Genomic DNA, 144,179 nt, shown 5'->3' on the forward strand with positions numbered 1-144,179 from the left:
CCCATTACTGTTCTTTGACTAAGCCATTTCTTTTGTCTTGATTAGTATTCTTTTTGTTTTTCCTTTTCTTTTTTGTAGGGTTGCTTATAGTATTGACAAAGTTTCCTGTAAGAGCAGATCGATCACAATGCATTGAGTTTTTAAAACAAGAAGTGAGAATGTATTCAAGTGTGGGAATGATTGATTGTGACATTTTCTTACAGTACATCTGTCCTCACAATCCTTACAGAATACATTATACTGAGCCCAAACCCTACTATATTCCCTTGACAATGAACCCAGACACAACTAAATAACTGCTATATTTTATATATGTTTTGAGCTAATATTACCTATCAGATAGTGTTAGGGAAATATCAATTCTGTACTGCACTGCACTAAAGTATAACCTTACTTGTACAAACAATTTAACCTTGCTGTTTTATCTTCTAAGTACAAATAGACCTTCTCATTATGCCTATCTGTGTCTGCATTTCATGAAAGCCCTTAGGGACAACTGAAAATTAGTGTATAAGGACAGAATGAGAGCTGATGATGCAATTATCTGCTGTACATCCGCGGGTACTTACTGTATGAGTAGGTAGAAGCACGCGCACACGCACGCACGCACGCACGCACGCACGCACGCACGACACACACGCACGCACACACACACACACACACACACACACACACACACACACACACACACACACAACACACGATAATAAGTATTAGAAGTACAGTAGGAACTGAAAAAGGGAGTTATTTTCCTTTGGATATATACAATATTATATATATAGGCTATATATATGACAATATTTCAATAAATATGTCCATAAAAAATATAAATTGAAAATTATATGTTATCATACAGAAAGAGTTCCCATGCTAAATGATTGAAAGGAACCAAATGGAACCTCACCGGTCTGTAACTCAAAGGAACATCCAGATGTATTTGCATTTCTACATCTCTCAGAGTTAAATTAACACTGAGGATTCTACAGTGTGGATACAGGGGAGCCAAGAGATACAAACGGTATCAAATTGGGGTCCATGGCCTAATGCATATCAAACTGGCAGGGGGTTCTTGAAAGGAAAATGGTTCATAATGACATGCAGTTTCATGTTGAATGAGGATGACGCGGCCCAAAGAGAGACAGTCCTGCTGATGTGCCGTTGCCCATGAAGGACATCTCAGCGTCACTGGAGGACCGGGCAACTTACATGGCCAGACATAACAGATGGATGTCGGATGCTGTGTCAGAGAGGCCAGACTCACTAATAATGCTAGCATCACCGCGCACACGAGAACACAGCGGATATGGGGACAGTTGGAAGGGCTGGAGCCAGGGAGCGTGACAGAGGGAGATATACAGTAGAGGGCGGGGGAGAGGGAAGAGAGGGGAGAGGGAGGACAGAAAGAGGGAAACACAAAAAACAGGACAGAGGACACGTATTGGGTGAAATGAGGCGGGTGGAGGTAGATAAAAAAGACAAAAGGCAGAGCGAAAGCGGGAGTGAGGGACAGAGATTGAAAGAGAAGGAGAGAGAGAGAGAGAGAGAGAGAGAGAGAGAGAAGAGAGAGAGAGAGAGAGAGAGAGAGAGAGGCAACCACCAACCACTCACACAGACAGATACAAAAAACGAAGTCTTGAGTTATACTTCATCGTACAATGGCGTCACACACTGAAAATAGCTGATCTGCAAAGCTCACAGATGCACTAATACAGGGGTCTTCAACGTTTTCAGGCCAAGGACCCCTTAGTTGAGAAAGAGATGAAGCAGGGACCCCCACAACCTTTTCATAGATTCCATATACTGTAGTTTCATTGTTTGACAGCCCAATCATCAGTGTGTTTTCAGATATTTAACCACTTGAACCATCAATAATTAATAAACTTGACCTTTTATTCTGTACTTAGTCTGCTCTTTTCCCCTCTACACCAAACCTAGCCGATTTACAAGCCGATTTACAAGCTCACAACGCCTCACAGAGCGAGGTGTTGTGAGCTTGTAGATCTGCTATTTTTGGCAAAAGTTCTCAGAATATGGACACTAGAGTTCAAGTGGTTAATATAAAAAAGGGGAAAAAAGGTTCTATCACTCAGTTTTGGAGGACGACCCCTGTAGAAACTCTGAGGACCCCCTAGGGGTCCCGGACCCCCTGTTGAAGACCCCTACTCTAATATCTGCTATTGTCAGCGTGCCGCGTTCACTGCAAACGACATCAATTGGGCTTGGGAGAGAGAGACGCAGTAAATTCTGAGGCCAGATCATCAGGAGTGAGAAGGAGGAGTGAGACAGATGTGTCGGGACAGACGGAGAACGAGATGGAGCCAATGATGGAGGGCAGGAGGGGACAGCGCTCCAGCTGGCTCTCTTATTGACCTGTTATTTATGGCAGCGCGTGTCGGTCGTCTGAGACCGGCTGGCCACCTGCACATCAGCCCACTGCTGTCCTCCATGCCTTGTTTTATGTACGCTGGCATGCCGACGTGTTCCAGCACCTTTGACAGCCAACACTCAGGCCGGGTTCACACATTTAAGGCACATGCCTTGTGCTTTACCTAGGGGGAGGCGGGGGGTAAAGCACCGTCCATTTCATTCCCTATGGAAGTCACGTGTTTCGAGCAAGCTTGCTCTGTGGCTTAAGGACAGCCTTAAGGAAAGCTTAGAGCAAGCTTCCCTCGTCAAAACATGTGACTTCCATAGGGAATGAATTGGTGCTTTATCCCCCGTCTCCCCCTAGGTAAAGCACAAGGCATGTGACTTAAATGTGTGAATCCGGCCCTAGAAGCCATTTGGAAGTGTACAGTATGTTGGGTGAAAAGGCCGGGGTAATGCGAATATTTTAACTGAAGTAATTGTTTTTGGAGACCCAGTATCAGAAAAAACACAACACAAGCCAGACTTCTTGGTGTAGTCAATAGTCATGGACTCACCAGCCACATTAAGATGACATTCTACGTCATCCTACTATCACCTTAAGATTAATCAAGCACTAAAGGACTAATGTCTCTGCAGGATTTGGAAAAACGTGTCCAGGTTCATGTCTCATTCAACTAGTGTAATGGTGTCTTTATAGCTCTCCCTAATAAATCAGACCAGATTCAGATTCAGAACACTGCCCATGTCCTTAATAAAAACAAGAAAGTCATATCACTCCAGTTTAGAAGACCTTCACACTGGCCTAATTCAACCTTTCAATTCGACCTATATTTGTCACACAAAGCTCTTAAAACCATTTTTTCTAGAAATGCTGCATTGTGGTTGTATGCTTCCACCAACCACCAGAAGGACAGAAGAATGAAGAGGTTTCGAATCAAATCAAAATTCCACCCATTTCTCCCCCACCCAGCCTTTAACAACTTAAAACCTATTCAAATTGGTTGCAAATAAATAAATACATAAAAATAACTAAAAATAAATAAATCTACATTGACTGATCTACAAACTTGTAGATAGGCAGGCTATTGAGTTGACACTCACTTCACTTCATTCACACACACACACACACACACACACACACACACACACACACACACACACACACACACACACACACACACACACACACACACACACACACACACACACACACACACACACACACACACACACACACACACACACACACATGGTGCACGCACGCACAGCACACGCACACAGTTCTTCATATACCGTAAATGACTATGCTTGATACTTGACGGTTTGCGCTGACAAAAGACAGGAAGAGATGAATTATGATGCTGGGTACTCTCTCTCTTTCTCCATTTAGTCTGGATAGTGCAGGAAATGTCACTGCGTAAGAAATATTGATAAGGAATATTGAAAGGCACAAACGTGCACTGCAGCTAAAGTCTTTCTTAACTCAAATTCTCTGTCAGCAAAAAGCAGAACTTCAAAGTTTATGCAAATAAATAATGTTCAAAGAGCCATAAAGCTATCACTTATAGGTAACCAAATCAAATGTAAACATTTTGTCACCAAACTTGAATAGTTTTAAACATTTACCATGATATAGCTACAACAAATTACAATAAAACACAATGTTTAATACTTGATTTGTTTGTTTGTTTGTTAGTTACCTTTATTTAAACTCGGGAATACAATTGAGGCAAGCCCTCATTTACAAAGCAGCCGGGATACAACAATGATCAACAACATACAGTATATACATTTACATACATCAATATTACAATATAATCAGAAGAGAGAATACTTGAAAACTGTGGAAAGTTCAAGGAACTAAAATGCAAAATTAATTAAAGCATTTACAGTTTAGAACAAAGGTGTTAGAAACCATCGTCATAAATTGGCCTAAGGCTGGCGCACCCAGCAGATATTTTATTTTTAAGGATTTCCGGAGCTTGTTCCATACAAGTGGAGCACTGATAGAAAATGTTGCCTTGTCTAGCTCTGTATGAGGAAATGGAACCTTGAGCGCCAAGAAGTCGCTTGAGCGAGTCTGGTAGGGACTAGGGTCCAGAACTATATCGAACAAATATAAGGGGAGAGCAATCCTGAGAGAGCTTTAAAAATAAAAAGATACCAGTGCTTATCACGCCTCTCAGATAAAGAGGATAAACCTGTGTTCCCATAAAGTGGACAATGATGGGTTCCATAGCTGTCACCAGTGACCCATCTTAGTGCAGAATGGTACACAGTGTCAAGGTGCTGTAAAATTGAAGGAGAAGCAATCCTATAAATAATGTCCCCGTAATCTAAAACAGAGAGAAAAGTAGCTTCAATAATAGTTTTTTTACAGGATGCAGGAAAGCACGCTTTGTTTCTATAAAGAAACCCAAACGTTTGTCTCAGTTTAGTGACAAGATTTTCAATGTGAAATTTAAATGATAATTTCTCGAGCCAGATCCCAAGGTACTGTATTTATACTCTGAGACCCTCTCAATTGTAGAGCCACTGGAGGAAGTAATGGCTAATTGTCACTGATGGTAGTCCCAGCCCTGGTGAAGACCATAAACTTGGTTTTGCTTGCATTTAGAAGCAGTCTATGCTCAACCAGGGCAAACTGGAGAGCGTTGAAAGCAAGTTGTAAATTCTTGGTGGCAAGCTGGGCTGAGTCGGCCACACAATATATGATCGTGGCATCTGCATAAAGATGAGCGTGGCAATAATTAAGTGAAGAAATAATATTATGAATATATATAGTAAAAAGGACAGGGCCTAATTGAGCCCTGGGCAGGGGCATCTTGGCGCAGACCGGCCCACCACAACCAGCGCGAACCGAACATAGAAGATGTACAAGCCAACGTGTCGAGGCAGCGACGCGTTGTGGGCTTGTAACAGCTGTTTCATGTTTGGGTGGGACTCCTGGGCCACAGTAGCCTGTGATTGGGCTACTAAGCTGGTAGATAGTCTCTCTGCTCTGTGGGCCTGTGCTACAGAAGGATTGGCCTTAGTGGAGAGGGCCTAAAATGACTGTAATTATCCTAAAATGGTGCCAAAAATGATATGCCTGGTATGCCAGATGTCCAGTCCACCCCTGGCCCTGGGGGACACCCATGGAGACACGACGGAACCATTCAGAGGCTCCTTCGCGACAACCAATGTTGCGCAATTTCTGAATAAGTACTGTATATTGTGATGTATTGTGTCAAAAGCTTTTGATAAGTCCACAAAGAGGGCGGCACAATGTATTTTATTGTCCAAGGCGATTAGAATGTCATTGGTGACCAGAGTGGCGGCTGTTATCGTGCTATGGTTGGATCTGCTCAAATAATCCACTGCTGTAGGCTTTACCTTGTATTGTGTTTACTGGTATCTAGCAGTGTGTTGTATTGTGTATAATAGGTAACTAGCACTAGCAGACAGTAGTAGGCATATGTGTTGCATTGTCTATTGGTGACTAGCAGTATGTTGCCCCTGCACCTTGAGACTGATTCCTGACTCTGACAGTGTTTTCGATGAAGAATGCCTTCGTAATTAATTTCAACAGAATATACTGTGAAGTTGTATATAAAGAACTGTAAAGTACTCCCCCCAGGGAGGGGTCTGAACATTTGAACCCTGTCATTTTCTGATAGTTTGGTCCCCATAGAAGTCAAAACAGCAAAAGAAAAACATATTTTAGCAAACAATCCTATGGGAATACATAGCCGAATAGGGCCAAGACTGAAGTGCCCCCCCCCCCCCTAGGAATTGAGGGAGGGGTCTGAAAATTTGAACCCCATCATTTTCAGATAATGTATTTGACGAAGGTCTATGACTGAAACATCTGTTGCTTTAATAAAACTTCTCCTGAACGTGGCCGTGTGCTGGATGAATCATTCCAGATTCACCATCTCAGCTATTGTTTTGTCACATACAGTACAGTACGCACCTGCTTGTAAAGTAACTGGGTGTGCGAAAGTCTTACCTTCACTGGCTTTAATAGTACAACAACATCAAAATAGATGATTTAAGAACAGTGTTTTGTGTTCAGTTTAAATGTCATTTTATTTTCTATGTCAGTGTTAAAGGTCTCATAGTCCCAACATCAAATCATAATGATTGTATCCATCTGAAAGTCTGCAGTATAGCACAAGAACTGCCTCAGTTACCATGCATGGTTGGTGACGCATTCCAAAGGTTATCTGAGGATAAAATCACATGCCTCAGAAGCAATAAATACACTTGATGTGCCACTTTTACTTCCACTACAGCCCATTGAGTGTGTGTGTGTGTGTGTGTGTGTGTGTGTGTGTGTGTGCGTGCGTGCGTGCGTGCGTGCGTGCGTGCGTGCGTGCGTGCGTGCGTGCGTGCGTGCGTGCGTGCGTGCGTGCGTACGTGCGTGCGTGCGTGCGTGCGTGCGTGCGTGCGTGTGTGTGTGTGTGTGTGTGTATGGCCTAGTGTATAGTCTAGGTGTGGCCACTATATCTTTGGACTCTGTCCAAAAAAAAAGATATTAAATTGTCTGGACACACACGCATGCACATGCACATGCATTCACACACAGTCACACCCGGTTTGTATAAGCTTCTTTATTATTGTGTAAATCTCTATACTGTAAGTAGTCTGACTTAACATATTTTCTTCCTGCTCATGAATTTTAATAAGCCAGGAAAAAGGAAGTCTCGATAGCTTGTTGGTGAGGATTATTTTACTATACTGTGTAGATTTCTTCTTATACTGACTGCTACAAGCTTTTTCTTGACTCAGCTGCTTTGTGTTTTGGTGACCATAGGTCCTTCGAGTAATTTAAATTGTTAAACACATCAGCTTTACTAGTGCCTCACTTTCCAAAGATATTACTGTATAATGTTGAGAATAGGACATCATTACACTGTATACTGTCAGAGTAAGAGTAATATTTCCTCTCTAATAATGACAGAAAAGGATCATATCCCTGTAGCATCTCCAGACAGGCCCACACCCTGTGAGGGGCTGAGGCTGCAGCCATGCACATTAGTCAAAGCTGGAGGAGGATGTCATAGGAGGAGCTGTGCTGGGCTGCGGCATAGAATTAGAAATGATAGTAAGGGGAACAGATAGATGGATGCATGGATGGTGGGTGGGTGGAGGGATTGAGGGAGGGAGGGATGGTAGGACGGGAAGGGAGGTACCGATTGATTGATTGATTGATTGATTGATTGATTGATTGATTGATTGATTGATTGATTGATTGATTGATTGATTGATTGATTGATTGATTGGTCGGTTGGTCGGTCGGTCGGTCGGTCGGTTGGTTGATTGACCGGATATTTACACCATAATTACTTTCGAAATATAATCATAGATCAAGATCATTCATTAAAATGGAAATACCCACCATCACTGTAGTCAGTGTGTACTGTATGGTGGTCTTGGGCACTGGCCTGCATGGGCTGATACTGTGGCTACTAGTGGGCATGATTCTTAAGCTGATATATACTGGAACTGATACTGGGACTGATATGGAGGCTAATGCTGATAGTATGAGCCCTAGTATCAGTGATACTAGGGCTGATACTGGGGCTGATACTGGGGCTGGGCTAGGCTTCGCTGCACTCCTCATTGCTAGAGAGCCTGCAGCTTTCTGCTGCAGTGGCACTTGAAAGGACTCCAACCCTTCTGCAGTGTGTTGGACGCCAGAACAGAATTTAAACGACACTGTTCACTTATCCCCCCACACCCCCCCACCCCCCCAACCCGCCCCAGCCTCCTTCATAACACACACACACACACACACACACACACACACACACACACACACACGCACACCCACTCAACCGAGGGCAGACAAAAGCACCTTGAGGTTTCTGAACAAACAGCTTGCTGTACCTGTAGGGTGATTTACACATCTACAAGCCGGGCAGAAGGCAGGAGGGCATCTGCAGAGAGATGCCAGTGGAACATTGGTCGAGGACGTTGGGAAATCAGCAAGCAGGGAGATTGAAGCTGCAGCTATTAGACATAAAACACACCTACGCACATGCACTCACTCACACACGCACGCACGCACACACACACACACACACACACACACACACACACACACACACACACACACACACACACACACACACACACACACACACACACACACACACACACACACACACACACACACACACAGAGAGAGAGAGTAAGAGAGAGATTGCTACAGTCTCCTCTTGCATCACTGTCTGTGTGTGTGTGTGTGTGTGTGCGCGCGCGCGAGCGCGCACGACGTGTGTGTGTGTGTGTGTGTGTGTGTGTGTGTGTGTGTGTGTGTGTCTGTCTGTCTGTTTGTCTGTATGTCTGTCTCTGTCTCTCTTTCACATTTTATCTGTCTGTCTGTCTGTCTGTCTGTCTGTCTGTCTGTCTGTCTTTCTCTCTGTATCTGCATCTCTCCTTCTCTCTCCTGGGAACAATCTAAAATTGGCCATGCATGCTTGATGCATTAGCCCTGCCTTTCTAACCGCTCTGGTGGAAAAACAATGAGGGAGATAACCAAATGGAGACGGGTGACTAATGACATAATGTCTAATTCGGTCTCAGAAAGCGGAAAAAGTTATTTTTCTCTCTTGTGCTTGAGGCATTAAATATAGGCTTTCAGTGGTGACCGGTGCCTCAGAATAAGATATTCAATTAAATTGTTATTGATTCATATTCTGGAGTACCAAAGAAAGCCTTTCTGTCATAGAAAAGTGAATTTGTCTTTGAAATACTGGCATAGAGATGCAGCTTTAGCTAACTCTTGACCATTAACACTTCACATACCGGTATACAATGAATGAGAAGGAGATTATGCAAGATCCACAACAAAGACGACATATTTATCTTAACTCTCAAACTCTTTGCCCCCAACTAGAGATGAATGGCAATTTTTTGCTCACATGAATAGATTTTAGCTGGTTTATAATTGTTACTACTTACTGTATGTTGTCTCTGTCTCTATAGCTTATGTATGTGTTTAATTCTGACTATATCGTTTTTAATCCCTGCATTTTACAGTATGTGTGTGTGCGTGCGTGCGTGCGTGTGTGTGTGCGTGCGCACACTCTCGTGTGTGTGCAAATTTTAAGCAAACCATCTGTTATGTCCAATGCGACTGTGATGTCAAATAAACATAAATCTGTTCTGTCCAATGCGACTGTGATGTCAAATAAACATAAATCAATAAACCAAATCAAAGGCACTTTCAGCAGTCAGTCACTGTACAGCAAGCAACATCTGGAACGATGGCCCTGTAAGAGTCCCATGAGGGTCAATGTTTCTGTTTTACTGTGTAGGCGCAGCATTAAATAATGGTTTTATTATGTTAAACATAATAGTACATGCCAGAAAACACCTACTCAGCCCTTTCTGGTGCATTACCTTCAACAAGTGCAGGCAATGGGTTCTCACTGACCCGTGTGACCTGGGATTAGAGCAAAGCAGCAGTGCTGATAGAAGATCAATAGGACTGACTGTGGGGCCTTTAGCCGACAACACAGCAAAATCCTCAGTTAATAGAGCGTACAAATGGAACCAAATGGACCCGCTAGGGTCCATTTGGTTCCATTTGTACGCTCTCTGGGTTAAATTAGTGAGCACTGTATTATGCGGACTGGCAGCCCACTGCACCTGACTTGAATCCTCAAGGGAGACACTCACTAAAGGGATGGATGACACATCAACCCTGAAGTCCCACGTGGCATTGCGCAAGACACGACAACAGATGGCTCCTCTTGCCTTGCATTTTACCTCATGACGACACTACTTGCACTATATATGAAGCCACTCCCAGTATGTTGGCGCTCTTGATATTAAAACATACTCTTCAAGAAAGATTCTCTGCGTCTTTCTTAATTTTGTGTTGTTGATGAAGTCTGATGAAAGTCTGAGTGACCATAATGTTGAATCTTTACCAATATTCCTTTTTTGTAATATGTGAAGGCCCTTCCTATCTCTTCTACTCTGTGTTGTTGCTGTGTTTTGCCCGGAAAAGATCAGCTCTTTGTGAATTTAACACAGCACTCACTCACATTTTCATGAGCACATTTTTAACCGCGTTGGCTATATTTAAAGTAGAGTAAGCGAGGGGAATACAATTACTTGTGTTTCCCCATTTGCATTTATCAGACACAACTGTATGCATTACACAGGGATTCCGCTAGGCACACTTGGCTGTGTTTCCCAAATTTTATTCATTGAAATGGAAGAAATATGATCTGAAGAGTGAGTTGCATTTAGGAAACCTGCATCACTCGTCTTCCAAAGGCAGCCTGTCTGACTGAAACTTCAGAAATCAATACATTTCTTTTACATTTTAGTTGATTCATCTGTCTAAAACATATAGATAATAATATTAATAATATTACTGCTAATAATAATAAACCACTACTACTACCAGCCCATAATAATACATACAGTAGTGTGTAATTACAAGCACCAGGCTTTCAAATTAGTATAACACCAGTGAATTAATCTCAAGTAGAATATAAGATTTAAGATTCAGCATTATGTTATGGATGAATGAACTCATGGGGAATATAGCCAGCAGTCTTAATTGCAAACATCTCCCTAGCTATAGTTGCTGTATCACTGCACTGGGAGAGCTCATGTTTATCCACTTTTAATATCCAAAACTAATTTGTAGCCCATTGAAGGAGATTCTGTAATCTCTCTATGATGTGCTTTGGAATATGAATTCTGTATTGTGTGTGTGTGTGTGTGTGTGTGTGTGTGTGTGTGTGTGTGTGTGTGTGTGTGTGTGTGTGTGTGTGTGTGTGTGTGTGTGTGTGTGTGTGTGTGTGTGTGTGTGCGTGCGTGCGTGTGTGTGTGTGTTAAGCCTACATCGGAAATTATTCGGCCTGAGTCAAACACCCCTGTATAATATATCCACGCTTAATAGGCCTAGTCATTTGAAGGCACGACCATGTCTACGAATTTATCGGATCTCAGTCTGAGATGAGCAGGGACTGTCATGACAGGATTCACATCCTGCATACATTACAGAGAGAGAGAGAGAGAGAGAGAGAGAGAGAGAGAGAGAGAGAGAGAGAGAGAGACTGACTGACACTGGTGGGTCACTCAGGGTAAATGATATCGATTGCATTCATTACAAGACTCGGTGTCAGCAAATTGCCAGTAATATCTAGCAACAAGAAGCCCCTTTAACCACGCAGGCCTAGACGAGGTGGAGGTAACAGTTAACTTCCATGAATGTTTCACTCGGGAGTATAAATAATACATACATAAATAAATACATAATATTAGTTATGTATTAAAATGCCCAGGCTACATAAAGCTACCCCAATCTGCAGCATAGACTTGCAGGAGTTCCATGGTCGCTGTCCGTGGTGCTAGCCGGCGTGACAGGAGCTAGCCGTGGTGCTGAAATGGTTCAATGAAGTTGTCCATGCGTTTGTGAGAGGCTGTGAGAGGCTTGGGATGTAAATGGTGCTATGGAAAATAGGCCAGGGAGCCAGGGTTAAGTAATGAAACAATTGAAATAGTTAATTCTGAATTTGAATGTTTCACATTTAAAGCTTGAATTTTACATTCAGAATTAAATAGCCTATCTTTGTATACTACAGTATACATATGCATACACATCATGTAACATACTTGGAAATTAAAGTTATATATTTTGCAAAGCTACCTCACTCAGCCAGGAAACTATAATCCATAAAATGTGTGGCAAACTCATTAGCCTTGCGCTGTGGAAACATGATGTAGTGAAAATTAGGCTACACTTTTTTATTTATTTATTTGTTTTATTCCTGTCAGTGTCTTATAGCTCCCCCCCTCTTTTCTTTTTTTCTTTTCTTTCCTCGGAAAGCCACCCACGTGCGTCTTGCTCCACCCCACGTGGTATGGGTCGAGCGAGACCCCGGACCACTGACGGCCCGCCTGCAGGGGGAAGCTCCCTCCCTCCCCTCCGCTCGATCAATGGGCCAGCAAAACTGCTTCAGCTTGCCTTGTTAGCGGCAGAGCGCCGCATATATAAAGACCGACGGTGGTGCTTCAGTCGCTGTGAGAGCCATACACCTGCACACTCATACACACACACTCACATACACCCACACACACTCACATACACTCACACACACTCACAGACACTCGCCATAACGCCTCCACCACCTCCCGCAACATCCCCTCTTTTCGTTTGCACCCGCCACCTCCCCACAGTAGTCTGACCGGATGAGTTACCCGGTCGACACGACAGGGAGTCCGTTTAGAAGAACCATGGATAGTAGAACGACAAGTTACGGCTACGGCCGCTCCGGCGGCACCCCGTCCAGTGGCTTCCGATCCCAGTCGTGGTCCAGGGCGAGCCCCGGCTCCACCATGACCACCTCTTACAAGAGGAGCGTGAACATGATGCCCGTGTCCCGTGCGTACAGCTCGCAGGTCCTGAGCTCCGCAGACAGCGTTGATTACAGTCAAACCTCCCACCACCTGAACGGAGATTACAAGCGCTCCAACGAGAAGGAGCAACTCCAGGGGCTCAACGACCGCTTCGCCGGCTACATCGACAAGGTGCACTACCTCGAGCAGCAGAACAAGCAGATCGAGGACGAGATCCAGGCGCTGCGGCAGAAGCAGGTGTCCCGCTCCCAGCTGGGAGACCTGTACGACCAGGAGCTGCAGGAGCTGCGCTCCATGCTGGAGCAGATCCACCACGACAAGGCGCAGATCCAGCTCGACACGGACCACATCGAGGAGGACATCCAGCGGCTCAGGGACCGCTTCGACGAGGAGGCGCGCATCCGCGAGGAGGCCGAGGCCATCATCAGGCTCCTGAGGAAAGACATCGGCGACTCGGAGCTGGTCAAGTCCGAGATGGAGAAGAAGGTGCAGTCGCTGCAGGACGAGATCGCCTTCATCCGCAACAACCACGAGGAGGAGGTGAGCGACCTCATAGCCCAGATCGAGGCGTCGCAGGTGACCGTGGAGAGGAAAGACTTCCAGAAGACCGACATCACCGAGGCGCTGCGGGAGATCCGCTCCGAGCTGGAGGGCCACTCCGTGCAGAACCTGCAGCAGGTGGAGAACTGGTTCATGTGCCGCTACGCCAAGGTCACCGAGGCGGCCGAGCAGAACAAAGACGCCATAAAGTCAGCCCGCGACGAGATCAACGACTACCGCCGCCAGCTGCAGTCCAAGACCGTGGAGCTGGAGTCTGTCCGCGGCACACGGGACTCTCTGGAGAGGCAGCTCAATGACATCGAAGACCGACACAACGGCGACCTGGCCAGCTTGCAGGTAAACTAATAAAAGACTAAAGTAAACTATTGTAGACTATGTTTAGTTTGTCTGTCTGCCTGTCCCATACACAGAGACTAAATATAATATAATAATATATGAATATAATTCCTGGTGGATAATTAATTGAGTTGTTTTTATGTTGTGTTTGGTAAAGGATAGGCCTATGTGAAATGTGATTAATTTCACAATAGAACTTAAACCCAGGCTATACACATGGAAACGTAATGAAACACAATTTCCAATGTTGGCATGCATTAAAAGTTTGCATAATATAGTATAGCAGTAGTAGTAGCCTAATGTGATACTTTGTTAAATGTTTTTCAAGTGGGTCTGTGTTGTTAATTATCATTCAGGCCCTAATTGTTTCAGTTTAAAATGTTTATCCTTCTTATTTATTTGACAGAAAACAACATTTGAGCTTGTTATCTGGCTTTTTTTTAAACGTCATCACATTCATGGCAGGCCTGTCTGCGTTTAAAACATTTCTGCTGCGTAATGCTGTGCTGCATTACTGCGACCACAACCATGGCTAAACGGTGACACCTTCTGGCTTGGTGTGGGAAGTACAGGAGTGGGTTAAATGAGGACACACTGCAGCAAACTCTCTCTCTCTCTCTCTCTCTCTCTCTCTCTCTCTCTCTCTCTCTCTCTCTCTCTCTCTCTCTCTCTCTCTCTCTCTCTCTCTCTCTCCCTCTCTCTCTCTCTCCCCCCCCCTCCCTCCCTCTGTCTCTCTCTCTTGCTGAGTCAGAGATGCAGGTCGATGCATCCATTAGCGGTGTCCTTGCATCGCACCGCTGAGATTTAGAGGGTGCCTTTTGAAGAAGTGCACAGACTGCCCTTGAAACGACAGCATCCATCCTCTATATAGAATACTGAGTGGCATCAGAATTTCTATATACAAAGGCAGAAATGCTGCAGTGGAGGTTACAGCGTTTAACTTGGATTATAACAACGATTATACAATTATTGGATTCCTATATACATTTTCAGTGTGTTTGAATGAAAACTAAATTGTTTCAGTTAATATTATTATTAGAATAAATGCAACTAATCAGCTTAGTTAGCTCACAGTGAGACCTTGAAACCCCCCCCCCCCCCCCCCCCCCCCGCCATTTCCTCATCGACATGCACGAATCAACTGTTTTCATTGTGTTATAGTGTAATTCCCTGCAGTGGGGAAAGTAATTAAGTAGCCTACATTTACTAAAGTACTGTACTTTAGTACAATTTTGAGCTACATTTGCTGTACTTGAGTATTTCCCATTTAAACTTTAAACTTATACTCCACTACATCTTATTTATTATTTATTCCACTATAATTAACCTATTTGGCCGCTTTATTTGCAATAACCAGTAACCACATAAGTCCTATTTTTTTTACCTTGCCAATAAAAAAAAGCTTATCTTCAAGCTGATATACAAGCTTGTAGATGAGCTACAGATTTTGAAAAGTCATTTTACTTACTCTGAGTACATTTTAATTAACTTAGAGTACCTAACCCTAACCCATTTTTATTGGGTTATTGGTACTCTTACCTACAGTAAGTAAAACAATGTGAGTGCTTCTTCCACCAATGATGCTCACTGTCATCTCTGTGGTCTGTGTGTCTTCAGGAGACCATCCACCAGCTGGATAATGAGCTCAAGAGCACCAAGTGGGAGATGGCACGTCACCTTCGCGAGTACCAGGACCTGCTCAACGTCAAGATGGCCTTGGACATTGAGATTGCTGCATACAGGTATGCAAATACTGCAGCACCAACTTCTACAACATATTCCTTAGATTGATAAATTACTAGACTCATTTTGGAAATGTGAATAGCCCTTCAGGGCAAAAGCTTTGCACTATTTTACAAAACATGTACTCAAAATATTTGTTATGGAAAAGAAAAGAAAGAATAAATACAAAATAAAAAACTTCTAATATTGATTATGTTTTCACATTGATTCCCCCCACCAGGAAACTTCTGGAGGGAGAAGAGACACACTTCAGCACGTTCCCTTATCGCCAGGCTGTCACCCCCAAGTCTAAATCTAAGTCTGACGCTCCCAAGTTGAAGGTGCAGCACAAGTTTGTGGAAGAGATCATTGAGGAGACCAGCGTTCAGGATGAGCAGGAGGATGGAATGGATGAAGCCCTGGCAGAGATAGCACAAGAGCTGTCCGCCAAACTAGGAGCTGCACCAGATGAGGGAGAGGATGAGGGGGAACAAGAGGGAGAAGATGAAGGCGGAGAGGGAGAAGATGAAGCCGGAGAGGGAGATGATGCAGAGGCCGAGGCCGAGGAGGGAGACGCTGAAGGTGAGGAAGAAGAGGAGGAAGCCGTGACCGCCACTGAAGCCAAAGTTAGCGCCAGCGCACCTGCCGAGGAGGAAGAGGGAGATGATGAAAAGGGTGACGAGGAGGAAGAGGGTGAGGGAGAAGGTGGTGAGGAGGGAGAGAAAGATGAAGCGGGCGATGCAGAGGGAGATGATGAGGGAGAAAAGGGGGATGACGCAGAGGGCGGCGATGAGGCAGAGGAAGAGGGAGGAGAAGAGGAGGAAGAAGTCCAGGAAACCGTCTTGTGTTCCAAAGCCCCAGAGTCAAAGGCCTCTCCTGACAAAGAGAAGGCTGGAGAAAAGGAGGGCAGTGGAGGAGAAGAGGAGACAGCGGAAGGTGAGGGCGGTGAAGAGGAGGCCGCTGACGCTAAGGACGAAGACGCAAGCAGTGAAAAGGTATCCAAAAGCGGAGATGAGAAGGAGGATGAGGGAAAAGAGGAAGCGGAACAGGACAAACCGGTAGAAGATGAGAAGAAAGAAAAGGATGAGAAAGCAGAGGACAAAGACAAGGCAGCTGTGACCAAGACAGATGCTCCCAAAACAGATGCACCCAAGGGCGAAGCTGCTAAACCCGAGGCCAAGAAGGAAGAAGAGGCTGTCGTGGCAGAGGCAAAACCTGATTCTCTAAAGTCTGAACCCCCTAAACCAGAATCTCCTAAATCTGAATCTCCCAAGCCTTCATCTCCTAAATCTGAATCCCCTAAGCCTTCATCTCCTACTAAGCCTTCATCTCCTACTAAGCCTTCATCTCCTAAATCTGCATCTCCTAAGCCTTCATCTCCTAAATCTGAATCTCCCAAGCCTTCATCTCCTAAATCTGAATCTCCTAAACCTTCATCCCCCAAGTCTGAGTCACCAAAGGCTGGCTCTCCTAAAGCTGAAAAGCCCACTTCCCTAAAAGCTGAATCTCCTAAACCTTCATCCCCTAAGTCTGAGTCACCTAAGCCTTCATCCCCCAAGTCTGAGTCACCAAAGGCTGGCTCTCCTAAGTCTGAAAAGCCCAGTTCCCCAAAAGCTGAGCCCCCAAAGAGCGAGACCGCCAAGCCCGAAGCCCCCAAGACAGAGGCTCCTAAAGCTGCTGAGGAGAAAGCAGAAACGAAGAGTGATTCAGAGGAGAAAAAGGTGGAGAAGAAAGAGGTTGCCATGAACGGAGAGTTAGAGAAGGCCGATGACAAGGGCAAGAAGGAAGAGGAAACCAAAGAGGACGAGGTCATTATTAATGGGGTCGATGAGAGCCCTGTCAAGGAGGACGGCCACAAGGTTGTGATCACCAAGACAGTGGAGACCATCACCACCGGAGAAGACGGCAAACAACAGGTCACCAAATCTGTCACCATCACCGAGACAACGCAGGAGGCAGAGGAGACAGTGCTGGAGAAGACGGTCGCCACCAAGAAAACCGAGAAGCACTCCACCCAATCCATCAAGCAGGTGACGGAGGCTGAGTGAGCATGCTCCCATCGGCAGTGACCCCATGAGGAGGACGCGGAGCTACCAGAGTAGAGGACAACAACAAGCAACCAACTCACAACTAACATAATGATACAGCTAGAGCGATGTAACAACGATAACCACTCTCAACCATACGAAACAACGCAAAGAAAGAAACCAAAATGATGCAAATTAAAAATCCTGAAAATTTTCAAAAATGCATGTCGAGTGAAAGCTTTGAACAAGCTTTGCCGCAGAGGTGGTCGGGAGTGAGCGAGTGTGACATTTTTTTCTTTCTTTCTGCAGTTCACAGGGGGGATTATGGATGTTTGTACGGGGTGGGGGATTTGTGGTGGCAACTGCATGCTAGCTCAGGGGAGGAGAGACCCTTCCTCTCTAATCTGTACAGTATGTATGTGTGGAAGGGATACACTGTGTGCGCAGCGTAAATGTATAATAGAAATATATATAAGACATGGGTGGGTGGGAGAGTGAGAGAGATCGCTGGAGATGTATGAGGTATTTTGAGTTAGAGAAAATGGACACATGGACACCTTGTCTACTGAAGAAGCCTTAAGCATAATTTATACTTGGTTGCGCGCCAGCATCGTGCAGCAAAAATAGCCGATCTATAAGACCACAACGCACCAGGCTGTGATGCACTGTGAGCTTGTAGATCAGCCATTTCTGGGGCGCGACGCTGGCGTGCAATTAAGCATGAATCAAGCGTTACCTGATATGTGAAGATAACTGAGCCAAAAGTGAATCTTATAACAAATACACAACGTACAGTGAAGAAAGAGAAAGGAAACAGTATGATGAACTCATGACATAATACATTCAGTACCCGAAGCAATTAAAGCTTAAATGAACCCGAAGAAACTCCTAGCCTTAAACATGCTTTTTATCAGTGTCTGTTATGTTTACCTTTAAAGAGTGCAATTGAAAATAAATATGTAAATGCGCACATACATTCTTGTATGCCTAGGATGGACTTGAATTTAAATACTGAACTTAAATGAGGTGCTACTGTTTGCAATCCCATGCCTTTATCATCATGAGCCCAGCAGCATTTGCTCAATAAATGTCATAATGAAGTTAAAAGTTATGGTCTTGTGTCATTTCTATTACATTTAGTTGGCAATTTGTAATTGTGAGATATTTAAATATATGTACCGGTATCTGCTTTCTCAAATATAACAGAATTGACTATCCAGTTGGTTTGAGGTTCAGATACAGCATTATATATCACATTGTCAAGCTCTTGTAAAGGCTCAAATCAGTTTACACTGAACTTATTCACTGTTTTGACACAAATCTGTAGATTTTCATAGATGGTATTTTTTTAACACAATATATTTGACAATTAATAGTTTGGAAACACACTAAAGTTACAGACTTAAGAGGGGCATTAGTGTGTGCGCCACTCAGGCCTTAATCATAATTGAGGTGCCAAGAGTTGGAACCCATCTCATGACAAGTCTCATGTCACACTTATCACTGCCGAGCCCCGCCCTTACCTTTCTCTTAAAGTCATTTTTAAAGTAACTTTAAAGATTACCATATATACCCAATTATACTTTGCTGTTTGTCAACTATCAAAAATAGCTGATCTACGGTACAAGCTCACTGCTGTTATCGCTGAACATTCGCTTATTTTTACCACACATTCACCTACTGTATGACAGTGGTTCTCAACCTGTGGGTCTGGACCCCCAGATGTCACCAAATTGTCAAATAATATAAGAAAGAGTCAAACATTTTGAAACTAGCTGATCTAGAAGCTTATACAGTAGATCGGCTATTTCCACAATATTTATCTCTGCAACCAAGTCAAACTAAATGAAATGCCTCAACTCCCCAGTTCAAATATTATCAATTTGGGGGGTCGCTGCCTGAAAATGTTGAGAACCAATCACCAGATGTCCAGATTCAGGAGGTATGGGTTCATATGGTTAAAAAACTGTTGATCAGTTTTGTCAGGTCTCATGTACCCTTGGCGTCCCACTGAGATTTTCTCATCTTTTTATCAAAGCAGCAGATTATAAAATAAACTTCTGCTCAATTAAGCCAAAAAATTTAGCTAAACTTAATAACTTGTATCTGTCCGTGATCTACTGATGTAAAAACTGTTATCATTTAATCACTTAATGACTTAATATCGTATATAATATGTTTTGTGCCATAAATCATTTTTGACGTGTCCAATAAAATGGATAATTAAAGAAGAAATACAATATCAAGTCCTATCAAACCCCAGCCATGTAGAGAGGCCTATTATTCCTTTTTATAAAGTGCTGTGACAAGCACACAATTACCGTGTGTGTGCGTGCGTGCATGCATGTTTTTATAGAACTGGAAGGAAAGCCCCCTCGCAGTGAAAAACTTCCTATTTCATGTTCCATTTGAACCACCCAAAGCAGTTTGGAACGGGCAGACTTTTACTTCCAAATTTTCCACAGCAGTCTGAACAACTTTATTGATTGAATACTTTATTAGTCAGAAATGTAAACAACATGTAGTACAGTAAGATATTAAAGGTAAAAGGATAAGTCTGGGGACTGCATTAACATGTCATCAACAAATACAAACAATGTACAAAAGACAGACAATTACATTTTCCTCGCCTTGTGGTCTCCTGGTAGATATTTTTTCTTTGAAAGAAACGAGTGTTACACATCCTTAAATGGGTGGTGTCTGTCAGGGCGTTCCACATTTTTGGGCAGAGTGGTAGAATGAATTTTCCAATGTTTGTTCTAAATGTGGGTGGTACCTGATCATCCGTGGTGTCCTTCCCTTTGGAGAAGTAGGAGTTTAACAGGTAAGTGCATTGTCCCTTTGACTATTTTAAATACCAATCCCATTGATATTTGCTTAACCCAATAAGACCTGAGGCTGATTCTAAAAACACCTTCTAAAACCTATCCTATACGTTTTCTGAAAACCTGCAAATTATTATTAAAATAGCAACAATAGCAACAATTAGGTTCCTGCGCCGATGAATGTATTTGCTCCTTCTGCTCCCGGATTGAAAGGTGTAACTCCCAGAACAAACTAATTAGGGTCAATTATGGTCTTCCTCCTCGGGCCCACCTTAACGAAGCGTGGGGTGGCTCAAAGTAGCTGACAGAGTACAGCATCTTGCGTACAACATACTAGATACACTACACCTCCAAGATACCCATGTACCTGACAAACTACTTCCTAAAGGTCAAGGATGTTCACGATCACAACACCAGAGGCAGCTCCACTAATCATCATCAACATAGATTTAACACTAAACAAGGCTCTAATTCGTTCTCCTGCTATACCATCACAATGTGGAACGCCCTTCCGCAAGCTTTAAAGGAGAGCAAATCCCTAGCCTCCTTCACAATTGGTATGAAAAGTCACCTTCAGGCGGCTGCTACTCGTGACTTGTAAATAGACTAAGCCCCCACACTCCCACCCCCCTTTTTCTGCATTTGTATTTGATGTTGTGCTTTTTCTGCTTTTTAAATTGATGTTTATCCTAGATAAAGTACTATGTTCTATCCGTCTGTCTTTCAATGTTATATGAGATACATAAAGTGTGGTTCCTGTGGAAATAAGCCGTAGAGCTTTCTAGGATCTCCTTTTAGTTGACCTTGTACCAGTGATTTGTGCTATCATGAAACTGTACTTTTTTCTATTGCAAACTTCTAATACATTCTTCAATCAATCAATCAATCAATCAATCAATCAAACTCCAGCTAGAGTCTTGAGAGCACTTTTGTTGAGGAATCCTGCCCACAAATATTGTTCTTTGACACACTTTTGCTTACTTTTGATGCCACGGCACTCACTCACAGACCTCACCCCCTGAAATAAGCACTCCCTATTTCATTCACTACATGTTGCCTAATTTGAGCTAGTTATGCTATACAGATGTATGTTGTAACTTGTTACATGTTCACATACTGTATGTTATGTTATTTAGATCTATATATGCATTTCTTGTCCACATTACACTGATAAGAACCTAGATGCAAGCGCAGGTCGGTACCAAATGATCCAATGAAACCAGCGCTCCCCAAAACAACAGGTTTGGGGATTGTTGGGAATTGATTTCATGATACACTCACCTGTGCATTTAGTCTCAATGTTTGTAAACAAGAAATGGGTGTACAGTACAGTTGAATAGCTTGTTGTTTAGACAGATGCTATTTGTTGACATACATATAGGATTCATGCCATGTTCTCCAATCTTGTATTTTCTAAATCAATCTGCATAACTGTCTGCTAAATGTCAACATTTCTAATTGTAATTGTAACATGCATCAGTTTGTGTTTTTTATGTGTATTGGAAAGACAACATACCTTATCCATCCAACCTATAACCTATCTAAATGTCATTATGTCACGTTAAAACATAATACCACAACACAATGTTTATAAATAAAATTGTAAAATTATATAAATAAAATGTTGCAAATATGTGAATATTTATGGTGTGTGTGTGTGTGTGTGTGTGTGTGTGTGTGTGTGTAAAATAATATGTACAGTATGATCTATCTATTAGTACTAGAATCAAACATACAAATAATTTAAATTAATAACTGTGTGGTTCAATGTCAGATGTCAGGAGCTTAATCGATGCCGAATAGTTTGTCCCTTTGTGGAAACATTCTTGTGTTACAATATACAGTATGGGCTGGTTGATGTGGTTGTTAGAACTGAGAGTGCGTGTACATTTGAAAAGGTGGTATAAATAATATATTCTGAGCAAAATATTCTGACATGGTTGAATAGCAGTTTAATAAATCATTTACATTTGAAGAAAACTCTATGTCACAGTTATATATCATTGAGCAATATCTTTATTTGACCACACACACAATTTTCAATATCAGAGGATCACTTACACAGTACATCAGGAATTGTGCTACCAGACCCTTTTCTTGACTACTGAGTATCCAGCAACTGATTGATTTTATGCAGTAAATCACCTTACTGGATGTTTTCTTTGTGTGCACCATGTTAACATTTAGCTTTATGCTTAATTTATGCTCCATCATACGCCGGTGTTGCGCACCAAATAAATCACAATTCATGAGCTATTGTGGACTTATAAATTGCCTATTTTTGGTGAGTGACAGCTTTGTACGATAAAGTATAAATCATGCTTTAGGAGGATTATGTTATTGCTTCTAAGTCTGTATCAAGCTGAGTTGTGTAATTTGACAGTCTTTGGATTAATGGCTGATGTGATTTAAGGCTGTTTTATACTCATAAGACAAGACGACAATAATGATATATTAAAACATGTCATTTCTGTCGGCCGACATATAGAAATCCTCGCTGTTAATTTATCCCTTACATTCTCTCTCAGAGTCAAATTAACACTGAGGATTTTACTGTGTAATTAGCCTTCACTTCTTAGCCTTTGCTTTCTCTGGCTCATCTTTCTTAGGTTCTGCAGGCTTGTCGCTCTTGGCCTCAGGTTTAGCTGCCTTTGCCTCTTCTTTGGAATCGGCTTTTTCATCCTTCTTCTCCTCCTTGTCGTCCTTCTTTTTGTCAGCTTTCGTCGCGTCGGCCTTGTCACTCTTTTGGTCGTCGGCTTTGTCTGCTTTCTTTTCTACCACCGCCTCCTCTTTTTTCTCTTCACTCTTTCCTTCCTCCTCCTTGTCATCGGACTCTTCCTTCTTTGCATCTTCGGCTTTGTCATCCTTGTCATCGGATCCCTCTTTCTCCTCTGCCTCCGCCTCTGCCTGGTCCTTGGCGTCCGGCTCTCCTCCGTCACCCTCGTCTCCTTTCTCTCCCTCTGCTTCAGCTGTTTCTGTAGTCTCGTCCCCACCTTAAATATGTGTTAAAGAGAAACATATGGATTGTATTCATTTGAAATACCAGGGACAATACACACAGACTGTAAGTGATGTATCGTTTGACTAAAACAAAAATATTAATGAAATAATGTAAAGAAGATAATTTATCAGCTTGTATTCCATTAAAAGATTTGACTGCTTATTTATTTAGTCACTTCCAATTTCACTTGTATATCCTGTCTTGATTGGATGAAATCTGTAAATGTATTTACAGATTTCCAGTAAATGTATTTTCTGTTTACTAAAGTGCTGGAGAGATGGGTAGACCCCCGTTACTGAACAAACTCTAGCAATGATTACAACCAGAATTTAGAGCTATTTAACAAAAGCAAAACCATGCTAACAGAACAGATAATTAAACCTCATTCATTTATTCATTCATTCATTCATTCATTCATTCATTCATAGACACATTTATCTATTTATACATTAACACATTATTTGTCAAGGGAGAATTATCAGGTATCATTCATTATATCTGACAATTCTTCCCTGACAAATAGGCCTAAAGCACATAGTCAGGGAAAAGAAAAAGTGCAGTCGTGCACTAACCTTCTTCTCCTTTAGCGTCCTCGTCCTTCTCCTCGTCTCCCCCTGCTTTCTCCTCTCCTTCTTCCTCCTCTCCCTTCTCTTCTGTTTCCTCTGCGGCTTCCTCCTCCTTCTCTTCCTCTTCCTCCTTCTCTTCCTCTTCCTCCTTCGCCTCCTCTTCCTCCTTCACCACCTCTTCCTCCTCCTTCTCCTCCTCTTCCTCCTTTGCCTCCTCCTCTTCTTCCTCCTCCTCTTCGGGTGCGGAGGCCTCTGCCTGCGGGGCCTGCCTTGCAGAGATGTAGTCGTCACCGCTGGCAAAGCTGGAGCTGAGGAGGCGTGTTGATGTCATCATGTAGGGGGCGCTAGAGCTGAAGCTTGAGAAGACGGGGCGGTAGGAGGGCGTGGCCGACAGGGTGTGGCCGTACATAGAAGACATAGAAGACATTCCTCCTCCCACACTGAAGCGACACTCCTCTCCTTCCAGGAGCTTCCTGTAAAAAAGACATGGAAATACAATTTTAGCATTTGTTTTCTTCCGTGGACAGTTCAAATGAAGTTTATATTTATATTAATATATCAATTTTATAATAAAATAATCATATCAAATCACTGTCAGAAGTGGCATATGCGAGACATTTAGCTAAATTGTCCAGGTGAATTCATACACTGTCAAGGTTTGTTTTCCCTTAGCATTTACAAACATAGCCAAAAATAAAATTGTTTGACTGTTACCTGTATGCAGCAATCTCAATGTCCAAGGCCATCTTTACATTGAGAAGGTCCTGGTATTCCTTCATATACCGGGCCATTTCCTGCTTGGTGCCTCTAAGCTCATTCTCCAGCTCTCCAATGGTATCCTACAGCACATTCACATGTCATTCATAAATAAAGTGTCGGTACTTTACTAGATTCATTGTTAAATGCAATGGGGAATTAATCCCATATTGGAAGTGTTACATCAACAGCATATATAATATCCTGCAATACCACTGCTGACCTGCATGTTGGAAATGTCATCATTCTGCTTGTCTTCCATTTCATGCAGCTGTTTTTCCAGGGACTCGTTGAGGCCTCTGCCGGCGTCAATCTCCAGCAGGCGGGACTGTAGCTGGCGCCGCAACTCTCCCGATTCGTCTTTGGAGCTCCTGACGGCGTCGGTGTGCTGGGCCACGGTCTCCGTCAGGGTGCCCACCTTCCCTCTGAACCAGTCCTCAGCAGACTGCATGTTTCTGGTGGCCACCCTCTCATACTGAGAGCGGATCTCCCTCAGGGCGCCGGAGAGGTCTGGCGTCGCGGCCTCCGACTCCACCTGCACCTGCACTCCCAGCTGGGCCTGCGCCTGGAGCTCGGCCACCTCGCCCTCTTGGATCCTCTTGAGGAAGGCCAGCTCCTCCAGCAGGCTCTCCACCCTCTTCTCCAGCTCGGCCCTGCCCAGGACGGCCTGGTCGGAGGCACTGCGAGCGTCCATCAGCCTCCCCTCAGCGTCCTCCCGGCCCAGCACCTCTTCCTCGTAGCGGGCCTGTAGGGCGCTCAGGGTCTGCTCCAGGCGCTCCCTCTGGCCCAGGGCCGCCTGCTGCTCTGCCCTGGCCTCGTCCACGGCCTGCCTGAGGGCCCGGGCCTCCTGCTCGTAGAGTGCCCGCAGGCGGGACGGCTCGTTGTGCCTCTGCCTCAGCAGCAGCAGCTCTGCCTCCAGGGCCCGGTTCTGCTGCTCCAGCTCGTGCACGCGCTCGATGAAGCCGGCGAAGCGGTCGTTGAGGTCCTGCAGCTGCACGCGCTCCTGGGTGCGCACGGTGCGGAAGTCGGAGCTGATCTGGGCCGCCTGGCTGAGCTCCAGCTCCAGGGTGGAGGCGGAGGGGCCCCCCCGGGAGGGGGAGTGCAGCAGCCGGCTGGGAGAGGAGTACTGCAGCCGGGACGAGGAGTACGGGGCGGCATGGGAGCTGTAGACGGAGTGTGACCTCCCCCTGGTCACCACCGGCCGGGGAGCGGGCTCCGCGTACCAGCGGCGGTACGAGGAGCCGGAGTAGAAGGGGTCATAGCCGAGGCTACTCATGGCTGTGGGCTCGGAGGGCGGGCTGCTCTCCTTCTGCTCGGTGTGTGTGCGTGTGTGTGCTTATGTGCGTGTGTGTGGGCCTGAGGATGTGTGTGGGTGTGTGTGCGTGTGTGGAGGGGGTGTGTGTCTGTGGAGGTGTGTGAAGGGGGAAGGTTTAAGCCTGGACTGCCTTGCTGCTGCAGAGCCTCTGGCTTTTATAGCAGGATGGGGAGCTCTGACGCACGCGCTTTATCCAAACTCTGACAACGCAGAATCGATAGGCTTACACTGCAAGAGAGAGAGAGAGAGAGAGAGCGAGAGAGAGAGAGAGAGAGAGAGAGAGAGAGAGAGAGAGAGCGAGAGAGAGAGAGAAGGATGGCCGTGGGAGGGGTGCACACTCACTGCACAGAGGAACAGCCGAGGAAAGGCAGAGATTGTTGTTCAAATAGAAGTCTGTCATATCTTATTAAGTGCATCTAAAAGTTGACGGCAGGGAAATTAAACAAAAGCACACATTTTAATCTGAGATCTGAACCGTGACCTCGAACACATGAGGGTTTGAGGTACATGTGTGTTGCTCGAGCGCGCATGCGTGGGTGGGTGTGTGTGTGGGTGGGTGCATTTTAAACGGATTATATTATTCAAGCCCTGTCATCCTCCCTGCAGAAAATGCAGGACATAAACATTCACCTAAACTGTATGCATGTGTGTGCATACATAATACTGAACTCAGCTTAACCGTGACACAGCATCCCCCCTGTGGCAAAGTGGAATATTACACCTATGACCTCAAAGTCCTGCAATGATAAATGTACATAAACAAAAAGCAAGCTGGTCACATGTCAGAAGGGCTAATGTCCAAATATCAATACATACCGATGTATACAATATATACATACCAAAATGGAGACAGATTGTAGAATAGAGTGACAGATGGACAGACATGATGTAAATACAGATAGATAAATAGACAGAACAATATATGTTTAAAAACTAGGAAATAGACCCAAAACTTTGAATTTAATTTTATACATGTTTTCCTCATTTCAATATTGTGTAACCTCTGTGACCTGGGTCACATAAGCATACGATGTACATTATGTTGTCAGGATGTCAACTATATTTCAATGTTGTTATGTTTTGTTGTTTCCTGTTATTGCTTTGCATGTAATAATTGGACAAATACCAATTATGTTTGTTGTTAATTATTGCCAGTCATTGTTATAAACACTTGAAATATGAATAGTGAAAATAGCTGATCTACAAGCTCACTGTGAGCTTAGATCGTCCATTTTCACTATTCTTGAACAAAATGAAAATGATCTATATACCTATATGACATGCTCAAAACACCAGGTTGAAAGTGTTATTGATGAGACAGTTTTGTAATGAAAGTTTCTGTGCTTCTGAACACACACACATATATAGGTGCACCAAGTATACTATTGCCACTGCCCAGCCTTGCTGGGTGTGCTGCATGCTGTAACTCTGGTCCATAGAATTGTTCTATTGACAATTGGAACAGTGGAGTAACTAAAACTATTTTCTTTTCTGGCCAAAAAGTGTATTTTACACAGAATCTTGGAGTCTTTCCACCAAGGAGAGTAGGCATGCAAAACATTAAAGCAATCTTTGTTTGGTGAGTAACACAAGTGTATTCTTTATTTTTTACTATTAAAAGTCGAGAGACTGCGCTACCAGTGATATGAATCAAATGCTCGAAGAGTCACCTATGGACCAGAGCTACATGCTATACTTTTTCAGGCTGTGACTCCCCAAAGTAATCATATCTGAACAGGGGACCCCCACCCTGATAAGCACTAACTGAATATTGTGAAAATAACAGATCTACTGAACACAGCTATTTTCAAAATGTTTGCCTATTTCTTATATTATTTGACCATTTGGACAATGTGTGACCAGTTTTATAATATAGTTTGTTGAACCTTGAATCATTAATGGTCTTTTTTCCTAGGTATATTAAATAGGTCTTAAAAGTCCTTAAATTGACACTGTCATCTGGCCCTGGGAACCCCCAAAAGGTACTTAACAGTACACCATTGATATAGCCAGTTCCATGCAACTTTAAAGAGCAACTGAAAACACAATTAGACAATATTGTAACCTGCCAATCAATCAATGAAATCCTGGCACTGCTGTCTGACTCTGCCTGGGTCCACCTTAGCTCTGGTCCATAGTGTTAGTGGAGTGAGCTAGCCTAGTGAGTGGAGTGAGTGGAGTGAGCCCCAAGGTAGGCTAGTCGTCTGTTATGAGAGTTCACAGAAATTCTACCCTAAATTAAAAGGTCCTTTGTAACTTTGCATCATTGAGCCTGCTTTGTGTCTCTCTGTGAGGTGTCTGCGTGCGTGTGTGTGCGTGCGTGCGAGCATGCATGCATGCATGCGTGCGTGTGTATGTGTAGCCCTGAGCCCAGGTACAGCATACTACTGTGAAGAGCACAGTGCAATTCAATCAACTCTTGCACTCTTCTCTGAGTCATTCCCATTGGCTCAACCCACTGAGGAGAAAATGGATCGGGACAGACATAATGTTAAGGAAGCAATAACAGTAGGATACATAGGTTACTGTATGAGATTGAACTGCCGACCTTTCCTGTTGAAATATGTATCTAATTTAACCTATTCTGAGAAACGCGTTTGTGTTTTGTTTTTGAAAGGGCCTTGCATCTGACGTAAACAGATCAAATTGAAAGAACACATTTGGAATGAGTGATGAGTACTAAATTATTAATGGACATGCAATTTTTAATTAACATTGTGTGCAAATCAATATAGCATTAATTATGAGAAACCCATTTCCACAGTTCGGTTAAGGTCGGGTTATAGTAATAACATACGTTTTTGGTATTTATTCATTTGTTTTTATTTTGTTATATTTGTGTCTCTTTCTTGGTCAAAAAAGGAAAAAAGAAAATCCTAGATGTTTGTGCACTGTCATGATGTCCTGTTAATTCATGAACGAGAAGCAGTCTTCTCCTCTTTCCTCTGCAGTACAGACACCATGGCAGGTCAATTACATTTGGATGCTGACGTGCACTTCTTCCTAAGTGTGTGTGTGTGTGTGTGTGTGTGTGTGTGTGTGTGTGTGTGTGTGTGTGTGTGTGTGTGTGTGTGTGTGTGTGTGTGTGTGTGTGAGAGAGTGAGTGAGTGAGTGCACTCACTCACTCACTCACTCACTCACTCACTCACTCACTCACTCACTCACTCACTCATGAGTGAGTGAGTGAGTGAGTGAGTGACAGAGAGAGAGAGAGAGAGAAAGAGAGAGAGAGAGATTATTATGTATGTACAGCACCATGCACTTCCCCAATAAGGTAAAGCATTATGAAAAGCTGTGGTGCCTTGCGGTAACATTTCTTTAACTTTGTGTGCGCGCACACGCTTGGGCTATGTAGTTTAATATTTTATGTTTCATCACACATTTTCTCCTAAAGCATTATGGAACTGTATTGCAGTGCTTTGCGCTTATTTGTGCACGTGTGTGTGCAAACTGTGCATGCACGCACGCTCGCTCGCACATTAAGTGACTGTATTTTGCTAATGCTGCAAAGCCTCCCATGTTTGGGGACAGTCCAGTACTCTTAACAGTCTACCCCAAAGGACGCAGGCAGGCAGTGAGAACTGGGACTGTGCTGCAGGCTGAGTCATCCTGTACTGTTGTGCTCACACAAATCCCCTGGGTACTCATCTCTGGACCCTAATGGCGGACTGGTAATCTGGAGCACCACGGCAGTTCCCAGTGGGCCGGTGAAACCAGACTGGTGCAGAGAGAGAGAGAGAGAGAGAAGCATGCTGCTGGCATCTCTTATCAAGGCTGGATCAAAGAATCCTTTGAAGGAGAACTTGGCCACTGATGACAAACCACACCACCACTCTGGGGCATACTTGTCTTTCACAGTGCAGAACTATCAAAGGCAAACTAAAACCCTGGTCTTCTTTTATTACAATAGAATAAGATCTGTGGACTCTATTTTGATTGTCTTAAGTACCAGCTCTTATGTCTTGGGCCTGTCCATACTGTCTCCGATCACCAAACTTTTTGCCGTTGAGTTCCCACTTTCTGACGTGCAGCGTTCGGGGTAATACTGTCAAACAAACCATAATTATGCCACCTACGGTATAGATGTGTTGTAGCAACAGCTACTGTATGTCAAATAAACCATAGGCTAACACCTGCATCTAGGCCTACCTAAACAAATTCCCATCATTTTGATCCATAACACACACACACACACACACACACACACACACACACACACACACACACACACACACACACACACACACACACACACACACACACACACACACACACACACACACACAAATCTATTATTTTCACTTTGCTTTATACATCGGGTAGACAGATACACAGTAACATTCTCAGCTTTGGTTTATCAATGTGTAACTCAGAGAGTGTACAGATGGAACCATATAAATCCATTTGGACCAAACAACTTTATTCCCTAAGCAATTTCAAGCTGAAATGTGCTAAGATATATGCATTTATTGCACATCCTTAGAAACATTATCTAAAACATTCAGATCAGCACCACTGACTACACTTTTTCACAAAAGAAAGGGTCACCAGTGTTCAAAGGAAAATGTCTTCACAATACAGACACCTTTTTTTCTAACCTCAAGTCGCAAGTTACTATGAAAAGCTCCACCGGCTGTCTGTCTGTCTGTCTGTCTGTCTGTCCGTCCGTCTGTCTGTATGTCTGTCCGTCACGTCACACTTTTGCCCCTACTCTTATCTCTGCCACCGTTGCCCCTATCCATGCCAAAGTTTGCACACACACTCCTTGGATGGCAAATCACAACCTCCGCCCCTGATTTCTCACATGGCCCTCTTCTAGCGCCACCATCAGGCCGATTTTTGGACACTGCTCCTACAGATTTTGGCCTAAAATCACGCAAAGTGGTACACGGTATCTCTAAAGCCATGTCATCAACATGGATATGTCCCATTTCCCATATTCCCTCCTGATTGGCTATGATTGCCTTCTAAAGTTTGTGTATGCGACCTGACGGTCACTTATCTCCCGATTAGGGAGTATTACTGGTCGTCAGTTATATTTTGCAGAGAATATAAAAAAATAAAGCAGCAAAATTGCCTCATAGATCCTCCTCTGGCTAGCACAGTTTCCAGGCTTCTGCTGGGTGCTCCAGAACAATGACCTCAAACAGGTCCAGACAGTGAGAAGCTTTGGGGTCAAGGATGAAGGGTGTGAGTCTGTGATGATACAGATTCTATTCTCTCAGTTAAATTAACATTGATTTTACAATATACTGTAAATTGGGATCCTAGAGATAAAATGCCATTAAATGGGGGTATGTAACCTAATGCATGTTAAACTGGGGGCCCTTGAAATTAAAATGGTTGAAGCTGTAAAAATCTTGTCAATGGGGGTCCTTGAAACATGAAAAGTTTGAGAATCACAGCTATAGGCTACAGTAGGTACAGACAGAAGGTAGGTTGAACTGTTTATGAAATAGATCAGTTACAGATAACATAGTGCATAATAGATTCACGTGCAGGTGAGATATCATATTAAGCAGTATTATATAGTGTACAGGGTAGGGCCCTTGCAGTGTCACCCACAGATCCTGTGTGGCAGCCTTGGGTTGTCAGGACATGCCTACAGTATAGGCCTACCATAACCACAATATTACATTAAGACTGGTATATACAGATGCTTCTGTCACAAAGGTTTGTGTGATGTGTCAATCAACAACTTCATTTAAGTGTCAATGCATCACATTGTTTCTGTCACGCACATTGTTTCTGCCAAAGCGTAAATAAGGCGCAAATTGCCTAGGTTACATTTAGCCCACATATGATCTTAAAGGGGGCTTCAGAGTGTCCTGTATCCTGTCTGAGTTCTCACTCCTGATAACATTGGTGCTGGGACAGACTCCGAACTAGGGCATTCACCAAATATACGAATATTCGAATATTCGAATATCAAAGTCACTATTCGAAGTTTTTCACCGAAGTCGAATATTCGCTTATTTTTATTTTTTTATTGTTTTATCTTTAAAACATATATAGTTTATAAAGCTTGGCTAGATAGGAAGTCATAAGAATGATTTGTCAATGCCCATGGTGGATGAATTTGTTAATGCTCTATACCAGGGCTTCTCAAACCTTTTAAGGCTGTGACCCCCAAAATAAACATATTTGAACTGGGGACCCCCACCCTGACAAGCACTTGGAAGTGTAGGTATTACATTTAATGTGACTCGGTTCCGCAGATAAATATTGTGAAAATAGCAGATCTACATGCTCACAACGCCTCGCAACACACTTAATATCTTGCTTACTTAATATTTGGCCAGTCGAATATTCGACTATTCGAATACTTTGAAGTCGAATAATTCGGATACTAAAAATCACTATTCGTGAATGCCCTACTCCGAACAAACACTCAATAATTATGATCGCAATATATAGAGTTTAGAACAGTTACACCAGTAGTTTGAACCATTTATTTGTTTCAACATCTAGTTTAAACGTCTTTGTCGTTTGAACAGACTGTTCAGTTTCTCAGATACTCAAATTTACCACTGTCTAATGTAGTTGAAGAAAAAAAATCTGTTATTTCTGTTGCCCCAGTTGCACATTCTAATGAGATATAATCAGACAGAGCCACTGGCTGCTGTTTTCAGTCACTCTTGTGATCTGAGACCGCAAATCCCTGTTGTTTTTAAATCAGGGCACCTACTGTACCTCCCCTTTTCTGCTGCTAGCTCAGTTTATCTAATTATATGACAAATATTTAGGGGATGCCATGCTTGATTTAATTTTTCTCTGAAAATAAAATAAATAAAACTATCTACTGTTAGTTACTAAATTATATCATGTCTAGCACTCACTATTCAATGGTAACAACAACACCATCTTATGGACAGATACTGTATATCATATCAATATAACATTCTCCTAATGATCAGTTATTTGAACAAATTCTTATTTTCTATTCTCATAGATTAACAACATTTTTTAATGCTCTTAATGTTTTGTGAAACACACTTTTGTATATCTGCATTTGAATAGCCTTGTTGTTCAAAAATGTGCTATAAAAATCAACTTGCCTTACATGCTTTGACTATAATGTTGACTGTGGTCCTTGAGCTGCAGCATTATTACATCACAATTATCTACATTAACCACAATCGGTGCTAATGATACTAATATACATTGACTTGAGTACTGTAATTAAGTACTGTATATCTGCTCTTTACTTGAATTTTTTTGTTTGGAGATTACTTTATATACTTTGCCAGAGAGACAAAAAGAAGGCAGCCACTGGAAACCATTCCCAAAAGGTGTAAAGTTTATTTACCATTGTAAATAAACATTACACCTTTTGGGAATGGTACCAAAACATCCTCGCAATAAAATAAATGAATGGGAACTGATCAAAGCAAATTACAATCAAATAATGAAAACTCAATCAGGATAAACACATGCTGCAGATCCACGTGACTGCAATACATATAGATTATCACCTGGTAAATTGTCCTTTCCCAAGTGTTTCCACTCGAGGAGGCCTGAAGTAGGCCCACGGTTTGTTACTGTGGTCAAAAGAGATTGGCCGGAGTATCATTTTTTCATCACGTACCCACTAGAGCCCTGACATTTGCTCATTTCAGCAAACACCTTATTTACACGTTGAGGTCACTCGAAGTGATGGCACTTTTATTTAGTTTGTGCTTATTGATCAGATTGGGCTTAATTATTATCAACCCCAGAGCCCCGGACATATCATATATCCTTTATTACTCCGCTCAGTTGGTTGCCCTGCCTGGACAATCATTTGATTATGACAAAGCGAACCCACATGTTTATGACACAGTAACAAAGATAAGAGGACATTCTGTAGCATTTGATCAACACAGCTACCATGGTGGCTGTGTTTGATACAGTATGTTGAGTTCCTTTCACAGTGACGTGACTCACGGTGACAGTTCATGTGGTGTCACCTTCTGCACTGATTGGGCTGCTACTGACATATCAGCACGTTTCAGTTATCATCCTGAGGGGTTATTAAATATCACCCTCTCCATCCTTCTATCACACCCATCGATCATAGGATAATGAATGCTTCAGCTCCTGACAGTAGATGATTTCTGACCTGCTTAATCACAACTCTCAGATCACCTGGCACAGTGGCACTTGGTAAATGGACAAGCAATAATTGCTTACATATGCAGATGCCTATTATGTGTCTGTAAATATGCCCGTTTTTGTTTTGTTATGATTATTTAAATAGTTTACATTGTATGAAATGTGCTATATTTTACATTTACTTCACTTGACTAGTACAAATACCAAACTAGAAGACTCCCTCGGAACACCCATCTAACTATTTTTATTTTATTTGAACTATATAAATGAATGAATAAATGAATGAATGCAGACCAAGATTTCTTGTTGCACCATTTCCAGTCCGTGCTTCTCTGCAGTGCAATAGCATAATCCCTAATGCCTCGTATGGACATAAGTTGCGGGCGGGTTGGCATTATGCCTGGAGTGCCATTAATATTGAATTTAAGGACTATTGTATTTCTCTTTTCGTCAATATACGAATCATAATGTAAAGTCTCTGACATTTATACCTTAAACTCTGTTTTGGGACGGTAAGTCACTTTTCACGCTTGATCAGCAGTTGCACTTCAGTTCAGTTCCCAGGATTAAAGCTGATGGTAGAGTCGAGTTCAATACATTGTTGCATCTATAACAGGGCTTTAAAAGTTGTCCACATCAGCTCACTCTCACTGTATGTGTGGATAGAACAGACTCAGGTGCTGCAGGGGTAACGGACCTGCCCACCACTGCATATAATACTGTCTCAAATCCACTGCGGTGCATCCAGTTTTGGATGAGCATCTACAGTACACAAACACAACCGGCCGTGTTTGGGTGAGGTTATAGCTGGGAGGGGAAGGTGATTTGATTGATTTTATCAGATTTCTGCAAATAGGCTTTGCCACTTAATCATCATTTAGACAAGGGATTCACCAGCAGCACACTATCACATTACACTACCAGTAAGACTCCCTAATCGGGAGATAAGCCACCGTCACGTCGCATACACAAACTTTAGAAGGCCTTCATAGCCAATCAGGAGGGAATATGGGAAAAATGGGACAGATCCATGTTGATGACATGACTTCAGAGATATACTGCGTACCGCTTTGCGTGATTAAAAAATCTGCCTGATGGTGGTGCTAGAAGAGGGCCACGTGAGAAATCAGGGGCTGAGGTTGTGATTTGCCAGTGTGTGTGCAAAATTTGGCATCGATAGGGCCAACCGTGCCAGAGATAAGAGTAGGGGCAATAGTGTGATGTGGCGTGACGGACAGACGGACGGAGGGACTGACGGACAGCCAGTGGAGCTTTTCATAGTAACTTGCGACCTGACAGTCGCATTTATTATCGGGTAGGACACCTACTGGTTGACAATGTCAATAAAGTAATTTGAAGCAGAAGGCACACTGGACTGGACACTAGATGCACCGCCATCTTTAATGTAGTGTTTCATCATTTCAATTAAAATCTGATTTCTAGTTTGGCCAGGTCAGACTATTGGCTCAGCAATTTCTAGCTATCAAGTAAATGCTGTACAAATGCTTATAAATATTCCTTATTTCTCTTCATTACTACTATATTACTAATACATTACTGCTATCTCACTATTGTCATTATAATAGTAATATTGGATTAGTAGTCTCAATAATATGGAAATGCACTTTTGGGAATTTTGGCAACTGGAGTCGCTCATTGCAAGGAAACATTTGTTTAGAATAATTATACAAATGTTTAGTCCTGTCCTATCCTGTCCCTCTGCAGCCAACTCTGATCTTTACACTTTTATTCCACAAGCTCTCACTTTAAAAGTCATGTTGCTATTTTGGCTCAATCCATGACCTCTGCCCTTCCCGGCCAGGACACAGGACACCAGAGGTGTGATCCCATTGGCTAAGCCTGGATGTCCATCAGAGGATAATGGCTCCTCACTGGAGGAAACTGGCAGGGGCCCGTCCGGTGGGCAGAGTCACATTCTAGGCCACTATAAAAAGAATGTGGTATGTGGGCTCAGTGTGTGTGCACCACAAAGGCTGTGCCTCTCTCTGTTTGGTTCAGGGTCAAAACACAAGCTGTGAAACATGGCAGCCGCCCACCGTCTTGTTATCGTCCGCCACGGCGAGAGCGAGTGGAACCAGTACAACCGCTTCTGCGGCTGGTTTGACGCCGACCTCAGCGAGAAGGGCCTGGAGGAGGCCAAGCGCGGCGCCCTGGCCATCAAGGAGGCCGGCATGAAGTTTGATGTGTGCTACACCTCCGTGCTGAAGCGCGCCGTGAAGACCCTCTGGACCATCCTGGAGGGCACGGACCAGATGTGGCTGCCAGTGCACCGCACCTGGCGCCTGAACGAGCGCCACTACGGCGGCCTGACCGGCCTCAACAAGGCCGAGACCGCCGAGAAGCACGGCGAGGAGCAGGTCAAGATCTGGCGTCGCTCCTTCGACATCCCCCCTCCCCCCATGGAGAAGGAACACAACTACCACAAGATCATCAGCGAGGTAAGTTAAGCACTTGAAAATCTTCGAAAATACATTTAAAAAAATAGCTGATCTACAAGCTTGCACACCTGCTATTTAGAAAGGTTTTTCAATTTCCGTACAATGAAATGCTCAAAAAAGGGACACCAAGTACAAGACATCTAGACTTAATTAGTGTGCGTGTGATCGTGTGATTCACAAGATTAGATCAAGTGCAGGCCCTACCGGACCTAAATGTCTGAACGTTGACAGGATGAAGAATTACTTGTCCGATGGCGATTAATTGTTCATTATATAACAACCCATGTTCCAAGAACTGAAAAGAAACAACACTATTATGCAAAAACTAATTTGGAACTTTAATAAAAGATCCAGTCCAGTTAGCCATCTCATTCATCACAATTAAATGCCACACATACCACCATTTGCACGCTGGCCCTTTGAAATAATTTCGTCTGCAGCTGTCGCTGTATTGCGGTATCATCTGACAATCCAGCACTGTTCTCTGTGCCCACTAGTCAAGGCGTTACAAGGACCTGAAGGCTGGTGAACTGCCCACCTGTGAGTCACTGAAGGACACCATTGCCCGCGCTCTGCCATTCTGGAATGATGTCATCGCACCACAGATCAAGGCTGGAAAGAACGTCATCATCGCTGCCCATGGCAACAGTCTCCGTGGCATCGTCAAGCACTTGGAGGGTGAGCAGTGAGCACCACTATAAAGTAGAATGCAGATGTAGAGGAGTAGAGGAGATTGAAAAGTAGAAGGAAGTTACTATATGAACGGGATTGAGGACATCCTAGGCAGGGAATAGATTGACAGACCTTTTGTTGATCCCAAGGGAAATTCAGCAGCAGTGAGCATGAAACGGGTAAGGGAAGATAACAACTACAGCAGCATAACACTTAAAAATAGGATAATATAAAAGACAATATTAAAGACGACTTGACATCCAGCATGGCCCTCCGTGCCTGACCAGCTCTGTTAGTAGGTATGTATGTAGGGTTATTATGCAAGAATGCATTCTTGCAATAAAGGGGAATCCAAGTTTAAAGGTCAAAGATGTCATGTTTCAAGAGGCCCGTCCCTGTCCTGACTGTCCCGTGCTCCAGCAAAGTTCAGATGCAGTAACGACAGACACACACACACACACACACACACACACGCACACGCACACGCACACACACACACACACACACACACACACACACACACACACACACACACACACACACACAGATAAGCACACACCTCCCTAGTTTACACAGAATCTAAAAATAACATGGGGACTTGTCCAGAGCTCACAGACAGTGGAAAAGGCCATGACCTTGGCTCCTGTTTCAGGCATGACCTTTCTGCAGAAAGGTTGCACATTTTCATATTATGGGTAAAAGGAGTGATGCAGGCAGAGGCTAGAAGCCACAGGCAAATGTCTGTACTGTATATGCCTGAGTGTACTGATGTAACCACAGTCCATTTGGTTACATTTGTACACTCTCAGAGTTACAAAAGAATAAATGAACACAGATGTTACTGTGCATATAGTTTAAGGGGAGCTCTAAAAACAACTCATCCCTCAAAAGAGGAATAATAACAGTCAGTGATTAATAATGATGTGTGACAGGCTCAATTGTAGGACAGACTTAGACCACGTGACCACACACTGCTTGCCATGTCTTTGGTGTAATTTGGTAGCAAGCCAATGAAACAAGTAACACAAAAAGTCAGATACAGGACCTGTTGTGACAGAGACAGTCTCTGCCTGGGATTATCCTGTGTGCATTCGTCCTGATGCACAACAGGTGTCTAGTCACACCTGAGTCCAATTAGTTTGACTCTGGCAGGCATCCAGCCATTCCACAGCCTGTAAATCCATTTTCATTTCAAATCCTGTTTTCATTCTGTGTCCTTGGTTGACACACAACCAGCTGTATGTACAATGTGTATTAATTCTAACCAGAGCTTTGTTTCTGCCTGCTTGTCTGGTCTGTCCAGGTATGTCTGATGCAGCCATCATGGAGCTGAACCTGCCCACAGGAATCCCCATCGTGTATGAGCTGGACGCAGACCTGAAGCCCATTAAGCCCATGGCTTTCCTGGGCGACGAGGAGACAGTAAAGAAGGCAATGGAGGCAGTGGCTGCCCAGGGCAAAGCAAAGAAGTAAAGAAAAGAAAACCATAGAGACTATCTCCCACTTCCCTGGACACCTCCATCTTGCCAGTCCTATCCATCTCCCTACACAGCAAAATCCGGAGTGTTGTTTTAACAATGAGAGAACAAAAATGTATCCGGAAGGGGACATTTTTGGACCCTCTACACTGGAAACATAAGGACCCAAAAGGGTTCAAGTTTACACTCCCTTGAGTTAAACTAACACTCTGGTTTATGTGGTGTACACAACCCTCACCAGCAGTCCATTCCATCCTGGGTCATTGTGGATGACAAAAGGCCGTCTGCAGCTGCTCACTGTAGCTAGCTAGCCTCCTGTTTTGATGAAATGACAGAGTAACACTATTCCATGATGTGGGATAAAATGAATGACCTGTCAGGTCAAACAGATGCCCTAGCACTACCTCTCATTCACCTAAACCCAAACACTCACTGTGCCCTGATTTGAGGACGCCATCACTCTGATACAAACAATAAAGAAACCACTTTTTTTGTCTATTACTGTTTGCTGGGGTCTTTTCTTCTTTTTTTCCACATTCTCCTCTACCCTTACTGTAATTGCACATAGTTGTCTTTCTGTGGCTTAAATTGTAAAGTCATCCTTATCTCTTTATTCTATTATACCCTTTATCTTATCTGTTCAGCACAGCGCAAATCCTAAAAGTATTAGATACAAAGCAAACGGATTATCTTCACTGTAGCATAGACAAAATATAACTATATCAAGAGCAGTGGTTTTCAAAATAGTCCGGGGAGTGGGGACACCCAGGGGTCATTGAGGGTGGTACTTGAAATAATGACATTATTAAAAAGAATATGTTTATCTCAACGTTATCAAAACATTAATATATGACATTAAGACAATTTAATTTAAAACCAAAACAAACTTTCCTAACACCGAACTGAAATTGCAGTCCATAGGGCGCCCGCTGGCCTACTGGTCCAGGCGCATACCACATAGGCATTGCCACATACATAGGCATGGATGCCTGGCGGCATCGCCGGTTTGATTCCCGATCCGGACGACCTTTGCCGCATGTCACTCCCCATCTCTCCCCCCATTTCCTATCAAATGCATAAAAGCCCAAAAAACTAATCTAAAAAAAAAGAAGAAAAAAAATGCAGTCCATATTCTAATGAAAATAGATTAGGGACTCCATGATATGAAAAGGTTTGAAAACCCCTAGTGCTAGAGTATCTTCAATAGTACTGTCTGGGTATCACAGTTAAGACAGACAGACAGGCTTTGGTCAGCCTGCTTTCTCAGTAGTGGGGAAGTGTAATTCAATACCCACAAAGAATAGAATTTCCGAAGCTTTGCAGTGTTTAAAATCAGCCTCAGGCTTTGGGTAAAGTCTTTTATTATATTTGTTATACTGAATCCTTTATCTCACGCTGATGGACTGCTATGTATTGTGATGTTTTTTGTGTGTATTTGTTTTGTGGTCGTTTTTTTGTCTACCTGTCCTGTGACAACAATCAGTTGCTAGCTTAGAGCAGAGGGATGCTGCGTCATCACGTCAAGATATAGGCAGACAGAGACAGAAACAAGGTGAGTGAATGAGAGAGGAGAGAGAGGTCAGTGGGTTTGTCATGGCACTGTTCCTGTGGTGCAGTGTAGAAAGCCATGGTGACGCTAGAGGGTGCAGAGGAGGCCTGACTGTCCGTCCACTGCCCTCCAGGACAGACAAGGGGCGCTGTGTGTATTATATGGCACAGGGCCAAGTCTATGCTTAGCAGCTGCTGTACAGCGGTGGAAAAAGTAATCTTTTTTTTTTACTTAGTAAATGTATTAATTAAGGCAATGTAGAAACTCTGTTACAAGTAGAAGTCCGGAATTCTAAATGTAATTGAGTAAAAGCACACAACGTACTTAAAAGTACTCATTATGCAGAATGTCCCATTTCAAGTTTTCAAATGTATAAAAGATCTGCAAGTAGATCGGCTGAAAAGTATATAGGGTTGAAGTGGTTAATGTATGTTTTGTAATAACACTCAGTCTACAAAGTAACTAGTAACTAAAGTGTAGTGGAGTAAAAGTACAATATTTTCATCCGAGATGTAGTAGTGTAGAAGTAAAAGTAGGCCTACTGGAAATACTCAAGTAAAGTACAAATACCTCAAAATGGATACACAAAATCCTCAGTGTTATTCTAACTGAGAGTGTACAAATGTAACCTGTGCTGTGTGTTACATTTTGTACAATCTCTTGAGTTACAAAGGGATTTGTGTATATTTTACTGTTGATGTGCACTGCAAGATATTAATTTGTTTCAACTCAGGGAGAGGGGAAACTTGACCTTACACTCAAGGTTTTGCTGTGTAATTCCCTTTGATGGGACGCGCTGCTTGGGATAGAATCACATTACCCATTCTGTTACTATTCTGAGCAGTTTTGTCAGTACATAATTGTATCAAATGGACATTCACAATGATTGGTTGCATGATTGAACACTAACAGCATCAACAGACAGGAAAAAAAAAGACGATAGAAAGATCTTGATATCAGTAATGGAAATTGAAGGTTAATCCTTTGTGCTTTGATACAGGTTTTCATTTAAGCAGAAGCTAGCTATGTCTATATACTATATCAGGGGTCTTCAACAGGGGGTCCAGGACCCCTAGGGGGTCCCCAGAGTTACTACAGGGGGTCCTCCAAATCTTTGAGTAATAGAAACTTTTTTCTCCTTTTTTATATTAACCACTTGAATCCTAGCGTCCATATTCTGAGAACCTTAGCTGAAAATAGCCGATCTACAAGCTCACAACACCTCGCAAGTGGTTAAATATTTTAAAACACACATTGACATGAATCCAAAATACACTGAGGATTGTGCTGCCAAACAATAAAACTATATGGAATCTATGAACAGGTTGTGGGGGTCCCCGCTCCATCTCTCTCAACTAAGGGGTCCTTTGCCTGAAAACATTGGAGACCCCTGTACTGTACTATATTATATAGAATTAAACACGTAAACCTACATAATAGTCCTACACTTTTTGACCAGGGTCCCCCATGGGCTCCATACTTGGTCCCCTCCTTTCTTGGTGTGGTTAAAAACCAATCGCTAAAACCTCTATTAGGCTACAGAGTTGCCAGTCCCCCTTAGCCTATTTGTTACAATGACAAATGACATGCTCACATGCTTTGCTTTCTTTTATTTTCAACATTGGAAATCACATCACAGTGTACAAGCAAGGCCTGAAGCCTGATTTATATTCCGGTTGGAGCACCAAAAATAGCAGATCAAGCTCACAACTGAGCTTGTAAATTGGCTATATTTTGTCATGCAACATCATTGGACGATGGAGATAACATAGCTGGATTCACAAAAGACTAGTGACATCATCTCTTGTAGAACTGCACTGTAGAAAACTTGTATGAATTTATAACATGTTTTCAAAGCCGGAATGCAAAAGATAATCTGAATGTGACTGTGTACTACGTGTAGTACCCTATTAGTTTTCACAGCACAGCATTTCCACAAGTCTGTCAGTGTTTGCTTTGTTCATCATCACAGCTGCTCAATTTCACAATTAAATAACACACGCCTTTTTCTAAGATCCAACATATTAAACTCAAATTAAAATAATGAAATATACAATAATGCACACATTTGGCATGTATTATAGTTATAACTAAGTAGCCAACAAATATTAAAGGTGGGAAGAAATGTACTCCTCCTGTACATAATTTAAGAGACAAGTCAGATACAGAAATACAATTCACTGTAACAAGTCAAAGCAACACAAAAGGTAATAATAAGTCACTATGTGGATAATGAATATTCAACTGACATTCAAGTTTGTTTGTTTTACATTTGGTGTGCAAGGTTAGCCTGGCATTATTACCAGGCCAGAGCAAATTTTAGTCTGGCAGATTCATGCACTAGCAGGCTCCCAGGCTAGTGCACACTCTGTTTTGAGAAAGAGAAAAACAGGAACTAGAGTGTCAGGGTTTCAGCGCCATCTTCTGGTCAATAATTGACATTGTCACAGTGTACCCAGGTGTAAAAATCACATACTGGAGCTTCCCAAGATGACAGTTGCGATATCAGATAATTGCTCAAGTTATATAATATTATATAATTCAATAATTTGAGACAGATGGAGAGACCCCTGTTAGTGAATAAACTATAGCAATCGTTGCTATTGGAATATAGAGATATAAAAGATATCACTTACAGACACCACCATTCTCCAATGATAATAAATAAAGTGATAACTGATGACCCAGTATCACACCCACAAAGATAATATTGTGGGGGGGGGGGGGGGGGGGGGGGAGAATTTACTATTTGTTTTAGAAAAGAAAATCATATATTATGTTGCTGCTTTACTTAATAATTTAAATAGTCAACCATTTGGCATCCAAAGCTTTTTTTCCTTTGAACTTTAATTAGTTAATGGCCAAATCTACTGATGGGCTGCTTACCACGTACAGTAATATAGTGGCACTCTAATCCAGTGGTTCTCAAACATTCTTGGCTCAGGGCACCCCTGTAAATAACTTTTTCATCCACAGCACCCCTAAATTACATTGTTACTTTACAGCACCTTACATTCATGTCAAATATGTAAATCCTTCCCCCTGACTAAGATATAGTATGTCACAAGGAAAACCTGAGAGAGTATCCTAGTACAGATTTTGGCAAAGAGACTTGGTGTATTGTAGGCTGAAAAACATTGCACCAAGTACAGTGCAACTCAGGTCTGTTTTATTAAGTACTTATGTGGTTAAACTGAAGCGATATTGGTGAATTCTAAATATTCTGAGGCACCCCTGGACTTGCGCCACGGCACCCTAGGGTGCCTCGGCACCCACTTTGAGAAACGCTGCTCTATTCTCCAAGCTGTTTCTTTGCCTGCTAAAGTTGCATGATGACAAACATCTCCGCAATTGCTAACAGTTGCACAATGGCATTGTGCGGCGCCGGTGGAAATAGGCGAATGTGGATGAAACGCGGTGTGACAGGGTGCTATTTTCGCCACGATGCCATCGTGCGTCTAAGTATGAGCTGTTTTTAAAAAAAGGCATGCAGTACTATATGTTTCATTATTAGAAGTTTTGTGCTGGATGATTTTGGCACAGCAGGCCCAAAGTGTTGGGTTGTAGTTACCTCTGTTTGAGGTTGGTGGGTTTAGGCCTTGGGAAGGCCCACAGACAACCCGACCACTAGAGCGATTACAGCGAGCAGGACCAGAACCACTAGGGCAATTATGACATGTTTCTGCCAAGAGACAAACAACAAAAAGGGTTAGGGTTTAGCATTGTTGTATATGAACACCGATATTTGCAAAGGAGGTATGTCAATGCCACAGAACAACACAGGTATCAGTACAAACGTTCACATCACATTCTGCTTTGACAACAAAATGATTTTTTATTTCCAAGTATAGCATTTCAAAGCAAAAAGATGAAAGAAGAGGCAGTTAAAGGAGTAGTTCACCCCCAAAATGACTTTTTTCCTATTGATTAGTCATGCCATGGAGACTAGAGTTCAATAATATTTTTAGTTTTTTGTCACATTCCTAAGACAAAAATGTGATAACAATAAATTTACCCCCATTTGTTCCAGATGGGGACCCGTTTCGAAACGGGTCCCCATCCGGAATCAATGGGGGTAAATTTACTCGAATCAAATTTTTGTCTTAGGAATGTGACAAAAACCAAAAAATATTATTGAACTCTACTCTCCATGGCATGACTAATCAATAGAAAGTCATTTTGGGGGTGAACTACTCCTTTAAGTCCAGTCCTTTCGTTTTCACAGTAATACAAATAATAATACAACTTTTTTAGGGAAGTGCCTGTATACGGCATGGCAGATAAGACACTCGCTCACTCTGCAGACTGCATACAGTATGCACACATTAGAGTTCATGCTTAATTTGATACTTCAGAGGGCTGTTGATCAGGGGCTGTAGTAGCAGAGCTGCGGAACGACTTGAAGAAGCCAAGGTTGAGGCTTACCCTGCGTGCCCGTTTCTGGTACACCACTGCTTTCTTGGTCTCTCCTTTGGCCGTACCCACATAGTCTACTGCAGTGCCAACATGCTTTTCAATGTTATTTATGATGTCTCCCTGAAAGAGTACACAGATTAGAAAAAATAGATTTAGATTACATTAATAGATAGACAGGCAAACAGACAGACAGAATTGTGGTACAATTTGGTAAGAATTCTCCTGAGGTTTAATATGACTCATTAATTTAGATTGTGATTACAAATATTATTCAGTCCCTTCCGTATACAGCTCCAGGGCTGATCTCAGTCATCCTCCCCTTGGTCCTATAATAACTAACCTTCACCCAGAGCAAATAAAGGCTGTGTATATAATAAAGATATAGATACTCTCAGCCTCTGGAACTAAATTCCTCATTTCGGCCTGTGGCCAATAAAACAATAAATAAAAAGATAGTGACGATAACATTGGTGTGCTCACCTTAGCAAGCCCACAATAATGCCCGATTTATACTTTGTGGCACAACGCCGGTGTAGCAGCATAGCACGCTGCGAGCTTGTAGGTAGTGCGCAACACGGACGACTGGCGTGCAACAAAGTATAATGGGGAATTACCGTAAACATGAATGACTTCACATCTTACTTGAGTCTCTACCAACACAGCGATGTCAATAAACATCTCCTGCAGCTCTCTGATGCTGGTCTCCAGACGGATGATGTCCTGGTGACGAGACTCGATCTCACTCAAGGCCTGCCGTGTGGTTTGTGAGTCTGATACCATCTGCATAGAGACATGTATTGTGGGCTGTAGTGTATTCTTCTTGCAACATTTTGTATTAATTATTGAGTATTACTGATCTTATATCTGTCAACAGTATTAAAACATGTATATAATATCACATCCAAGGATTAAGTTTAAGTTGTCAACAGGTTGATGGTCTCTGTGGTGTGAGAAAATCCAACTAACATCAGCTGTGAAGATGGCAGGATTGCCACTGTGCAATAAGTCCTCCAACTCTTCATCCGTGGTGATTTTACCAGCTGAATTTACACGGGGGGAAAAGAAATGTTTAAATAACCAGGTTTTTTGTTTAGTTTTTCACATACATATTTAACTGAAATTAGTATTAAGTTGTCAACATAAGAGCCAACTTAACAATTATTGTATGTTTAAAATTGGTCAGGATTCATGAATTCATTGTGTTACATATTTTACCACCTATGGTCGTTATCACACCTAATTATAAGACTCTATAGACAAAATAGGACCACAATAATAAAGCCATTTATCGCACAAATCCTGCATAATGCTTGGCTTTTTGAAACATTCAATAGACTTAACATTAGTATTTAATATACATGTTTCAACAATCCAAACATAAAGCATTATGTACAAAAGTCTAAACAAGTCCCAAAGCATTTAAATATAAACATAAATAGAGGGACATGTAATTGATTCAGCTTAGATCATTCTGATTCTTACATTTAAGGACATTTCATAAGAACTGGAAACCAATGTAACTTTTATACAGAATATTTAAATATATACTGTATATATTCGTTATTAATCATCACTGACCAATCCACTATTGCTGCACCTTTCTCAACTACCCCAGCAACAGTTGCCATAGAAACGCTCACACACACAGGTGTATCCTTTTGCAAGCCAGCTCATATTTCTCGGGGAGGGGCAGAGCTCCGCCTCCCCTCCAGAGCAAACACTACAACTGCTATGGAAGAAAGGATGCAGTTGTACACAACAAAAGAGGCAGATGGCTGACTTAACTGATGATGCAAGGGAACAATGGGTGTGTGTGCATACGTGCGTGTGTGTGTGTGTGTGTGTGCGTGCGTGCGTGCTTGTGTGTGTGTATGTTCATTTAAGTTATATATTCAGACTTACTGATTTCCAGCTGCCTCCGAATTCGTGCTTTACACTTTTCTCTGAAGCCGATTTGTGCATTGTTGTAAATTGTCATGACCTCCACAAACGACCGGGTCAGATCTGAGTGCTTGAAAGGGGCAGAAAACGTATGGTTATCAAATTGATTTTGGCTGGTTTTATTGTATTTCTCTCCTGTGTAGCATAAACTGCATGTAGTGAATGAAGACTTTGAAGGAACTTAATGAACGTGAGCTCTACTTCTAATTAGTTCGTCCTTGAGTCCAAGTGAAAATGTGTGCCAAATGTCATTCAATTCCCTCAAGGCGTTCCTGAGAGATCACATCAAGTTCAGACAGACGGACAGAGAGGGCCAGTGGCGGAGGGCGGAGCCGGGGCATGATTAACTGTAACATAATATTGTTTCCATTGGATATTTACTCCAGTTGAATTTAAACTTCCTAAAATAATATCTCTGTTGTACTGAATTACTAATGAGCATAATGCTGTGTCCTCATTCCATGTTGTCTGCCAGACAAAAACTATTGGATTTTCAAGTATTAATGAACACTATTATCCCACAAAGCAAAAAAGGCAAAGAGCTGTCCATTGCTGGAAAGAAAGTATTTAATCAACTCAGCACTTGGGGAGCATATTTTCGGACAAAATAATTAGCAGATCATTTGTGGGATAAAATACTTTTGCTAGTTGATTTTTGCCATATGCTGTGGCTTTTAGATTTTAAATTGGTAGTAGCTGACAAATTGTAGCTCGATGTTCTCCAGGTAATGGATTGGTCCCCCACTTTGCCCCCTCTTTATTTCCCTCTACACCAAGGGTCCTATCTTGCCGCCTTACCCTCAGCATACGGGCATAGCCTAAACTATTTGAAAATAATTTTTAAATAGTTCAAATAGCTGATCTACATCGACACGTTTTGAGCTTGTAGATCGGCTATTTAAACTATTAAATAGAGAGGGTCCCAAGTCTCTTTGCCGAAAATACGTAGCAAGAAGATCTACAAGACAGTAGATGTGCTATTTTTTTTACGAATGTTCACCCCATAACAGGGACATACAGGTAACTTTCTTCTTCTTTTTACACCTGGCTGGTTCATGACAGCAGAACAAACACAGTAAATGAAATGTCAGACCTGGTTCTTCTGAATACGCTGGTCCGCTGAGGTAGTGTTCCCATTCTCATCTATAGGCAAGCTCTCATGCATAGCTGAAAAAATAAAATTATTATAATATCACATGACATTTGAACACAAGCAAAACATACTTACGGTCTCCCATTTTTTTTGTTTACTTTGTTTACCTCCCTTATCAATCCATATAAAAGAATAGAAGAGGGATATAAACAAAGTCAGCCTGACAATGGCCAAAATGATTATTTTATCATTATTCTACGCTTTTTGTGGTCATTTTTGAATAGAAACACATATTATGAAGCTTAATATTTTTTATAAAATATTTTCGACATTATTTGTATTTTAGCGTCCGTTTTTCAAGAAAAAGTTGACTATAGCTCCTTTAATTTAATCCAGGGACTGAAAGTGAAGTTTTGGCTCATGTCTACATCAGATTAACATAGCAGCAGCTTCACCTTTCAGCACATTTGCAAGTAAAATGCGGTGTGCCATGGAATGAACACCACACTGCAGGAAGTATAGAAACACAAAGCGTGGACAGTTCCTCCTTACAGCCTTTGAAAGTACGGGTATGTCTGTCCCCGTGAACAAGGGACAGCTTCCTGTTCCCAGTGTTCTGTGTTTAATTTATTAAGCCATGTCACACTAGCTATGCATCTATGAAACTGTGGTTTGGTTTATATACCTGCTGTTCATACATCATTATTATAAAAACCTGTCTTCAACCTTTATTCTCCCTGTAAATGAATGCCCTACTTTGTCATGTGACAGTGTCGCTGAAAAAAATCTATAAGCTTGTAGATCTGCTATTTTTGAAATGTTTTGACATTTTGAAAGTGAAAGTGGTTAGTCTGTCAGCTTGTGATTACAGTGGATCCATTCAGGGATACTCAAACTTCTGAACCGGTGGGCCACATTACAAAAATGACAAGGGGCCGCGGGCCGGTAAAATCGCGCTCTTTCGAACGACCATCATTTCGACCGGAGGGTTAGCGACTCAAACCACGGAGGTTAAGGCGACTCAACCCACGGAGGTTAAGGTTAGGATAAGGGTTAGAGTTGGGTGTTGAAAAGATGACATGTAGAAACAGCGAAGCTATCCCCCAAGGGCCAGTTGATAAAATGACATTACTTGATAACTTTTTGCTTTATTTCCACATAACTCAAGACAATTGCAACGTGCATTATTTTATGGCTTGGAATTCCATTTATATTCTGTCAATGACAACATTTGTAATCAAAGTAATTTGCTACATTTTCTCTTTTTTAATAATTCTGTGAAATTAGCATATTCCACAAAAACACCAAAACAAACTAATGTACGTTTGTCTGCTATTTGTCTGGGTTGATATCTGTCTGCCTGCTATCGAGTTGGATAACATTAAAGATAGCTGAGCACAACTCTCTTTCAATTGCTTCACAATGCTATTTGATGACGTTGCCACATTCAACACAAATGGCTTTTTACAGAAAATAAATAAAATATAAAATTGATAGTTAAGGAAAATAAAATCAAATCAAACACTACTCTACTTAAAATAGATGACCCAGACTTAAGCTACCAAATGGCTAATGATGCAGTTGTTAAGTAGAGCTACAGTACGTTTCTTCATTTGCATTAGGCCTACAATAACATTTTGAGTATGCTAATAAGTTGGGCAGAGGCAGAGCCACTGGTAAAAAAAAGAGAGAGAGAGAAAAAAAATCGGCGAAAATCGGCGATTTCTATAGACGTTTTCAAGATGTTTTGGCCATTATCTCTGGAACGCAAGGTCCAATCTGCTCAGTTTAAAGCTTGTTGGATGCGCAACTTTGAGGACATTAAGCTGGTGGGCCAGTCAAAATTGTGCCGCGGGCCGGAAGTGGCCCGTGGGCCGGAGTTGAAAGAACACTGTTTTTTTGTAGTTTTTTTTCCTGAAAGGTTACAGTTTTGACATACATAGTTTCCATTTTCCAACTGACAGACATTATATTCACCTTATGTAATAGTCTGGAATTAGTCTTTGTTTAAAAGACAACTTTTGTACATACATTTCAGCTTGGCCTGGACTGCGTTAGCGTTCTTCTTGATGTCATTATTCAGCTGCTCCAGTTCGGTTTTGGTTCCTGAAAGGAAATGTATTAGAAGAAGGGATGTAGTGTGTGATTTTATTTGTATATGCGTGTTAAATAAGCTATTAAAAATCATTTAAAAGCCAAAAACAAAAACCCTGTTGTTTCTTTAGATGACAAACTTGACATATACAACTGTGTCTGGCATGAGAAAACATACTTTTACATTGCCAAAGCATGTGTCAAAATATAATAAAAACAAAACAGTTGAAAATGGGGAACGAATATACAGTTTGTCGAATTGTAGAATTCTGCCATGATGGATAGGCCTACACGTCATGCACAGCAAAAGTGTGTTCATTTAACTCTGGAATTAAATCAAAGCTCTACGACAGGGGTCTTCAACAGGGGGTCCGGGACCCCTAGGGGGTCCTCAGAGTTACTACAGGGGGTCCTACCAATTCTTCCAATCCTTTTTATATTAACAAATTGAACCCTAGTGTCCATATTCTGAGAACTTTAGTCAAAAATAGAAGATCTACAAGCTCACAAGGCCGGCTATTTTCGGCAAAGAGGTTTGGTGTAGAGGGGAAAAAGAGCAGACTAAGTACAGAGTAAAAGGTCAAGTTTATTATAGGTAATGGCTCAAGTGGTTAAATACCTGAAAACACAAATTGACATGAATCCAAAATACACTTATGATTGTGCTGTCAAACGATGAAACTATATGGAATCTACACACTAAAAACTCATGGGTCATTTCTTGACCCAAATCATGGGTCATTTGTGTTAGGTCAAATTTTGGGGTCATTTCTCAGAGCCACAACCCTTCCTTGAGTTATTGGGATATTATTTTGACCCAATTCCAGGGTTGTTCGAGGTAGGTAATATTTATTTGGGGGTGACCCGTTTTGGGGGTTAGTGGTAACACATATACTTGGGTCAGTGGTCTAGCTTTGGGCCAATCAGGGGACAGGCACCATAAACCTGTTTGCAAAGCATGCTGGGAAAAGCATTTGTCTGGGTTTCCAGAGACATTTTCTAAGCTTTTGGGAGCTAAACATGCTAAATATGTCATATCCATGTGTCTGTCTCTGCAAGCTGACTGTCATATGTCTGAATTTGATTTGTCAGTATTTGAGTCTAAACCATAGCCGTAAGTGCTTGGCTGCTAGCTTAGGGTTGAGCTCCCTCCCCCCTGCTTGTCTGAATGAGAAGAACTCATGGTAATTTTGGGATTCTCTTGTTTATTTTCTCTAAACTATTCTGATTGTTGTATTATCAACATTATTGCATATATATATAATTATGCACTTTTATGTTGATATTACTAAACTTTGAACAGATCGTCTGTGAAGAAACCCTGAAACATTTCTGATATTATGTTAATGTCAGATAATATTGGCATTGTCATTCTCCAGACTATGCATAACAGTAGGTTGTATTCATTTAGCCCACTCAACCCAAAACTTGCGTTATATTGACTACAATCTTGGGTCATTTTAAACAAATAATTTGGTTATTTATTTGACCCAATTTATGGGTCAACATTCATAACCAAATTTCTTGCGTTAAAATAACCAAACTGGGCATCGGTCCCTATTTGACCCGTGAGTTGGATCAAAAATGACCCAAGTTGAGTTGTTTTTGACCCAGCAGTTTTTAGAGTGTATGAAAAAGGTTGCGGGGGTCCCTGCTTCATCTCTCTCTCAACTAAGGGGTCCTTGGCCTGAAAACGTTGAGAACCTGCTCTACAACACTCTTCAACATTCGGTGTGGTGGGTGGGTCTACTCAGTACTCACTCTGTTCTGGGTTTGGAGCAGAGAGGATGACACTGTGTGTTCGCTCCACCTCATCCACCTGAGAGGAGATCTTCTCAATGATGGCTCTCACCTCTCTCACCTTCACATGGTATGGAATACATAGAACAATCATCTACTGGTCATGTTCATTCCTTATTTGAACAAAACAACTATCAACAGAACAACTAAAAGCACCAATGGGAACACACACACACGCACACGCACACACACACACACACACACACACACACACACACACACACACACACACACACACCATGTACCTTAATGAAAAACTCTTCCATGCAAACATTGCGTGCCATCGTAAAGGTGACGTCATCCACTCTGTTGCTTATCTATAGAAAATAAACAGTTATGTTAGACACATATAGGGCTACATAAATGATTTCCCCCTCTAAAAAAAATCCACCAATGAAGGCCAAATAATCTACAGTGAATAAATAAACAGATAAACAGGAATAAAAAATAAACAGGTGTCTGCCACAGGCAGCTGTTACAGACATTTTAAGCTGCTGAGTGAATTCTGTCGACATTTAGACTACTGTACACGACTGCAGTGCAAAAGAACAGCTAAACATGAAACGATGATTAGGGAAGAATTCATTGTCTAGTGTGAAGTCAGACGAAAAGACACATTGGGGCTTCCCGCTTGCTTCAGGCTTCATTCATTGTCTCCTTGAAAGACTATACTCACGGCTAGAAGTTCTGCCAATCGATCCTTCATAACAAATCCATCCGACTGAGGGCGTGTGTCCATCAACACGAAAAGGTAGCAAGTCAGTCCAGTGTTAACGCCCTTTTTCTTTAAAAACTAGAACTAAAAAAGTCGCTTTCATTTGCGCACAACATACAAGCTGCTGTCTCCTCCACTCCAGTCTCCACATCAAATGTTGTCGATAGGGCGACCTCACCTGTAGATGGTGAGTAACGCACGTCAAAACGTGAAGGCACGCCTCCAAACCATCCGTTGGCTTTGCGCTTTGCAGTTTGCATATCCGGTCAATAGCGGATACGGAAACGGTTTGTATGTACAACTATTTCATTCTGGAAAATACCGGATATAGTAGGCGGGCTTTAGACCGAATATGAGCATTGACCAGTAATAGAAACCAGGCCACAAGCCTATCGCGAGGTGTAAAATAGAGCAACTACTGTACTATTAAACAACATATCTACCTAGCTTAATACACCCAAAAGTAACGTTATTAAGCTGCTCCTTTTATCCAGTTGAAATGTGAATGTTCGCCATATAAAATATAAACTATATATAACCACCGTTTTTAATTCAAAGTCTGGAAATGACTGTGCACGTGTTTTATTTGATAGCATGGAAGGTTGATAAAGTTGAACCCGCTAAACTAAACATCTTCTTCTTATAAAACAGAAGTAAGCCACGAGTAAACTATCATAAACACCATTTGCAAAGTAGCCTGTATTTGAGATTTGGACAAGTGACTATAAAACAACATTTTGGCTTCAAATTACACTAACCCTAACCCTAAATGTTTTTTGTCAACGGTAAAGACTAAATATGGCGATATTATTTGCATTTGACTCCTCTTCCAGGTTCAACTTAAAGCCAATTTAAAATAGCCTCCTAATTTTGGACAACTTATTTTGCTTGAACAAAAGTCTGGGTAAAACTGTGAACGTTTGTGTGCAAAACATGCATTTGTAAATGATGCTTTTAAATATAAATGGTTTTCTAATTTCTCCATCTACAGTGCAAGTGAAGTTGCCGCCAGCAGGAGGAGCTCTGCCACCATTTATTGTCATGGCAAACGTCACTTCTTCAGCAACAGTGAGAGTGACCTCTCCATCTTTGTAACAGCCAGCTCTGAGACTTTAAGAGCTGTAGGCTACAATGTGTAAGTGAAGTTTTACAATAACCTTACCTATTTTAATGTTTGTGGAGTGTAACTGTAATACATGTATAAGCCATTAGTTGTTGCTTATTTGCCTGTTAATCAATGTCTCTCTTAAAACATAAAATTATGTGCAATCTTGTAATCTCTCTCTCTCACTCTCTCTCTCTCTCTCTCTCTCTCTCTCTCTCCTCTCTCTCTCTCTCTCTCTCTCTATCGAACTGGCTGTTAACCTTTGTAGTAGAATGTGCCTCATTCACAAAACATTTCTTAAATGCCTCTAACGTTTGTTCTTGTGACCCAGCAACCCTGTGTGTGCATACAGTATCCACACAGTTGACATAACACAGAAAACAAAAACAGAATTACATAGAGACATAAAGACAAGAGCAATGACAACCGCTCTGCTCTGCCTACCCATGGCCAAACCTCTGCAGTCTTCAGTGTTTGAGGTGATATTGCTCGCCAGCGGCCAACCAATGCTGTTATCATAGATGTAGTGCCTGAAGTGGTTGTCCAACAATCTTTGAACCAGTGGTGTAACTGTAAAGTAATTTTGAGTTATTTCTATCTCAATTTCCAATATTTTTACTTCAACTCCACTACATCTACATCGGGTCCAAATATTGTACTTGTATTCCAATCCAATTATTTGAAAACTATTATATATTATAAAACATACATTAACGGTTTTGGCCCTATTTTATACCTAGGCTATTTGAAAATAGCCGATCTACAAGCTCACAACACGTTGCATCGCCTGTCCCAACTGGGAAATGACTGAATAGTGAACTATAGCCTTCTCTGTTGTTCAAGACTATAGATAACTGAGGTGAAAGCAACAGAGTATGCTGGAACAGATGAACCTGTAACTGAGCATCACTGATCATCAGCAATGAGCCAATGACAGCACTGGAAAACGAGCACACTGCAAAATGCTGATCATCAATTCAACTCTGTGAGTGTACAGATATTCTGACCCAGTATTTGTTTGAGTGGCCAACAACTCGCATCGACACAGGAGATGCTGACGCTCTTAGAGGACAGGACAGAAATAATGCACAGTGCGTGACGTCAATTGGCTTTCTATGCCAGTGGTTAGGGTCGGTCGGGATCCCCAGGGGGGTCCCCAAATTATTTTGGGGGGTCCCCAGATGATTAACTTAATTGTTTTCTCACTCAACAGTAAACAAACCAGCATGAAGTTTAAGTGAGAGGGTATATGCACGTTTCTAAAGTAACAATTTAAGGGCTTTTTAATACATCTAAATTCTAAAATGACAGATCATGTAGTCCATATATGGAGAGTTTACAGGAAGAACATTCTGATTGGTGGGAGGTTTGGACATACTCTGCTAAGGCCTCATATCGTCACTAGATGGCAGTCTTGTTTGATGAATTCTGATTAGTAGGCTATAGGCTTTACTGGCCATCATTATAAGTCCTGATGGTATTTGCTGGATCTGCTACTGTATGATGCTTATTTTAGCAGAGTTGACAACGTCAACTTCTTGATTAGGTTTGCTGGCCTTCAATGTTTGTCAGGCCATGGACCCCATAACTGAGTTAGAGACAAAGTAGGGGACGCCACATAGGCTATGATAATACTGGGTTTCATGCATATTCTTTTCTCCATGCAACTTGACAAGAGGCTTTCAAAGCCAGCTCCACTGTCTGAATACTTTGGAAATATTCCACATGTTTTATTTTAAGTGGCTATGGTGATGCTGCAGTTTCGATTGGCTTCATAGATCCGTTTAACAGTACTATCCAAATTGTGTCACCTCAAAAACCTGCAGGTAGTGAGAGAGTATATCACTGCTGTTGTATTAACCACTAAATACAATCAATAATTATATGTTGTCTGAATTCATACAAAACTTTGGCAGCCTGCCTGCATCACTGAGGACCCCCCGTTGAAGACCCCTGGTCTAGATGACACTGAATGTTCACGTTTTAGTACAATTTCTCCTTCTGTCTCTAGAGGTTTGTGTGTGTGTGTGTGTGTGTGTGTGTGTGTGTGTGTGTGTGTGTGTGTGTGTGTGTGTGTGTGTGTGTGCGTGCACGTGCGTGCATGCCCGTAGAGGGGTGTGTGTGTCTATGTCACAGATACGCCATCACATAAATGAAATATAGAAATAGAGAGCGAGAGAGAGAGAGAGAGAGAGAGAGAGAGAGAGTGTGTGTGTGTGTGTGCGTGCGTGTGTGCGTGCGTGTGTGCGTGCGTGCGTGCGTGCGTGTGTGTGCGTGCGTGCATGTGCGTGCGTGCGTGCGTGCGTGCGTGCGTGCGTGCGTTTGTGTGTCTGTGTCTGTGCATGTGTGTGGAATCATTTTAAATAATTTACAATGTACTATGTACAATGCTGTGTGTGTGTTTGTCACGTACTCAGAGTTATCGCGTGTGGCAGAACCCTTAGGAATTATGATGGCCTCAGCTCGACCTGACAGTAGATGAAACCTTGAAAATTAAAAATGCTCAGGAAATAATTGATATTTAATATGCCCTCCTGGTAGAGTGTGAGACGTCTGATAATAGAAATGAATAGCATATTAACACAGAGGTGCTTAAAGGAGTAGTTCACCCCCAAAATGACTTTTTTTCTATTGATTAATCATGCCATGGAGAGTAGAGTTCAATAATATTTTTGGGTTTTTGTCACATTCCTAAGACAAAAATTAGTAAATAGTAAATTTACCCCCATTGATTCCGGATATCCGGAACGAATGGGGGTAAATTTATTGTTATCAAATTTTTGTCTTAGGAATGCGACAAAAAACAAAAAATATTATTGAACTCTAGTCTCCATGGCATGAGTAATCAATAGAAAAAAAGTCATTTTGGGGTGAACTACTCCTTTAAGGAACAGCGGTAGGTACTAAAAAAAACACATTTTTATATATTTTATATTTTTATATTTTCCCATGACTTTTATCAACTCTCAAGACGATGCATGTCTTTTGAGGGAAATATTTACATTTAAAATATTGCGTGTGTGTGTGTGTGTGTGTGTGTGTGTGTGTGTGTGTGTGTGTGTGTGTGTGTGTGTGTGTGTGTGTGTGTGTGTGTGTGTGTGTGTGTGTGTGTGTTTGTGTGTGTGTGATTATAGAAATTGTAGAATTAAAGCAACATGGGGACTCATCAAACATTGCAGATCAATTAAGTGTCTTTCTTGCTCAAGGACACTTTCAGTTCACACATAGCCAGGAGGACCGGGAACCTTCTGATTCCCTCCTCATACTGCTGTCAAATTACTGCGTTGCTGTTGACTCAAAATTGGCTTGCTCTGACTAAGCAGAAGCCCAGAGAAAGCCAATTAACCAACCAGGAGCCAATGTTCAAACAAGGAGCCTTCTGATTACCAGACAGCCACTCTACCTACTGTGTGCTCGCGTGCGTGCGTGCGTGCGTGCGTGCGTGCGTGCGTGCGTGCGTGTGTGTGCGTGCGCGTGCGTGCGTGCGTGTTGTTCCTTGCCCTGCTGAAGTGACTTACGCTCACAGTGTGCTGTTTACCTGAAGTGATTGGCAGGGTGGAAATAAGAGCATTATGCAAGCTGTTAACCCTGTGGCAGGCATATCTTACTATCTCTCAGTCTCAACCACACAACATTTTTTAAACCCAAACCTAACACCCTGCCGAAACACCGAAAGGAGCAGATCTAGCTAAAAAAGAGGATCACTGCTTTTCATAGATGATGTGGCCCTGATGTTATCATCGGGCAGCACCCTTTAGCACTCCCTGGATCAGTTCACAGCTGAGCGTGAACTTGAAGCGGGATGAGGATCAGCTTCTCTAAATCATGAGGCCATGGTTATCAGCACTGCAGGAAATGCCCCTCCGGGAAGGGAATGCAACCTTACCCCACGTGAAGGAGTTATATTTCTGGGTCTTATTCGAAAAGAAAACTGAGTCAAGAGGCATACCTACCGGTCAGTCTTCATCCTACTCTCACCTATATATTTATTATTATTATTTATACCTAAGAGAGAGAACATAGCCTGTGAAGTGGACAAAGTTCTACAGAATATCCAGCTACTGTACTGTATATGCGAAGATGATGGGTGAATTTCAACGTCCCATTAATCCGACTTTAGGGTTAGGTTTTAGGGTTAGGTTTAGCCATAGTTTTACTCTTCTTCTTCTTTCGTGTAAAGTCAGAGGTCCAACTCGGTGTCGCGTAGCCATGCCAGCATCTCAGGTCCTAGGTCGAAGAGGCTTGCTTCCGAGGGTGGTCTGAATAAGGGGCATGTGGTGATTATATGGTCGGCAGTCTGCTTGGTAAAATCACACTCTTTCGAACGACCATCATTTCGACCGGAGGGTTAGCGACTCACTCCACAGAGGTTAGGGTTAGGGTGAGGGTTTGAGTCGGGTGTCGAAAAGATGACATGTAGTAACAGCGACACGCTCCCGTCTGCTCAGGGTCACCGCACTCGCATGCCACACTGTCCGCCATACTGATATGATGTCATGGTAAGGGTTATGTTTAGGCATAGTAGCATTCACCAGGTTAACATTCACCAGATTAGCATTCACCAGTGTTGGCAGGTTAGCATTTCACCAAGTTAGCATTCACCAGCATCAGATTAAAGCTACGCTCCCGAGATGATGCTTTATTTTATGTCTCCATAATTTTTGCCGTTCAGATTTTCAGTGGAGGAAAAAAAACGTGCATGTGAGAGAAATACATACTTATTTGGGCAATATCATGTATAGTTGAGACATTTCGATAAAGATCTTAGGTCTTCTGTTGTTTGAGTATGAGTGTGTGGTTATGTGAATTATGGGTAGTTCTTTTTTGAGCGGTGCCTGCCGCTCCAACATTTGACTGTGTGTGTATGTCTGTCTTTCTGTCTGTCTGTTGTGTCCATCTGAATGAGTGCGGCAACACCAGCTGCAGCCACAAAGTGGTGGCGTTGAGCAGCCTACGCCGCTCTTGTTGTTTTTGCTTAACCAAATAGAGAATAAATAGACTGTTATTTAAATGTAATATCCGCCCCCTGGATGTGATTTGACTGTTGTTTAAATTGAATATCAACCCCCTGGCCTGATTTGGACTGTTATTTAAATTTGATATCATCCCCCTAGCTGTGATTGGACTGTTGTTTAAATTGAATGTCAACTCCCTGGCTGTAACTGGCCTCTTGTAGTCTATTTTACTCAAGAGTTAAGAATGTGTGTGTGTGTGTGTGTGTGTGTGTGTGTGTGTGTGTGTGTGTGTGTGTGCGTGCGTGCGTGCGTGCGTGCGTGCGTGCGTGCGTGCGTGCGTGCGTGCGTGCGTGTAACCTCTTCCTCCACACTGGGAGAAAAACAGCATCTGAAAGTTTGATGGGATGCATTCTTACACACGAGGCTGTGACTACTTTTACATTGCATCTTATGAGCGGTCGGTTTCTTTTGGCCCCGACCTGCGTGCGTGTGTGTGTGTGTTTATATTATAAACAAAAAGAACAGTTAATCTCATTAGACCTATGGTCTCATTCTCAAGAGAGTATCATGAGTCATGATGTCAAAAGCATATTTTTATGCTCCTTTTTGCTCTCCTTCTATCCTTGCTTCAATCCTCGAAGGCAGATTGGCCAAATTGCTTCTCCAGAGAGTCCATTAGATCATTAATGTAAGTCATCCACTCCTCTGGTCCGAGGCTTGTCAGTGCATATCCTTCCAATGCCGAGGCAAGGCGGGCAGCAGCTGTTTCATTGTCAGACCAGGCAGCCACTGAGTTGAGCCTCTATTTCAACCAAGGTAACTGATAGAAAAGACCCAGCAACAGTGGTGGCTTGGCTTTCAGAGTCCACGGTTGCTGGTTGGGACAAATACACTTTGTTGAGTAAAGCTGAGCAGTGAGGTAAAATCTTGATATTTCTACGTCCCATTAGTTCAACTAAGCTAAGGGATAGGTTAGGTTAGGTTTTAGGGTTAGGTTTAGGCATAGTTTTACTGAGGTTAGGGTTTGGTTTAGGTTTAGGATTCACCAGGTTAACATTCACCAGGTTAGCATTCACCAGCATCGGCAGGTTAGCATTTCACCAGGTTAGCATTCACCAGTGTCAAACAAATGGGACGTCGAACAATGTTACGTCGCAAAATCGACACGCTCCCGAGTAGGGATGGCCAACGGTTAACCGTTACCGTTAAACCGATAAGAAATTGTTTACCGGTAAGCACTAACGGTTAATTTTGACCGATAAAAAAAAAAGAAAAAGGAAATCAACCCATGTGTCACACCAAAAGCCCCGTACACCAATATCTACGCAACATCAAGTCATCAACCATGCAACTATACGCGCTGTGGTCACACATTTTCTGGACACCAATGTCTGTGTAACATCCATGCATTCACGCAACTGCGAGTCTGCGACGCTGCTTGATTTGGAATCGTACACGCTGACTTGTTCACCAGGAAACAAATGCTCCGTCGTCGATTGGATTTTACAAAACAGACCCCCGTCACATTGAATCCCGTTTAAGAAGAGCTTAAACACAACTTTCTAATGTTAGGTCTACATGTTGATGACGTGAGGAACGCTGAAGTTGTCTTGGTTACAGTGTAGGCTATGCGAAAATAACAAAGCTCAGAGTCGCAAATTCAATGATCGCTGCATCAGCACACACAAAACACAGGCGAGAGAGAAGAAAATGAATGAAATGGACATCACGTTTATCCGATTCAACCATTCCAAAAGTCATACGATTGGAAGTTATTGCTCTACATGCGAGCATCTTGCTGCTGCTGTTTTGTTAGGCGACAGCCAGGGAGTGCACAGAATGTTAGAGAGGCATGGGCTGAAGGGCCTTTTGGTGGACAATTCTGTTGATAAAAGTTAAGGGCTCAAGCCATGGCTCAAGCCCCCTTTGCTGTATGTGCACAGTGCACACGTGCCCGGCGACATCGCATCACATTACAGACTGATCATTTCAATCCCACCGTTTCTTTGAAAAAACACATTTCTTTTAGAAAACATTTGTATTCTTGTTTCTCCTAGTTTTATTGTTTTTAATGTGTAAATATGGCACTTTATTATGGGGAAAAACGGGTGTATTTTCCTTTTTTAAATCGCTAAAATAGCGCATTTTTGAACACATTTCCTTAACGGTTAACGGTTAATTAACTGATATGGCCTTACAGTTATCGGTTAAGAAAGAATCTCCATTTGGCCATCCCTAGGAGCAGTGATACCTGGGAAAGGACTGCCAGTTTTAATGAATACTATTACTACCAGTAAAAGACTCCCTAAATCGGGAGGTGGGGAAGGACTGCCGGTGTTAATGCCATTGGAGGGTAAGTCTATCAACTTTCGATGGTACGCTACGTGCTTACCATGGTGACCACGGGTAACAAGGAATCAGGGTTAGATTCCGGAAAGCCTGAGAAACGGCTACTACATCCAAGGAAGGCAACAGGCGCTATTACTATTAGTGTTTCCCCAGCACCAACTCTTAGAACTCTGAGGTGTCTAGTCTAGTGTGATTCCCAACATGGAGTCGCATATTCTGCTCCTGCTGGCACTATTTGGCTGCACTGACACCTTCTGGCCAGTAGGAAACATTCTGATTTATAATCCAGTACTGTCACCTGGTGGTGAGAGTCTGCTCACTGGCATCCAGCTCTCTAACTCAGCCTCTTCCCGGATACACTAGCCAAGACACTTCAAGCCAGCAGTGATTTCCTTGATCGATGATATCATACGCCATTGTAATGACTAATGGAATTCAAGCACACTGACATCTGTTCTCGTAGGACTCTCTTTTAGTTGTGGTGCTAAGGCCCACAACTCACTCACCTCTGTCAAGGAGGCAGGGGAAGGGGGACCACAAAGTTACTACCCTGTTCCTCAGGGTTTCTCCTGTAACTCCAAACATACAGTATGTTGAATAAATGAAAGACTTTAAAACCAGTAAGGCTCCCTAATCGGGAGATAAGCGACCGTAGGTCACTTATCTCCACAAATAGGGCAAAAATGTGTTTTGCCAAAATCTTCCTGATCCATGTTGATGACATGAGTGTAGACATACTGTGTAGTGATTTTCGTGATTTTAGGGCAAAATCTGTAGGAGCAGTGTCCAAAAATGTGTTTTTAAAAATCGGCCTGGAAGTGGCGCTATATGGGACAGATTCATGTTGATGGGATGAGTGTAGACATACTGTGTACCGATGTGTGTGATTTTAGGGCGAAAATTGTAGGAGCAGTGTCCAAAAATGTGTTTTGCAAGAATCGGCCTCATGGTGGCGCTAGAAGAGGGCCATGTGAGAAATGAGGGGTGGGGTCTCCGCGCCGGCAAGGCGGACGAATAGGTACCGGCCCCGGCTGTCCCGGTCGCTCCTAGCCGGAGTTACGGCATTTTATGTGAGCTGCAGTGTAGGGGGTCCTCCACTGGGGGCGCCACCACTTTTGCATCCGTTCTGGAGCACCAGGAGTCGGTGGTCCCCGGGAATTCCCCGTGAGCAGCCCCGTTGGGGTGGTCATTTGGTCATGTTTGCGCATTTGGTCATTTTTTACATCTGGGGGTCCCCCAGGGACCTGGGGGTCCCTGGAGCTCCGGGGGTCCTTGGAGGTTGTAGTTTGGCAGCCAAGGAACGTGTGTGCAAAATTTGGCATGGATCGGGGCAACGGTTGCGGAGATATAAGCAGGGAAAAAGTGTGACGTGTGAGGTGTGACAGACAGACTGACAGACAGACTGACACTTTGTGCAGGGTTTGATAGTAAATGCGACCTACGGTCGCAATTATACTTAATTAACATAAGGAGGTTTGATATGACCTGTTGAATGACCTGATCAGAGAAATGGTGTGTCTAAAGAAATCTAATTTGCAACAAAACTGTACTACATATCTCTATACAACCAATAAAGGTGTGTTTCTTTACTACTCTATATCTTGACTATATTTCACTGTTTTGTTAATTGAATTACATTAGATAAGAGTCAGCATTCACAAGTTATGGGAACTTTTGTCACCTTTCCCCTATTCGGACTGGCTTGTTTATTTTTATTTTTATTATTATTTTATTTATTTATTTTTGAGACTGTGGTAGATGAACTTATAAGAAACTTGTTTTGTTCTAACTGCTACACAATTTGCATACTTCAGTGCTCATGGGGCAAAGTAATCGGTCATTATTTGTGTTGACATTCACTTCTCCCTTTGGAATGAATAGACTCGCGACCTACCTCAGGCCTCCTAAAGGGGCACAGGCACCCACATCGTACACAAATACAGGACGTCAGTGGTGGAAAAAGCACTCAAATGTTTTACTAAAAGTATCAATGCTGCAATGTTTTCAACTAATTTAAGTAAAAGTATAATATTTGACATATTTGATATGCAGTGGAGTAGAAGTAAAAGTAAAAGTGCAGAAAATTGAAAGTACTCCAGTAGAGTAAAAATACCTCAAAATTGGTACTTAAGTAAATGTACAGTACATACTGTAGTCACTTTCCAGGACTGCAGGAGTCTTGCTTTCACAGTGTATTGTCTTTGGATCGACCTTTGCAGACAACAGGAGAACTTTGGAAGATACTTTGTTCACACCTTACTCTGTACTGTGCACACGGCAACATCTTCTGTGTTCATTTACCCATTTCAAACTGACTGAGGAACCGAATGGACGCAACCAAATGGAATGGAGTTACTACCGGTATGTGTACGTTTCATTATAGGCTTGCTAATATGACAGCTGGAGTTCCTCTGGGCTCTTCACTTCATTGAAGATACTTGTTTACCCACTGTTTACTGTACATAACCCTCTCACCTCTCCATCATTTATCACGCACGCACGCACGCACGCACGCACGCACGCACGCACGCACGCACGCACGCACGCACGCACGCACGCACGCACGCACGCACACACACACACACACACACACACACACACACACACACACACACACACACACACACACACACACTCTCTCTCTCTCTCTCTGGAACACTCTCCCATCCCTGTCAGTCTGCCAGTGAGTGTGATGTGAGTCAAGGATACACCAGTAAAATGGAGGGGCTGTCAGACACATGTCACGTGCACAGGGACGGATTAACTCCCACGAGGACACCGGGCCGATCATTTTTTAGGGCCCCCCACCATAACCCCCCCTCCCTCCCGACGCGCACTACCCAGCTCGGATTTTAAGCCATGATGATCATCTGTTTGTATAAGAAAGCACCTGTTGAGGACCAGGACACATTTCTCTTGCAAAGAGCAGCAACATGGTCCTCACGGGGTTGATTTCTCTAATTCTACTATACTTGTTGGGGACATCTGTCCCTCATAAGTCAAGCAAAAGCTGCACGCACGCATCAGAATGTGCTCCTTTTTTCTTCTATGTGGTATCTTTTTAATAGCAGATGCGCTATTCGGTCATGCCTATATACCGTATGTAAAGTGACCTATGCATGTAAACCATTTAAGATGTGAGATAGACTGTTCAAGACCATGGTGTTTTATTAAAAAGACCATGGGTCTTTTTAATAACAGATGCGCTATTCGGTCATGCCTATATACCGTATGTAAAGTGCCCTATGCATGGAAACCATTTAAGATGTGACATACAGCATATGGTTTATCTGTTCAAGACCATGGCGTCTACAGTGAGGAGCGTGTCTGACAGATTGAAAGATTAAGCTTAGCCCATATACACACGCATGCATGCACATGCACGCACACCAGGGTGTCATTTGGGATTCCAGGCAGGGATTGCCATTGCCACCCCAGCTTTATCATTTAAACCAAGGTCTTCAACAGGAGGTCCGGGACCCCTAGGGGGGCTAAGTATTGACGGTTGGTTAAATATCTGACACACAAATTTACATGAATCCAACATACACTGATGATTGTACTGTCAAACGATGAAACTACAGTATATGGAATCTATGAACAGGTTGTGGGGGTCCCTGCTTCATCTCTTTCTCAACTAAGGGGTCCATGGCCTTAAAACGCTGAAGACCCCTGATTTAAACACGGACTCCACACAATTTTTTTATGAAATCTATGAAAAGCCTGCATGGTGTTTTTTCTAGTACAAAAAGGCCTTTCTGTGTGGAGTTTACATGTTCTACCCGTGTCCCCTAGGGTATAGGTACTGTACCCTCACACAAATAAATGCAGCAATCCTGGTCTCTATACCGCCTCCCCCTGGCCACCAGGGGTTCCTGAGGGAGGGGAAAGGAACTGGTTGGATTAACGTGTTCCTTCCGCGCAACCGGGGAAACTCCAGACCCCAAACATGTTTGAAAGTGAAATATCCCTTTTTGCCACTCTCTTTTCTCTGAAATAACGGCTCTGGCGTGCACGCACGCTCGCCGCTGTGGAGCACTCTGCCATGGCTTGTCAGTGTGCCAGTGAGTTGGGTTGTGCTCATGAGGGTATACCAGTAATGGAGTGGTTGTCACATCTGTTCCCCAGGAGCTGACATTTAAGTGAGTGTGTATTGTTGGTTATCATTCACCTTGTCACCCCTGTGCCTTCAATGATCATAATAATTCATATAGGGATGACATGCGCTCTCTCTCTCTCTCTCTCTCTCTCTCTCTCTCTCTCTCTCTCGCTCTCTCTCTCTCTCTCTCTCTCTCTCTCTCTCTCTCTCTCTCTCTTTCTGTCTGTCTGTCTGTCTGTCTGTCTGTCTGTCTGGCTGGCAGTGGAGACGATGGAGAGCATAGAGAAATAACTAAGTAATGTATGTCACAAACTCCCAGAAAACTGCATGCCTGCTCCAACTCTCAGTTATTTTAAATCAAAGCTGTTTACCGCTGTTTTATTGAGCTTTTAGATACATTTATTGTGCCACACTGCAACTGTATTCCCTTATTTTATCTGTTTTATTTTAACTTATTCTTATTTTCTCTTCTCAACTTTTTAATAACCAATTATTTTTAATTGTAGCGAAATGTCCTTATATAATGTGTTCCTTTTGCACTTACTCTTAATGCTCTTAATGCTTTGGGTAAATCACTTTGAATTGCCTTGTTGTTGAAATGTGCTATATGGAAATAAACTTGCTTTGCCTTAAAGACAATCCAATAATATGATTGGGAAATGGGCCATTCTGGACAATAAGTACATTTACGTTTTGATGGCAAAACCTTTGTATTTTTGCTCAAGTAGAATATTATTTTGAATGCAGAACTTTTACTTTTACTTGTAAAACAGTGTTTCTTCATTGTGGTATTGCTTTTAAAAAGCGATTAGAGTACTTCTTCCACCACTGATCAATGATGAACACACAATATACAAAGTATTAATTTATATTTCCTACACAGTAAAATACTCAGTGTTAATTTGTCCTTTTGTTACTGAGAGAGTGTACATTCAGTTCCATTTGTACCGTCTCAGAGTCAAGTCAAGTCTCAAGACCCAGGATTCTACTGTGTAGATACAGTATGTGGATATACCGTATATAGAACAGCTGACCTTGTTTCACGTTGTTGCATGTTGTTGCATGAAGCAATGCATATTTAAACAACTCAACTAACATTAGTCCCATGTGTACACAGGGAATAGGCAGGTCATAGAACACATTGTGGAACTGCAGCGCATGCTCTATTTCAGGAAAATCACTGACTTGCATGTAAGTCTTCCTTGACTGCTAATAAACACTTGAATAACCACTGAAATACTCTTGTTTGAAGCTGGAAGATAATTCAGAAAAGAACGCTTGCTGCTGCTAGATTACAGCTATTGTAGCTTTAAAACAGGGTGGCAGTGGCTCAAGAGGTACCGTTATGTCGTCTTGGAATCAGAAGGTTCCTACAGTAGTTTGATCCCTGGCTCCTCCTGTCTGTGTGCCAAAGTGTCCTTGAGCAAGACAGTGAACCCCAACTGATCCCAATGTGCAGGTTTGTGTGTTGCATGGTTTCGCCGTTGTTGTGTGAAGTGGTGAGTGTGCAATATTTTAACCTGGATGAAACGGATTTGAACCTGGTTTCCTGCGCAAGTGCTGACATTTTTACCCTTTAGCTAATGGAGCCTGTCAGCTTGCTCAGGGGATAAATTGAATTTTGACCATCAGGTCAATATTCATGTCAGATCCTGTGTCTAGGTGAGATATGCTTTGACACGATCTAAATAGAAGAGCCAGGTAGACAAAACCAATTGTATACGTTATATTGTATACTATTAACATACATGGAGATTGGACAAAAGCCACTTTAACTACGTAACCATAATGCTCTTGAAAATAGTCCATCTTCAAGCTCACAAGGCAACACAGTGTGACGTGTTGTAATCTTGTAGATGGGTAATTATCCAAACAAAAGGAGAAAAAAACTTTCACCTATATTAACCTGCTCTATTTGTGTTATTTTTATTCAGGCCTGTTTTAAATGTGCTTTACAAATAAAATGTACCTCACTGAGTGGATTCCAAACAAAAGACGCTGGCATAGAATCACAAGTCGGTTGGTATCAGGAGCACATTAATCCCTACAAGTTCAACTTCTGTAATGTACAAGAATTCATCATGGTGAAACATTAAATGTCAACTAAATGTCAACATAATTTCACAGAGCCTTCTGGGACACATTTTACGAGAACTTTGGGACACCACATACATCGCAGAGAGAAAATATAAAAAAAGTAGCAATAAATATTATGGATGGTAATATAGCCATATCACTTCACTGTACAGTATAGCTGTTGGCTGTGTTGGAATGAGCCTCATGGAGCTGCCTCTTGTTTGTCTACAGCTCGGTGTCATCTAAGGACAAAAAGCATATGGCCTTACAAGTTTTTTGAACACAGAAGTTAACCCTAACCCTTTTTCCCAAGGCCTTGTGGCTAGTTTGTAGAATGAAAGCTGTCTTTGCAGATCCCTATAATCGATACACCCCTAAATTGGCTTATTTTTGTCAACATGTAATTTTTGCCACGGACATAGTAAATGAGCTGACAATAATATTACCAGAAACTCATTAAGAGCTAGCCCTAAATGACCATAATTGCGACCGTCAGGTCGCAAGTTACTATGAAAACCTCCACCGGCTATATGTCAGTCTGTCAGTCAGTCCCTCTGTCCGTCATGTCACGTCACGTCACGTCACGTTGGGAGTGGGACTGGGTTAATAGGGCCCAAGGTGGAGGGGCCTTAATTATGTTATACTTTAACTATTGAAAAATAGCAGATACACAAGCTCACAGCGCAGCACCGAGTGCCATGCTGCGAGCTTGTAGATCTGCTATTTTTGAAAAGTCGTGAAAATGTGTGCAAATCTTTGAATATATGTATTTTTTAAGTTGTAACTCAAATTTTGCTTCTGAGGATCCCTGGAACTAAATATTTTGAGATGGGGGACTGGGGGTCCGTGGCCAAATACATCTCATTTTGGGGATCCTTCACATGAAAAAGTTTGAGTACCACTGACATAAAAACATGGGTTTTTCAAAAAACCTTAGAAGGATTTGAAATATTCAAAGACTTTTTCACGATTTAAAAAAAAATAGCAGATCTACAATCTCGCAGCACTGCACTCGGTGCCGCGCTGTGAACTTTTATATCTGCTATTTTTCAATAGTTAAAGCACAAAATAATGTGTAATAATGCGTTCCCATGCAGTCTATCAGCCTGTAGTGAATCCTTGTACCCAGGGCCCAGAATTTGGTGCGACAGCCCTGCCACCCTGCCTGCCCCCTTTATTCCCTGCCAAATGGAGGATGATACAGCAGGATTGAAATAGGCTTCATCTCCAACAGCGACAGTACGCGTAAAAGAGACAGCTGACCGATCCACTGTCACACTGCTCATAAAACACTTGGAGCTCAAACAATGGAGATGAAGATTGCATTCTGCAGGTGGTCGGCCACCTGCAGCCATTGGAAAACGAGTGGTATGGTCTGTGAACAGGGTTCAGTCGCTGAATTTCCTGGATACCTGCAGATCATAACACATTGAAATGGGACTAAAATGTAACCACTAACCACAGGCCACTCCAAGTTGGTTAATAAGTGATACATACCGGATTCACTTTTGGGATGCTTTATTGAATTATAATTGAGGATGCTGAATGTGGCAGACATTCTAATCCGATAATGACCTCCTTTATACATTAGCCTGCTTATTACACGGCTACTCGCTAGCGAAATCAATAATTTGACCCAAAGTATTCATTTAGCTTACAATGTTTCACTTCCATAGCAAGATAACAGCAGGAATAAGGGTTCTCTGCAAAGCCATGCACTTGCTGGCTTTTGTGGCAATTTCTTTTATTGAAGCGGTGAAAGCCGCTTCCAAGGAGTGGCTTTGTCTGTCCCGTACATGTTTTTTTGAGGATTCCCATAGATTCTCAAGGAGTGAGAATGTCTGTCCTGTACATGTCCCGTGCATGCAGAATTGAGGATTGGTCAAGCTTCACATGACAATTTGGCCCTCCAGATAAAATCATTCATTCATTCAGAATTCATATAGAAAATAATAGAACTAAAGCACATGGAAAGTATAGATCTAGAACACAGAATGTATAGATCTAGAACACAGATGTCATAGCTCTAGAACACATAGAATAAAGATTCACCGCTTCACTTCGAACCGAGGTTTGATTTTGAAGCGGTGAAAGCCGCTTCCAAGGAGTGGCTTTGTCTGTCCCGTACATGTTTTTTTTTTGAGGATTCCCATAGATTCCCAAGGAGTGGCTTTGTCTGTCCCGTACATGTCCCGTACATGTCCCGTACATGTCCCGTGCATGCAGAATTGAGGATTGGTCAAGCTTCACATGACAATTTGGCCCTCCAGACAAAATCATTCATTCATTCAGAATTCATAAAAATATAGAACTAAAGCACATAGAAAGTATAGATCTAGAACACAGAATGTATAGATCTAGAACACAGATTTAATAGCTCTAGAACACATAGAATAAAAATTCACCGCTTCACTTCGAACCGAGGTTTGATTTTTTTGTTTTTACTTTGAATGCTTTTTACAATTTAGTAAAGTTGGAAGGTTGGTATCAGCTTCAGGTCTGCCTAGCATTAGACTATTAAGATGTATCTAAGCTCGCTTGTTTCTGTATTTCTAGTTTTGTATTCATCTGTTCTTCCATGGCTTGTGCGTCTTGTTCTCTGTCAGTTTGGCAGACTGGTGGGCAGATCCGGAGACATCAGGATGGTTCTGGACAGTTAGCCTCAGTTTACCCTCCCCAGCATTTTAAAGCTCACCAGCCTCTCAGTTGGTCCTCTCTTTTTTCACCACACTTTCTATTTCATCCACTCACCTACACCAGTGGTTCTCAACCTTTTCAGGCCGCGACCCCCAAAATAATCATATTTGAACAGGGGACCTCCCCACCCTGACGAGCCCAAAAAGGCATTACATTTTGTATATCACGGTTCTATTGTGAAAATAGCCGATCTACATGCTCATAACGCCTCGTGTTGCGAGGCGTTGTGAGCATGTACTGTAGATCGGCTATTTTCACAATTTCTCTTGAAATTAAAAGGGCTTAGAAACACTGTATTAGGACAAGGGTGGGTATGCACTGTTGTGATTTACAGTAACATAATTTTTGGAGCGACCTTATACAGTACCGTAACAGTTTCTCCTCTTTGGGATTTGCTGGGCTGTTCATAGTGTTGTCGTGACTGTGGTTAGAGCAGTCATCTCGGAGGTTCATCCTTGAGTTCAGAGGAGTTACCAATGAGCTGGTTGTTTTTTTCCAACCCAGTGTGCTCTAGTGCATAAGTACCCACCGTCCATCAGTAACCACAACGATGACAAGGGTTGAGTTCACTCAGTTAATTCTGATTAGGCCAGAGGTTCCCAAACATTTCAGCTCCAGACCCAAAAGAAAACTCCCTGTGGCCCAAATTAACACAAATATATAATAAACTAACCACTTATTAACTTTAAGAAATAGTGAAAATAGCCAATAGCTCACAACGCATAATGATACACGTTTTGAGCTTGTAGATCTACTATTTTCACTATTTGTTAAGTTCTTACATTTACAGAATTGTTTTCATTTCATTTTATTCTTTCTTTTAAAAGAATCCCTCAGCGATGTCATCTACCATGTTGAATGTGAGTGATGTATTGAACGTGGATGGATTTTGATTGCAAGCAGTGTGTGCATGACATCATCAAAATACCCGGAGGTTATGCGGGAACGCCTACTGATTGTCAAAAACTATTTTCTGGCCTTGACAGCCCTTACATCCAAACATAAAAGGCCTATCTGATTGCATTAAACAACATTAAACTATGTTAAACTCACTTTGTCTCTCCCTTTGCCACTCGATATGCCACTCGATTTGCCATTCACTTATGCATGCGCATCCCCTCTATATAGGTCAATCTATCTAATGCGCTAGTAAATATCCAGTAAATATTGCACTGGGGGACTCGCCCTTCTATGCCGGACTTTAGACCAGTTGAGGGCTGGTCTAAGGCTCAATCACTTTCAGATTTTCTTGCTCAACCTGGGATAGCAATATGTCAACAATTTGCAATTTGACTGGACAGGACAGGACTCGTACAACATGTGCACTGGTGGTGAACTATAGCAGCAATGACACTTGCCCTGTGCTTTGCTCCATATATTGTGGTGCATGATGGCGCCCAAAACTCACACTCCACTATAGCTTCAGGATAGAAATATGCAACAAACTATAATTAGTCTGCTTTCTGTCTCCTTTCATCAATGCCACAGCCAGCTAAAGTTTATTAAAAAATAAAAATAAAGGCGGTTTTAAGCACTCCACAACGCTCAACCACCTGATAATGAACACTTGGTATTCACATGAAATTTACAAGTCACATATCTTTGACATCTGGATATTTTTCACCCAGATTGTGGGTTGTTTATGGGAATAAAAGTGCCTGAGCGACACCTTAACATCCATCCTCAATCTATTGCACTGCAGCCTCTTAGTAAACAGCCAATCACCATCTGCAACACAGAGTTCAGTGGGCTGCTCAGCTGTGAAATCGACCTTAAAAACCCATTTAGGCCTGAACACATTATGACGCAATATTTTATGCTTTAACTATTGAAAAATAGCAGATATACAAGCTCACAGCGCGGCACCGAGTGCCGCGCTGCGAGCTTGTAGATCTGCTATTTTTGAAAAATCGTGAAAATTAGAATTTTGACCCGATTCTATAAGTCTGTCTTTTGAATCCTTCTAAGATATTTGGAAAAGACCTATGTTTCTATGTCAGCAATCTGGCCAGCCATCGTCAAAGAAAAGGTCATTTTCACTTAACTGGAGCTCAGTTAGTCTGTTCTTGAGAGACTACTATGTCAGTGGTTCTCAAACCTTTTCATGTGAAGGACTCCCAAAATGATATTTATTTGGCCACGGACCCCCATCTCAAAATATTTAGTTCCAGGGACCACCCAGAAGCAAAATTTGAGTTACAAACGTTCGCTTTGAAAATACATATAATTCAAAGATTTGCACACATTTTCACGACTTTTTCAAAAATAGCAGATCTACAAGCTCGCAGCGCGGCACTCGGTGCCGCGCTGTGAGCTTGTATATCTGCTATTTTTCACTGGTTAAAGCTTTCAATAATTCTAGGCCTAAATGGGTTAAACTACAGGCAATTACCTCCTAATGAGCGCTATGCATTCCCCCTACAGGCCTTCACAACAATATTGAATTAATGAAAGTTTTAATTACCAAATCCCTGTTGGGAATTTGTTTGCTAAGAATGATTGAGAAGATCTGATCCATGGGTGGGGATGTTTTTCTTTTTTTTTTGTACTGGAACCACGACTATCAGTTTTAATTGGTATGTTTACCATAGTAGTGGGCAAACAACTAGTAGCAATACTAAACAGTAGCAAAGTCACTTTGTTCTGTACATTTTGGCACTATATGAAAGACACAGTATACAGCATTAAGGAACATTCACTCTAAACTCAACTAAAATGTAAAACAATTATGATAACTAGCCATCTTGTAAGTCAATTTCAAACCACCTGCTCAGTTCTCACAAGACAGGATTTTAGCTATCCTGTTATGACTCACCGGCTGAGAGGGTCGGAAACACTCGGCTAACGCCTCGTGTTAAGTCTTTCCATACTATGTAATTCCATAATATGTAGACACAGTCAAATCTATTTATCCAAATGAAACCAAATAGACCCTTACGGGTTCATGTGTACCCTCTCAGAGGGAGTTAAATGAACACTCGGGTTAGCTGCGTCTGACCTAGATTCCAGGTGTTATTAAACATTTGATTTTTGTTAAGAATGTAATTTATTAGCTAGTGTTTTGCTTAGACACATGCTAGGTGTGATGTTTCCTAGTCACTTTGAGGCACTAAATTATTCTCTGCAATCAACTACTGCTACTGTGATTTAGCTTGTTTGTTGAAGGGTTCATGATTACATGATTTTGCACGTGTAAGTCGCTTTGGGTAAGACATACCTGGCGTTGTGCCGGGTTATAATCAGTCATGGAAAAGCTAGGCTACTCACATTTCTTTTTAAATAACTGTAGTGGAGTAAAACTACGTATATTTGTCTCTTGGGATGTAATGGAGTAGAAGTAAAAGTACTGAAAATACTCCAAAAGTACCTCAAATCCTTATAATCCTGTGCTCTGGTTGGAGGAGATATAACAAACAACAGCAGCTGTGTGCATATAGGTGGCCGATGGCCACAAGCCAGCCTCCAGAAATAGCCTTTTTCTCTATCCTCTTATTTTAGACGCTAATTAATTTGCATCTGGTTCCATTATATACCGTTTTTAAAGAATCACTTCATCACTGTCACAGGATGACAGTTCTTTTTTGCGCAAGGCCAGGCTCCAGAGGTCCCTATCGGTTTACGAATCCCACAACTCCCTGCGAGGCTTCCAAGTACCTCGTCACAAGACTCCCCTCTGAATACAGAGAGCTCAATTACAACAATGGCACGTTTCCCAAAGCAGCGTGGGCGATGGAATCCATCAGGGACGTGCTGGGCCCCTGATTCAGCCCGGGAAAAGAGTTGTAGTGGCCCTCATTGCGCACAATAGAGAGAGATCTCTCTCTATAGTGCTGCTGCTACTCAAAGATTTGCCATTTCAGATCATGACAAGTGACAAGCCAGTGGGCCAATTACATGAGTTATATTTCGTCGTTGTCGGGTGGAAACCTTGTATGTCCAAAACCGTTTGTTTTGTATTTATAATTTTAAAAATGTGAATGTTAAACTAGTGAAAACAGCCGATCTACAAGCACACAACGCCTCGCACCGCGAGGCGTTGTGTGCTTGTAGATCTGCTGTTTTCACTACTTTTGTGCGACGGCCTTGTATGATGAAGCAGGGCTTTACTTTGCGAAAAAATGTACAAATTTGAAACTGGGAGATACAAGGTGTCTGTCCGACAGTGACGATTTACTTTGTTGGCCGCCCAGCCCCCAAAATGGAACGAAGGCCGACATTTTATTTAAATCTTTTTCTTAATGGCCGGCCTGGACCGGTCGGGAATGAACTGGCCGTTCGGGAGTTGTCCCGCATTTCCCAATGGCCAGCACGTCCCTGGATGGAATCCATGTGTGAACAGTGTTTTTATGTTATATCCACATTTGCTCTTGCTCTCTGTTTGCCATACTGTAAGTTGTCTTGAGTTGACATTGGACATTGTTTGAATGTTTTTATTATAGATTTTATTATTCTGTATGCCTCTGCTACCCAGAAAATGTTAATCCAACAGTCATCACTCGATACCAATACACTGGTATTAATTTGACTTCATGGTCAGTGAGAGGTTTGCAGTATATTACACAGGTGCATTGTGTAGCCTTAAAATCAAGGGAGGAAGCCTTGTACAGACAAGTGTGTGCGCACACGTGTGTGTGTGTGTGTGTGTGTGTGTGTGTGTGTGTGTGTGTGTGTGTGTGTGTGTGTGTGTGTGTGTGTGTGTGTGTGTGTGTGTGTGTGTGCGCGCGCGAGACATTATTTTGTGCATGAAAATGTTTGCAATTACTTAAAGCAGCCTCGCTCTCAAATAACCCCTTAACCCCGAAAACATATACAGGTAAACATAATTGACCAGGATCAGTACTCCATCATTTTAACTCAAGCACAACGTTGACTGAGGAACATTCACCTTTAATTGAGTGATATTTGACAAAGATTTTATGTATATTGAGTTTTGACACAAGGTTTGAGTACTTGTACTTTGTCCAGGGCTGCTAATAGAGTTAATTGTATGTCTACGAATGTTCTTCACAGAAATGATTGAACCAGTAAACACATGGATACATTTAAAGCCATACTGTGTAAGATGCCCAACTAGTGGTCATTAGCCCTATAGCAAACCGCGGTCGCGTCCGCGTCTTTCGGACGTTTTTCGTACCTTCAGACCCCCGCGTCTGCCTCCACCTCGCTGAGATCTATCTTTTAAGGGGTCCCTTGTTCCTGTGCGTTCAGTAATTCCAGAGATACGGACTCCTTCACCCTGCCTGGTAGGCGAAATTACCTAGAGAAGGGATGGTACAAACGGGCGACAACAAATATGGCTGCCATAGCGACCCCACTTCAAGATGCGCTGTGATTGGCCGGCAGTTGTATAACCCTCGCTGTGATTGGCCGGTAGTGTGATGACGCAATTTTGGCGCGAGATCCGGTCCACGGCAAGGATCTCAGTTTACATACAGAGAAGGCTTTACAGGCTGAAATTCACGGCGCGGATCTTCTAAAACTTTTGTGATTTAATAGTTAGGAGAATTTTAAGATTTGTTTTATAAAAAAAGTTACATAGTACAACTTTAAAGTTATACTATGTAACTTTTTTTATAAAACAAATCTTAAAATTGTCCTAACTGTTAAATCGCTAAAGTTTTAGAACACCCACTCCGTTATTTTCAGCTTCTAAAGACTTCTCTTTATATGTTTTCTATGATCCTGACCGGGCCCCGGTTTTCACGGAAAAATTACGTCATCACACTACCGGCCAATCACAGCGAGGGTTATACACTGCCGGCCAATCACAGCGCATCTTGAAGTGGGGTCGCTAGGGCGGCCATATTTGTAGTCTCCCGTGTGTCTCTATACTCGAGTGAAGCGAGGGTTATACACTGCCGGCCAATCACAGCGCATCTTGAAGTGGGGTCGCTAGGGCGGCCATATTTGTAGTCTCCCGTGTGTCTCTATACTCGAGTGAAGCGAGGGTTATACACTGCCGGCCAATCACAGCGCATCTTGAAGTGGGGTCGCTAGGGCGGCCATATTTGTAGTCTCCCGTGTGTCTCTATACTCGAGTGAACGGTGAAGCTTGGGTGAAGGAGTCGTTTCTCTGGAATGCCTGAACGCACAGGAACCAGGGACCCCTTAAAAGATAGATCTCGGCGAGGTGGAGGCAGACGCGGGGGTTGTGAGGCCCGGTCCACGGCGAAAAACGGACGAAAGACGCGGACACGACCGAGGTTTGCTATAGAGCTACTGACCACTGGTTGAGCAACTTACACAGTATAGCTTTAATGTACTTCTATAACAGTCAGTGGTTGAATCAGGCAATCCACTGATTAGAGAGAGAGAACACACAAACAGAAGGTATGGTATTAGAACATCCCCAGTCAGCCCATTTAGTTCTAGTAATAAGCCCACAGTTTTCACTCCCACCATTTGTCTTGTCTGGCTGTCCTTTATCCCACATGGTGTAGGTCAGTCTGGAGCCATCAGACCACATCCACACACCCTCCCAATGAATGTCACTCAGTCCAATCCAGGTGTATCCCTCCAATGGGTCAAAGTTCTTGACCAGGGTTTGGACAAAGTTCTGTTCCTCAGCACTGCGGATGGACACCAGGTTGGCATCTTGACCCAGGCAGTTCACCTCCGCTTGGGCCCAGAACATGCGTGAACCAACGTACTTGTAGCAGCGACCGTTGAAGTCGTACCAGAACATTGGACAGGATCCACGCTCTAGCTTCACCTCAGCCGTATGCATGGTGCCTACACAAACACACACACACACACGCACGCACGCACACACGCACGCACGCACGCACGCACGCACACACACACACAAACAGGTGACACGTGGAACTATGAGACTGATTCTTCAAAGTGATGCCATAGACATAATGGTTTTATAAAGAACCAATAATCACTTAAAAACCCTATACTTCAAATATATATACACACATAGTAGCCTATTAAAAAGCAGCATAACATGAGGTTAGACAAAAGGTGCAACCATATGGAACTATCTGGAACCCTATGAGGTTAGACATATGGCACCATACCAAACCATAATGATTCTCAAAGTGGGGCCCGGGATCCCCAGTGGTCCATTGCTAAATGATTTATAATTAGGATAGATAGATAGATAGATACCTTTATTATCCCAAGGGGGAAAATCAGTTGCCCAGAGGAAGCACAGCAGTATAAGGTTATTTACAAAGTTACAGAGAAGTATGAAAAAGATAAAAGAATAACAAGAACAGAGTACAGGAACCAAATTGAAAGTTTGAAGTTTGTGTGCTGCTGTGTGTCTAAAACAGTGTGTTTTTATCTGCTTCACAGGAGGGCGTCTTCACAGCTGGCATCATTTGATTGGTCATCATGCATTAACAGCTGTACTGTTCACATATCCTCACTGTCAGGTGGAAACCTTGTACTGTACAAAACGTTAGGCGTACTCAGGACGTGGGAAAAATAACCTGCTGTGTTCCAATAGATTCAATGTGGTCATTATTTATACTCACAAGCCCTGTTCTTGTGTGAGTATGTCCATAATGTGTGTCTGTCTGTTGTGCTTTTGTTTGTCTTTTAGATTACACAGTTACATAGTTTGTATATACCGGTACACGTTTGCTGTGATGAACTACATAATCGTAGCACCTGTGCTGTTCACATTAGCTGCCCCCCACCCCCACCCCCCAACACACACATTGATAAAAGTCCTGTTTCCCAGAAGTTATATCAATGACTTGAATGATTGTTGGTGCCAGTCTTATGCCGGTAGATGCATGTCATGTGTCTAACATTACTACTGGGGAGTACTGGGGCAGGGTTTGTCCGGCTTTGCTAATAGAGTTATTATAAGAATGTCTATGAATGTTCTTCACAACGGAGACACAATGAAATGATTGAACTAACAAAGAATATATTTATTGTACTTTTATTTTGGAGACCGTAGTACAACTCAGTGTTTGAATCAGACAATCCACTGATCAGGGAGAGCATACGAAGTTGGATCCAATCGATCATTTAGTCACAAACTCTTGTTAATACTTCATTGTTCAATATTTATAAAACCCATAGACAGACCGACAAGTAACAACTTTCGCTTAAAATCTTTCAAAAATAGCAAAATAGCGATGTGACCTGTTGAGAGCTGAAGGTCTTCTATTTTTGCTAATTGTGTTATACTGTTCGACAAAGTACTGCATTACTTTAAGATAAATAGAGACGATGTGTCCCAAAGTACCTGTGTCTGTAATTCTGAGTTTAGAAATGGAAGCATTTTCTTTTAATCTTTAGGACTCCCAATTTACACTGAAAATCCCCAGAGTTCTTTTAACTCCATTTCCAAGTTATTCCAACCAGTCATTACGGTCTGATCATTCAATATGATCAGACCGTAACAAAAAAATAACAATTAAATACACTTCAGCTCACTTTAAGCTCTCAAAGGAGTAGTTCACCCCCAAAAAATGACTTTTTATCAATTACACACCCCATGAAGCCTGAATGTTTTTGCATTCCTAAGCTAATAATTGGAGGACCGGCATTGAGTCACTCCACCGGTCATCAAATTATATTATTATTATTATTATATTAGAAATTCAAGGCTTTATTGGCTGTGTAATTGATAAGAAAATAAGTCATTTTGGGGGTGGGGAATTACTCCTGTAAGACTAAATACTGGTATGTCTCATAATGTCTGTGATTTATATACTTGCTGCTGCGTTGTCATGACTTAGCCAAAATGGCAGAGCTACATTTCGCTCTGCGTAGCGTATGCTGCGGAAATGCCTTGGTCTGTCAACATTCTAACTTGTTCTTCCATTATAGAAACAAGTGGACTTATTATAACCAAAACGATTATAACCATCGTTCACGTACATAACCATCTTTCCGGTTGGCCAAGCTTGATAAATTAGGCTTTTCCAAATCCAGTCCGCAAACATGCCAAAACATCTCGCCGATCTATCAAGTACTTCATACTGAAGAGATTTTCCATGTAAAATATTGTGTGATTAAGAGCAAATTGCTCCTCGTCTACAGCAATAGCATCCATGTTCTATTGTTCCTTGGGAGAAGTGTTGCTAGTGGGAATGAAAACAAGCTCCCCACTGGAAGATGAGATTTGAGACAGATCAGACCCAGACAACTTCCTCCACATCACCTACCCATTTTATTTCCCCCCCCAGAGTCAACTGAAAGGGAACAAAACAGAGAGGGTGCCGTTTTTCATTTGACTATTGGTTCCCAGATTACTCATGTACTCACGTAGCCGCTATGCATTTTGCACAAATCGGCATTGAGTGCACAAATCGGTATTGTTAGGCAACTATTTGTTTTGCGTGAGCTCTGGTCAGTCTAGAGTATATGACTGGGAGAACAGAGGCTGAAGCACACACAACGGGAATCCCCTCTGTTGAACAGCTCGCTCATTTCCATATGGTATCCATGACTCCCTCCCCTACGCCCAAGTGCTAGCCCTCGTTATGCCACTGGAGGATGAGTTCAATCTGCTAGTCATCGTTGTGGATGTAAATCCCGTCTGGTGGGGACAGCAAGCTCAGCAGCGAGATGCGGAGATCACCCTATCCAAGTGTTTAGACGCTGTCATGGTGGTTGGTAACGCGCACATGGTCATGTCCAGGACAAACAAATTGGCCGTTATCGCCAGCCACTGTCAGGACAGTTACTTCCTGTATCCCAGCAAGAACTGCAGGGATCGGGGCGGTGCTGGGGATGGCCCCGCGGAACACGTTCCATCCTCAAGCGGGAATGGGAAGTATGAACTTTTGTCGGTGGCCAATGACCTTATTACTGAGGGTATAAGGAATATCATGTCGAGAGTTGAGGTAAAGGGACATTCAACTCATACCTTACTGACTGGATCCCTTGCGAAAGCTCTCTGCTACATTCACAGAGTCACAAAGGAACTGGAAGCTTCACAAGAAATGAAATCGAGAATATTGGTGGTAAAGGTAGCTGGTGCAGCAGCAGAAGACTGTGCTCTCCAGTACACGAACTTCATGAACGTGGTTTTCGCTGCTCAGAAGCAGAACATCTTGATAGATGCCTGTGTGCTGGACTTGGACTCGAGTCTTCTTCAGCAGGCCTGTGACATGACCGGAGGCTTGTACGTGAAAGTGCCACAGAAGATTGCCCTGGCGCAGTACCTCTTGTGGATATTTCTGCCCGATGCCGACCAACGCTCGCAGCTGGTGCTGCCGCCGCCTGTAGACGTAGACTACAGGCCTGCGTGCTTTTGCCACCGTAACCTCGTTGAAATTGGTCACGTGTGTTCCGTGTGTTTATCAATATTCTGCAAGTTCAGTCCCATCTGCCCATGTTGTGAGGCTGCCTTTAAGCCTCTGTTGGTCAAGTCGAAGAAGAAAATCAAGCCCTCCATCTGACTGCGTGTTATTTTAATATTTTGTTTGTATTTTTTTGTACAATAACAATATCCTAGATGTGCTATAAGGCATTAGGAGTAAATTAAAATGTTCAGTTGATAACTTTTAGTTTTGCTGGAACAAATTGGCATTGGAAATGTGATCAGATACAGATACAATCAGATAATTTGAATACAATAAAATTCAGTTCTTGAATTCGTTCGGCTGTCTTAGGGTGTATTCAAATACACTAAAACACAAAATTATATAAAGGCAAAATGCTATGAATTGGTTGTGTGGCTAGATTCATTCATCTTTGTTAGACTAGGTTCAAAAGTCAGAAGCCAGAATGTGAAGTTTGTTGTTGCCATCTGGTTATTTATGTATATAATACTGTATACCAATTACAGAGAAGTCAGCACCTACAATACTGAAGCACTGCAAGAATTGCACAGAAAGGTTTTATACATGTGATATTTCAACAGCAACTTAAGTTGGTATTGAAAATGTGACTGCTAAAGCCCAGCTTGGGCATTGTATGTCATAATTGATGAATCATTTTGGAAAGGAAACGTGTATTGTAATGGGGAATTGCAAACTGATCCTACTCCTCGTGACCTAACTAAAGTGACGAGCGTCCTTAATACAAATTGGAGAGAAAAAAAGAAAGGAAAAAAGAAGAAATAGCAGTATATCCCCTGACCCACCAGCAGTCACTTAAATAATATCACAACTCTAGAAAGCTTTCTGCTGCTAATTAGGAAACACACCGTACTTATTAGACTAATCTTTCTTCACAACCCGTTTCTGCTATCTGAATCACCTGCATTCTAACCTGATGTAACATTTCAGCATGACCTGTGAAAAGTATTATGGAGAGCAGGGTGGTAGAGGGCTTATTTCTGGCGCTGACTTCTGACTGTCTTAATCTGTGTCAAATCTGTGTTTTGGTTTAGCTTACTTCTTCTATGGTTCAGTTCTTGCATTGTTCCATTAGAGAGACATGAAACAAAAGTAAGAGCTCTCATATCCCAGGTCCCACAGAAACTGAATTTCTGGCCATTTATTTTGGCAACAAACATCATCATCAACTGGTATTTGGACTTAAAGTGCATTCCACTGCAGCAATTGTCTCAATGGGTACAGCAGCTGATGCATCACCGTTAAGATCCCCAGACCCAGGTTTATAGCGTGTAAGTAGAGACCCCAGTAAAACAGACGATTGCACACAAACTGGGGAGTGAAAGGCCAAAGAAGGGCAACGGCAAAGCGCCGAATTAAGGTGTCCCACAAGTGGCTCCACATGTGGCTCCACATCCTGCTTGGCAGTGTCCTGATCATGGCTCCTTTCCAGAGTCTCCACAGGGCACACACTTCAAGCGCAGACAGCTGCATGGCATAAACAATGATAAATCGAGAAGTCCAGTAGTGGACTGCTAGCCAATCCCAAGCAAACTCTGCTATCAGCTGGTATGGAAGCAGGATGTACTTCACCAGAAACTCTGCCCATTGGTGCCAGGTGGGTTCCAACTGTGTGGCGAGAGGGAGGTTGTTCTCCATTGGTTGGTCAGTGTGCATGACAGCTGGACAGCATGTGTGCAGGAAAGGAAGGAAGATTTCGGGATAGTCAAAGAGGTACAGGTAGAAGAGTGTGAGTCGAGGGGAGTCCCGCAGAGAAGACAGCAAGAATAGAGACTTCACTGTATTAACCGCAGTGTATTCCCAGAGATTCTGTGGTGGTTTGAGCCCCAGGGTTTTAACTCTGTCTAGTTCAAACAGAATGTGCTGTCTGTGAGCCCGATTCGTTATATTAAAGTTAGGACTGGACAGTTCTTCCTCCCCCAACATCAGCAGTAACCGTCCATTGACATGTTCTTGCTGGAAGGGTTGTGTGTAGAGCTGGGCCCAGGGCCCCAGGTGTCCAAGCCAAGAGAGGACTTCCTCTGTGGTCCAAAGCATCACAGGTTTGCTGATCAGCAGGTCATGCTGCTCACCCTCCCCACTGCTCCAGTGATACACCAACAGCATCACAGCAACACATGTGAGTGCAGTAAGTACTCCAGCGACGAAGAAGCCAGCTCCTCTGTCCTGGTTGGTATTCGGTCTCCATAAAGTGTCACCATATATCTCGAACAACAGCAGACTGCGAGAGATCTGGGAGTCAGCCTGAATCTCTGCTCTCCTCCTTTGCACAATGTCACTGAACAATTTGTCTGCTGCATCTCTCAGGAGTATGTTGACCTTTGGGAATCCCTCCCACTTCTCTCGACACTCAGGACACTCATTCTTGCGTGAAGACTCCCACCACAGAGCCAGACAGTGACGGCAGATGCTATGACCACAGTTCAACGTTGTGGGGTTCACCAGTATGTCATAGCAACAGTGACACGAGAACTCCTCATCCAAGATGATGTTTCTACCGTCATTGGGTGAATCTCTCTCCATCTGTATTTGTCTACAGACTGCGTGCACACCCAGGTTGCGTGTAATCTCTATGGGTTCTCTCCTTGAAAGCTGCTTGCATCTCACCACTCTCGGTGGATAATGCCACTCTTATATAGTGCTCATTTGTGTACTGTGTGATGTCATACTGATGTCAGCAGCTGTGCCATACATGGCCCACTTGTCCGCCAGCAGAGCGCGCCATGAGGTGTGCTCTGCTGGTCTCATTGGCTGTTAATGATGACTTGCTGACATCACCAGTGGCATCACTAGGAATGCTGGTCCCTCATTGGCTGTTAATGATGACGTTGCAAAAAATGCTGGTCCCTGACTGGGCTACGGTCTTCAACAAGGGGGTACACCGACACACATACCCAGACGATCGCAGTACTTGCGGGCTCTGCTTGCGCAAGTAATTAAAGATAGAAATCCTTTGGAAATGTTCCCATATTGAGAACGGTAGTATGGCCTGAACATTTGACCTTGGATCAGCTGTCTTGACTATTAGGTTCATTAAGCAGCCCGTTTCTACAACCGCGATGCGAGGCGGGACTATGGCTGCTATGATGTAATCGCCGTAGCGGTCCAAATCGTTAAGCAACCAGCTGTCGGCGACGGGTTCCCACCGCTTTTACTGAACTCTTTGGTTCCCATGGCGACGCGTATATTCAGCAGAAGTTGCAGCCACAACGTGGGAAGGGAGTTTCAGGCGTTGTAGAGAGGGCTGCGACGACGGCAGGTTTATGGAGTGATGATAATTTCCGGTTGCCGTTGTCATCTGCCGTAGCCGCCAAAAGCTTAAAGTCGCTATTATCACAAGAGGACTTCAGAGTCACTGTTACTTGGATGTAAACCTGTGAGGGCGTCATGGGGAGCATTGTCAGTTCCAGAATGGCGGCTCCCATCGGTCGAACATCCGCTGTTCGGGCTGTACGGCCTCATATCCCTCTGATTAGATTTCCCAGAAGGAACGGCATCCCAAAACCAAATGCCCAAGAGGCATTGAAGAAATTGACGGTCAACCTCCCATCACAGAGTTCTCCTAGTCCCCCTCCAGCCGCAGCAGAGTCTCCTCCCAGTGGGACGATATCGACACCCCCAGGGCCTGTGACTGTGCGCTGACTTCTGACTGTCTTAATCTGTGTCAAATCTGTGTTTTGGTTTAGCTTACTTCTTCTATGGTTCAGTTCTTGCATTGTTCCATTAGAGAGACATGAAACAAAAGTAAGAGCTCTCATATCCCAGGTCCCACAGAAACTGAATTTCTGGCCATTTATTTTGGCAACAAACATCATCATCAACTGGTATTTGGACTTAAAGTGCATTCCACTGCAGCAATTGTCTCAATGGGTACAGCAGCTGATGCATCACCGTTAAGATCCCCAGACCCAGGTTTATAGCGTGTAAGTAGAGACCCCAGTAAAACAGACGATTGCACACAAACTGGGGAGTGAAAGGCCAAAGAAGGGCAACGGCAAAGCGCCGAATTAAGGTGTCCCACAAGTGGCTCCACATGTGGCTCCACATCCTGCTTGGCAGTGTCCTGATCATGGCTCCTTTCCAGAGTCTCCACAGGGCACACACTTCAAGCGCAGACAGCTGCATGGCATAAACAATGATAAATCGAGAAGTCCAGTAGTGGACTGCTAGCCAATCCCAAGCAAACTCTGCTATCAGCTGGTATGGAAGCAGGATGTACTTCACCAGAAACTCTGCCCATTGGTGCCAGGTGGGTTCCAACTGTGTGGCGAGAGGGAGGTTGTTCTCCATTGGTTGGTCAGTGTGCATGACAGCTGGACAGCATGTGTGCAGGAAAGGAAGGAAGATTTCGGGATAGTCAAAGAGGTACAGGTAGAAGAGTGTGAGTCGAGGGGAGTCCCGCAGAGAAGACAGCAAGAATAGAGACTTCACTGTATTAACCGCAGTGTATTCCCAGAGATTCTGTGGTGGTTTGAGCCCCAGGGTTTTAACTCTGTCTAGTTCAAACAGAATGTGCTGTCTGTGAGCCCGATTCGTTATATTAAAGTTAGGACTGGACAGTTCTTCCTCCCCCAACATCAGCAGTAACCGTCCATTGACATGTTCTTGCTGGAAGGGTTGTGTGTAGAGCTGGGCCCAGGGCCCCAGGTGTCCAAGCCAAGAGAGGACTTCCTCTGTGGTCCAAAGCATCACAGGTTTGCTGATCAGCAGGTCATGCTGCTCACCCTCCCCACTGCTCCAGTGATACACCAACAGCATCACAGCAACACATGTGAGTGCAGTAAGTACTCCAGCGACGAAGAAGCCAGCTCCTCTGTCCTGGTTGGTATTCGGTCTCCATAAAGTGTCACCATATATCTCGAACAACAGCAGACTGCGAGAGATCTGGGAGTCAGCCTGAATCTCTGCTCTCCTCCTTTGCACAATGTCACTGAACAATTTGTCTGCTGCATCTCTCAGGAGTATGTTGACCTTTGGGAATCCCTCCCACTTCTCTCGACACTCAGGACACTCATTCTTGCGTGAAGACTCCCACCACAGAGCCAGACAGTGACGGCAGATGCTATGACCACAGTTCAACGTTGTGGGGTTCACCAGTATGTCATAGCAACAGTGACACGAGAACTCCTCATCCAAGATGATGTTTCTACCGTCATTGGGTGAATCTCTCTCCATCTGTATTTGTCTACAGACTGCGTGCACACCCAGGTTGCGTGTAATCTCTATGGGTTCTCTCCTTGAAAGCTGCTTGCATCTCACCACTCTCGGTGGATAATGCCACTCTTATATAGTGCTCATTTGTGTACTGTGTGATGTCATACTGATGTCAGCAGCTGTGCCATACATGGCCCACTTGTCCGCCAGCAGAGCGCGCCATGAGGTGTGCTCTGCTGGTCTCATTGGCTGTTAATGATGACTTGCTGACATCACCAGTGGCATCACTAGGAATGCTGGTCCCTCATTGGCTGTTAATGATGACGTTGCAAAAAATGCTGGTCCCTGACTGGGCTACGGTCTTCAACAAGGGGGTACACCGACACACATACCCAGACGATCGCAGTACTTGCGGGCTCTGCTTGCGCAAGTAATTAAAGATAGAAATCCTTTGGAAATGTTCCCATATTGAGAACGGTAGTATGGCCTGAACATTTGACCTTGGATCAGCTGTCTTGACTATTAGGTTCATTAAGCAGCCCGTTTCTACAACCGCGATGCGAGGCGGGACTATGGCTGCTATGATGTAATCGCCGTAGCGGTCCAAATCGTTAAGCAACCAGCTGTCGGCGACGGGTTCCCACCGCTTTTACTGAACTCTTTGGTTCCCATGGCGACGCGTATATTCAGCAGAAGTTGCAGCCACAACGTGGGAAGGGAGTTTCAGGCGTTGTAGAGAGGGCTGCGACGACGGCAGGTTTATGGAGTGATGATAATTTCCGGTTGCCGTTGTCATCTGCCGTAGCCGCCAAAAGCTTAAAGTCGCTATTATCACAAGAGGACTTCAGAGTCACTGTTACTTGGATGTAAACCTGTGAGGGCGTCATGGGGAGCATTGTCAGTTCCAGAATGGCGGCTCCCATCGGTCGAACATCCGCTGTTCGGGCTGTACGGCCTCATATCCCTCTGATTAGATTTCCCAGAAGGAACGGCATCCCAAAACCAAATGCCCAAGAGGCATTGAAGAAATTGACGGTCAACCTCCCATCACAGAGTTCTCCTAGTCCCCCTCCAGCCGCAGCAGAGTCTCCTCCCAGTGGGACGATATCGACACCCCCAGGGCCTGTGACCCCGCCTCCTGGCACGCCAGACACCCTGGCCTCTATTCAGATGCTCCCTTCGAGATACAGGAGGAGACCGGTGACGATGGAAGAGATGGACTACATTCAGCGTGGTGGACCTGAGTGACTCATTGACTGCTTTCATTAAAAATCGGAAATATGGAGTTATCTGTATCTGTCTGTCTCCATCCATCCATCCATCTTCAACCACTTATCCGGTTGAAGATGTTCCAACTGAGACTTCCAGATTTCCCTATCCCGAGCAACTTCCTCCACTCCCTCAGGGAGTATACCGAGGTGTTCCCAAGCCAGTTTGGAGATATAATCCTTCCATCTGGTCTTTGGTCTGCCACGGGGTCTCCTCCCAGTGGGACGTGCATCTTCCCACTTCCTAGGAAGGCGCTCGGGGGGCATCCGTACTAGCCCGAACCACGTAAGCTGACTCCTTTCCAAGTGTAGGAGCAGCGGTTCTACTCCAAGTCTCTCTCGGGTGACTGAACTTCTCACCCTATCTCTAAGGGAGATATCAGCCACCCGTCTAAGGAAACCCATTTCGGCCGCTTGCACCCGCGACCTTATACTTTCGGTCATGACCCACACTTCATGACCATAGGTGAGAGTAGAACGAAGATTGCTCGGTGGTTTGTCATGATTCTGAATCCATTGCAAGCATTTGTTTTGCACAAAAAACTTTCATTGGGCTAGAAATGGAGTCATCATTTTTCACAGTTATTTGGGTGTTTTTGGGGGCCATTTCTAGCCCAAGGAAAGTTTTATGTGCAAAACAAATGCTTGCAATGGATTCAGAATCATGACAAACCCCTAGTTAGACCCCTCACATCCTACTTAAAGCAGATTTTTTTTCTGGGTATTTTCCTCCTGTATAGAAAGTCGATGGGAGCCCAACTTGATATGGATAATTCTATGGGTAAACTTCAAAATAAAGTTTGGTACCCAAGGCTAGAATCCATCGTTAGGTCCTAAAGAAGCCTCAAAAAAAAGTTTGGCGCTTTTATCCGCTTCGTTTCGGTAATTTTGTTAAGCCAACCCACTAAAAGAATAAATGTTGAAATTGTTCTCTCTCCAGAGGCCAGCACTTTATGGTAAATGCTGTGGCATCAAGAGTGTAGAATCTCCACTAGCCTACTCAAAGTGTGTTCAGCCTGCAAGCCGCCTGTGTTGTCTAAAGCATTCTAAAGAGTGAATTAGTGATGGGAAAAAGCCGGTAATTGTTCATTACATAATTAAACATAATCAGTGTTATTTTATGTATAAATAAATTACTATGTTCTGGCATTGACAGTGCCCACTGAATTCACTTCAACGGGTGCCTTCATGCAATGTAGTGGTTTCCATGAGGTTTACTGATGCAACTGTTACACATGTGCTGGCTGACCATGTTGCTTTCCCCCCAAATAATCCAAAGAATGTTGTAAAAGTTCGGCCCGAACTGAGCTGCTCCCAGATCTGTTGAAACAAGCATGCTACAAAGACACATTATTATTATACTATAATTCACTTGACATGATGAAACTGAAATCGGCCGTGTCAGTAGTATCTAAGTTTCTCTGTGAGTGTCTGTCTGAGTCTACGCTCACGTCATCCAATGGGAAAACCCTTGCAAAACAGAGTGACGTCATCCAATGGGAAACCCCTAAAAAAACATAGTGTGACATCATCATCACCATCAACAGCCAATGAGGGACCAGCAATAAGTGCGACCTGAAATAAATTACCAGTCAGAGAGGGGCAAAAGGTGACGTAATAATATCGAGGCATATACTAGAATGATGCAATTGTGGGAAATTGTGAGTGTAGTTACCTATTTATTGTCTGGATAGCCAAATTGTCATGTGAAGCTTGACCAATCCTCAAGCTAGCACCACTCCCCCATTGAACTAAATGGACTATACAGGTGACGTCACCTGGAATGTCTAAAAGTTTGTCTAATGATCCGTAGGCATTAAAAGGGCTTGGGCAGTGATTATTTCATCACCTAATAATTTGGGTTAGGACCTTGCAATTAGGTCCTAATTGTAAAACGGTTAACTTATTTTACTGTGAAATAATACAGAAATGTTTCTCAAAGTAATGGAAGCTACCGTAGCTGACCAGCTACTGCATCAACCAATGTATACCTATGTAATCTGGTAACATTTCGTCTGGAGACCCATACAGGTTTGTTCCACCCCCACCCAATTGCTTCAGTTTCATGCCCCCAAAAGTATCTTTGGCAAACTGCATGAAAAGGTAGAGTAAAGAAAAGGTAAATCAGTATCTCATCATGTGTAGTTTGACTACTCCCGGCCGAACCTGCCTGCTGCAAATTTCTAATTAGGTTCCAGAGAAGTAGCAAGCAGTAGAGGAGAAAAGAGGAAGCAATCTCCATTATTCTCCACCCTGGGAACACCATCACTCTCAGACACTTTCAGACTGTCATTTTCCACAGGGAAATTAGACAGGATAGGAAAAGCACAATAATTTTTTGTTCATAAAAAACTATGGCTGTTTAAATTTCAAATAAGAAAATTAAAATCTCTCTCTAAAAAAGTAAACATACGTTTACATTAACAACATATACTTTGTTGTCTGGGGGAGTCGCTCTCCATTCCGACATGTCGCCACTCCGAAATTGACTTCTTATTGTCGGAGTGGCGACACTCCATAGGGAGTTATACCATGTAACTTTTTTTATAAAACAAACAAATCTTAAAATTGTCCTAACTGTTAAATCGCTAAAGTTTTAGAACACCCACTCCACTCCGTTATTTTCAGCTTCTGAAGCCTTCTCTTTATATGTTTTCTATGAGCCGTGAGGGGGGGAGAATTTCGCGGCAAAATGACGTAATCTGCATCATCTGTATACGTTGTGTATATGTTGGCCAATCACATCGCAGATCATACACACAATTCAATTCAATTCAAAGGAGCTTTATTGGCATGAGAAAACATACGTTTACATTGCCAAAGCAAGTATCACAAATACAATAAAAAACAGTTGAAAATGGGGAACATATACAGTTGGAGGGGGTACAGCATTGTGTAAACAGAGCTATGTCGCATTGTGACATTTTATATACAGGGTACAAATAGCAGCATTATTTTCCTCAAAATACAGGTATTTTGTATCCGCTCTGTTTCATACTGTATGTGCAGTAGGTCTAGATGTCAGTCCATGGTTTGTAGTCCTTAGGGTGGTTGTGTTTCTAGCCTTCTTTTGTCGCAACAGTTCACAAATCTTGCTGCTGTGTTTGCGCATTGTTGTATTTCTCCCAGTAGGTATGGGAGTTTTTCATCATTGGTCGAGTTTTCAAAATCACTTCGGGTGTGTGTAATCTGTGGGAAGTATGCGTCTCTGATGTCTTGGTATAGTGGGCAGGTGGTTAGAAAGTGTAGCTCTGTTTCTACCACATTTTGTGTGCAGTGGGTACATAGCCTATCTTCCCTTGGGAGTGGGGTCTGTCTGTGACGGCCTTTCTCTATTGCAAGGCTGTGTTCGCTGAGTCTGTACCTAGTCAAGGCTTTCCTAAGTTTTGGGTCTTTTACTGTGCTCACATGATACACTACCGGCCAATTACAGTGCATCTTGCGTTTCAGGAAATAGCTTGCTTCAACAGCTTTGTTTACACTGGTCTAGAAGTCTAGCATGTAACTCCCCAACCGCTGCTCGTAGAGGGACACGGGAGACCTCATTGAAAGCGTCTCGGCGAGGCGAGGCGGACGCGGTGGTCTGAAGGCCCGGTCCGCGGCGAAAAACGGCCGAAAAAAGCAGACGCGACCACGGTTTGCTATACTGCTACAGACCACTAGTTGAGCAACTTACACAGTATAGCTTTAAGTTTAGGGTTAGGGTTAGAGATAGGGTTAGTGTCGGAATGGAGACATGTCAGAAAGGAGACATGTCGGAGTGGCGGGGTGTAACCGTTGTCTGGGTTCCCAGGAATCTATCCTTGGCCCCATCCTTTTTTCCCTCTACACCAGTGTTTCTCAAATGGGGGTACGTGTACCCCTAGGGGTACGCGAAGGTACTGCAGGGGGTACTCAGAAAATGCCCTCAAAAAGGAAAACTAGTATAAATCATGCTTGTTCATAATTAAAGAATTAACTACAATTGAATTAGGAGGGGAAAAACATGTACTCTTGTGTTTAATGAAGACACATGGAGAAACTTGATATGAGCATGAGTTTAAAGTTGACTTAAAGTTGTTTGGAAGTTATTGACATGAAAACCTGACTAAAATGTTATGACCACATGTTGAAAACAAGAAAAGGCACCGTTTGAAACTCGTTCACCTCATTTTTTGTTATTTTATACTCTTGAAATGGGGGTTTATCATAGCATACCACTATTTATTTATATTTTAATTGCAGTTTTATAAGCAAAATGTTGTTGTCGGGTAAAGGGGTACTTAGATTCAGAAATCATGGAAAGGGGGTACTCAAGCCAAAAAAGATTGAGAAACACTGCTCTACACCAACCAAATCTCTCCAGCAAATGTAGGTGTTTTACAAGGCTTATATACCGTAGATCACCTATATTTTGCCCGGTAGTACAGTGAGCTTTACAGGCTCACAATGCGCCACAACGCTTTGCAATGCTTTCTAGTCTGGGTCTATATGGTGGATTTGTTTGGAGGCTCTCTATGGCCATAAACTGAGCTAAACTCAGCACAATTCAGTTTGGTTACTTAAACATGAACTCAGTATTCAGCAATATTTCAGCAGCCAGACACGCTGACTGTCAAACTGACTGTTAGGCTGCTTTGGCCATTAAAGAAATGCAACCATCTCCAGATTAAACTAACAAAAAGCCTCCCTGAGGTTTTGGGGACACTTGTCAAAGTTGACAAGCAATGGTGGGAAATTGACGGCAGAACCCCCTGTCAGCTGAAACCATGCTCTCTTTGCCCTCTGCTAAATTAGATTAGATTGCACTACTGCCAAATGCCTTCTTGTTATTTATGTTCTACCAATGCAATGCCTGTATAGTGGTTCATGCCAGCAACTGTAAAACAATCACTCGTTGAGAAGGATCTGTTGTTGGTTGATGACAAAGCTACATCCATGCATCACATTCATTTACCTCTGTACCTTGTGTTGCCCTTATTCTAGTATAGGGATGCCTTGTCAGGTGCACTGTAACTGCTTAAACCATACAGAATAGACAATGTTTTGTTGAAAAGAAAAGCGGAAGTGCCACTTATTTCTTAATGTATTGTTCTCATTGCTAGGCTGTAACTGGCATAAATAAAGTATTCAGACAGTAGAAAGGGTAATAGTAATATTCTCTCATTTGATTGTTTATGAAAAATAAATCACTCCCTGAAAGAATAAATCAGTAACTGCCTAAAGCATACTTTGTTCCTCAGAATAGGGACGCTACGGTTCATGTGGCTTATTTAAAAAATAACATTGCGAAGCTTTGCGAGGCTGCTAGTTTTGCAATTGTTGGAGATTAGACATTTTTAATGATTTTGAAAATGTATTTTCACCATTTTTGTATTTCTTTATTTTATTTTTATTTTCAATTGTTTCATTTTTTTTAATCCAAATCAAACATTTCATGGTCACGATCCATCTCAACGATGGTTGGCTTGGAACCAGACTTAAAACTCTCTCATAATAAGGATTTTATGAAACTTATGTATAAGTATGTGATTTTTTACACTACATTTGCACATGCATGAAATGTGTCCTCTGCATTTTCCCATCCTAACTATTAGGAGGTGTGCTGTGCGTGCTATTGATACAGCGGCCGGGGGAGTAAGTGGCTTTCTCAGGGACACTTTAATTCGTCATAGACTGATGGGCGCAGGAGGACGAACCGGAGACCTTTCGATTCCTGTCTAAAGGGAAATTCACTCCCAGAGACTAGGCAGTCACAGCTCTATTAGATGTGTGGTGCAGTGTGAGCACATCTATCCTGTCCATACTGTCAGTGGCCCTTGTCCCCTCCTGCACTTCTGTCCACTTTTCACTTCAACATTCGTTGAAAACTTACTAGTTACTAGTTACTTTAAAGATATAAATGATAATTATTATAAAACATACATTAACCACCTTAGCCCTATACCCAGGCTATTGAAAATAGACGATCTACAAGCTCACAACGCCTCGCATCGCGACTTGTTGTGAGATTGTAGACCTGCTATTTTCAAACATTTTATACTTTTATTTTTGGTACTTTAAGTACATTTTGATGCCAACACTTTCATACTTTTACTTTTACCCAGTACATTTTGAATACCGGACATATATTTGTAACAGAGTGTTTCTCTATGTGAGTACTTTTTCCACCACAGCAAGCTGGTTACCTAAGACACCTTCTACTCATACGCGTACTGTAGTTGCAGTTGGTGGTGTCTGATAACAAACCTTGACAAAGAACACTGTGGGTGGGGTGCCTCCTGGCCTAGCGGTCCAGCTGCATACCAGACTCTGAGAGAGAGAGAGAGAGAGAGAGAGAGAGAGAGAGAGAGAGAGAGACCTGGGTATTAGAGAGAATGGCCTGGGTATTAGTGCCACTTATAATTTGCTAGGATGGATAACATTGTTTGTACCGTAGGTTTCCTGATTGAGACAGCTAATGCTGCAGTTAATTCTTGATCAACACCTCGGATGAAAAAACATATACACAACACTAAAAGGATGAAAAAGTATTTTGATGTCTGGGAATTGAGAAACGGAGGACTATAAACAATAATACAGTACATTACAACTTGAATATCAAATGGCGGGGTAGAGGTAACTGATGTTCATGTTTCATAGATGAACAAGTAACTCAGTTATGGATTTCATAATGCCAGGCATTTACTGGGAACAGAGTTTATTAGTGTGGTGAATGGAACATTTTAATTACCATTAATTAGCAATTATGTTATGTTAGACGAAGCAATCTTGAAGGATGAAAACTTGCAAGAGAGACTGCATTTCTTTCTTTCTTCAGGGAGCGTTTCGCTGTTTCTATGTGTCATCTTTTCGACTCCCAAACCCAACCCTTACCCTAACCCTAACCTCCGTGGGGTGAGTCACTAACCCTCCCAACGCTCCTTTGTCGTTCGAAAGAGCAAGATTTCCCCCTTTCTTCAAGAGGTCGAACAAGGATATAAGAAAATGTCAATGTTTGGTTGAAAAGAAAAAATGGAGGTGCCTGTTATTTCTTGTAACAGAAATAAACAAAACAGACAGTTGAAAGGGTATGTAATATTCTCTAATTTGATTGTTTATGAAAAATGAATCACTCCCTGGGAGAATAAAGTATTTCTAATGCAAGCCATTAGCTTCGCGACCGGTTGTACTGTCTGTCGTACAAACTATTTCCAATAGTCATTATATTAGGAGATGGTCTACTGCACTAAGACCTAACCAAAAAATGTACTCATAAGGTCCTCAGTGACAATCGCAGACTTCCTGTAGGCAATTGTTAATCAACGTATTTTCAGACGAGAAAAAGGATTAGATCTGAGTGCTTACGACGAGAATATTATAAGGAAATGAAATGATTTGTTAGATCTCCGGGAATCAAAATTACTTTTTTTTTTTATCCCATCTGACTTTCTTTGTATTCCTGAACATCAGAACTTATTATCTAAACATTGCTTCTCTAAAGACCTGTCCATACTTTAACCGAAACCGCCGTTTTCGGTCAAAAGGTCCTTTTCTACCATAAAATTATATCCCTCGGGACTTCTGAAAAGCATTGGACCGAACGAGAGTTTGGAACATTTCGGTCGAAGTATGGAGAGGCCTTAACTCTCAAGCTCCCCCTGGGCTCTATCCTTGGCCCCCTCCTTTTTTCCTTCTGCACCAAATGGACCAAATTGAAGATCTATATGCTCACAACCATCGTAATGAGACACATTATAAGCTTGTAGATCTGATTTTCTTTTCATTGGTCTGTCTAGGAAACTGAACATAAAACTTGTTGTGTCGTTGGTAATACTGTTGTCAACCATCTTATGTACATAAATGTTAAATGGTGCATTTATATAGCGCTTTTATCAAAAGCGCTTTACATAGATTGTGCATTACATTCACCCATTCACACACACATTCATACACCGGTGGCGGAGGAAACCATGCAAGGCACCAACCTACTCACCGGGAGCAATTGGGGGTTCAGAGTCTTGCCCAAGGACCCTTTGACATTAACTCAGGGGGAGCCCGGATTAGAACTGGGAACCCTTCGGGAACCCTTCGCGCTCTAATAACGGTTTCTCTACCCCTGAGCTATGCCGCCCCTACATGGATGATTTGGTATTTTTTCTCCGCATAGTGCTTTACAACAGCCCCTGAGGATTTGTTCCTGAATGGTATTGATTTTAACACTAAGTATCAGCCAAAGAGGAGCATCATGATTGTAAGAAGTAAAGATGATAAAAAGGCAGTAGCCTATTTCCTAATTGTATTGTAGTAACATTCTTCCAATGTCTAGTGAGATTTAGCGAGATATACCTTGGTATCTCTCATGATCTCACAGATGACAAAAACATCCATAGACAACATTGCAAACAGTATGCCCATGCAAAGGTATTAATGCGAAAAATTTGCTCCTCAGATATCAAGGTTTCACCTTTGAAAACATTTTGCACACCGATGTATACTGCTCACATGTGGAGTAATTACAGGACTAGCAGCATGCAAAAACATAAGGTTGCATAAAATGATGATTTGCTGTTGAAGATACCAAGGTACCAAGATGGCACAGCGTGTGTTCTTGGGATTTGAATCAACCCTGCGAAGAGTTCAAATCGGTTCTCTTCTTTGAGACATTGGTGCAACAGCCACTACAGACCGTGAGCATCTACAGTATAGTGGACTGGCTGTAGGTTGGACTGATTTCATGTTTTGTTTGTTATGTGATATGGACCTTTGAATTGAATTCTGATTCAGCCTTAGACTCAACAGGCAGTCTTATCGGTATTCTGTGACCATAAATGTATTGTCTTATACACTTTACAGTGCACTCACCCACCTTCCATATCTTTTATGATGGATTCTTGGAGCTCCTTGAAGGCTTGGTCTCTGACAAGCACTGAGCACTTCTGGGAATCTGTGAGAAATGAGACGCACGCACGCACGCACGCACGCATGCACGCACGTCGCACGCACGCATTTACACTTTTCAGTTTACAGTACATTAATGTGTGTGTGGCTGACATGTATGTGCACACATAAACACATGTGAAACAAGATGTGTGTGTCTTTGCACTTGTATACAAGTGTATTATATATTGGGACTACAGTATAAGGGGCGTTCGGGTGTTGTAGCAACAACAATTTCAATTTAAATGCATGAAGCCATCCATTCATCTCTAAACCAAGCTATTACTAAGTGACTCAGAAGGTAGGGACGTCATCTGCTCAGCAGGTCCCCGGGTCCATCCTGGTTCTTTCTGCCATCAAACAAACTGAACAACTAAATGCTCCTGGTGTGTAGGCAGGCACCATGCATTCAAACTGCATTACATGAAACCAATGGGGCTATCTTGCAGATTATGGAAGTTATTAGACCTAGCTTGTTTGTCTTGTTTTGATAGGGATACGCAGCCTATACAGTATGTATAATTATGTTTAGCACGTCTTTGATTTGCTTTGTGTATGATGAAATGTGCTATATAAATAGGCTTGCCTTGGAGTGAATAGACGTACTGTATGTAAATTCACACATCTAACAGTGTCTGTTAAAATGTGTCCCACGCGCCGCCTGATGTCTCAGGGATAACCGTCAGACATTATTCTGCTTTGACCCCATGCCTTTGACAGGATTAGACAGGCTTCCTTAATGCCTTTCTCTTCGTGGAGTAGAGAGGTCTTTTAATAAAACACCATCTTCCAAATGATCTGAAAAGGAGCCAACAGGCTACTGTGACTTTTTTCACTTCCCTCTCATATCCCAGGCTGGTTTTGGAATCTCAAGCATGTCATCCAATTTGAATAACCTTTTAGTGTAGTTATTTTCCAATTCAGACCTCATTTCCTGTGATTAGCACATTGCTGGAGAGACGAGAGGCCAAAGTCACGCTTGTCAGGATCTATCCCCTTGACTGACTGTGTGCCTGTGTGAGCGTAATTAGCCCATGTGTACTGTATGTGTGTGTGTGTGTGTTTGTGCCGGGCACACGTCGGTGTGCATCTAAATGTCACAGTGTAAACACCAGTGGTGTAAAGTAGCAAAGTAATTTTTACTCAAGTGCTATGTGCTTTTGAGGTAGTTTTACTATTTCCAAATGCCTGTTCTTTACTCTCACTACATCTCAGTGACAAATATTGTACTTTTATTCCACTACAATTGTTTGAACACTTTAGTAACTAGTTACTTTATAGATGTTAGTTAGTTAGTTCATTTATTGTCCACAATGTGGAAATTTGTGATTATGATTATTACTACAAAACACACACTATTTGTGTTGTTAAATTGTGCTAAAATAGCGGATCTACAAGCTCACAATGTGCATTGTGAGCTTGTAGATCTTCTATTTTCAAAATATTTACCGTACATACATTTGAAAACTTGAAATGGGACATTTTGCCAAATGAGTACTTTTCCTTTTGGTACTTTAAGTACATTTTGCCAATACTTTTGTACTTTTACTCAAGTAGATTTCGAATAACGGACGTCTACAGAATACACACACACACACGCGCACGCGCGCGCGCGCGCGCGCGCGCGCGCACACACACACGTATTACATTTGTATTACTGTACTTGTGAGGACATCAACCCAAGCCCTGACAAATGTGATGCTACGTTACATTAATAAAATGTACCATTGATGAATCTTTCAACACTGGTACTGTAGATGGGGTCATATATTATTAATGTGGGTCTGACCCGGGGGCTGAACAAAATGTAGTGCCTCCAGCGAGCAGTAAAACCCACACTGCTTGAAGTGTTCTCTGCATACTTTTACTTTCCCAACTAATTTCTACTTTGCAAGAGCCCTGCTACAGCAAAGAATTTTATTAAAGCAACGCAAGTTATATTTGTATATTAAAATGAGTTACTGTGATTTAAATAATACACGTCTCTTTTTTTACTGTCTCTCCGTCTACTAGCAATTCTTTGACTTTAAATTGGAAGTTGTGCGCGCGCACGTGTGTGCGCGTCCGTGCACGCATGTGTGTGTACGGTACGTGCATATTTGTGTGGCGTGTGTTCTGGCCTAGCATATTTCCCCTTGGGAACCCATGTATGCTCATATTCCTTGGAGGCTTCTCATCATTACATCTATCCTTACCCTCCCACTGTTGCCTCTGCCCATACATACAAGTTGAATTATTCACAATAGCCCATAGATGACTGTATGTCTTCTCTGCTCTATGATTCATTATTTAAATGCTGTCCCTGCATCCTTCAGCACAAGGACAAAGACCACAGCCAATGTGAACCCCAGCAAGATGGCAGCATCCCTGTAGGCGCCAAACCAGTGAAAACAATTCAAATGTATTTCTCGTTTGTTGCGTCAACAAGGGGTTACACTGTTGAGCGCAGGTGTATACTAAATGTGAAGTTCACTGACTGCAATAGAGTACCTATAGACCGATTTCCTGAATGACAACCTGTAGAGGGTGCTACCCACCATGTCTGCGGTGTAAACAGTATTGTAAAGTAACGTGTAACCTACATTTACTTAAGTACTGTACTTCGCTGTCTCTAGAAAATATGTTTGGCATGATGATTCGGAACCCAAAGATCCATCTTGGTTTCAAATCTCTCAGTAGCTGCTCTGTATTAGACTGACTTTAATAATCCCTATATTCTTATTCTCTGTGAAAATATTTTGTTTAGCCTATATAGAACCCTTCTGAATCTGATCACCTAAGTATAGGGTCATGGGTCATGTGCAACACGCACGCACGCACGCACACACACACACACACACACACACACACACACACACACACACACACACACACACATGTTCAGGAGGCACAGGCATGAACCATGATAGATGAGTGTGTAATTTACTTGAAACTCTTGTTGATTGCTCATATACAACAAGTGATCGTGTCACCATTGTGGTGCTCAGTGAGAGATCATTTTTGTGGCTGTCACTGTCAGGCAGAAACCTTCACTTTCTGCCTGTCACAAGTTAATACAGAGAAAGGCAGAGTTATTAAATCGAGGGCTTGGAGCAAAAATGGCTTAAGTGACATTTTAACTTTTTTCACAGGACGGCTTTTCATTGATTGTAATAAATAAACAAAAACCAAAAATCAAAAAAGTATTTAATCTGTATTAAAGTATAGATTGCTTAAACATATTGTTTTTAATAAAATAATTACAATCAATGGAAAGCTGTCCTGTGAAAAGAATTACAATGTCACTTAGGCCCTTTTCACTCCAAGCCCTCGAAATACAGGGAGAGAATGTACAGAGATAGCTGGTGAAAAATTGAGAAGGCACCTGAGAGAAAGTGAGGCAGTAATCCAGAGTGTTTATCCTAGAAACGAAAGGCATGGTAACAGAATTGATGTAAAATGTCCTGAGTCCTCTGTCCTTCTGGCTTACATCTAACCCTGTCTTTGGAGAGAAGAGAGGAGCATCTAATTTGTTTGTGTCTGTGTGTCTCTGTGGGTGTGATATGTCTAGAAAGAAAACCCTTACATTATGTGTCGCACCAAACAACATAACAACACAGTTACAGGTATACAGACAGTCTTGTGCGCAAGTCTCCAAGGACATGAGGTTTGATGAATTTCCTTTTGTTGTCTGCTTGTGTCTGTGACCAGACACAAGCCTTGTGAGGCCTTGTTATGAGAACGTTGAGCTGCATAATGAGTCTGCAAAACATGTTTTCTGTGTCCTTTCCACCTCTCTGCCCCAGCATCATATCTCTCTACTCCTTCCTGTCTAAACACAACATTTGGGAGCAGACATTTCTGAAACAAAATGACAAAATGGAAAGTTGACTTCTGCAAATTCTTATTTACATTTTCTGGTCATGATGAAAAGTAATGTGAAATCCGACCCAAAATATTAACGGAGAATATGAGATAAGAAAAAAAGAAATGCACCCGGCCATCACAATTTCAATCCGTCATCTCTTCTCATGAGGGCTCATTCTGGTTCAGTTGGAAGCTCCACCATCTGGATGTCACGATAGATTGGTTACTCATGAGAGAATGACTGTCAAAAGAATGTCCTGCATATTGTCTCTGAGAACAGCGAGACGAGGAGGCAAAGAATAGGCGCTGGGAAAATGTAATTACCTGCAGAGGCCAACATTTCACATTACCCAGACAAGTTGTTTGCTATTATTTTTGATAGATTGGTATGTTTGCGGTGCAGCATTTTATATTAATGAACTGAGATGTCCCATAGATCAAATGAAATCCATATAGTTTTCACTGCACTTTAGGTTTAACACCATAGCAATAGATATACAATAGTATGAACCAGAAATATCTGGTTAAAAAATGGACAGAAAGAGATTAGCATAATGTTGCACAAACCATTGCCATGGCTCAGGATTAGGGCTGCTACTGTTAAATAATTAGTTGCAGGTCATAAAAAGTCTCAGTATCACAGTATCTTTTGGAAAGCATTAAAGCATTTTAGTGTTTTGTTTTTTTTCGTTTTTTTTGTAACCTACATATTTTACTGATTGATAATAATAACTTTGTTCTGTTCTCCAGTTGTAGTTGTAGTAATTGTCATCAAAAACAGTACCAAATTGATTTTACCCTGACGACAATCTCAAAATAATTGCTAAAGGAAAGTGTGTGTGTGTGTGTGTGTGTGTGTGTGTGTGTGTGTGTGTGTGTGTGTGTGTGTGTGTGTGTGTGTGTGTGTGTGTGTGTGTGTGTGTGTGTGTTGTGTGCGTGTGCGTGTGCGCGTGTGTGCGCGCACGTGTGTGCGTGGCGTGCGCGTGTGCATGGTGTGGGTCTTTCTGGCAGTGCCCTGTTGTGTATCTCCTTTGGGACAAAGTTAATTCTGTATATTAAGATATACTGTACATGTCCACTATGTTTTATAGCGGGTATGAGAGCTATAATGTGGATGAATCTGGGTCATTGAAGGATGGCTGTAGCCTGTAACTTTGGTTGGGTCGTATGATTTCTGATCCGGAGACTTGCAACAATAACTCGAGTCCAGCCCCCCTGGCTGGTGACCTTCCTATCTTCTGTAATTTTCCTTCTTTGGGAGCTTTTAATAAAACTGCATTGTAATGGCACTTTGATGGACAGCCTCAGCTTTGCTACTGTCGTTACCCTTGGGTGAATTATAGTTTTGCCCCCATCTCCTTAATTAAATCAAGTGTAGTAATAGCCTTAGTGACTTTGCCCATATTTCCCCCCATCATAAACACGAATCATCTCTTCTTTTTACCAACTTGCCATACTGAACCATGTTCCTCCTCTGTCATTGTTCCACTGTTCATGCATCATCAACGTGCTACCATGTTTTAAGTTCAGTTAATGTACATTTAGCAGGCCAACAGACAGACAGGTTTTGTTGGAAGATCTCAGTGCAAGGTGTAATTTTCAAGGTTGTGCACACATTCCATTGCTCTCCTTGGGTGCGTTTAACCATTTAAATCACAGTATCTACAGTATTCTAGGAAAACCTTTGTAGGAAATATAGCAGAACGACAAGCTGTTGCGGATCGGCAAAAAATAAGGTTAATAAGCTATAGAGCCCTGAGCGACTACTGTATGATCATTAAATTATCATACAGTAAGGTAGTAGTCCCTCAGGTCTCTATAGTGTATGAAATATTTACAGAAAATAAAGCCTGTATTCAAGGCCCAATAGAAGTGATTAGTGGAGATTATCTTGTAATCTCCACAAATCCACTCTCAAACATCAGGTAACTTCTGGGTTGTCCAACAAACTGTGGCGCTCTGGAATTGGTTCCACTCTATCTTCTCTCTGACTAGGAAACAATCCATCCCCTCTTGGGTAAACTCACTGGTCTGCTACATCAGCTGAAGGGTGGCTATGACAGGAATGCTAGCAAGACTTTGACTAGACTGTGGTCCATTCTCTGTCCTAAACCAAATATTTAATCTATCCTGAATAGTCACACACTGACTACATATTTTGATTCAACTGTATTTGGCATGTATGTATTCTGAAACAGAAAACAAATAGATTTGCATTAATCTCTCGACACCAGAACCTATTCTAGTATACCTAAACATTCTGTGATGCACTCATGCACATTGTTGCTAGGTTACACTTACAGCTTTAAGAGGCTCTCTCACAGCATCCAAAGCACCACTCAGAGCCTTTTGGCAGCTGGTGCTTAAGATGCTCGAGTTCCACATCTGGTAAGAAAGCACAGTGAGTCATCAAGTGAATGCAAAATGTGTGCTTGTTCTTCACATCCTTGCATTGTTTTGTAAACGGTGCTCATTTAAATATGACACGTGCACGCACACGCTCACACACACACACACACACACACACACACACACACACACACACACACACACACACAGCATTCCACTTCACTTCGAGAATCAGGCATCGGCTTATGTATTTAAAAAATACATTAAGGATCCACAGGGAGATAGAAAAGAAGATGGGAAAGTACATATTATCCATGTTCTAAGGAATGCAACACACTTGTAACAGTGGATTGAACTACACCAGAATTTAAACTAATGAAGACCCAAGGCCTGTTGCTGTGTTGTTGTCGTCTCCAATTTAACATTGAGCATTAACATCTTTGAATTCTGCAAAAGGATAGTAGTGTTACATTACTAATTTATATTGAACCTTTGGCCAGTTAAATTGAGTGCTGTCTGGACGCCCTCTTCTGTACATAGCGTCCCTCTGCGTCAACCTCACTTAGAGAAGATAATTAACCACATGAACCCTAGCATCCATATTGTGGGCATGACATAATACATTCATTGAAAATGTAAGCCAATTACCATGAGAGGGTGTGGGCTGTTGGCTGATTTGACCAATCAGAGTGTTCCGACTCTGGTTGTTTGGGAGGCGCATTGATCTAGGAAATGTTAAAACTCAGAGGGTTGTTGGCCTATTTACCACTGTTTTAAACCAATCAGAATCCAGTATTTGAACATGTGACTAGAAAAAGTGGTAGAATGCAGATTTTGCAAGTTTACAAATAGAAGAAGATAGAATTCTTTAGAAGTCCCTATTCCAGTCAGTGAAGTTGTGTATCCTTGTGAGCTTGTAGACGAGATGTTTTTTTTTATCTTCAGGGGATAGGGTGGCTGGGGAAGGAATTTACTTTACTAAAAGTCCAGTATAGTACATCCAAAATACTTTTTACACTTTCAAAATTACACACTGAGGAGTTTGCAATCCGAAGCAATCGCCAGTAACTAGTCCAGCAGCAGTCCAGTATATTCAGCCAGACAGAGCGATCACTCACTTCACCATGTATTATCCTGGGAGTACCAATAGTTATGGCTTCTTGCCTCTCTCTCGTTCACTCTCAGACTTGTCATTCTGTCTTGCTCTCTCTTTCGTTCATACTGTTTGACGTTCTCTCTCACATTTATTTCCTTCTATCTCGTTTCAATCTTTTCCTATTCTTCTCTTCTCCTGCCTGTCACACCAGTCTCCTCTAGAGACCAACCCATGGCAGATTTTGGGATCTGATGCTGATCTTTTGAAGAGTCTTTGTCCACTGATTGCCAATGTTTTGACTGGTATTTTATTTAATCAAAAACCGGAGAATCTATTCTAATTACATTTTGAGAAAATTGTATTAGATTAATATATTTTAAAAAGTCACAACCAGTGTGAAGTGAGAGTGCTTTTATGTGTTCATCTCATTAAGTGTCCTGCGAAGCTTGGCCAATGAGCCTTGCCTTGTGTGGGAAATACGTACATACAGTACATACAAACAGATCTGTTTGTACACTGTAGGAGTGATTAGCACCGCTCAGAAATAGAAAAATCTAAAATATCTGTTAGCTCTGCTATCCTAAAATTGCTTTAAGGGTGGATGTCACAAAATGTATGATGCCCATTCTGTATGTTGAGAAGGGGTCATCACACACACGTTGCGTAAACAGTGTATGGTGGATGCCTGGACGCAGTGGACTGCGGATCATAAACCTAACATGCCTATTCTGGCACACAGACAGTTGTGTAAACTTGCTGGTGTCACATGGTGATGTCACGCTCTGTAGTACCGCTCACGGATAGACAGAGGAACCGTGGGAGTTAGGTGCCCCGGCGTGAAGTGGGTCGGCTCAGCGGCTGTGCAGATTCACCGATCCAAACGTTAAGCTATGAAGTAATGGCAGATGTTCTGGCTCCTGTCTCCCCTTGTGCTGCCCCTACCTGCACAGCAGATGGCAGTCTCCCCTCAGGCTCTTCATGTTCCACCTGTGTTGATTGTGTTCACCTGTGACTTGTTGTGTGTATAGTATAAGCCCTGTCCTCCTTTGCCCTTGCTGTGTATCAGGGGCGTCAATTGGGTATGGCAGGGTATGCAGCTGCCATACCCTGGGTCCAGGGGGGAAAATAAAAATGTATTTTAAATATAAATCCATGAATGTCTCTTTGTCTATCTGTGCTGGTTATTATGTTGTTAAATTACAGTAAAATAACTGCAAATGCAACATTTTAAAAAATAGTCACTTTAACTGACGCTAGGTGAGCTTGGTTTACTACTGTATTCTTGACTACTCTTTCCTGTGTTTGGGCTGGGCCTTAAACCATGACATTCTCATCTCTTTCTTATTCTTTAATAAGGCATTGCATCTGTTGTCAGACTCTCTCTGGCTTTACTGCTCTTTTATAAATAACACATCAGGCAGTTGGAGTTAACCACAGGAAACCTAGCATCCCGATTCTGGGCATGTCAAAATAGTAACTGCACTCTGTCGAGGTGCCAACTTGCGTCTTGTGCACAAGTAGGCCATGTATTCATGGTTGCATTTGTAGTCCTACACCAGCCATGTTGAGGACCAACACAGGTGTTCTGATTGATTGATGATGATTCACTATACGGTATATATTATGAATCCCCTGTGAGTTCCAGACGACAGCCTGAGAGGCCGTTTTGCATAGATGTCTGTATGCTTTCACCATTTCTCCTCCAGTTTTCAGTGTGTGAATTATAAGGAGCTGTTTGAGTAGATTATGACATTTTGCATATTATTTTTCCCCTGCAGGCTGCAGTGATCAGATTGGTCATGGATCAGGGAGCTGATGGCTTCAGGCAGAAATAGATATTGCATGGCTTCTGGCTTCCTTGGCTTATTACAAACCATTAAAAGTCACTTTTCAGTCTCCCTGCTTAATGCTATTCCCTTCCCCTGAGAGGAGTTCTATTTGCCAAATGGAGCCCCAATCACAGCCACGATAACTCCTTAATGAAAAAGAAATGGAAAGTAAACAAATTAAAAAGAATTGGCACTCGTAACGAAGAAAGCAATCAGTTGACCAAGATCCCTTTTAAGGGTTCATCCATTTAGGTCATGTAGGATTCCATTTCTTAGAATGTGATGAATCTTAAAACACAAGTTAATTGATGCCTCTACAGCACTTCATTCTCCATGCCCGGACAAATTAAGCCTGGGAGATTATAATGATTAAATTTGACTTCAGAAAACTGGTTTCAAGTGGTATTGTGCTCACTCTGCAACCCCATTCATTAAATGTTAAATTCATAAATGGAAGAAAACAATGTGCTTTACATTAAAAGAAGAAAACAAGACAAATTCAATTAAAAGGAAACAAAATTCGTAAAGTACATAACAAAGTAGAATTGAGATCAAATAAAATGCCTTAATAATTAAATGTTACCTATTCTGACCACCTGATGGCAGCCCATATAGTAGTCGGGTGCAAGCCTAGATCTCTGATATTCATATTCGTGTCCAGTCAGACCAGTCTAGGACTCTAGGTATGGTGTTGAATGCATTGTGGTTAAAGGCACCACCAGGACACAATGGTGGTGCTGAAGCTGCTGATGGGGCTGGAGATGGGGTCTAGGCAGGCTCAGGCTGGTTGAGGAGTTATAGAGCATCGCAGTGGTCGTGGTTAAAAAATCTCCTGTTCATTTCCTCATAGACTTTCACGAAAATATTTATAACAATTATGTTAAGCCTAGAGCCAAGCCATCCAGGATGGCAGTGAATCATGAACATGAAACCTTTGTTTCTATGAAGAGAACATTTTGAAAATCGCTAAACAAAGGGTATTTATTAAATGTAGTATATCAAATAATTAAATATTAAAATGTGTTTTCATATAGGATCAAAGGTTTTATGGTCATGATTCACTGCCATCCTGGATGGTTTGGTTCTAGGCTTAACATAATTGTTATAAATATTTTTGTATGGGGAAAATGAATGGGAGATTTTTTAGTGGAGCCCGGAAACCACTTCCGCTGCGATGCTCTATACTGTACAGTTTTGGAGAAGAAGCTGTTTCTGTGTCTTGTGTCTCATGAACAAGGCTATAATAGAACTGTAGCGCTAACCAGACGGAAGTAGCTGGTACATACTGTGGGTGCGGTGGGAGGAGACACGGACAGTTTGTCTTACACACTCCCTCAGGAGTTGACCCATTGTACAGTATCTTACCAAAAGTGCAGGCCGAGACAGAGACAACTCTTCCACAATCTTCGAATGCCACAGAGTCTGTAACTACACTTCAAGAAAGCAAACAGCTGCTGCCATCTATTTGTCATTTCTGTTCATGAAAATGACTTTAAAATATTCTTTTCCTGTGATTTAATAATGTTTTTACTCTCATTTAACCAGAACAAATGCTTATTTACAAGGAAGAGGAAAGGGAAAGGGGGAGGTGGGGAGAGGGAGAGCGAATGCATTTTCCAGCAGTGTAAAATAAAGATGAGAACAGCAAAGAGAAGAGGGTGATGTTACTGTATAAAAAGTTTAAAAACATATAATTAACAGAAATAAAAGCCACTAAGCATGTAAGAACACAAACGCAACCTGAAAAGCTAATTTAACTCTACTCCAAATCTTTCTACCCCAATTCATTTATGGTTAAGTTATGATCTTTTGCTGTTATAGATCCATACCTGCCATCAGGGCGAAAATACAGAACCTTGGCGTGGAACAAAGTTCGGTTTAAAAGGAGTTTTGTCCCCTCAGCCATTGCTGCACTTAACAATCTGCTAAACAATCTCCCCCGTCGCTAAGAGGGTTTTTCTGTATAGTGGTGGGGTACTGATGATCTGTCTTTGTGATGTTTGTGTTGTTATGTGGTTATGTGTTGTTTCTTGTTTGATCAGACTGTGAAGACAAATCTCTCTTCGGGAACAATAAACATTATTATTATTAGATCATAACTTTGCTGGATATAGATGGAATGGACATAATGAGTGACACAGAGATAAATGCAGAGCAAATATTGATCCTTTACTTTGTCTTTTGTTTGTCTGTATTATTTCCAAAGTCTGTTTAAAGTCTGTTTAAATATTGGAGGGACAACATAATTATTGTGTGCAGGAAGGAAATCCGAACAAATACCCCATGGTCAGCACCAGTTTCGGGCCCTGCAATGTTTGAATAATGGAATAGTAATCAAATTAGTTTCAACAGATTTATTTAGTTATAAAATGAGTTACTCAAGTACCATATTTAATGGTGTAGACACTACTGTATAGCCATTGTGTAGCTGACACTTGCCACAGCTTTCTTTCATCAGTAGATTAATAATTAATTCATCATACATATTAGTATAAAAAGTGTGTTTACTTTGTTTACTACTGCTTTCGTCAATATCCAAACATGCTATTATTTTCTCACTCTCTCCTGTAGTGATCTCTGGGTCTACACTGCATCACATTAATTGCCTGGTATGAATCCCTGCTAACTAATTTGGCCCCTAGAAGCAATTATTTACCAGCAACCTTTTCGTGACAAAAGAAAACAATCAAAAACACTTTAATGTTTCCTAAATTATCTCCATCTCACTCCCAGCTGGATCCTCAAACTCATCCTCGTTATCCTTGGCCAAGCTCCTTATGTTGTGTACAAGCAATTAAAGCACATTACGTTCAAACAAGACTACGGGCCCTATTTTGGGAAAACATTCAAACGGGTGTGAACAATGTGAACGTGGCAGGTGAGGCATGACGGCAGGCTTTTGCTATTCACAGATGGTCTAAAAGTGAAAGTTAGTTTTAGACAGCTAAGCTTCAATTACACGTTGATAAGCTGTTTTTTAAAGTGTCTATATATAGGCAGTCTATATAGCCTATAGCCGTGGAATTAACGTTGTTTCAACGTCTAATCTAAGCCAGAGCCTTGTATACAGAGAGTCACGCCACCTCCGTTCAATACTTCAATTCATGGGGCCAGGTCTTCTACATACACATCTATTGGAGAATAGAGACTTAGCGCAAACCGGATGTTTTCCGGACTCTTGTAACAGACTATTTCTACATTGCAGTATTGATACTTTTACTTAAGTGAAACATTTTAGTACTTTCCCCACCACTGAATTCTACAAAACCCAGGTTTGGCGACCAATTTTCGTCCATGCTTGACACGTTGAGTTCCTTCCTCAGCGACACTTCAGTAGGCTACACAGTGGCACTTTTAGCTTGCAATGAGTGGTCAGCAACTGCCATATCAGCTCTAGTGCTGACACAATTTTTCATGTGTCAGAGTGGGTTCAAGCATTTCAGTGTTTAGGCTATACTTTATTATAAGTCAGACTGAAAAATAAAAGAACATTGTGCAGGGTTTACTTATATAATAGTTAATCAGATATTGTTTTTGTAATTTTCAAATGCCCTTTCAGTTCCAGCCAGGGTGATAGAGCAAGGAGGCTGCATGTTCCCAGTTTTAGCAAGGGTACTGACAAGTGGCCTTTTCCCGTAGTCAGATTCATTTAAGTGTAACACCACGCTTGACTACCACCCACAGATGTGACTAATCTACCCAGACTGATGTATATGCTACCTATGTTTAACTGCACAGTCGGCACGGTGAAACATAAAACGGATTGTTAAGTGCCGTCTGTCTGAGTGGAGTGGAAATGTAAAGGCTGATGCATAGAATATGTCTGCTTTACTGTATGGTCAGTGCAGTGAACCGTACATCAATATTAAAGCACCAAATGATTTGTCAACAACAAGCTATAGCAATTATACTATCTGAGGTAAAATACTGGTGGCGTATAATAGGCTGTTCATGTACTGTCTCTCAATCATGACCAGATTTACAGTACAAGCTATCCAATGTGCCACGTTGCAATGCGCTGTGAGCTTGTAGATCCAGGCACGTGCACACATACAGTAGGCTACTGTAGACGGGGGCTTGAGCCCCTGCCCTTTTACCCGTCTGTAAAAGGTGCCCTCTCCAGACTGAATGCAGTTTTTTTCTGTGGTGAAAGAAATGTAAATGTCCCCTTTCCATGCCATACTGTACCTGAGGCTGAAGGCAGCATTCCAGCCTTGTCCAAACTCTCCTGAACTTGAACGCAGCATCTTGTGTTGAAAGAATTGCCCTCTCTAGAAATCCATGCCTGACACCTGCTCTCCAGTATTGGCTTGATTATGCTTAGATCAGTGTGGTATCAAGCACCGAAAATAGCCAAACTCCAAGCTCACAACGTGTCGCGCTGCGAGGTCGTCTATTTCCGATATTTTCACCAAAAGTGCCCTTACACATTTCAGCGCCTGCCTAACATTCTCTGCACGTCCCTGTGTAGATCGGCAATTTGATGTACAACAAAGTATATACTGTATAGGGTTTGGGTGCTCAATAAGTCTGTTTGAAGCTAATATAACCCATCAGGGGAGATGCTGATCTGTGCCACAAAACAATCCATCTTCATGTGCGTAAAGCGGTTTAACTTGCAAACCTTGTGTGCAACGCTGTCTCTCATACCGGTATGTTTTAGTGTGTGCTCTGTTGTACACTTTGTTTAGTTAATGCTCTAGAAACATATACCATTTAGAAAGAGTCACAGTGTAAAACTTTGATTATATTGGGGAATGCACAGTAGACATAGGTTCAACATTTGTTCACCTGCTATATGGTCTGGCCCTTCTCCAATTTTGCCTCTGGCCATAAATCAATCCATTGCACTTGTGCTATTTGAGGCCCATGGAGCACATTCTGTATTATACCTGTATATTGCTTCTATTGATTTTAGTAGGCTGAACTTGGCGGTCATTGGGTTGCGTCCCAGCTGAGGCCATTTGCTTCCTGTTCAGCCGGTAATTGTTTCCTGTCTGAGGTGGAGGGCCCTGCATTCCCCTGCACAGGACACCCAGAGGAGCTGTTGTTTCTGGGGAATATGGCGTGGAAATTATACCTGCAGTTCTTTAAGTCTCATTTGGTGGACTTTATGCTGTTCACACAATAGCCCGCTCCACAGTGGCAGGGAATAAATCAAAAGGACAGAGTAAGCAGCAGCAGCAACACCCTAACAATTTGCAGGTGTCAGCCAGCAGTGGCAGTCATATTTCTGACTCCCAGAGTGACACTAGAAGTGCACCTGTGATGTAGAGCAGCCACGTTCCTCACACCAGAGGTAGACACTGGACAGCAGCAAAGTACATTTACTTGAGTACCGTACTTGAAGCTGTGTTATGTAACTTCTTTAAAGAATAAAGTTATTATTTTAATTTGTCCTATTTCTACAAGCTTAAAATGGTATCTTCTATTTCCACTGTTGTTTATATTTTTTAGAACATTTCTGGAAAAGAAACCTTCTTTATAAAGAAACGTGTAGGCCTACTATTGGATACTTATGTAATTTTAAAAGCAAGTATTCCAGTACTTTAACTCAAGTACACATTTGATTGTGCTACTTTCCACCTGTATATATTATCTTTGACTCAAGCACTGTGGTTGAGTACTTTGTCCACCACTGCCCAATACATCAACGAAGGACAGAACTATAGGCTACTCAGTCACACCATATCCTTACACAACAGAATGTGAGAAATACATGCGCTCGAGACACACACACACACACACACACACACACACACACACACACACACACACACACACACACACACACACACACACCAACACCCACACACACAATTGAAAGTAACCCCTTTTGTTATGCCACTCTTGTCATCAATAGAAGTTGGTCTCTATTCCATAAAGAACCTCACTTCAAACAGTCTGCAGTCCTTCCATTTCAAACATCTGCTTGTCATTAAGAAAGCGTTGCTGTTCTCTTTCTTTGCAAGGAGTATTTTTTATTTCTTTTCAAGTGTTTTAAATATATATATATTTTCTTTGAAGGCTTTTGAGTCCAAGTTTGTGTTGGTCACATATTGTTTGATGAATGTGTTGGCTTGTTAGAGAATCCCAAATGTGATCCTCACTCCTCTGTAAGCTGATAAATACAGCACAAGCCTACGGAACCATGTAGTGTCCTTGGGTTCATGAAAAGGCCATATAAATTCAAGCTATTATTATAATATTATTATGTAGAGGCCTGTTTATTCTCTATGTTAAATATGTGTACAAATACTCACTTCTGTCTGTTCTCTGCATTCATTTTGTCAATTTTTGTTCACATTTTCTGAAACCGTACAGATACGAAACCTACGTATCCGCAAGGTACACTTGTTCAAAGTATGTGGGCCATACAGCTTGCTTTCTGAATGTGTACTGTTGTTGTCGGGTGGAAACCTTGTGTCCAAAATCGTTCATTTTGTATTTATCATCTAAAAAAAAGATTTAAAGTGAAAATAGCAGGCGTTGTGTGCTAGCTTGTGGATTGGCTATTTTCACTAGTCTTGTGCGACAATCTTGTGTGTTGAAGCAGGGCTTTACTTTACTAAAAATATACAGATTTGAAACTTTGAGATACAAGGATTCTGCCAAGTGACGATACGTAATTTTACAGTTCATACAGAACAGTTGTATGGGCTTTTTGTCTCTTTAGGAATTTTACTAAATGTACTAAGTCTAGTTAAATAGGCTATGAAATGCAGTATACAGTAGACAGGCAAATGGTGCTATATTACTTTCTTTATTCCTTCTTTGTGATGAGAAAATTGTATGAGCTGGGCGCTTATAACATTCTTTCAAGAGCCATTGTATTGCTTGTTCCTTCACTCACGCCTGCCAGCAGTATAGAAAACGTACAACAGTAAAAGTGTAATTACAATGGAACAATAGAGCATTACATTCTGTTTATAAGAGCATGATTCTGGTAAAAAGCAATCCTGGGTTTGGGATGGTTGACTCAGAGAGGCTAGTACACAGTAAAATCCTATATCCATGTGTTTCTACAAAACACTCTCAGAGTTAGATGATCACCCACAATTTCGATTTTACACTGTACCACATTTTGAGGGGGTGTATGGGGAGTATACAAAATGTGTTCAAAAGGAGCCTGGACATTTGCGTCTTCTTTGTGGTCGGAAAAAACAACACTTATTTCAGAAGGAAGTTTTCACCCAGCTGTTGAGCAATTTTCTCGCGGTAATGGAAGTCAGATTTTGACTTCCATTTCCACAGAGAAAATTGTCTCTCATTTTTGAGGATGGAGAAAATTTGGTTTTGTTGAAGGACACTTCAGCAGGGTAAATACAGTATTTTACTGTGTTTCTAGTGGTGGAAATAAATACGTGCATTTATTCAAATACTGGACTCCAAGTAAAACATTTTGGTGAGGGAGTATTTCAAATGTTCAATAATTTATACAAAATTACCCTAAAAATCACTTCAAATATCGTACTTTTTATATCATATTAACCATTTAAGCCCTATCCTACACTGCCTGCCACTGTTTGTAAATAGCCAATCTGCAAGTTCCCAATGGGTCGCATAATGCGACTCGCATTGTAGCTTTTGATTGGCTATTTTCTTTGTAGATGCTTCGCAAAAAGAATGTTAATAATAATAATTTGGTACTGTAAGTACATTTTCATGCCAATACTTCTGTACATCAAATTACATTTTGAAAGCAGGAGTTCTACATACAGTATTGCTACTTTTACTTATAAGTAAAGATTCTGAGCACTTTGTCCACCACTGTGAGTCTCAAACTACTGTAGTCCTATACTGCTGTAAGACAGTCTCTTGGTAACTGGAATGGCCTCTATCTGTCAATGTGCGGACTGCACATTTACCCCCCATCTTGTCTGAAAACACCTCTTCAGACTCACCTCACCCCCATTACTATCTCTGCACTTGTTGCCTATCGATAGTGTGGTGGGCAGAGGGGAATGATTGAAGGCTGCTATACATTCCTGCTCATTGGCTCCATGGACAGCTCCAGACACGTACAGCCAGGCTTCTCAAAAACTAGGCACTGTCTGCTACACTCGGTTGGTTGGTGTGTGGCAGCGGAAGAGAGAAGGGCTTTTGGGAGACACCTGCTCAGCAAAAGAGGACAGAGCTGCCTTCAGACCGATAAGCCGATAAGGATATATAGTGGACAAGCCTTTTTCAGTTATGTTATTATTGTATTATTGATGAGTTTTATTTTCCTTTCTTTGATGTTTTGTTCTGAATAACAATACTGGCCATTGTACGGTGGGGGGACTGCAGTTCTGGCCTTTCCTGGATTTGATCTTTGTGCAACCGCACTGCCCCTTGCACCGGTCCTTTCCTGTTGCCTTTCGTTATGTTGTTTGTTTGTCCACACATGCCAAGGATTTTATTTAGATGGCATGGATGCCAGGTTCTGCAATCCTACTTACTTTGTAGTACTGCGTTGACCTTTTTACCCTGTTGTTGGTTGACTAGAGTTCATGCTGCTTCCTCATGACATATTCAACTTTGTAATTCACAATGGATAAGAGCATCATACTCTGTACGGTGTGAAAAAAATACAAAGTTGAATATGTCATGAGCAAGCAGCATGAACCAACAACAGGGTAAAAGGTCAATAAAGTACTTCAAAGTAAGTAGGATTGTAGAAACTGGCATCCATGCCATCTAATTAATATTCTTAGCATCTGTGGGCAAACAACAAAACAAAAGTTGTACAGACATATGCTCAGAATTTCTGTGTTAGAAATACTCCATACGACGGTTAGGGTTCACTATATCTTGACCAAAGAACAGGAACACAGGAAGAACCCAAAAGCTACAGACTGCGGTATAACCTGCAAGAAGGGTTTAAAAATCCATCAAGGTAGAATGAGATGTTTGCTGTCCAGCGGCAACGACGACACAGCGCACAGCAGGGACATGCTGGGCCCCTGATTCAGCCTGGGAAAAAGAGTTAGAGAGGCCCTCATTGTGCGCTATAGAGAGAGATCTCTCTCTATAGCGCTGCTGCTACTTTGCCATTTCAGATCATGACAAGTGACAAGCCAGTGGGCCAATAACATGAGTTATATTTAGTCGTTGTCGGGTGAAAACCCTGTATGACCAAAACCGTTTGTTTTGTATTTATCATTTTAAAAATGATTTAAACTAGTGAAAACAGCCGATCTACAAGCACACAACGCCTCGCACCGCGAGGCGTTGTGTGCTTGTAGATCTGCTGTTTTCACTACTTTTGTGCGACGGCCTTGTATTATGAAGTAGGGCTTTGCTTTGCGAAAAAATCTGCAAATTTGAAACTTGGAGATACAAGGTTTCTGCCCGACAATGACGATTTACTTTGTTGGCCGCCCAGCCCCCAAAATGGAATGAAGGCCGACATTTTATTCATTTTTTTCCCTAATGGCCGGCCTGGACCAGCCAGGTATGAACCGGCCGTTCAGGAGTTGTCCCGCTTTTCCCAATGGCCAGCACGTCCCTGTCACAGACGTCACTTCTGGTCGGACGAAGGAGGAGCGAGGCCCGGAGGCAACCCTCATTGCCTGGAACCAACGCCTGCTGTTAACATCTCACCTGCCACCCTAAGCCCCCAAAGGTCAGTGGGGTCAGTAGCATGCCACTTGGACACAGGCCTGGGTCTGATCAGCCTCGGTCGGGTCGCCTGGAGCAGGGTGTCTGTTGCAAGACCCGAAACACCCACTGACTCCAGGAAACAACACTGATGATGTGTCCATGTTTTTCCATCAGTAGATCATGTTTTATTGACCAAAATGTGACTTTGAACAGTATTAGTATAATGTTGTTGACTGACTTCTACTTAGATGATCAGAGGGGGGGATTTTATTGGCATTGGGATGGATCTCTCCGCCAAGCAAATCGAACCCTGCACCATATCCACGTTCACATGAATCCGTTGTTTGTGTCATTTGAGTCCGACATCAATGGACTCCAAAGACAATAGCTTGCTAAAGTATGCCAGACAGAAATGTGAGCTATTTTATATTTTAATACAATATAATAGATCAATAAGTATTGTATTTATTAAATATAAAATAACATTGAATGAGAAGAAAGAGGCCGCACAACTCCTCAGCCACGATGCAAATAATTAATTTAACCAATGTTTCGACTGTTGCGAGTCTTCATCAGGGTTATAAAATAACATAGCATCATTTATCTAATTTCCTTCTCCTTACATTTAGTAGTTGCACTTATGCCCTTTTCCCTATTTCACTGCTCGTCTATTAGATGACATCAAACATTGTTTTGAAGTATACATTTTACTGCCTGCCAATAAAAACTAATGTTGAATACGCGTATCTTTCACAGTTTTTTGGAATAATTCCAGAAGTAGCTTTCTGCCAAGATGGTAGATAATGCTTTTAAGTGATGCTCGTGTTTTGGAATAATGTTCAATCGTGAACCCCATCTGCCCTCTTTACTACTGACAAGGCCCTCAATGGTCTTTTACATCTTCTCTGACTATGATCTACGACTTCAAATGCTTTGTGGGGCAAGCCGGGTCATTAACACATTTATAGTTCCTTCCATAGCTGGAATCAATAATGCATCAAGTTTTGCTTTACCATCTTTTCCATGGCTCATTTAAAAAATACTTAATGGAAAACAAGTTCGCAGTTAAAAGAATGGAACAGAGTCAGATGCATTGATGAGTAGACTGGGGGAGAAAATGCAGACAACGGATGGTAGGCAGTTGCCCTGAAGAGACTAAAGTCTAGTGAAGAATAGTACTACCAGTAAGACTCCCTAATCGGGAGATAAGCGACCGTCAGGTCACATGTATACACAAAGAGGGCTGTAACTGCCATTGCTTCCTAGTTGTGTGGGCAATGTATAGTTTTGCGTGATTTTAGGGCAAAAATTGTAGGAGCAGTGTCCACAAATGTGTTTTGCAAGAATGGGCCTCATGGTGGCACTAGAAGAGGGCCATGTGACAAATGAGGGGTGGGGTGTCCGCGTTGCCTTGGCGGACAAATAGGTACCGGCCCCGGCTCTCCCGGACGCTCCTAGCCCGAGTTACGGCATTTTATGTGAGCTGCAGTGGAGGGGGTCCTCCACTGGGGGGCGTCACCACTTTTGCATCCGTTCTGGAGCACCAGGAGTGGGTGGTCCCCGGGAATTCCCCGTGAGCAGCCCCGTTGGGGTGGTCATTTGGTCATTTTTGCACATTTGGTCATTTTTTACACTTGGGGGTCCCCCAGGGAGCTGGGGGTCCCTGGAGCTCCGGGGGTCCTTGGAGGTTGTAGTTTGGCAGGTAAGGAGTGTGTGTGCAAAATGTGGCATGGATGGGGGCAACGGTTGTGGAGATATGAGCAGGGCAAAAGTGTGACTGACTCACAGACAGACGGACAGCCGGTGGAGGTTTTGGTAGTAAATGCGACGGTTGCAATTAACCTATGCCTTCCCTGTGCTAAACACCCTCTCTGATGGGGTTGGACTTAGATATTGAGAGTCACTTGAAGCATGTTTTTAACCGGGTCTATTCTGTAATTGCCTAGAGAGTGCTTGTTTTCAACAACAGAACACTCCACACACTCAACAGAATGACCAAAATTATCCCAAACAAAATGGCCACGGTGTGAATAATATGGTCAATATTAGTAATAGAATTTTGCACTATTGATGACATACTGTAGCACATATTATGACATTCTTCAATGTCTTCAGCTAAAGCTTCTTCTCTCATCAGTTGCTTTGTGTTGTGCAGCCATGTCCTCGTCTCTGGTCCCACATTAAATAGGCTTGGGAAACAGTATCACAAAAACTGGAGCTAAGAGGTCAGATCTCTCACAAAACCTCTTTTCCTTTACTCTCCATATTTGGGAAAAGTAAAAATGTTGCATTTTCCCATTCAAGTCAATGGAGAAAATGTATTCACTAATAAATGCATATATAAATAAACTACATAACGTATCTCTTAGCAAAATGCAAGCAGACATGTCCCGATGAAGCTGGTTGATTTGACCTAATATGGCCCAAGTGTGTGCCCCCAAAACTGTGGGAGGAGTAGTGCAGCAAAATATCAACAAAGCTGGATGTCGGACAAGTCTGGTTGCCCTGCTGGGGATAACAAATAATAACAAAACTTCACTCTATGTCCCTCATGTCCCTCACACAAGGATATCACGCGCCTCGTCCTGCCGACTACGCCAGATTGTAGTGATGCGCGCAAGCGGTGCTTGAACCCAGGGCTCCACTTGCCAGACCAACACACAACCTGTTGTGCCAATAGGGCTGAGCCCAATTAGCAGGGCTGTACGTACTATGGGGGCTACAACCGCGCATCACTACATCTGCAAGGTGGTCAAGGCTAGGGCAAGTGCTACAGTAAGTTCTGCGAGCCACGGTGGAGTCTGACGAGGTGAGTCTTCAGATTACCACAAGATCGGGAGTGAGTCTGCAGATCTAATTGCAATGGGGAGTTCATTCCACAGTTTGGGAGCCCGAAGGGAGAAGAGTCTGGTATGTGGAGCGGTGTTCCAGATGTTTTAAAGAATGTTCTGCCAGCTTCCCTGACTGTGTTAGGCTAGGGCTCCACCAAAATGACGGCGTTGTGCCGGCGTCGGCCGGCGTCAAAAAATTCACTGGTGCGAACTTGAGCGTCCGTCATTGACGTCGGCAGTGGAGTACATTTAATGAATTGAAACGGGAGCATTCCCAGCGTTCCCAGTGTTGACGTTGATGTGACGCTCGGCGCGCCCGGTGGAGCCGGGGGTTAGCTGATCTGTGGGAGCGGGAGGGGTTGTAGGGTTGGATCAGGCTTTGAAGATATGGGGGCTTTGGTTGCTTTGTAGGCCAACATCAGTGTTTTGTACTGCGGACAGTAACTGGGAGCCAGTGGAGGGAGCAGAGGAGGGGGGGAGACATGTTATTATTCAGCAAAACAGGGAGGGGACGATTATGGCAACTTAAAAACAATATAACTGGAGCTAAGAGGTCAGATCTCTCACAAAAACCTCTTTTCCTTTGCTCTCCTCCACTGATCTTTCAATATTCATGTCTAGTGTGTGTTTCATATTCGCTAACAAATTGCACAAACAAGTTTAACTGAATTAAACTCATTACCTCCCATCTCCCGTGGAATCTGAATTATGATTATGCAGGCATAATGCCAGGGATTGCTATGAGTAAATAATAAACACCTCAGCGTCGGGCGACGAAGCCCATGGAGGTAGCTGCAGGTCTGATTGGAATCACTGCTATTTATACATTTCTATGCGAATGTCTTTAGTAAAGAGATCAGGGAAGCTGACCCATGAGTGTTCAAAGGAATATTTAAGCCAGAGATAACAGGCATAGACCATTAAAAGCTATAACAAGTCATTTTTTGTAGCAACTAGATACTTGTCCTCATGTACCACACCTTTGACGGTCATCAAAATGATGACTGTAATCTCCATTATGACAGTAAAGGACTATGGTAATGGGGCTTGTCTCTAATTGTTTCATTTTCACTCTTCCCGGGGACATTCGGGTCTCCACTTGTCTGTCATTCTTATTTTGTTTTCAGACTGTCTAATGATGATATTTTTTGCAAAGTACTGTGTTTTATTTGTCTGTCATTTAATGTTGTATGAATTGAGAAAAAAGGCACCCCAATTTAAACACGCCCAAATGCTTTCTTGTGGTCTTTATCTTTTTTAGTTGACCTTGTATCAGTGAACTGTACTACCTTTTCCTATGCAAACTTCTAATAAAGTATTCAATCAATCAATCGATCAATCAATCAATCAATCAATCAATCAATCAATCAATCAATCAATCTTATCTTTTATTTTTTACAACGCTGTGTTTTCTCTTATCCTCTTTTCAATACAGTAGCAAATGACTGAAAAGTAATTTTTATCAATTCTCTTAGAAAGATCCTCTATTTTCTCGATTGCTGCTGTTTGCATTGTGAATTCGCCATACAGTTTTTATGAAATCTATTTAAATTGTCAACAGTTTGTATTGATTGGAATCGATTTACAATAAACCCTTACATGCCTACTAGGACCTATAGAGAAAAAGGTTATAACCAATATTAGCGTTCAATTACCATTGTGTAAGTGGGATAGTACCCAGGTGAGTGTGTATATGGGTTCAGCCCATATATCATCTATTTTTGGCTGTTTTAAGTGTTTCTCAGGCAGTTTTATCTTTGACATATGAGCCATAGAAGCCCCACGGTGACATAACAGAATAATGCTAGCTTTAGAGGTGACAAACTTCCTGTCCTTTTGTTTACAGTGTCGCAGTAGAGAGCAGACACGCGGCACTATCAATTCGATGGTTAAGATATTGGACTTTCACGGGGGACAACCAGGGTCGAATCCCAGGCGTTACATTGGTGCCGTGGCCCGGATCGGGTTTCCCCGCGGGAGGAGGTCAAAAGGGGGGTGAGTGTAGCAGAGTGACTCACTGCCTCAACCTGATGGCCTCAAAAAAGTCTAGTACCTCCCTCTGTCCATAGGGATGTCCCTTTGGATCAATGGTTAAGATATTGGACTTTCACATGGGAGACCCGGGTTTGAATCCTGGGCGTTAAACAGGCAAGCTTGTTTACACATCAAAATAAAAATGTAATACTGTACAGTACATAAATAGACTAAAGAGCAGATGTTTTTCAGCACATGCTTTCTACAGTGAGCACTGAAGTGGACAACACAGTGTTTAGACTTGTGGTGGGGAAGTGAGTGATAGATATCATTGAAAGTTAGGAGCAATCCTCTATTGTTCTGGAGGCATCTTAGACCTGATAGACAGACAGACCGACCGACCGACCGACCGACCGACAGACAGACAGACAGACAGACAGACAGACAGACATGTACATATCCAATATAGACAAATGCATTACTCGGCACAGCTTTAGAATTGTACCATGTGTCTGGTTCTGCTGAAATGTGGGCTTTAATCTACTGGTCAATTAGTTGCCAATAATAATATGGAAATATGAGAAGAGGTTTTTGATTGTTTTGAGAGTCAATGAGGGGAATGTATACAATAAAACAATATTAGGTAAATAAGCTGTAATTCATTATCTTTAATGAAGCAATAACCCATTGAAATTAGGTACATTATATAGAGAAATATACATACACAGCATTGCAAATACAAACCTGAATATTGTCAGAAGCATAGACTATCTATCAGATATCAAGGCAGTTCTCACAAGGATCATAATTCAGCCTTGGGCATAAAAAAGTAATAAAATAGAAATAGCTCCTTCCTGTGCATTCAAATATGAAAAGTATCAATCATCTTAACAATAGGCTATACAGTAGTTATGTCTTCAGCCACTATACTAGGCCTATTTTTTTGTTTGTTTATCAAGCCTTGTCCTTTTTTTCTAGAAAAAATACATACAGTAAATAACAGTTATTATTCACCCATACTGTATATTTATATATTTTAAAAAGCCTAGTGCAATTCAACTTTGCAAATCACATATTAAACACACTGGTGGCTTTATCCGACAAATGTAGCAAAGGTGGGCAGACACACATACCGGTACTCTCACCCTGAACACCGGAGGGTTGCACGCAGAGCCCTCGCTTGCTGTAATCCCTTTACCCAGACGACTGTGTAGCCAGGCATATCTACAACACTGTTGCCAATGACACTGTGTCGGTGATGGTGTCCCCAATCACAAACAGCAGTGAGAAAGCCTATCTGCAGGAAGTGCCAGACCTGTCACTGCCGTCTGCCAGACGACGGTGTCAGACAGTGAACTGTGGATTTGTGTTCACAATGACAGAGAGGACCTACACTCCCCCTCATGATCATCGAGACACCAAAGGACAGAGCGAGCATTTCAAGTACCTTTATGCTGTATACCAGTGTTTCTCAACCTTTTTTCGGCATGGGCACACTTTTCATGTCCCAAGAATCCATGGGCACACCAACATAATACGGGGGTGTAAATATCGTCACTGTCAGGAAGAAACCTTGTATCTCCAAGTTTCAAATGTGTACGTTTCTTCACAAAGTAAAGCCCTGCTTCATCATACAAGACTGTCGCACAACAGTAGTGAAAACAGCAGATCTTGTGTGCTTGTAGATCGTCTAGTGCTTGTAGATCGTCTAGTACAATACTGGCTTTCAAGCAGTTTCAAGGGGCACACTTGACCCTTCTCTGGGGCACACCAAAGGTGGTGATTGAGAAACACTGCTGTATACACATATAACCGAGGACTTGGCATGGACAATGCTCACAGACACTGTGGCAAGGCAGAACAGACAGCGCATGCACCACCTTATAGACAGCTGAGGAAATGAAAAGTCTCTGAGAAGATCCTGAAATCCTCCTACTCTGCTGCTACGCAGCATTCTGATGGGAGGGCTATCACTGTCTGCTATGGAAATAGCTCTGCTCTCGGGACCAGCAAGTCTTTAGAGGGTGGTGAGCTCAGCCGAATGCACCATGGGGATTTCACTCGCCTCGATCCCTGCAGGACTCAGGTATTTCAGGAGGTACCTGAGTAGAGCTAAAAGGATTTTGAGAGACCCAGAGACACAGAAAGAGCTTTTTTCTCTCAGGCTGTCAAAGCTCTGGACTTGTACATTTCAGATCACACCCTTTTATTATTATTCATTTTACCATAATTTATTTATTTCACCACACACAATAACTGCTATTTGCACTGTGTATACCGTACCTATATTGGTCATCTTTCTGCTGCATGAATGTATTCTGTATCCTGGTTGCTAAGTTATTCATCAATTTATATTCTGTATAATCTATATTCTTTACAGTATGTTTTACTTATAGACGCAACAGATCATTTTGATGGACCATACAAGCTTTTTTGTTGGACCACACAAGCTACTTAGACACAAACCCGGGGCCTGAACAACCCCTGATGGGAAAGGGTGTCTGATGTTGGGAGATCCAAACACCCAGTGAACCCAGGATGCATCACTGATGATGTGTCTAAGTTGCACCAAAAGTGTTTATTAGAACTAATTATAAAACCTCTTCAATCTTGAGTTTATATCAGTTTCAGCAGTACTACCTGCATTTATAACAATGGTCACTTCATAAAGTTATATAGGACATAAGATACTTTTTCTTTTTTTAAAGTTAACTTTTATAGTCACTCTATAGTTTGATATATCACCACCTGACAGCCAAGCTGAATTTCCGTAAGAGTACAATCCATCGAGAGGATTAGATGAAAGATGCCATTGCCATGAAAAGAGCTGTGCCAAGAATGAGGATTTGTAAGAAAATAGCTAATGGCAGCAGGGGCAAGTACGGTATAAGGTCTCCAAAGAGGACAGAGACTTGCTTAGCAAGCTTTTCTTTGTGGCCTGACCGTCCCCAAGGCATCACATATGCACGAAACAATGCGAGAATGTGTCCATTCTTAAACTCCGGGTTTTCTCTGTACATAAAAACAGAGAGAGAAAAAAGTAGAAGAACCTGCAGGAAGGACTTTGCTGTGGTCTGTTAAGTGATCTGCAACGTCAGATGACGGAAGACAGAAAATATGATGTGTTCCTCAGTCTATTGTGCTTGTTATCAAGTATCCTACCATAAATGTGTGTGTGCGTGCGTGCGTGCGTGCGTGCGTGTGTGCGTGCGTGCGTGCGTGCGTGCGTGCGTGCGTGCGTGCGTGCGTGCGTGCGTGCGTGCGTGCGTGCGTGCGTGTGTGTGCATTGCGTGTGCGTGCGCGTGTGTACACATATCTTGAGATTCATCTGACTTACTGACTTCAAACACTCCGATCACCGGAGTGCAGTCAAGTCAGTCGGATAGGCAGTTGTCCAGAACCGCTGATCCATCTGATACGCCCATATATAGGCATATATGCTTATAAGCCATACAGTATATACTGTAGGCATATGGCCTATATATGCCATATACAGGCATATAAGGAGAGCCTAACCATGGGCATGCCCATATACTGTATGGGACCATGCTCAGGGCGAGCTATCTTTTGTGCTTCATGTAGTTGACGATCATCTCCTTGGTCTTCTTCACACTGAGGACAAAGTTGAATCCAGTTACTGTAGTTCTGTGGTTGATATCCAGCCATCAAGCCTCCTAGCTTCTCTCCCTGACCTTGATAAGGATTACATTCTGTTCCTTAAATTCATCTGTCTTCATCCTGGTGTCAAACTATAATTAGCAGATTAACAAGGTTGTTTAGTACATGATTCATTCCCTTTCTTTGATGGCCTATTTATTTCAAACAGAATTTCCTTTGGCCCTTTGTTTTATTTGGAGTGTGCTAAGGTTGGCCTCAGGCTTAATGCAAAAAAGAAAACGAGGTCATAACCTAACACCCCCCAAGAACATCCGCCCTTGACAACAACAGAGGGCACTGCGCTAAAGAAGGTCAGTTACTTTAAATGCCCGGGCACATGGGTCGACTCCACAGAAAAGGGAAAACACTTGCCTGGAGCGCTCTTAATTGCATGACCAGTGTGTGGAAATCCAACCTGAGGAAGGCCTCCGGGTCGAAACGTCCGTAATGAGCTGCTGCTGGCCATGACTAAACAAGAAAGAATAATCTTCGAAGTGAGAGCTGGTTTCCTTTTTCCAAAAAAATCCAACCTCCCCCGAGATCCAACCTCAAGATCAGTTTCTTCTCTGCGACTGTGGAGCCCGTTCTCCTCTACGGCTGTGAATGCTGGACACTAAAGCAATCTCTACAGAAGTCCCTGGACAGGTGCTACACCAGAATGTTGTGTACTGAACATCAACTAGGACGAGCACATTACCAACACACGTCTGTACGGGGCACCACACTACCAAGTGTATCAGAGAAGATTGCAGTCAGGAGGATGCGACTAGCCGGCCACTGCCGGCCACACCTACCTACGTGAACGTACTAAAGAAAGATGCTGGTGGAGAAAAAATTAGCTTGTCAGATGTATGGAGAACCGAGATGACTGGAGACGCCGATGGAGGGCTCGTCGGTCTGAGGACGACTTAGAAAGATACACATAATGTAATTATGAAACATAGATGTGTGCATCTGAGTAGAAAACCCTGTATATAAGTGAGATATGTTGCTGTCAAACAAGACACGACAAACAAGTAGATGTGTGAGTTTGTGAGTATGTGCAAGTATCTACCGTATATTATGAAGCAAGTGGAATTGATTCATCTGGTTGGCCCTCAATGTTAGAAATTGGCAATATATATGTATGTATTCAGAGTAGAGTACCTCTGTGTTTACAGTAACTAGCCCTTACCCGTTCAAAGATATGAGCTCCAAAATGATGTGCAGTGTGTGCCTGCCTGCACACACACACACACACACACACACACACACACACACACACACACACACACACACACACACACACACACACACACACACACACACACACACACACACACACACACAGAGAGAGCTGGTTAAACATGTTGCCTCATGCTAGATGCAGAATAGATTAGCCTCAAGCTAGATGCAGAATAGATAGTAGATACACCATAAAAATGCTAATTTACAGCATACGATTTGTGAAAGTGTCAAACGGGCTTCACAGTTATGTTAGGTGTGTTCATATGCTAATTGTGATGCGATTTCAGATCAATTGCTCCAGCCACTGAGGAGAAACGCTGTTTCAGACAGACAGACACTCACTCAGACATTCGCAAAATTATAGTATAGATGGAGAACTGACTATGAGTGGTGCAGCGGGGGTACGGGGGCGTGGATGGGAGCATAGGATTGTATAGCGTGTGTGGATTTGTGTAATAGTCGCACAATATCCTTTGAAAGGTTAGGGAAACACATTTGAAAATATTGGACTATATGTTGAGTATAGAGTAGGCCTAGAGTTTTCTTTTTACAGATCAGCAGATGGAGTGGTTATGTGTGAGCTATTCTTACAAATTCATTTCAATTTATGTAAATTCGACTACTTGTCCAGACAATGTTGCAGTAAATGAGATATGAATAAAATTAAGCTGTAGTGTAAAGTTAAGAGGCAAGCCAGGCCTCCTCCTCCTCTTACTGATGACAGGGCAGGGGTCATGCAAGAGAACCTTATGGATCTGGATTTGCAAAGACTGCGTGCACGCATGTCTGTGAAGGTTCAGCAATGTTCCGTTCTAGAGCACCTTGCCTTTGAATTGTTTGAACCCTAACGCTAATAACAATAATGTGATTAGGTTTCACAACAACTCTGTTGTGAGTTTTGTTTAGAGCCCCAGCGCCAGGTAACTTTTAACCCATTCAGGCCGGGAACACATTTTAGTGTAGTACAGTACATGTACAGTATGTAGCAACATATTTGTTTTTGCAATTTTTTAAATAATATTTGATGTTTTTCAGAAAACATAGGTCAGGCCTAGATTAGAGCAGATTTCTATTGTATTTTTGATTTGGTGTTAGCTTGTCAGGGGTTTAAATATAAGGTTAGGTTTAGTTTGTTCTATTTGTATATTGGTTTTGTGTTCTTCTGTATTACAACAAGGGGTTTAAATTCATGTACTTGTAGTTTGTGTATCTATAATACATTCTTACTAGAGAAAAAAAAACAAGCAATAAAAAGTCAAACAAAACTTCAATGCCAACCTGTATGTGACAATCCTTTTATTTCCCCTAGTTGGGATTGTAACATAAAGCCACAACACAAGCAGCCAGTTTGTATCACACCAGAATCAAACTTTTCACGACAGCACGTCCTGTTTGATTATTGCAGTGCACTGTTGTTGCTACAGGAGACATACTGTGTGATGATAAAGGTAAAACTTTAAGTGTGAACTCTTCAAAGATCCATGGATCAAATAACATCCCACTTCTATCGTCTCAGATGGCAGGCAGCTGTTTTTCTCCATGAATGTTCAGCATCCTGCTGTGTTTTCTGTTTATATCACAGGCCCAACGCAAGATACAAAGTTTAAGAAGAAAAGTTACATAAAGCGAGATTCAGCAGGTGCTCTGAATGTGCAGAGGGGTATAGGGATTGACAACAGAGGAACAAAATGGACAAGGGGCGTGTATCTATTCTGCATCTAGCATTTGTAGATATAGAGTAGAGATTTTTTTATAGATCAGCAGATGGAGTGGTTATGTGTGAGCTTCTTACAAAGGCAAGACCCAAATTCAGAGTGAACATTTTTAACTCATATCTTTGCCTATGGGGGTGTGTGGAACAAAATATTTTGAGATGGGGGTCCACGGCTAAATACATGTCATTTTGGGGGTCCTTGACATGACAAGGTTTGAGAACCACTGATATAGGCCGATTCTACAAATGTCTTCTCAGTGTTTTCTGAGTGTTCTCAAACTTTTTCATGTCAACTACCCCCAAAATGGGGGGCACGGTGGCGCAGTCTACTCACAGCTATAAGGTCCTGGGTTCGATTCCCGCCGGGGGACGCTGTGGGAGATGGGGGCGCGTTCTCTCCTCCGCGTCATCAGTGCCCACACCCTCGGTGGGATTGGTGAAAGGTCCTTTCTGCATGTTCTCCCCGTGTCTCCTAGGGTAGGCACCCTCACAAAACATGCAGTAATCCTGGTCTCTATAGTGCCTCCCCCTGGCCAGCCGGGGCACCTGATGGCGGGGAAAGGAACTGGTTGGAATAACGTGTTCCTTCCACACGCTACATCCACCCAGGAAGCTCCCCCTGTCAGGTGATAAGAAGCAGTGTGCTCACTCCTCATGCACTGAAGGAAGCATGAGCTCAGTTCAGGACTCTCCCCTGGCTAGCAAGGGAGAGCAGCGCCCAGGATTACAGCTTAGGCAATTGGCACTGGGTGAAAAATTGGTTACAAAATCGTGGCACTGACACAATATGTCCATATATGGGCGTTCCCAGCTTCCCAGTTATGGGCTTAATATTGATGACATCAGGGATCTCCATATATGGGCATAAAAGGGACAAGGATGGAATTAATTTGCAAGTGTGACTTGCATCGCGACAACCACAGTAGTTATCAATGATAACTACTGATAACTTATCATGAGACTGACAATACAGTATGTCATATATGGGCATTCCCAGATATGTTCTTAATATTGATGCCAAATATGGAGCGTGACTGTGACGCACAGACGGACATGATCTGCAGGTTTTCATACAGTCACTAAAATGGTGACATACTGTAAGTCACAGGCTTATAGAGGATAGAATAAACAGAAACAGAGATTTTAATTTATTTTATTATATATTTACTAGAAAAAAGCCCCCTGTGGGGGCCTGGCCCCTTATGTAAAAGTCCCCTGTACCCAGAGATGGATACAGTCCAGAGGGTAGCAAAGCAATACAAATTTCGGATAGCTCAACATTAAATATGCAGTTTTTTTACACACACACACACACACACACACACACACACACACACACACACACGCTCTCTAAAGGCACAAATGCAACACTTACACGAATGACACACACACACACACACACACACACACACACACACACACACACACACATACACATGGAGTAAAAGTAACAGCACGCACACACGTGCGTGCACATTGTTTCTCGTTGTCTCACTGTTTCTGCCAAGCAGGATTTAGAAGCACGACACAGTATACACACGTGTGGTCGGCGCGCGTGCGCGTGCGTGCGTGCACAGTCATACAAATGAGAGTGAATAAAGCAAAAATAAACATCACAATCTGTCAGCAAGTATTGAAAGAAAGTGAACAAAATTAAGTAAATAATCACCTGTTGTTGATGCTGTTGCTGCTGCTGCTGCTTTAACCACGCGTAAATAGTGTTTGCGTTTATGGCGGCCAAGGGATGTCTTTTTTTTTCGTCCCATGTTTTTACACGGGAGGTGTAAAAGGAAGATCTGTCCCTATAAAGGCGATGTCGTTTCTTGAATTTGACTTCGAGATATTGCATCGCCGACGCTGAACTGAGCGAACAGTGTGTTTACTTTTAAATGTATTTCTACCACTTTTTCGAGTCACGTGTTCAAATACTGGATTCTGATTGGCTAAATTCCGGAGGTTATCAGAGGACAACTGCCGCAAAGTTGTGTGTCCGAGATCAATGCGCCTCAGTGTACATCCGGGGACTTCCCCCAACCAACAAATGACGGTGGCAACGGTCCTATGTTTACTAACGTGCATGCTATAGTCGCCGATTTATTTGGATCCAATGCAATCCGCCAACTTTAAAGCCCCTTTTCTCTGAACCTATGCCTTTCTGGAAGCGAACAGCCTCTATTTACGGCCGGAACGGTACTTCTAACTGACGTTAGCTTAGCTGTAAGCTAGACGCATGGATTAGTATGGAGTTGGCGCCATCTGTTGGTGAGTAGAAGATGTTGTTTGTGGAACTATCTGCTGTCTCGCGGAAGTTTTATAGGCAATAATGATTGTAACTTAAGATCCTTGCAAGTTACAACTATGTGTTTTCTTTCATGTATACGGGAAAAAGTGGTAGAAAAGCTATTTACCACTCGGGGTCGGACATTATGCTCTCATAATGTCCTGAGTGAGGTTGTTATCGGACTCGGCTGCGCCTCGTCCGATAACAACCTCACTGCGGACATTATGAGAGCATAATGTCCTCTCACTCGGGGTAAATTGCTTACATAATGTACAGTCCTGTTTGCTGGTTGTGTCTGTGTGACGATAACTCTGCACCATAGCAGTACTGGGAAAGTTGGATAACCACGGCCCGGACTCATTTTTGAAGCTTGTGATTGGCTGAACCGGACGTAGGGAGCGCTCCGTTGTAGTCACTTGGACCGCGCGAGGTGCACCAAAACCCAATAAATCATTGCGTTTATCGTGCACTTCAGGCCTTACGGCCTGGGCATAAATAGAACGGTTTCCATCCATCTTTCCCAGTGGGATCCATAATCAGGCGAGCAGTACGTGCTATGAGTACGTGACGCGAAGAGTACGACAGCTGTTGGCACATGCGCAGTTGGGTGGGCCTAGCGGGCATTGGGCAAAATAGCTGGCTAAAAAGCGCCTGAATAATTTCGTTTTATATTAACTGTACGCCAATGTAAGTACATTGATGGTGGCAAATGTGCCTATAACGTTGGCAGAGTACTGATCAGTACATATGCCAAGTGTGGAACCTCTAGGATTAGTGGTTTGCTGGGAATAGGGAGCATACGCCATTTGGCACTCCATGGACCCCTTCTCCAATAACTATATGTAAGATGTAAGATGTAAGATATACAGTATAGGTGGACAGTACATTGAGCAGCAAAATAAAATAAAATCATTATAAAACATCTCCTTCATATCCATTACAGTAACTCACACTCATACTTTTCAGTATTATGTTATATGGCAGCATGTGGCTTGGACTTGAGGCCTGCATTGGCAGGGTGTCAGGATGTATCAGAGAGTTTGACCGATTTGGCAAAATGTGGGGAAACCTTCAGTTGACAGGTGACAAAAATATTGCTTGTTCTAGGGTTTTAAAAATCTATTTGGACAGTCTTGTGTTTTAGGCATCGCCAGAATTTATTTATACAGATAAGTATGCCAGGTACCGGTAACTTTTCATTTTAGAGGTATTAATAAAATAATTAAAAGTCAATACATTGTTACTTTAGAAATGTGCAGATACCCTGTATACACTTATATGTACAGTATGTTGGTTTGTTTACTGTTGAGTGCGAAAACAATGTTGCACATTAAGCTGATCATCTGGGGACCTCCCAAAGTAATTGCTGAAATAATAATAATGTTGAGAACCACTGTCCTAAACCACAGGTAGGACGCGATTAAAATAACGGTGAGTTAATTGCTAGTTAACTCAGACAGCCCTAATATACAGTATATGTTACAGTCAGTTTGGGTAACTCAGTGAGATTGGGGTAAGAGCGCTCGTTTTGTCGTTCACCACACAGGCACACACCCCTAACACCACCTGGATCAATTCACCTTGATAGTCTCTTATCAGCGCACCTGTGTAATTCTGCGTATTCACCATGAGATGGCGACAACAGCCATTCACTTGTGTAGTCGCTGACGTCACTCGTTTGCGACACCTCTTTCGTCTAACCCTAACCCTAACCTTAACCTCTGTAAAACTATGCCTAACCCTAACCCTAACCCTAACCTCGAGGGGTGAGGCGCTATCATTCCTGCCGACGCTACGTTGTCGTTGTTGTTGTTGGGGATCAAATCGACCGCTTGTTCCGCCCGCCCCGCGCCGCACGGCGAGCGCTCCTGTTCTCAATTTCACTGAAACTCAAAAAAACTGTGACTTATATATATCCCCTAAGGGTCGCGGACCCCCTGTTGAAGACCTCTGGAGTTGCAGGAAGAATGAGATTGGCAGATGAATGTACAGTTTGAATGTGTGAAAAGTGCTCTTTATCCATTCCTCCATCCCCACTGAGTGGCAGCCTGACGGCATCAATTATATATATCAGATCTATTTGCTGATAGAAGATGATTTTCGCTGGTGCCATTTCATTTGCTGATAACGGCTCGTATTAGTTTTTGTTCCTCCCAGATGAGTGGAGACTCCCCTGAGGGTTATGGGCTGTGCTGGCCTCCCACTATTCACTTCTTCAAAAATGCATGGCATCACGATGATGAGTTTCTATAAGAGGAAAACCTTGATACTTCAAAAAGCAAAAACATACAGATATTTATTTTCCCCAGATTATTATTAATTTAATAACTTCATAAATTCTTAAATTATATCATATGAATAAATCCAAATATTATTCATAAATATTCATATATCGCAGCATAGACTATGATACAGTTTGTTCAACACCAGAGTATTGTTCTCAAAGTGGGGTCCGGGGATCCCCAGGGGTCCTTGAGGGAGTTCCAGGGGGTGGTCCCCAGCTAAAAGCTATTTCAAAACCAAATTGACCCTTATGGGTATGTAACTCAGAGAGTGTACAAATGGAACCAAATGGACCCTAACAGGTCCATTTGGTTCCATTTGTACACTCTCAGACTTAACGTTAACATTGATTTTACAATATCAATTGTCGTCTCAGAGATACAGTATAGATTAAGTACCATTAAATGGGGACCCGTAGCCTAATGCATGTCAAACTGGGGGTCCTTGAAATCAAAATGTTTGGGAATCACCACTAGAGTTGTAAAAATCTTCTCTTATGGCGGTCCCTGGTTGGTACATCTTTTCAAAGGGGGGTCTGCAGGGTAATAAGTGTCAATTTGTGGGTCCTTGACATGAAAAAGTTTGAGAACCACTGTTATACTGGCTAAGCTGGAGTTGGGGGTGGAGGCAGTAGCTTGCTGATGACTTCAGTGTGCAGCGTGGGGAGGCAGAGTAAAGGGCCACCCACAGTCCCACACCAAGAGTGATAGCCATAACGATAATGATGTGAGCTGATGAGTGATAATGTTCTGTAAACAGTGGAGGTCCAAAATGGATATTAGCCTCGTAAACCGCCCTCTTCCGGACTCCTTCTGGATTACGGAAGTTGGTCGTTTACCAGGCTAAATGGATATTAGGCGTAAGTCCGATTTAAAAAAAAAGCCTTAAAGACCTATGTCCAATTAGAAAATCACCCACTGTTTTTTTCTGGAAAACTTATTACTTAGCCTCTGTAGCAGCTAGAAACAAAATTCCCAAACTATTTGATAGCTTGCCTTACACCTTTGGCTTTCATAGAAAACTTTCAGAAAAATTAAAATATATTCCCAAAAATGACTGTACTACATACTGTACATATACTGTAATACACAAACACGTGTTCCAGGCCTGAGGGGTTAATACACACAAATGTGTACCCGTCCATAATGGGTTTAATGACCTGTTACTGCTGTAGGCCTAGTGCACAGTGAGAGAAAAAGAATACCGTAATAGTATTGGGATCACGAAAGTCTTTAAAGACGAGAGGTCCTTTAACATACATGGTCTTTGAATACATTCTCTGCTAGAAAGGGTTGCTCAGTGGAGCGCACATCTCTGCCAGGAGGAACACCCCAACTTACACTGTCTGATGCAGTAAATCTCTCTCTTGTTCCGTCTCTGTCTCTCTCTCTCGCTGAAGATTTCTTTTCTTTCATGCATGCATTTTCAAGGCAAAAGATTTAAGCTCTTATCTCTCTGCTGGCATTTTGTTCTATTGTGTTCACCTCACCTCTGTCAGGTAATCCATCTCAATCATGCTCTCTTTGAGTCTGTCTCTCTTTCTGTCTGTTTGTGTCATGTTGTATCATTGTCCCCAGCACTGGAGATCCCAGAGGCAGAATGGTGTGGATGAGCAGAGCTATATACCCTATTACAGGTATTTTCTTGCTCACTGCCACTGGTCCTCAGCCAGCCCTGTCACTCCATCACTCGTCATCACTTAGTGCTGATACTCTTAAAACCGTCCACCACAGGCCTGGGCCACAGGGTAGTGGTCCGGACACCTAGGCTGGTAATCCAGCCCTTGCAGCGTTGCTGGTTCGAGTCCCGATCCTGGACCCCCCTGTACACCTATCAATAAAGGAAGAAAAAGACCCAAAAAATCTTTAAAAAAAAGACCCCCCCCCACCCCCTCCCTCCACACACACAAAATCCAATTCACGAAACAAACGACATTAGTATTCTTTTCAGTGCATCCAATCTAATAAATACAATTGAGCAAGCACAAAGTGGTCGCAATTTAGAACCTGAATGTTTAGCTACATTGTCTCGCTACACCTCTCACAAACATAGCCACCACGTCGAACAAGCGTGAAAATTTACAACTGTCCACATTTTAAACATGCCACTCTTTGAACGGCATTTATTTCAATTTAACAACATCTCGCCTTTCGCCTCACGCAGAGCAGCCAGTCCTGACATAGTATTCTGAACATTCTGGCCAGTGCTGAAATGATCATCAGGGTATCAAGTTACAGAGGGAGGGAGGGGGAGGGAGGGGGGAGAGGAGCTGAGCAGAGTAGAGTATCGAATTACAACAGAGGGGGGTGTGTGTGTGTGTGTGTGTGTGCGTGCGTGCGTGCGTGCGCGCGCGTGTGTGTGCGCAAGCGTTTTTTTTACCCCAAACAATTTTTTTTTTCTATTTTTTTTTCCAAAAATTTTTTTTTTCAAAAATGTTTTTTTTTTTTCAAAAAACATTTTTTTTTCTCAAAAAACATTTTTTTTCTCAAAAAACATTTTTTTTCTCAAAAAACTTTTTTTTCTCAAAAAACTTTTTTTTCTCAAAAAACTTTTTTTTCTCAAAAAACTTTTTTTTCTCAAAAAACTACCATATTTGGCCATTACACACACCACACTGCCGCAACATGGCGGTGAAGGCCGCACAGCGGCCTGAACTCTAGACTTCTAGTATTTTACACTTCTCATACTGAATCTGCAAAAAGAAAAAAAATATATCATTCATGCAAGCTAAATTAATTCACTCTTTATCTCCCTTTCTCTACATCAAATTCATCAGTATCACTTCTTAGGGAAGTGATAATAAAAGTGTTATAATTCAGTGTCAGATTTACATTTATTATAATTTCACTGATTTTGCTCTTAAGACTAAATGCATTTGATAGTGGGAAAAAAACACATTCGCCAGCTCTGTCACATTTTCTGGTAGGTCGGGTGAATAGACTCGCTGTTTATACTTCATCAGTACTGTAATGCCATGCAATCTAGACTAATCTCATAGGGGATATTATAAAGTGAGGAAATAGGCTCCTCAAGCATTGGCATGTTAATCTGTTTCTCAGTTATTAAATTATTCCACGTGTCAATGGAAACACTGCACCACAGCTATACTACAGAATTGCCTTTGTTATCAGATTCCTCTCTTTGTTCTATCTGCCTAGTTTCTAAAGGTTAATTTATACATCGTCATACAACAGTGTCGCTCGCTGAAGAACACTGTGTGGCATTCTCCACTTGAAAATATATTTTTTGGGGTGAGAGGCGCATATTTTCATTTATTTCTTTATTCCATTTTGTTTTTGAGATTGCATTGCATTTTATCTTGACAACTAGATAACCAGGCAGTTATATGACAAAGTATCATTTCAAAGCAAATCAAGCAGCGGACGTCTGATCATATCTTTTTGTCATTTGGCATCAGGATGACAATGCAATAAAACACAAAAATGACTGGTTCAAATGCCTACATTCTAATTAGTATGTCGACCTACTCATCTGTTTATGAGAGGTATCAGTCCCACCATTACAGCTCTCCCACTGGTTTGAATGAATGATGCCGGATCACTGCCCCTGAATAGCAAAAAAACACCTACAGCAGGGGTCTTCAACAGGGGGTCCGGGACCCTTAGGGGGTCCTCAGAGTTACTACAGGGGGGCCGCCAAATCTCTGTGATAGGATTGGTCTTTTAAATGAACACCTTGAACCCTCGCATCCCTATTCTGAGGAGAACTTAAGACAAAAATAGCAGATCTACAAGCTCTCAACGCCTCACAGCGCGAGGTGTTTAGAGCTTGTAGATCGGCTATTTTCGGCAAATAGGTTTGGTGTAAAGGTGTATCGTTAACTAATGACACAAATCTAACATAGACTGATGACAGTGGTGCTGTCAAACAAGTCTATGAATATATGCAATCGATCAAAATCTGCATCACACATTTATACAATATGTAGAGGGCTGCTTCATCTCTCTCTCAGCTAAGGGGTCCTTGGCCTGAAAACATTGAAGACCCCTGAGCAACAGTATATGCAAGGATGCTGCTTATTTAAGTTCTGCAGTTTTTTAAAACAAATTTGCCTAAAGCTGTCCATCTGAAAGGATGAATGATAAACTGCCCAGATTCAAAGCCCCTTAAACACAGTGGCGTATACAAACAGTCATTACCCAATGTGCCTTAAGTTCCACACCTGCTGCACGTATGAACATCAATGGAGCAAGCTGGAAACATAGTTGCCAACAAAAAAATAAAACTAAGAAAACTCTCACACTGAGCCTCAAATTGATTCACTGCGTAATTAACCGAGAAACAGGAATCTGTTAATGTGACGAAGTGAATCGGAGGAGATGCTTCCCCACTACCAGGCAGTGTTGTAAAAAGTACTCACATTTTATACTTAAGTAAAAGTATCAATACAGCAATATAGAAATACTTCGTAAGGGTGCCCTCACAACAAAATACCTATGATAGTAGAATCCGCGTTCCGCCAATGCATTTCAATGAGAGTAAAGCGGTTTCATGCCAGCAGAGGATTTCTGCAAAAAATGCTCCCTTCTCATTGAAATGCATTGGCGGAACGCTGATTCCACTCTCATAGGTATTTTGGTGTGAGGGCACCCTTACAAGTAAAAGTCCAGAATTCAAAATGTACTTGAGTAAAAGTATGAAAGTATTGGCATCAAAATGTACTTAAAGTGCCAAAAGTAAAAGTACAAAATGTTTGAAAATAGCAGATCTACAAGCTCACAATGCGTCGCATCGCGACGCGTTGTGAGCTTGTAGATCGGCTATTTTCAAATAGCCAAGGGATAAAATAAGGCTAAAGACAAAGTGGTTAATATATGTTTTTTTTATATATATTTAATGTATAACTGCAAAGTAACTATAGTCTAGCGGAAAGATGCTGATTTCAATGCATGATAGTTCAGTTGGTGATAAAATGAAATTTGGCACAAATGACCTTCATATGACACTAATTGATAATCAACCTCTGGCCACGCAAAATTCCAACATTTTCAAGATGGCCAGCCAGTTTGAAAAATGGCTGCAACTGGACCTACGTTTTGGACAATATAACTTTGCTTGGGCTGTAAATCTTTGATTTTCCTCTCATTTTGATATAAGAGAATGTTCTGGAGGTATTACAACCAGGCAAGTTCAGAAATAATATTAGGTTCCAATATGGCGGCATATTTTCCAACATGGCTGCCAATACATTGCATAAATGTATATCTGCTCATAGTTAATCCACAGTTGGTGATACAACCATGAAATCTGGCACAGATCACGTTTATACTACCCTAATTGATAATCAACCTCTGGCCACGCAAAATTTTAACATTTGCCAAGATGGCCAGACAGTTTGCTGCAACTGGACCTACATTTTGGACAATATCACTTTGTTTGTGCTGTAAATCTTTGATTTCCCTATCGTTTTGATATATAAGAGAATATGTTCTGGAGGTATTACAACCAGGCAAGTTCAGAAATAATATAGGTTCCAATATGGCGGCATATTTTCCAATATGGCTGCCGATACATTGCATAAATGTACATCTGCTCATAGTTAATCCACAGTTGGTGATACAACCATGACATTTGGCACAGCTGACCTTTATACTACCCTAATTGATAACCAACCTCTGGCCACACAAAATTCCATAACTTTCAAGATGGCCTCCAGTTTTCAAAATCGATGCCCAGCCTAATTGACCAGGGCACACTGGTTGACACTATAGCACACTAGTCGCATGGGGTTTGATGTTAGCTATTAGTGAATACATTTTCTAATTTCACTTCCAAGGAAGCTGACACAAGGATATTCCTTTATGCCGCCTATGCTGCGAATCATGGAGTGTCAGCTGCCATCATCTGAACCTCAGATACTGACGTTCATTGTCATAGCAGTTTCAGCCATAGCTGAATGGTTAGTGAGCCCGCCTGGGGAACCAGAGCCCCAGGTTCGATTCCAGGCCAGGCCAGCAATGTCAATCTGTGTCCCTGAGCAAGACTCTTAACCCCTAATTGCTCACACGCTCCTTGTGGGCAGCAAATCAGCTGGGTTGGGCTGAATTTCCCTCGCGGGAGGGGTAGGTAACCATTATAATTATTATTTCACTTGGCTTGAAAAATCGGTGGATTGACATTGGAGGGGGAAGAACCACAGATAGATCCCAATTCATGAAATTGCATCAGCTATGGGATCAAATTCATCAGGTTCTTTCATGCATTCAGCGAATGCAATACAGTTTCGTCCTTCCATGGACGGTCAGCATGGCAGACATGGAACGTGTTTGAGAAGATATCCCGGGTCTTCACCAAATTAGGTTCAACACCTGTTGCAGTAACTGATGAAGACATGGAAGTCATTGAGGAGTTTGTAGTACTCATGTATGATAGAAGTAGTACCTACAAGGAAGTGAATGAGGCAAGGCTGCACTTGTCTGCAAGAAAGCAGCGATCATATGACTGTATTCTACCAACATGCTGCTCTGAAAGAACACTGCAAGAGCTCTGCATTCCAAGCAGGACATATATGGGGCCTGTCACTCTAATGTAGTCCTGTTTTGCCATGTCCAATTCACTTGGGATAGCACCAGAGGGACAGAACCTGGCTTCCACAATGGATGGATCTTCCAGCAATGGCCAAATCATGCCAGGAGCTGACGCGATGTCAATGTAAAAAGGAACTTTCTGGACGCTGCAAAAACTTTAAGTCTGGACTAATCTACACACCCCTCTGTGGTTGCAGTTGCTAGCACACAGGCCTGTCACTTTCCCAGACACCATTATGAATGAGAATGTGTTTATAATGATCTGCCTGATAAAAAAAACAAAAATAAATAAATAATAAATACAATACAAAATAAATTAAAAAAAATGCTAGGTTTTATAGGATCTAAGTGTGTGTATGGTGACCATATTTAAAAACATGTCAACCTATTTGAACCTATAGGTCATTCTAATTCTAGCTACAGAATCACTTTAAAATGTGCCATAAAGGGATTCCGTGAAGTGGTAATTTACACAAATATGTGTTACAAGCTCATGTGGATTAACCATAAGCAGTAAATGTCAATTTATTGGCAACCATATTGGAAAATGTGCCGCCATAAATCAAAGATTTACAGCACCAGCAAAGTGATCTAGTCCAAAGCGTAGGACAGTTGCAATGCAGCCATTATAAAAACTGGTGTCCACCTTGAAAATGGAGGAATTACGTGTGGCCAGATGTTGATTATCAATTAGGGTAGTCTAAATGTGATCTGTGCCAAATTTCATGCTTGTATCTCCAACTGTGGATTAACTATGAGCAGCTGTACATTTATGTAATGTATCTGCTGCCATATTGGAAAATATGCCGCCATATTGAAACCTAATGTAATTTTTTATCTTGTTTGATTGAAATACCTCTAGAACATTATTCTTAGATTAAAATGAGCTGAGAATCAAAGATTTACAGCCCCAGCAAAGTTATGTAGTCCAAAACGTAGGTCCAGTTGCAGCCATTCAAGACTGGCGGCCATCTTGAAAAATTTTGGAATTTTGTGTGGCCAGAGGTTGATTATCAATTAGGGTCATATGAAAGTCATCTGTGCCAAATTTCATGCTTTTATCACCAACTGAACTATCATGTCAACTTTCCGCTAGACTAAGTAGCTAAGGTTTTCAAAAAAGAGTAGAAGTAAAAGTATTAGAAATTGGAAATACTCAAGTAAAGTACAGATACCTCAAAATTGTACTTAAGTACAGTACTTAACCCTTTGTAAGCCACGGGGAGCCCCTTAATGTTAAAACCGTAGTATATCGCAGATCCCAGCAAGGAGTCTCAGCCACGCCGTACTTTCCCGGACTTTGTCATTAAAACCGGAATAAATGATTTTGATTCGAAAATCGGCGATCGTCTAACCTTCCCTAGTCACCACTCGTGCATTGATAGCTCATGCACGGCCTGACATGAAGCAGAGGTGACGTCAGCTCCTTTCCTTCTCCAAGGCTACTCCCAGCCATCCGTTTGCTGTCTGTACACTAGTGCTCCTACTGCAGCCATGCTTGGGGCTATGCTAGCGAACATTTTCAGTTCTGTTCTTGAGTCACACATGGATTATTTGCAGGGACATTTACGTGAACGGATCGCGCACGCGAAACGCACGGGGAGATCGATGATCGGCCAAAACCCCCATTCTATCCCAACGGAGATCGAGAAAATCACGGTGAGCTAATGACCTGGGGAAAAAAGAAAAGAAAAAACAACGGCGCTGTCCAAGAAGGAGGGGCGGCGGGCTCATGTTATATAAACATAATATTATGTCTCAGATCACAATACAATAATAGAAATTTCACGGCTAATCTACCAACCACCATTCTATTTCGGACGGCAAAGTGTTAAGTAAAAGTACTTTAGTAAGTTACTTTACACCACTGCTACCAGGCAATGCTAGTCCACTCTGAGAGTGGGCGGGGTCTATGGGCTGGAACCAGGCTAAGGCAATGCAGCAATCATGCATTATTTTACACCAATTGCAGACAATGGGATATTGGGGGCCGTCCGACATGTCTCCATTCCGACACTAACCCTATCTCTAACCCTTACCCTAAACTTAACCCCTATGGAAGTGTCGCCACTCCGACAATAAGAAGTCAATTTCGGAGTGGCGACATGTGGGAATGGAGAGCGACACCCAACTTAATGTGTAACGCTGACCTAAAAGCATGCATGGCTCCACATTGGACTTAGCTAAATTCATTCCCCAGCTAACGGCTCACTCACTTTGAGTGACATCCTCCATGTGTTGTATGCTGGGGCCCCCCACCTCCATTTTTGTCATCATGAATCTAATCTGTATATTTTGATTTTCTATTTCTGTTGTTTTGTCCAGTTCTTTGAGTGTTGGACCAAAATGGAAACAGTATGCCTCTGGCCTTTTTTGTCATCTGTTTGGCTGGTTCTTAACTCATTGTCTAATCAATCAATCAAACCATTGTCATGGAAAATGCCATTCATTTAGCTGGTAAAACCTTGCAAAGGTTTGGGCAGGGATGGAATCCAGTTTGCTGCTGCACAAATTATCATCCAGACATCAACAGTCCCCAATTGGATACCATGCCTCCGGTGGAGTGCGTATACACCAGTGGGAGGGGATATTTCTGAGTGTGCTGCACAGGCCATGCAAGATTGCACCATCAACTACCCAGTGGGCCAGGTGCTGTTTGGACAGGGCCTGTCCTTGCGATGGCCCTCCACAGCAGACAAATTGGGCGATCCGTCTGTCTGGTATGAGCCCTGCCAGTGACTGACAGATTACCGCCAGGAAATGTGTCCATTCAAAAACACGGTGCAGGAAAACACACAAACAAGCAAAATTGTTTAGCAAGCTTGCTAGATTCTCTAAAGTATTCAGTTGTGGTGTCAGCAGGAGTTTCCTCGGTTTAAAGTTAACGCAGCTATTGCATGTTATTGCATGCATGTTGTTGATTATTAGTTAACTACATTAACTTGTGTCACTTTAGGCAGACTCAGAGGAAAGAGTAACTAAGACTCATTTGATCATCAATTTGAGGTTGTGTTTAAGGCAGATTCCTTCGAGTAGTGAACAGATTTGGCCAGCTTCGATTTGTCCCTTTTCCTGTGGCTTGGGAGATATTTTGCACAGTAAGATGTATGTCAAGGCAGATGACAGTTTATGTTAGTGTTACTCAGAATTCAGCTACTATAGTCTGTGTTGGGAAAGTTTTGAGAAGTTCACGGGGTAGTGTGTTGCTGAGGCAATAGCCTATTTTATTATATCATTTTATATTGTTCTTTTAGTGAACTTCTTCTACTACTGTATACAATTATTATTACATGCTTCATCTTATTATTATCTTATTGTAAATTATGAACAAATCGTCAGCCAGCATTCGTCTCTCCACTTTCACTTTACTATACAGCTGCATTAGATACGCCATCAACCTCAAGCAAGGCTGAATGTACCCACATTTACACAAGATAATACTGTTGAAGACAAGTTCATTGCTGAGTGTGTGCAGCTAGGCCAAGTGGGAAACGTAAAACTACAACATCACTTTGACCTTTATTGCCTTGACTCGCACAAATGAGTTAGGGGGGAAACGGTAGCCCACGTTAAGCAACCACTTTGGCTAAAAGATATTTCACTGTAATCAAAATATGTAAATCCATTTAATGATTTAGATTAGAGTATACTGTATGGCATGCATTGCAACAACAATATTAGAAAAAGAAATAACTAATAGCAGGTCAGTTTCAAGCTAACCTTGGCTGCTCTTCCATTAGCCCGTCGTTGTTGACTAACAGTGGGCTAAGCTAAAGTGATGGTAACATGCAGCATTAGGTTAGGTAGTTAACATAATGGTTGTGCATGTTTGAAATGGTGTTGTGGGACATGAATAAAACATATTGTGTGATTGAAGAGCCCACCTGATAAATTCATTTCACTCACAAACACTCTTTTTTTCCCCCCATGGCTCCAACATGCAATATCAATTGCAACTCATTTCCCTAATGCCATAATGTGCATGTCAATGTCTGCACCCATAATCATTGTGGTTATTTCACTTTGGAAAATGCTGAGAATTGAACGGTAGATTAACTTTTTCATTCCATTTTTTTGAGCACTGCTACTGCAGAATTATTCATGATTCCATCCAATCCCCATTCTGCTACAGTACATTCTGGCCAGCATCAGCATGTAAAAGGTGTTTCATTTGTTATACACCTGCTTGACATTTCTGCATAGTCATTTTTGCCGTGGATTCAGGGACGGACTGGGACTAAAATTCAGCCCTGGCATCTTGGCCAGACCAGCCCCCACAACCAACGCGCGCGAAGATACTCTACCGGTCGAGGGCGGCACATATAAATACACTTTTACAGACAACAAATGATAACTACACAACTTCACAATCCATAAATTGTATAACATACAGTTCTCACCACCAAACAGCGGAGTATGAACATGATTAGTGCCAAAATGTGTCAGAACTTTGGCTATTTTCTTTCTTTTTTTGGAGCTGTGTGAAACACAGGCTCCCTATACGTGGCTGTGTGGGTGTGTGTGTCTGTCTGTGTGTATGTAGCCTGACTTGTAGCCTGACTTCGGCACGCTACTAGTCCCACAGTTTTGCCACCACACACTCGCGCCATATGTCAAATCGACCGGCTTACTCGGGAATCGTGGGCTAGTAACTTGCTAAGAGAAAGGTTCAATAGTTTAATTGATATTAATTTATTAGTGAATTAATTTTCCCCATTGACTTATAATGGGAATCGCAAAAACTCACATTCAATTATTTGTCTCTCGCAAACCATAGGGGCTAGAGTTTCAAGACTTGGAGAGGAGGTTCATAATGATTTCAAGGATTAAATAAAAAATAATTGTGTCATTTGGCCGCATGGTGGCGCCATAACACCCCACTTTACGTTTTGGCCTGTAACTCTTGAACCGTAGGTCGGAAAATTAAAAATATTTTTTCCCTGGATTCCTTGGGTCATGACGCATCTCCCCATATAGGCCACGCCCATTTGCGCCATGATAGATTTTCCGCCATCTTGAATTTTCTCCAAAACACACTTTTTGCTCCTTTTCCTACATATTTTCTTCAAATGTCACAAAAATCGGTACACATGATCCACACACACACACACACACACACACACACACACACACACACACACACACACACACACACACACACAGCTCCACTTCACACGGGTGTGATTTTTTTTTTACACCAGCCCCCCCAGCCCCCTAGCCTACCAGCCCACCGGGCAAATGCCCTGTATGCCAGATGGCCAGCCCGCCCCTGCGTGGATTCAGCACAGCAAAGGGACAGACAGGCCAAATGGTGAGACGTCTGAGAATGGAGGAGGACATTATGTCAAATGTAACTTCATCACCCAAAAGAAGAAACTATTGAATGTATCCACTTGACTGAGTTGGATGCAACTTGTTTAGACATCTTCTATGACGTAAAGGGCTTCACAAAACAATTTTCACACCATTATACGAACATACAGTATCAAGGTCATTATACAACTAACAAACTGTGTGTTTTCTTTTGATGGTGTGGTAACTGTGTGTGCGTGCGTGCGTGCGTGCGTGCGTGCGTGCGTGCGTGCGTGCGTGCGTGCGTGCGTGCGTGCGTGCGTGCGTGCGTGCGTGCGTGTCTGTCTTCCACCAAGAGGTCGCTTCTTGGGGTCCACAAAAAATGAATAGGCCTACAATAAAAACTTTAGAATTGTGCAATATAACCAAAACGAAAAAAGTAAAAACAGACAGAAAATAATAATCAGAATATTTGTCTTTCTGTCTAATCTTGCAAACTGCTAGACTTGCTAAACTTGAACACTGCCAGTAAGCCACAGAAGCATATATACCGGTAAATAAAAGTCATATCGGCAAGGTGAGCGGTGCTCACTTCGTATGGTATCTCCTTTTATGGGCCGTTTTGTCCATGACGTTAGTTATCTCCATACATGCTGGAGTTCCGTGCTCACACGGACACTCATACGGACATAGGGACCCTCACACAAAACCAGTAGGAGGTTCTGTATCCGAGACTTTAATGTTGTCTAGATTTCCCCTCATCAGTCTGAACACACAGGCTGAAAACTTGTGTTTGTGTCTGCAGCGATGACAAATCACTGCAGGCCCTACTGCTTCCCCCGTATAGTGCTGAAATCCTTGAATTAATGACTACAGAGTGTTAGACAAGTATACCCAACCTGACCAAAGCCTCCAGTCATGCATTAGTTTTAGAGGGGATGCAGTTTGCGAAACCACCTCTCTTTCTGTTCTGTTCTGTGTGTGTGTGTGTGTGTGTGTGTGGGTGGGTGTGCGTGCGTGCGTGCGTGCGTGCGTGCGTGCGTGCGTGCGTGCGTGCGTGTGCGCGTGTGCGTGCATGCACGTGTCAGCTTCTGCGCCTGCGTGCGTGTATGCGTGTGTGCGAGCGATTGTACAGCAATCCTTCTCCCTGGCAGGCCAGTTTAGTAATGCTGTTCATCAAGAACAAATTCATTGAAGATCTGCTTGAGGGAATACAGAGGAGAGCTGAAAAACTCCCAGCTAACAAACGCTGCTAAGATATTACAAGCTGCTGCCACTACTTCATTTGCTGAGACCTAAAGAGTGTGCTGTCAGGAGGACATATTAGCTAATGGGTCAATCTGGTTCCTGGAATGTCAGCACCCTGGCCAATCTGGCCATGCTGCTCTGCGCTGCACTGTCTCTTCTCCAACGTGAGGCCTTCTATATCCACATGCTCAATATGGCTCCTCACGGCCTAAATGAGGAACTTGATATAAAACCATTTCTGGGTTAGCTTGTTGTGTTTTTAATACCTTTATACCTTTTTAAATCTTTGTCATGTTTCGCAGAGGCATCATATACTGTATGATGTCATATGCCTTAAGCCATTTTCTTTGTCCAGATGTGTCCTATACTTGTATTTTTGAGCGGTGGTCACACCGTCTCCATAGCGTGGCCGTGTGTGTCTGTCTGTCTGTCTGTCTGTCTGTCTGTCTGTCTGTCTGTCTGTCTGTCTGTATGTAGCCTCTGGTGTAGCCTGAGTACCCTGGGTGACCAGAGAGGTGCTGTTGAGTCTAGCCTGCCCTGAGCATCAACTGCAATACACACACACACACACACACCCCCACCCCACACACACATATGCACTTGCCCAGACAATATTGCAGTATGTTAAGTGAGAATAAATCAAGCTATAATATAAAGTAAGCAGACATTTTTGATTGATCAAATTACAAATTTTCCTGATGACACCGAATGATCTAGCCACTTTGTTACAAACAAGATTGATGTGTTCTTTCCAGTTGATTTTATCGTCAACTAGAACTCCTAAGAATTTGACAGAGGTATAACTTGTGTTATCTCAGTATCATTTATAACAATTTTACAAATATCTTTCAGCAAAAATAATAAAATTTGTTTTTTCACATTTAAGGATAGCTTATTTGCTTGGAACCATTTGGAAATGTGTTCCATGCCTTTGTTGGCCTCTGAAATAATCAGGAAGCAACATTCTGAGTGCTAGCTCGAGGATTGGTCGAGCTTCACATGACAGTTAGCTTGTTGCAGAATACAGTCATGGCAACCACACTTGCAATTTCGGAGGCATTTTTAACTCCTAATTTGCATAATAAAATGGCTTCCGGAATTGCCAATTGGAACTACTTCTTCAATAGCTCTTTAACAAGCAGTGTTGTACAGTAGTGCTACTTTGGGGAGCACCCATATCACATAAATGCAATGTATGGAATTAGGCAGCAACTCTACCAACAAACGGTAAGACAGAATGTAGCATGTTTATTCAGCTGGTTTTATTTTTGCAAGGCCACTTAAAGTAAACTGCTGCAGAATGAACTAGAAAATGCATTCTTTCGAGGTGCCAACTACACCTTGCAGAGCACGCCATGAGGTGCGCTCACCACTGGCAGC

At 42.4% G+C, this 144,179-nt stretch overlaps 8 protein-coding genes across 8 annotated transcripts; 4 read left to right on the plus strand and 4 right to left on the minus strand.

Annotated features, from left to right (window-relative positions):
- Nucleotides 1–12,573: 12,573 nt before the first annotated feature.
- On the plus strand, nt 12,574–17,408 carry nefma (neurofilament medium chain a; the record flags this gene model as incomplete). The annotated part of the gene is made up of 3 exons (XM_080742582.1): nt 12,574–13,638; nt 15,256–15,380; nt 15,602–17,408. 3 exons carry the CDS (start codon nt 12,574–12,576, stop codon nt 17,406–17,408), a joined length of 2,997 nt encoding a protein of 998 aa, XP_080598708.1.
- A 5,372-nt stretch (nt 17,409–22,780) lies between these two features.
- On the minus strand, nt 22,781–25,811 carry LOC308299608 (neurofilament light polypeptide-like; the record flags this gene model as incomplete). Its single annotated transcript, XM_080743403.1, has 4 exons — nt 22,781–23,205; nt 23,786–24,252; nt 24,494–24,618; nt 24,759–25,811. The coding sequence occupies 4 exons, from the start codon at nt 25,809–25,811 to the stop codon at nt 22,781–22,783; spliced, it is 2,070 nt and encodes a 689-aa protein (XP_080599529.1).
- Nucleotides 25,812–35,986: 10,175 nt separating this feature from the next.
- On the plus strand, nt 35,987–38,548 carry pgam2 (phosphoglycerate mutase 2 (muscle); the record flags this gene model as incomplete). Its single annotated transcript, XM_080743198.1, has 3 exons — nt 35,987–36,403; nt 36,901–37,081; nt 38,379–38,548. 3 exons carry the CDS (start codon nt 35,987–35,989, stop codon nt 38,546–38,548), a joined length of 768 nt encoding a protein of 255 aa, XP_080599324.1.
- A 5,146-nt stretch (nt 38,549–43,694) lies between these two features.
- Nucleotides 43,695–76,169, minus strand: LOC308299609 (syntaxin-2-like; the record flags this gene model as incomplete). Its single annotated transcript, XM_080743404.1, has 8 exons — nt 43,695–43,784; nt 44,528–44,638; nt 45,161–45,298; nt 45,485–45,558; nt 46,421–46,529; nt 47,553–47,626; nt 49,584–49,658; nt 75,842–76,169. 8 exons carry the CDS (start codon nt 76,167–76,169, stop codon nt 43,695–43,697), a joined length of 999 nt encoding a protein of 332 aa, XP_080599530.1.
- Nucleotides 76,170–78,897: 2,728 nt separating this feature from the next.
- On the plus strand, nt 78,898–79,818 carry LOC308299610 (general transcription factor IIH subunit 3-like; the record flags this gene model as incomplete). The annotated part of the gene is made up of 1 exon (XM_080743405.1): nt 78,898–79,818. One exon carries the CDS (start codon nt 78,898–78,900, stop codon nt 79,816–79,818), a length of 921 nt encoding a protein of 306 aa, XP_080599531.1.
- Nucleotides 79,819–80,901: 1,083 nt separating this feature from the next.
- Nucleotides 80,902–82,242, minus strand: LOC308299611 (bifunctional apoptosis regulator-like; the record flags this gene model as incomplete). Its single annotated transcript, XM_080743406.1, has 1 exon — nt 80,902–82,242. One exon carries the CDS (start codon nt 82,240–82,242, stop codon nt 80,902–80,904), a length of 1,341 nt encoding a protein of 446 aa, XP_080599532.1.
- A 1,311-nt stretch (nt 82,243–83,553) lies between these two features.
- LOC308299612 (bifunctional apoptosis regulator-like) lies at nt 83,554–84,894 on the minus strand (the record flags this gene model as incomplete). The annotated part of the gene is made up of 1 exon (XM_080743407.1): nt 83,554–84,894. One exon carries the CDS (start codon nt 84,892–84,894, stop codon nt 83,554–83,556), a length of 1,341 nt encoding a protein of 446 aa, XP_080599533.1.
- An 888-nt stretch (nt 84,895–85,782) lies between these two features.
- LOC308299613 (alpha-ketoglutarate dehydrogenase component 4-like) lies at nt 85,783–86,121 on the plus strand (the record flags this gene model as incomplete). Its single annotated transcript, XM_080743408.1, has 1 exon — nt 85,783–86,121. One exon carries the CDS (start codon nt 85,783–85,785, stop codon nt 86,119–86,121), a length of 339 nt encoding a protein of 112 aa, XP_080599534.1.
- Nucleotides 86,122–144,179: the final 58,058 nt, after the last annotated feature.

Source organism: Nannobrachium achirus (genome assembly GCF_963921795.1).
Source record: "Nannobrachium achirus genome assembly, chromosome: 15".
NCBI classification, from domain to species: Eukaryota; Metazoa; Chordata; class Actinopteri; order Myctophiformes; family Myctophidae; genus Nannobrachium; species Nannobrachium achirus.